This window comes from Panicum virgatum, chromosome 7N (genome assembly GCF_016808335.1).
Source record: "Panicum virgatum strain AP13 chromosome 7N, P.virgatum_v5, whole genome shotgun sequence".
NCBI lineage: Eukaryota > Viridiplantae > Streptophyta > Magnoliopsida > Poales > Poaceae > Panicum > Panicum virgatum.
This window is the reverse complement of record NC_053151.1, coordinates 13,887,096-14,031,274: the sequence shown is the minus strand read 5'-3', so window position 1 is coordinate 14,031,274 and position 144,179 is coordinate 13,887,096. Positions and strand designations below refer to the sequence as shown.

At 47.4% G+C, this 144,179-nt stretch overlaps 1 protein-coding gene and 4 long non-coding RNA genes across 11 annotated transcripts; 3 read left to right on the top strand and 2 right to left on the bottom strand.

Annotated features, from left to right (window-relative positions):
• Window positions 1-45,642: 45,642 nt before the first annotated feature.
• Window positions 45,643-55,582, top strand: LOC120683211. Of its 5 annotated transcripts, none has more exons than XR_005678702.1 (7): window positions 45,643-46,339; window positions 46,463-46,615; window positions 47,062-47,124; window positions 53,177-53,226; window positions 53,566-54,003; window positions 54,470-54,561; window positions 55,020-55,582. It is a non-coding gene; the product is annotated as an uncharacterized LOC120683211 (long non-coding RNA). The 5 variants fall into 5 exon arrangements; XR_005678705.1 differs by having other exon boundaries at window positions 53,177-53,732; window positions 53,921-54,003; XR_005678704.1 differs by lacking the exon at window positions 53,177-53,226 and having other exon boundaries at window positions 53,921-54,003.
• A 366-nt stretch (window positions 55,583-55,948) lies between these two features.
• Window positions 55,949-59,045, bottom strand: LOC120683403. The gene is made up of 4 exons (XR_005678787.1): window positions 57,357-59,045; window positions 57,153-57,283; window positions 56,686-57,080; window positions 55,949-56,608 (listed from the first exon to the last, which is right to left on the bottom strand). It is a non-coding gene; the product is annotated as an uncharacterized LOC120683403 (long non-coding RNA).
• A 1,539-nt stretch (window positions 59,046-60,584) lies between these two features.
• On the top strand, window positions 60,585-61,268 carry LOC120683402. Its single transcript, XR_005678786.1, has 2 exons — window positions 60,585-60,732; window positions 61,037-61,268. It is a non-coding gene; the product is annotated as an uncharacterized LOC120683402 (long non-coding RNA).
• Window positions 61,269-63,476: 2,208 nt separating this feature from the next.
• On the top strand, window positions 63,477-65,492 carry LOC120680453. The gene is made up of 5 exons (XR_005677675.1): window positions 63,477-64,327; window positions 64,447-64,488; window positions 64,593-64,672; window positions 64,766-64,864; window positions 64,941-65,492. It is a non-coding gene; the product is annotated as an uncharacterized LOC120680453 (long non-coding RNA).
• Window positions 65,493-66,418: 926 nt separating this feature from the next.
• On the bottom strand, window positions 66,419-110,806 carry LOC120680452. 3 transcript variants are annotated; one of them, XM_039961947.1, is made up of 28 exons: window positions 110,585-110,806; window positions 110,398-110,513; window positions 110,169-110,307; window positions 108,664-108,762; window positions 108,513-108,581; window positions 108,278-108,412; window positions 108,112-108,180; window positions 101,516-101,571; window positions 100,683-100,842; window positions 99,310-99,474; window positions 98,236-98,320; window positions 97,962-98,162; window positions 97,736-97,827; window positions 97,601-97,643; window positions 85,493-85,650; window positions 84,726-84,836; window positions 78,468-78,536; window positions 78,218-78,361; window positions 78,009-78,083; window positions 77,584-77,760; window positions 77,415-77,500; window positions 76,835-76,889; window positions 76,153-76,278; window positions 75,939-76,052; window positions 68,411-68,530; window positions 68,113-68,242; window positions 66,770-68,035; window positions 66,419-66,697 (listed from the first exon to the last, which is right to left on the bottom strand). In XM_039961947.1, exons 1-26 carry the CDS (start codon window positions 110,723-110,725, stop codon window positions 68,177-68,179), a joined length of 2,871 nt encoding a protein of 956 aa, XP_039817881.1. In that variant the 5' UTR covers window positions 110,726-110,806; the 3' UTR covers window positions 66,419-66,697; window positions 66,770-68,035; window positions 68,113-68,176. The 3 variants fall into 3 exon arrangements, with proteins under 3 accessions (XP_039817881.1, XP_039817880.1, XP_039817882.1); XM_039961946.1 differs by having other exon boundaries at window positions 66,770-68,242; XM_039961948.1 differs by having other exon boundaries at window positions 66,770-68,242; window positions 110,588-110,798.
• Window positions 110,807-144,179: the final 33,373 nt, after the last annotated feature.

The window sequence follows — 144,179 nt, the reverse complement described above, 5'->3', positions numbered from 1 at the left end:
AAAAACATATCCAAAAATCATGATCAAATATGGTCTATTTTACTCTGAACAAAAATAGTAAACCTAGCCATGATATACTAAGAATGATTTTTAACTTAAGCAAAACTCGGTAACTATAGCTCAAACTTTGCAGACATGATTACAGAACCAAAATAAGACTCCAGAAATAAATCTAGATTTTTTCTAGGCACATTAACTATATATGGTGAATTAAGTTGGTTTAACAAGCATTAATCATGGTATATAGAAAACTAACTCTAACAGTTCTAAACTCATAGATCAGTAAGGTTTCAGTTGCATATACAACTAGGAAAAATTCCAGAGTAAGATCATGTCCATGTTTTCCAGCATTAAATCATGAAGTGCATTAACAGATTTGAGAATCTTGATTGTTCTAACAAGTTAACAGTTTTAGCTGGGTGTCATCTTTTTACCATAAGCCTAACATTCTACCAGAATCAACATATCCAAATATCATGGTCATTTGGTGAGCAGAACTTCCAAAACAAACATTAGGTGGTTTTCCTATTCTTTTTCATAGATTAAAATGGGTAGAGTTTCTCCAGATTTGGGTGTAACAAAACTTGTAGATTTTCTTATCAGGATTCCAGATCAGTTGAGTTTGTATTTTTATGATATTTCTGTTATTTGTTATGCATTTTTGAAGTTCACTGCCAAACTCTGAAAAACTTGCAGCCAGGCCCTTAACCGAAAAAGAAAAATTACAACCGGGTCCTTCGCCGGCCTTCTCCGCCATTGCATCTTGTCGGTGATGTTCTGCTAGGCAGGGCTTACGGGGCTGCAATGGGGAGGCACGTTGGGTAGTGGAGTTCGAGAGCTACCTATCCAGGTCGGTGTTCAGGTCTATGGTGGCCAAAATCGAGGTTGCTGGCGTCAATGGCGGCGGCGGAGCTCGGGTGACCGGCGGTGCGGAGGAAGAAGAGCTCGGGGTGGCCGAACATCGAGCACACGAGCACCGCGAGAGCGTGAGGAAGCTCCTGGGGTGGTTGTCGTGCTCGGTCTTCGCCGGAATCGGCCGGTCCACGGCGAGCCTTTAGCTTGCCGGCGGCGATTGGAGGGCCTCGGGTGGGATTCAGGGTGTGCGTGAGCTTCACTGGGGTTTGGTGAGGCTACTAGTGATGTCGGGTGAGGCAATGTGGGTCGGTGGAGGCAGCTCCACGCGAGTTCGCGCTCACCGGTGATGGCAGGTGGCGGAGGAAGGGGAAAAATGAGGGGTCGCGCGACGGCAGGGGTTCTGGTCCTATTTATAGGCGAGAGGGCGTCGAGGCGAAGCTAAAGGGCTCTTGGGGGAGGTCGATCTAGCTGGAACGCGCTTGGCGGTGAGGTGGTGTCCGGAGGAGGCGGCGCGGGGCATGGCGGGCGGCGTGTCGCCTCGCCAGCGGGCCTGGGGCACGTGGCAAGTGGGGGAGAGGCCAGCTAGCGTGCCAAGCAGTAGTTGTGGGGGCTCCTAGGGGTCCATATGGCCGTGGATGGCGTCCACCGTACACCGGCGGTGGGCGGCTGTGCCGCGGCAGAGGACAGGGGAGGGGAGATGGAGGTAGGGACCTATCTGCAATTTTTGAAATTCCAGGGACCTCTCGGTAATCTAAAATTTCTCTATTTTTCGGGGTTCAAATGAAAAGGTTTTGAACATCAAACTTGCATAACTTTTCAAGATCTACAACTTTTGTTTTATGCAAATTTTAATTTGAAGCCACATTTTGAACTATTTTAAATTTTTAAACTTGCACTAAAGGGTTTTGATTTCTATTTGATTTTTGATGGTTTTGGCTGAAAGTTCAAATGAGCACATGTCATTTAAGGTACCATTTATAACCCAAACTTATTTTTGTGCATATTTTTTAATAGGATTTTGAGTAGTTTTTTAACTCCTTTTTCCTCTCCCATTTTAATTCCAATTGTATAGTTTGACATTTATTTGACCTTTCCTTTTTGAATTAAATTCCCAAACACTTCCTCTAAATTTTATTTGGGTGAGGTGATCTGTATTTTAGTGCACAGACACCAGAGGTCTCCGACGTGGTATGGGCCACCGGCGATTTTTTGCTTTTTTTCTTTTACTATAGAATTATACAAATATTAATTGTTTCTATTAGTAATTATTAACTACAATATAATTATAGAGATATTTTTGTTGAATTTAGTTACTAGATAGAAAAGGAAATGGAGAGAATTTAGAGAGAGAATTTATAGAGAAATAGAGAAGGAAATGCTTTTAATTATTTAAATAGAGAGTGTATAATGTATTAGAGAAATAGAGAAGGAAATAGAGAATTAGAGAGAATTTCAATTATTATGTCTTATGTAGTGTATAATTGTGTCATTCAAAGACTTTATTTAATCATGTATTTAAATAGAGAGTGAATAATGCTTTTATTTATTTAAATAGAGAGTGAGTAGTGCTTTCATTTATTTAAATAGAGAGTGTATAATGTATTAGAGAATTAAAGACTGTATAATGTATTAGAGAAATAGAAAAAGAAAATAGAGAATTAGAGAGAATTTCTATTATTTTGTCTTATGTACTGTATAATTGTGTCATTCAAAGACTTTATTTAATCATGTATTTAATTAGAGAGTGAATAATGCTTTTAATTATGTATTTATCATGTATTTCTGTAACTCACGCACTGTGAAATCAAACACGACCAATGAACTAAATGGTTAGACTCACAGAATCATGTATTGATTATTTAATTATGAATTCTTCATTCTTAATTCTCGAGCTCGCAAACTCATGCTAACACACAAACTTGCGCTCGGTCTCTCGCTCACTCTCTCACCGACGCTCTCTCCTTACCGACGCTCAGTCTCTCACTCGCTCACTCTCTCTCACTCTCTCTCTCTCACACACACACACTCACTCACTCACTCTAACACACACACACACATTCGTTCAACGCTCTCTCGCTATCTCCTCACCGACGCTCGGTCTCTCTCTCTCTCTCTCTCTCACACACACACACACACACACACACACACACTCACTCACACACACACACTCATGCACACACACACTCACACTCACACACACACACTCATGCACACACACTCACACTCACTCACACTGACTCACACACACACACACACACTCCAACTCACTCATGCACACACACACAAACATTCGTTTAAAGAATTGAATTCTTGTGCTTCAGTTAAGGATGGTCACAGAGTTTAACACATTTATACGGTTTCAGTTAAGGATGGACCCCATGATGAGGCCGCCAGGCAATACATGTTGGACGCAATAAACGAAGATAAGAGGGCCAACACCACCCAGCCAATTGGTGAAGAAGAGGCTAGTACAGCTGATTCCTTCCTAAAAATGTCTGGAGATGCCGATGAAGAAGATGATGACTTTGCGCTGCCGCCCAATCATCAGCAGCACATTCCAGTATGTATCTTAAGTATATATGCATGGTGACTTCGGTAGATTAGTTTTGCGATTAACATATCTTTTCTGTAATTTAGTCAAGCTCCGCATCGACTTCGTTGAGCCAATCAAAAGGGAGATGCCGGCCAACCATGAAAATGGAGGGAAGACAGGTCATCACAGAAGTGGACGCAGAGGGTTGTCCAAGTGCTCTAGAGGCTGCTAGCATGAAATTTGTCAACCAATGTAGGGTTATTGTTCGGGCAAGAATTCCGATCACCACAAGACTATGGAATTCGAGCAAACTAGAAGAACAGCAACACGCCATGCCTCCACATTAGAAGGAAATGTTATGGACAGAAGTTAAGGATATGTTCACTCTTCCTGAAGGAGTTGACCAAGAACTTGTGAAGAAATGTGCCTTGAAAAAGATGGCCCTTGCCTTTGGAACTTTCGAGAAGAAGTTGTACAACAATTACATCAAGAAGGATAAGGAGCCGAACTGGGATGATCTTCCACAGGTTAAACCATATTGGGAGGAGTTCAAACAATACAAACTATCAGAGGAAGCCCAAGGAAAATCTGAACAGGCCAAGGCGAATGCAGCAAATAAGAAGTACAACCACCACCTTGGGGCTGGCGGGTACAAGAAGGCAGTAAAAAATGCTAGAAGATGGAGCAGGACCTTATGGATAGAGGCATCAGGCCAGCGACATGGGATTGGCTGGATAGATCCAAGTGGTAGTTATTTGCTAATGACGTGACACTAAACTAGTTGGATGGAACTTTGGTCGTGCCAGAGCATAAGCAAGAAGTGTCCCGCGATCTGGTCATAGCAATAGATGAGGCCCAACAAGGAACATTCCAGCCTCAAAGGGAGAATGATGAACTGACCAGGGCATTAAAGAATCCAAAACACCCTGGATGAGTCCACGGCATCAGCGTGATCCCATGGAAAGTTGCTTGGGCCGGAGATTCCTCTTACAAGACTCACTGAAAGAGCAAAGCCGAACAAGAAGAGAAACTCCGTGCCTTACAAGAAGAGATGAATAGGAAGGTTGCGTCCTTGGAATCTCAGATGGACACCAGGGTCAATGAGGCAGTGTAGCTAGCTTTGAGCCAAAGGGGCACTGCTGGGTCACACCCGGATGTTGTGATAATTTCGGCCCCTCAACGACTCAGCAGCTGTGCATCCACGGCGGCGCCCGACGTACAAGCTGATCAGCACCCCCAGATTGAGCCAACGGCGGTAGATGACCAGAGGTATCCAGTGGATGACATCACCATGCCGACAGCGTGCGAGTTACATGTGCGAGCAAAGAATATATCCATTCATGTAGCATACGGGTCAGCCCTGCCACTTAATCCTTGTACTACAATTCATGGAAGGCCGAGACCCCTAGGCTACACCTCCGTCACAGTTGAGCAGATAGTCTGAAACAATGAGGATCTTGAGCTCGACTTCATTGGAGGGGATGGAGAGAAGACATTGAGAGACGCAATGCACGGGGTCATTCTATGGCGCAAGGCCGACATCAAACTTACTGCAAGCACAATGGCTCCCGTGCAGACCGATCACCCGTCTCCGCGGCCTCCCTCACCGCCGTCCCAACAACCACCTCCATCACCACCATCTCTGCCGGGGCAAAGGGCCATGAGTACTCCAACTCCTCCTGCACCGGAAAAAGGAAAGAAAAAGACAACATCCCTCCCATCGGCTGGACCCTCAAAGAAGAAGCAGAAAACAGTCGAACGAAAATTGATATACGAGAAGACCGCTGAAGAGTTGGAAGAGGAGACTGCTCGATGTATAAAAGAACAGTTGAAGCCTAAAGTCCCCCCGCCGAGGGAAAAGGTACTTCTAGAATTAGGAAAAAAAGCTTCTCGAAAACCTAGACAACCCACCAAAATCAAAAAGCTTACCCTCGGACTATGATCTTACTCTGACAAAGGCACACAAGGTGAGAAATCAGAAGAAATGTGGCAAGACCATTCCTTAGCTTGGCACACAACAAAAAGAACTCGAGCCCCTCTGGGTGCCAGGGTTGCCAGACCTACATCAGGCGGACGTACAACACCAGGCAAACCTACAGGCGATGATATTTCTTTCTGAAACTAGATTAACGCTAGAGCAGGCAATGGGGCAAGAGGAGGCGGATACCCCTGTCGCTCCCGTTCTTACTCCATTCGAGCATGGAGAACCTTTTGTCACTTAGGAATAGGAGATAAGTCTAGGCACGCAGATGTTCAATTTGCATAGATGATACTTGCGAATGTCGAATGACGAAATGAAAATGTTTTTAGTCAAGTATCGTGACAATGATTTCTTCCGCGGGGAGGACGACTTCTAGGTGTACTTCGAAGATATATATCACATATACCATCGACAAGCCCTCGACGCCTCTATCATCACCATTTTGGTTCTATAAGTATCACTTACTTCTACATTAATACTTTTTGTTAACAAGAACGTAATTATCTATGTGCATTATATAATTTCTATTGTATTGTGTCGACAGGAGATTCAAAGAAGCCAAAAAGAAGGATGGCACCATCAGATTGGCTTCATGTCTCTGTTGCTAGTCAACCAGAAAATGCTCAACAAAAATTACAAGGAAACGTGCCAAAACATGTACGATTCGTTGACTAGGCAAAATTACAAATCCTATATATTCATACCATACTACTATGGGTAAGCCTTGGTCGACTCAATCCTCTATTATATTCCTAAATAAATACTAAGTCGTCTAATGCATGTATGTATATATCCTATCTATATCTGCAGATATCATTGGGTTTTACTCATACTTGCCGTAGATACCGGCAATCTTGTAGTCTTTGACTCAATGAGAAAACCAAAGTCCGCAATCCAACATATCATAGACCCCTTGAACATGTAAGTTTAGTTTGCACAATCAAATCCTTTTTCTGTTAATAACAATTGTTGAATATCAAACTTAACTTTGAGCGCAAGGTCTGGAAAAAATTTGTGAAAACGAACAAAGGACGTGGTCAATGGAGCACCGAACTAAACGTTAAAATAGATTATCTGGTATGTTCATTCACGAACATTTGTCTAGTTAAGTAATCCCAAATTGTTCTAAATTGAGTAATTTATTTGTTTTTCCTTAAGTGTGCGAGACAAAAACAAGGAACTGATTGGTGCGGGTACTACGTATGTGACTTCTTGCACATCATGACTCCATCCGGGAAGCCTACTATGAAGGACCTAAGAGTACGTACAAACAGTTCACTAGTACATTTTGCTAATTATACTAACACGATGAAATTAATATATGAGTCCTTTTTTTCCTAAATGATAGATGTGTCGCCTCGGGGATGAATGTTATTCTACCGATCGGATCAACGCCGTGTGCGAGCAGCTCGCCGGATTCATTTTGAACAAGATCCTAGATCATAGAGGTGAGTTCTACCACAATGGTCACATCCATAGAGGATTTACATCGACGTCCTGAGGGGCTTAGTAGTTGGACTATACACATGACTTGTACATTTGTAAATATTTCTAAACGTGATGCTGTGTTGTTTGTATATTTGTAAATATATTAGTTTACCTAATTAGCTTAATTATATGCTTGCATTTGACTTTTAGTTAGTTTCAAATATTCTGTGAAATCGAACACGACCAATGAACGTATACTACTGTAGAGCTTGGGTACGCTTAGTAATTATAAAAGAATAAATAGTAATAAATAAAACAAACAAAACATGATTTGGGAAATAGGGGGAAAGGTTATTGGTACCGGTTGGAAAGACCAACCAGTACCAAAGGGGCTGCCAGCTTGCGTGACCGTGGCAGCCTCTGTGGTACTGGTTGGTCTTTCCAACTGGTACCAATGGATGCCTAAGGCACCAGGTGAAAAACCCGGTATCCTAGGGCGAGGCCATTGGTCTCGATTTGCGGGTACCGGTTGGAAAACCAGTACCTATGGGCGTTTTCAACCGGTTCTGAAGGCTGGTTTCCAGTAGTGACCCCATGTCTTGTGTGTTGTGATTAGTTCTTGCTTGCTTATCGGTGTTCTGGGATCCGATCCCCCCATTACATGTCCAGGGACCTTTCTATTTATAAACTACACATCTCCTCTTTGTTTCTCTCTAACTCGTGTGAACGCCCCCTTTGCATGTTAGGCGTCGTCTTCCAGGCCGGTCCGTCCCTTGTCAGTTGAGCAGGAGTCTTGTCGGGCCTACCCTAACATACTTAGTGGGAACCAGTAACGCCCCGAGGTACCCCAGGGGCACCCCGGGGTATCCCGGGGTGACCTAGTAGGCCCATACAACCCGGGGCGTCTGCGGAGATGCGCCCCGTGGTGTCCCGGGGTGGCCCCGAGGTGGCCTCGGATACATCTGGGGGCCCCATGATCCGGGATGACCTCGGGACAATCCCTAGGTGACGACCCTGGCTACCCCGGGTTTTACCTTCCCGGGGCTTGTGGTAAATGGTGGTGGGTCCCGGCCACAGCCCATTTACAGTCCGATAGGACGTAGATAAGCTATCCCGCCATCCATCTTCTTACCGTTTGAGCGCACGTCTCCTCCGTAATCATGATGTTTTTACAAGAAAGCTGCGCCCTTCCTTGGGCTCCGCGCCGAGATTGGTGGTGCACGCCGTAATCTTCTTGGTTACCCGCCTGGTAAAGATCTTTTTACCAGGCAGGTGTCTTCATAGGGAAGGAAAAGGACTGCCCCAGGCTTCATGGGGTGGCCTGGGCCCAGCTTGCCGTCATGGAGCGTCCGCGCTTTGGCCTTGGGCCCGCAATGGGAGACGATGTTGGTCGGTGGGCCATCTTCCCTTAATTACACTTTTATTTGGGTTTATGGGTACTCCCGTTCCCATTACGCTGATAATAGCCACCGGGCCCACTGTCAACCCGAGGAGTGGGTTGGTGATGGGGCCAAGAGCCCCTTCAATGCTTTGGCTGCTCTCCCATGTCGCCATTGTGGGGGGTCGTGCCGAATCCATCAGGGGGGACGAGGCGTCGCCGCAGCCGATCCCCTTGTCGATTCGTCTCCTCCCCTCCTATAAGTATATTAGTGGAGGGGAGAACACAGTTGGCCACTACGCCTCCTCGGCCCCCTGACCTTCTTCTTCATCTTCGCCTCCAGCTTCCCCTTTGCTTCCGCCATGGCTCGCCAGGGTGCGCAAGCGAGTGGTCCTCACGTCCTTGATTTCGGGCCCTCCGACATTGATGACGCCGACTTGGAGATGGCCCAGAAGATGGTGCCAGCAGGCACCATGCTGCGACACGGCGGAGCCTTTCTCGTACCCCTCAACGCTCGGGAGGTGGTGACCTTCCTCTCGTTCCTGGCGGTGGGGATGGCTCCGTTGTTCTCGCCGTTCATGGTGGCAGTGCTGGAGGAGATCGCCCTCCACCTGGTGCACCTCACACGCAACACCGTCCTCATGCTGGCGCCCTTTGCGCGTGCCTGTGAGATGTTCATGGGGGTGTGGCCATCGGTGGAGCTCTTCTGCCACTTCTACGCACCGGTCTAGTCCAGATCCATCTCCCCCGGCCACGGTACTACCCTCCAGCCCTGCACTGTCGGCGGGGTCTTCTTCAGGCGGCGCCATACTGGCTTTCTTCCCTCTGCCCGGTGGAACAAGTGAGAGAACTGGGATCGGCACTAGTTGTACATCGAGGTGGACAACCCTTCCCCCCGTCTTCGTCTTCGTCAAGTCCCGCCGGCGCTGGGCGTGGTGTGGGGGCCGGTGCTAGAGCGATCTGACTCGCTCTGATAGGTGGGCCTCACCACAACCATGGTGGCCGCCGACTTCTTTTGTCGCTGTCTGGCTCTGCTGTAGCCCACCCCGGCCGCGGCATGATGCACCTGGCATACCAGGAAGTCCTACGCGACACTTCATGTATCCCAGTTTTGCAACCTATACTTTGTACATGCAGGAAAAAAGAAAAGCAATAAGGTTCTCCTTTTTTGGGATCCAGAGATCCCGGTCACTTCTAACCTTTTCAGCTCGTGGAAAACTATATCTATTGATGTTGTTTTTTCTTTTTGAGGGGCTGAATGAAACCTGTGCCCTGGGATGATTGCCTGTTCACTACTTTAGATGTTCTCGTCGTGAGTTGGAGTGGTGAGGGCATTGGGATCCCGACAGGCAAGTGATCCCGGTGTCTAGAGACCAAGCAGGGAGTCGAAGTTGGCCGGGAAGAGCCTTTGAGCCCCCACCGACAAGACTTAAAAGTTTTTGAATTTGCTAGGAATTCAAAACATGCTTATCATGAATGAAAAAACAAGGTGGTACATAGGTAGGAGGGAGCCCCCAGGCCAAGTTTCTCGAGGTGACCTCGGGTTACTTGGTCCTCATGCCAGAGTGTTGGGACTCTTCCCTATCTATAGGTAGAAATTACGGAGATGCTCAATGTTCTAGACATTGGGTACCTGCATCCCGTCCTTTTCGGTGAGCGGAACACTCTGGGCCGGCATTCTTCCATCACACTGAAGGGTCATTCCCACATTAGTGAGAGTTTGTTCATCCCTTCTCGTGATTGGAACCGACAGAAGGCCAGGTCTCCGACTTGGAGGGTCCTTGGTTGTACGTGGCGCTGGTGGTAGCGGCGGAGGGCTTGCTAATAGCGAGCTGCTTTCAGCGCCGCTCAGCATCGCACTTCCTCTAGGTAGGGAACATCTTGTTGCCACTGTTGGTCTTGATCTTCTTCCTGGTAAGCCCTGACACAAGGGCTTCCCAGGGTCACCTCGCGCGGGGAGGACTACTTCGGCGCCATACACAAGAAAGAACGGTGTCTCTCCTGTTACTCAATTCAGGGTGGTTCGATTTGCCCAAACCACCACCGGAAGTTCATCTATCCATCCGGACCCATGTTTCTTCAGCTCGTTGTAGGTCCTGGTCTTTAATCCCTTCAGGATTTCCTCGTTGGCTCACTGTTGGCGTAATGAGGACGGGGGTCCCCATAACCTCGGACTTATGCGCGATTAAGGAGGATGGGGGCCCGCCAACTGCGTCAGCCGGCGACGTCAGCCGGGTGCAGTCGTGGTCCCCCACCATGAACGTCCACACACAGGGTGTGCGCACCCACCAAGAGTGGGCTGGGCCTGACCCGGCGCGTAAAGCCCGGGGGGACGTTTCCTTCCCCTCGAAGACACCCGCCTGGTAAAAAGATTTTTACCAGGCAGTTATTGCGCCTCGCCGCCGGACTCCATGTAGAGCCCGAGGGGGTGCGCGGCTTCCCCGTAAGAACATCATGATTATGGGGATACCGTGCACCCAGAAGATAAGACGATAGGCGGCGGACAGCTTATCTCTGAGCTACTTGTCCCATCGGCTTGAAGACGGACGGTGGCCGGGACCCACCGTCATTTACCGTGCCCTCGCCGCGGTAAAAGCCAAAGCCACACCGGGCGACGCTCCGGGGATGATCAGGGTCTCCCCGGGCCTGGAGGGTGTGACACCCTGGGTGTTTGAATGTCAACAATAGACACACTAGAGCAATTAGTGGAACTAATGAGTGGACAAACAATTATTAAATGGTAACAAGAGGCAAATAAAATAATTCAAATATTGGTTTCAATTTGTGAGGACAAATAAAGAAAGTTCCAACTATATTTCATGTATAAATCACCTTACCAAACTATTGTACAGAAAAACCTGGTATATTTAGTAACATGTGCTTAATTGGAAGTGGGCCCAAATAAATAAATTGAATTGATCCTTTATTGGAGTTTTTGAACTCTTTAAAATAACTCACAAACCATTGCTGAAATGAAAAAGTGCCTGAAACAAAAGTTGTAGATCTCAAAAAACTTAACAAAAATGGTATTCAAAAGTTTTTCATTTGAGGCCAAGATGAAGGAGAAAAAGGGAATTTACAGAACTGGGTTTCGGAACTTTGATCTATTTACGAGACTGCCACTGCCAGCATCTCTCTCTTCTCACACCGTTCGAACGCCGCCGGCGGGGAAACGGCAAACCCCTCCGGTTTGGGCCGATGCCGCTCCCAGTTTCGCCTCTGGACGCACCAGCTAGTTTCGCGGATGCAAGCCATGCGTCATGGACCACTTGTCCGTTACCACGACGCCGCCTGGCCGCTGCATTGCTGTCGCCGTCGCCGCACCGTCGAGCTGCCCCGGCCATTTGGTCCTCCCCTAGGCATCACAAACCGTCTGCCAGCTACTCCTCCCCTCCTCCCTCGCCTGTAAATAAGACCCCAGCCCCAGCTCACGCGCCCAGGCCCTATTCCCCATTCGCCGCCTGCCATTGCCGACCCACATTGCTTGTTTGGCCCCCACCAAAACCTTCCTCGCCTCTCACTGGTGCTGTACGACCGATCGACTGCTGCTGGAACCCGCCGGAGCACCGCCGCCTTCGAGAACCACCGCCGCCGGTCCTGCTCCTCCGCAGACCCGCCTCCTCCGGCCCTCTCCCGACGAGCCAAGACCACCGAAAGGTAGCCCTCAAGCCCCTCTCCCTTTTCCCCCAGGGGGCACCACTGCCGGCGACTCTCCTCGCCGGAGATCGGGCTGCCGTCGTCTCCCCTATTCGGCCAGGGACCTCCCTTTAAAAGAAACCAAAGTTCCAGGTGTCAGTCTGCAAAAACGACATGAACTAAAAAAAAGCAAACTTTGAAAATGCGTAGAAATTCATAGAAAAATTAGACAAATGCAAATCCAAATGTTCTGGAATCATTAGAACAAGAACTACAACATTTGTTACAGTCACATGTTCATATTTTGCTTCTATATTAATCCATGAGTAAAGTTATTTTAAATAGCTCATATTTGTTCTAGGAGTTGTGCTCATTAACTATGGGCGATTTTTGACTAGAGTGTGTCTCATATTGTTTCTAGTGTCTGGTAAAAATTTGAACCCTAATGGACATCATTTACTTGCTCAAAAACCCAAGATTCTTAGATCTACTAGTTTTTGTTCATGTATTAATACTGGTAGAAATATGAGTGATCTATGTATGAAACTTTTTTTATGCATGCATGTCACTAAATCCTTACTGTTGCGCAAGTTTGAGAATTTTTGGATCTGGTTTGCTATATATTAGATTTTATGCTTGTTAAATAGTTTTATTTCATGATAAATAGTTCCTATGCTTAGAAAAATCTGAGATTATTTCTGGAACTCTATTTTAGTCATATGTTTGTACCTATAAAGTTTGAGCACTAGTTGATGAGTAAAATTGTAGATATGAATCATGCATGTTATACCGTGGCTAGTTTTGTTATTTTCATTCTGGTTGAAATCTTGCATGTATGGCCATGATTTTTCATCCCATGTCTATTCAGTATGACTAGATGATGTAGAAAAAGTTTGACATGCTATACTGGTCATTTTATTTTTCGAATCTTTATACATGCTCATGCATAGTTTGATTCATAAGTAAATGTAATGCTGGATATAATGCTTTATATTTTTACTGAAGCATGTTTAGATAGAAAAAAGATCTGGTAAAAATTTGGTGTCCAGAAACTTTGCAGAACTCTCTATAGAAATTAAGTTTGATAAATGCATGTTAATTTTTTCAATTTTATATCTCCTGTAATATGCACAGTTTAATCCTGAAAAAGTTACAGGGCTGAGAATTTCATGTCGATTTGTTGCTGTTAAATTTTGAGCTCCAGAATCCATGCATAGCAGTCTGTACAAATTTGTGAAGTTCCAGCATAATCTGAGTTAATGAATTTTCATGCTTAGATATATTCCTGTTATTTGCTGGAAATTTTACTGAACACTCTAGAGTAACTGACCTGTTAGATGTAAAATTTGCAGTACCAGTTTATGTCATTAGCTTCTGTTACAAATTTTGTATTTATCCTTATGGTTCTAGTCTAGAATTGAAAACTACAACACACCTCATTTTATGAAGTAAAGTAAATATAATTGCTACTCTATGAATGACTGCCCATGAAAGTAAATTGAAAAGTTAATTACTGAAATCACTGTTTTGTTGGACTACAACTTTATCGTGAAGAAAACAACATTTATATCGCTTTGTAACATATCACTTCTGCATTCATATAGAAACAGGAAATCTGATTGACGGTGATTACGAGCTGGTTCCCGCGAACTGTATCACTTCGGAGAGAGCTTCTGTTAATTATAATGACTTGAATCAAGACCTGGGCCAAGCCCCAGAAGAGCCACAGGCTAACAGTGCTCAAGAAGGCAAGCCCCAGTGCATTTAAATCCTATTATTTTCGTCTAAGTTTTCAAGCATTGTTTGTAATCGTAGACGCATGTTCCTAGGTTACGATGAAATGCTCCCCAGTTTATCTCGACTAGATGCATGGCTAATAGGACCGGTAAAAGTCGATTAGTTTCCTACTACTCGTGAGATTATAGGAGTTGAAATGCTTTTACATTCTGCAGTAATATAAGGACCACGGGCAAGGATGTGGTATTTGTGATTCCCTGTCTGTGTAGTGACTAAAAGGTTAAGGTCGTGGTGTGTGGCACATTTCATTAAGCTTTTGAAAGTACTAGCCATATGCTGAGAAATATGGTAATCGGTAAGTGTAAGTACCTGATTGGACCGGGTAGTGAGACGACTTGCACCCTCTTGGTAGAAGTAGGTTTTATTTTTGTCCGGACATACGGGTGCAGAGTGGTCAGACTCTGTAGTCGGGGAGGGTGCCTCGAATCCTTGCACTGGAAAGAAAGGGAAAGTTGTATGGGTGACTTGGTTCGCATACGTGTGTGTTAGGTTCCCCTGGCCAGGTTAAGAAACTCGATTCAGAATCGCCTGCCTGTCACAGCATGAGACTGCTTAACAATTTCTATCACATAGAGTAACAAGTGGAATATGTTGATGATTAATCCTATTGTATGAGTTAAATGCTTTTATCTACCATGTATGTTTAGGATCTACTCTTTGTTGCTTTTTAGCAAAATATAAGGATCTACTCTTAGAATGGTTAATCAAACTAGAATTTGAAAGCTAAAATTTGAATATAAGGATCTACTCTTTGTTGCTTTTTAACAAAATAAACCTAGAGCCTTTGCATGTCTAGTTAACGGACTAAGATATATCCGATGACGGGTAAGCCTTGCTGAGTATTAGTATACTCAGCCTTGCTTGTGGCATGTTTTTCAGATATTGACTTTGAGAATATGATCGCTAGTTTCACTTGGCCTTGTACACTGCCTCCGGGTTGGTCAGTTGAGTGGGACGGTCTCTCAGTGCGTGCTGATACCCCTCCTACTGAGTGATGTCACATACGGGCTTCATTGTGGCATTTTATACATATCGCTAGTCATCGTACTTTTACTCTTCCGCTGCAATAATGACTCTGATGAACTGTAGTAGTTAAGACTTCTGTAGAACTTTACTTTGCTGCACTGGTATGTAATAAATTTAAATTTTGCTGCATATCTCTGAGTCGTAAGTAATTTTCTTTGTTGTACTCTCTAGGCTCACCTTCTTGTGAGTTGCTTGTCTGTACAATCTGTTTTTGTGTGGCTTTAATCGGGACTTTACCTGAGGAACCACGGTTAGAGTGCCGGTGGATCAGCGTTGCCTAGCAACAATGGTTATCTCACTCGGACCCACTTGAATTGGGTGGTTCTGCCACAGCTGGCATCAGAGCCAAAACAGACAGCACTACCAGAGATTACGACCGCGCTTTTCCAACAACAAACTCTAAAATTTGACTTCAAAACAACTAAGTTTTTGAAAAAGCGTTGGATTCCTAAGGAAAAGTCTAGAACGTAAAACCCTAGGGAATTATGGGAATGATTAAAGGTGGCTTATATAGTAATGCTAACTTCCAGCACTTACTGTTAGACCCGGAGCAGCAGGACTGCTTATGGGCATAGAATGTTCTAGAGTAAGGAATAGTTCATGGATGTACCTTACCTCTCTTGTAACTATCCAAATAGGTGTAGAACTAGCCGCAGTACAAAGGAAACTACCCGATTGTGTTGTAGTAGAACTCCTGTACTCAGCTAGGACTTTCCGTGTAACCCTGTCCCCCCGGATATATAAGGGTGGGCAGGGACCCCCTCGAAACATATCAACACCTAAGGCAATACAAACAACCACATAGGACGCAGGGTATTACGCAACTCGCGGCCCGAACCTGTCTAAATCTTTGTGTTCCTTGCACCATCGAGTTCTAGAGCAGTTGATCTCTACCTACAATCCTACTGCTAAGGGTATTCCTGAGCAGGCTTGGCAGTAAACACCGACAGCTGGCGCGCCAGGTAGGGGACTCGGTGAGTTTATCGGTGAATTCGATGGCCACTTTCGCTTTCAGCACCATGGCGCTTCCTCAAGGCGCCACCTTCGTCTTCGGCTCTTGAGTTTGCGTCGCCAATGGTTCGGGTGGCTTTGACAGCCATCTAACCAACCCCACAGCGCTGAAGGCAATCTCATCAAAAAGTAGCAATAAACTCGTCGGATCGGATGGTCACGACGTCATGCTACTTCCCGACCTCACCAAGGAGATCGAGCTGAAACTCAAAGACAACTCAGGCTCCACTCGGACTCAGATTAATCTCAAACCGAATTCTACTCGGACTGAGACTCTTCTTGCTCAACCTGTTTTTGGGTTGCGCAATGCATCGTCTACCTACCAACAGATGATCAAAGCGTCGTGAACTCTTCAGCCACCGATAGCCGGGAGGCACCCGTTTTCGACGTATACTCAGATCCATACGAGTCTTCTCCTGATAGCCTAGATTTCATCACCATTGTGTTGTCAAAGTTTCAACTCAAGTCCTTCCAGGATCACTCACTCGCAGAACTACTCGACAACCTCCGAGAAGTTGCAAGCATGGATGATCTTCTATTCCAACACGGTACCCCCCTCACAATCGAGTGGGAAACCGGGTCTGGGGGAACTAAGCTAGTCGATTACATATCAGACTCGGAGAGTTATACTCCAGAACACCTGGTCTCCGTGATCAACCAGCGAAACGGGGGTGCTTCCAGCCAGCACGACCCTAATGAAACTGCGGATCAGATTTCAGAGGATAATCTGACCCAAGACGCCCCGCAAGATGAAGATGAAGTCACCCGCACAGCCCGCAGAGCAAGAAACCAACACAACGGGGAGTGCAGGGCCCGAGCTGCTGAGCGTGCTCGCCTTCCCCCACGCAATCTCAACCAGGAGTTCAATAATGCTGCGGATCCAATTTTCGCCACTCCCATCGTGGCGATGACAGAAGCAACTCTGCGCCTCATGTAGATCCCACAAGACCCGCAAATGGAGCGCATCATACACCTTACCAGCCATGCTGTGGAACAACTCGAAAGGCAAAATCCCTTGTCCTCGCTTCAAGGCACCCGATCTAGGGCCACTGCAACGGTTATATCTCAAGCAAGCCGCATTCCGGGAGGCCATCATCGTCAACCACAGCAGCAAAATCAAAGAAACCAAGAGGACCAGGAAGTCGCAATCAGTCACCATCCCAGGGGTGGACAACCCCCAGAAAACCAAGCTCCAAGACCTCAACCGAACCGCAACAACCGTGGCTGTAGTCTCGAAGAAGTAGCCTATTCCAGGATGGATGCACGGGACATCATCAATGCAAGACGCCAAGCGCACCTTGCAGATATCTTCGATCGCTTCCCAGCCCTCAGCAGTGTCTTCGACAACATCAAATACCCAAAGGAATACAAACCTACGAACTTCCAGAAGTACGAGGTAAGCAAGACCCTGCTCAATGGTTACGTTTATACTCGACTTCTATCAATGTTGCAGGAGGGGACACCAACACCAAGGTCCTCTACTTCCCAATGGCCCTGGAGCTCGCACCTCTCGCCTAGCTGGAGAGTCTGATGCACGAGTCCATACACTCGTGGGAGGATCTCAAGAAGGTCTTCATCGACAACTTCCAGGGGCCTCTACATCGAGTAGCTACTTGACACGCTCTTGCAATGTGCAAGCAAGAGCAGGGCGGAACTATTAGGTCCTACGTCAAGCACTTCTTCGACACAAGAGCCACCATCACCAACATCGCGGACGGTGATGTCATCGACTACTTCCAGGGTGGTATTACTATTCAATCTCTCTATCATAACTTTGGGTGTAACCACCCCAAAATGGTAGTGGAGCTATGCGACATGAGGCAGCATTGGCCAGACGAAGAAGAACAAGAGTGCAGCTGCTTCCCATGACGTAATAACGAGAACAATGGGAAGTGCCACAACAATCGTGGAGGGCCCAGCAACCAGCGGGATCCTGCGCGCAAGCGCAAGCCAGATGACATTGTCGGCACCATGGATCACACTCTGCGTGGTAAGAAGAATGAGAAGCCGCAGGATCAGTTCGATAAGATCCTCCACAACAAGAGATGCCCAATCCACCCCAAGAGCAACCACTCGATGTTTGAGTGCTCGATCATACGCAAGTCCTTCCAGTCTATGCTGCCAGACGCCCCCAAGAAGATGCAGAACAAAGATGACGAGGATGACAAGAAAGACCCTGACGGGTTTCAACAACAACAAAATGTGGTCAACGTCATATTCGGAGGAGATCCAAGTTTCTCCTAGTGTGCCCAGAGGCTACTACTCAGAGAAATCTTATCAGTTGAGCCTGCAATTCAGAGACCCTTAAAGTACAGTGAGGTCCCCATCACCTTCTCTAGGGAAGATCAGTGGACCAGCTTCTCTGAACCAGGAAAATTCCCGCTAGTACTCGACCCAGTCGTCCAAGGATCCAAGCTTACTCGAGTACTCATCGACGGTGGAAGTGGGCTCAACTTGATCTTTGCAAGCACACTATGAAGATGGGCCTCAACTACATGAGCTTGCTCACTCCAAGCAAAGCCCCTTTCTATGGCATCGTTCCCGGAAACTCTTCTACACCGATTGGCTCGGTTACCCTCCCTGTCACATTTGGTATAGAACAAAACTTCTGGACGGAGTACATCTTGTTCGAAGTAGTCGACTTCAAATCTTCTTACCACACCATATTGGGAAGACCGGCACTGGCCAAGTTCATGGCAGTGCCACACTATGTCTACCTACTCCTCAAGATGTCGGGCAACACAGGAGTCCTCTCCCTGCGAGGGGACCTCCTCAAGTCCTTCGAGTGCGACAAGGAGACAATAGATCATGCCTCTACCATCCGAGCTCCTAGCTCTGTCGGCGAAATACTTGCCGCTGCCAAGGAACTTTCACTCAAGAGCGCTGAAGCAGTGCGCATCATCAGGCGAAGCAAAGGTTTCGTCCTTGTTGGCGACAACCTATATAAGTGCTCCGCCTCTGGCATACTCATGAAGTGTGTTACTGTTGTCGGTCGAAGCCCACCGGCGAGCAGCGACAGGCAACACGAAGAGCCGGGAGGTCACCGGAGTGCTGGCAGGCATAGCTCCCTCATCGACGGCTCGCAATTCCGTCACGTGCCCGGAGATTGCGGAGAGTGTCGGGCGTGCCACCTGACCTATACCCGATCAGGAAGGTGCGAACGTGCTTGCAACGATTTGCCTGCATACACAAACACGTGGAAACGTAAGTCCGAGCCGTGGTCGGCTCCCCGGGACGACTCTTGTATCGGCTTTAAAGAGCCGATCGAGTCCCGGTGTCAGATTGGATCTGCATCTATCCAGATATTGATAAATAAAGCAAATAACTGTAAAGCTGCTTCAATTAAATCTAACTAATCTAATCCACGATGGTAAAATCTTCACTGCTAGATCGGAACATCCTACACGTGATTGGGCCTAATGAACGTAACAGATAACTAAACCATAACCAGAAACAGAGGCCTAAGAACTAGCAAGAGCCGATTCCCGGATCAATTCCCTGTTAAGACTAAAGCAAAGCATCTAACACGCCACCGGATCATCCAACCCATTTGCAAGGCCTAACCTAGCAGATATTACACCAACTCTTAAGAATAAGAGCAAACCATAACATATTAGATCTATTAGATGAAAAAGTAGAAGAGTGTTGTCTCCATGCAACTAACTCTTCACAACAAGAATTAGCATGAGATTGAAATGTGACTGCACGAAAAACAACATGATATTCGTAGATGATAAGCAACCAAGCACAACAGATCTACTAAAAGCCATGCTACGAACATCAAGATAACTAGCATTACTCGCCATCAAAAACGCTTCAGTACGAGTAATACCAAGGTAAAAGCAAGAACAACGCTGCCCTGATCGCAAGAAGCGATCAGGGCAGCATGGCGCTTACTTGGATGAAACCCTAGAATTAGGGGTGGCGATGCGCCGAGAGTTGTTGTTTGCGAGACGTGATGACGTTCTTTTTTATGAATAACATAGGGTACATATTTATAGTCCGGAGACTTGGGAAACAATCTAATCCTATCTTGTCCCGATCGGACTCTATCTCTAATCTTGAACTAAATCTAAAGATACATGGCCCATGTGGCCCAAATGCTCACACATGAGCCGATTTACAAGCCTTCTTAACCTTCTGCTTTAAGCCCAACTTGCTTTCTAATTTATGGCGCTAACACATGCCCCCCTGGTTTTGGCAATGATAATTCCAAATCCACTCCGTTGCTTCATCTTCCCGTTAATGCTCATTAAAACACACTGCAACCACCAAGAAAGACACAACGTCTCTGCAACTGGCTCCTCGTAGAATGTGAAACTGCCGATCCATCTTCCATCCTTTTACTATTTAACCTCACCCCGAATCGGCTCTTCTTCACGGCAAACTCATCTTCCTCCAAAGCCAGTAGCACAGAAAAACCCCAATCTCCTGGCAACCAATAGCCATGGCGATCTCTTCCTCCTCCGGCTCCAACTCCTTCGGAGATTCTTCTTCCTCCTCTTCTCCTTCTTCTTCTTCTTCCCTCTCCGCCTCCTCCATTGACTCTATCCCAAAGAGCAGAGAGCCAACTCCCGAGTGGGACCCGACAACAGCGTACGAGGCGCTGGCTCCTCTGCATTGGGATGCAGAGGAGTTCAACTTCGGGACCATCTCCGAAGAGGACGAGCCCGAGACCGAAGGAGAAGACCTCCAATTCCTGTTCCAGGAGGAACTGGAGAGTAGCGGCGACGACAAGTTCTCCTGAGACGGAGTCGACTCCTCCTCGGAAGAGGAGATCGACTCCTCCGACGACGACGATGAGCCAATGGGTGGAAAGCCCTTCCGGTTCCTCGGGTCCTCCGAGGAGGACAGTGAGGAAGAGAGCAGCGGCGGCGGCGGTCGGAGCAGCAGCTTCGGGTCCGAAGGCAGCAGCAGCGCCTTCGACAGCGACGACGACGACAGCGACGACAGCGGAGATACGCAGACCCGGAGCCCCAAACGCCGTAGGTACTAGGTACCTACGAGCGGTAGAAGTAGTACTACAGGAGTAGGGTTGTAAAGCCGAAGGATTAATTCCTTTGTAACAATCGGCTTTTCCTTGTAAGAAACCTTTCCTTTTAATAAAATCGATTTCCTTCAATTCTGTGTGTTTGATCTACTTTCCAAAAAGCCGATGGCAACGCATCAGGCTTCTATAAATATCCAAGAGCCGACGAAATTCACACTAGAAGCAACCCGCACAAGAGTAGAGTATCACTTCCACCTTGAACCGAACTCGAAACAAACTCTCAAATCCGAGCGTAACTCGAAAACCCAGCTCCACAAATTCGAGCAAGAACTTCTCCAAGCATCCGGAATTCGAATCAGAACCCATAGCAATTAAACCCTAAACCAACAGATCTGAACCATGGCGGATTTTGCAGCTCAGACGACAAATTCTGAAATCGATGATGCGGCAATCTGTGGCCTGAAGGTAACATTCAGCCTAATTCTTTTGGTTTTCCTTAGCTTATTAAGCCTCTGAAACATTAAACTCTGAAACCTGACACCATACGCATACTTCTGAATTTCTGAACTTCAGGTGTCAGACATTCTTCTGCCGCATCCTTCCAATCCAAAATCTTTCTGTCTTGGCCCACGAACTTTCGAAAATCCCACATATTTAATCTCTTGTGAAGCAAATAGGATTCCTTTCATGAGTCAAAACATTGATTTGAACCTCTGGGCCGACTGCTTAAGAGCCTGGCCTAACCCCCCCTGAGAGCTGGACTACATGGTACAGCAGAGTAGCAAAAGCTTATATGCCCTTGTGTAGTGAAAATGGCCTCTCATGCCATATTTCAATATAATATTTTGGCGATTGATGACACACACAACACTTGGACTAATGTGATTGTTAAGATGACTATTCTCAGGCTTTTAGGTTCAAGTGATGACAAAGAGAAGAGAGGCGTAGCAAGGCCCGAAGGGCCACCCCTGAAAGCTCTTCGGTCCAAGGGACAAGAATTGAGGCATTTTGCTATCATCGGTTAAACCGATGTAGGGCAAAATGAACTCACCGGTGCAATCACAGAGAAGGTCTGCGGGCTAGGGTTTTACACCGGATGAACCGACGCTACGGAAATTGTATACGTCGGTGCATTGGCAGATGAAGACCGAGGAAAATGCCTACACCGGTTGAACCGACGATGCATCGGTCAATTGCATCGGTTCAGTTGTCCAGAGAGGTGGTTTTTGGAGGAACGTGAAGAAGTTACACTCACCGGTTAAACCGACGCTAATATTACATACACCGGTTGATTACATCGGTTAAACCGGCAATACACTGGTTAATTGCTAAACGGCTAGTTTTTCAATTAGCAGTTTACATACACCGGTTGAACCGATGATGGCTTTTGGGGTACGTCGGATTAACCGGCATTACGCAGTTTTCTGGCAGCTTTTCTCCAACGGCTATATTTTCTTATGCTGCCTATATATACCCCCAAGGCCGGGTCATTTGTGAGTGCTGGAGTTCAAGGAAGTATACAAGAGCTAAAGATCATCTCCAACCACCATAGAGCTATATTGTACATCATATAGGCTTAAGCACACTTGTGAGAGTGCTTAGTGCTTGTAATAGGGATTAGTTCTTGCGAGAGCTCCCTTGAAGAGAAGTCTTGCTGCGGCAAGCAACTAGTGATCCGTCGTGTAACCCTCCGTCTTGGTGTGAAGTGGCAACGACACTTTGTGCGGGGGAAGAGGAGGCCCCCTCCTTGGTGGAGAAGCTCCGTAGTGGATTACGGCCGGGTGACCAAGAGAGATGGTGGCGGTGCACGAGACTCGGTGTCTTAGGGGCACTTGCCTTTGCTTGCCGGCATCGCCTTGGTGGCGTAGTGCAAGACGGTGATCGGAAGAGCCTCGGTGTCCCGTGGACATGGGCGTTTGTGCCGAACCACGTTACATGACCGTGTCTACTCGGGAGTTTGCATCCCTCTTGCACTTACTCTTTACTTACCGCATTACGTTTCCGCATTTACTCTATCTTGCGTACCTTTACTTTCCTAGTTAGTTTGATTAGGATTGGCTAGGTTGCAAGTCTTTTAGGGGTAAGTAGAGAGTAGCATAGATAAACCTTAGTCATAACTAGCATGTATAGGACGTGTTAGGTTTATCTTATGCAAGTAGTTTGAGCCCTAGGTTAAAAAGCGATTAGCGACCCTATTCACCCCCTCCCCCTCTAGGGTCGGACACCCCGGTGATCCTTACACCTTGTGGCAGCAGCTGAACATAGCTGATGCACTCAGCTTATCACTGTCTCCACTTGACAAAGATGAAAACCTTCTGAAAACCATCGGCTATTTCTGGTCCGATGCTCTAAAGTGTTTTCTCTTCGGTCATGGACCCATGACCCCTACTCTGCTAGATGTCACCATGATCACTGGCCTAGACATTGGATCTCCTAATCCTGCTGCCCACAAAATGGCAGAAGTCCCCTTTAAACTTTCTTCCAAGGCAAACTGCACAAACTGGGGCACTTACATGAACCAGCACATGAAAACAAAAGGTCCAGTGACTGAAAAGGAACACACAGCCTTCTTAAATCTTTGGCTAGAGCACTTCATCTTCTGTGGTCCTTCTTTAGCTCCAACTAAGAATTACCTCCCTTTGGCCTATCACCTGGCCCATGGCAATCGCACCGGCCTAGGCAAACTTTTTCTTGGAGAAACCTACAGATATCTTCATCTGATGACATCTAACTTGCTTAACCAAAAGAAACTGAGAACTGGAGGCCCTTGGTGGTTTATTCAGTTGTGGGCACAACTGTACTTTCAGCACCAGATCCCAAACTTCCAAGGCCTGACCAAGAATTCCTTTCCTGATGAAAGTGGCAAACCAATTAGATGCACTAGTTATGGCCAAGCTTTGTTTAGTCTTCCTGGCAGTAAACTGAATCCAACAGATGCAGCAAACTGGTTCAGAATCTTCTACAAAGGTTTAGAGAATCCCCTTTATTTTCCATTCACTGAATCTGAAGCTTTTGAGAACCCAACTGCCTTCAGACTAGATAGCTTTGCCGATGACGATAGCACTCGGCATCTATATTCCCTGATGATTCGACCTGGTTTCCTCCATGTTGGCATGAGCACTTCCAATAGAATTATCAAACCAGGGTATGAAACCTATCAGCCAGTCATAGCAGCTCGGTAATTTGGCTTAGGACAAGTCCCTCCCCACTTCCATATTAACCACTTGGTGGAGAGTAGAGCCGATCTGCCTGATGGTCTCACCAGCTCAAGATGCTACAGCATGTTTGACAACCTCCACATTCCAATACCAGCCGATCTGTCCTTCACTTCCTCTTCAATCGACTTCTGCACCTGGTGGGGAATGTGGAAAACTCATGTTTTCAGAAAACAATTAGGCCCTCTACTGCAGCAAATTGATCCTGAACATGTAATCCCCGAGGAAGAGGTACTGAATCTGTGCACTCATCTTTTCTAAGCCCTCCATTCCTTTACTTGACTAATCCTGCTCACCCTGTTAGCAGCAACAGGATGGTCCAGAACCCATGACCAGCAACGGGGAGCCATTCCACTTTCTTCCAACTGCCCCTGATGTACTCTTCTGTAAGGGATCACCATCAATGAAGAAAGTGATAATGACTATTCAGCCGGACTTACTTCAGTCGGCTTCCAAACGAAGACAAGCTTCTGCAATTGTTGCCCCCCGAGTCTTAACCAAGAAAAGGAAGATGATCACGAGGCGAGTCATCAAGAAACCAGCACCAGCTTCCCCGAGTCCATCAGAGTCCAACACCAACCAGGTAACTCATCTTTCTAAAACTTCTTCTTTATTGCATACACATGTACTCTGGTTGACTGTAATTCTATTTCCAGGACGCAGCTGAAGACACCTCCAATGCAGAAAGCTCAGTACAACATGAGATGACTGCAAATCCTAATATACTGATAGAAGCAAGCGAGAGGCAAGCTGACACAGTCAATGTTCTTGATGTCGAGACAAGCTCTACTAGGACGATCGCTCTTGAACCGCCCAACACTTCTCCTTCAGAACAGGTAACATTACAAGAACCAATTCAGCCGATAGCTTCATAGACGCACCTTGCTCTAACTTCAGATATGTCCATAGAGTTTTGACATTTCAGGTTTGCTTTCCTTTGACCCGGCATCAATGGGTCTGACTGCCCCTGGAGCAAAAACACCATCTTTGCAGCAATCGGCTAACTTGGCAAATCAGCTTCAACTCATCAAGGATCTACTATCTGCTCCAATCATTACTTTGGTTAATGATTCCAGCAAGATAAAAGAAATTCTTGAGCAGATAGAACCCCAGCTTCCAGAATCACTTCGAGTCAAACTTTGGCCAGCCGGCCATCTTCCTTTCTTTTGGGCAGAGGTGAAGGCAGCACAATAGAGGATAGAACTGGGTCATTCTCAAATCCCTCTAAAAGTCGACATCACCCAGAAGTGCAAACTACTCAACCAAAAGAAGGCAACTCTGGATGCTAAAGCTGATATCTCCGAGAGCACAAGACGACTCAACCTCTTGGAAAAGGAACTGATGGAACTTGAAGAAAAGGTCCGCAATACCCAAAGACTGATCCAAGAGGAGAAAGCTTCTATCGCAAACTCCAAGCAGGAAGCCCAAGAAATGACTGAACAAATACAGGGAGAGTTTGCAGAGATAAGCAGCTTGAGTCGACAGATAATATCAGGCGATGACAAGGACGACGAAAAAATCATTGCAACAACTGATGTTGTACGTGCAGACGCCATCCATGCCATAGAAAAATTCCTGAACTAGTAGAACTATTCAGAAAACATTTGATGTTGCCAGTTAAAACCTAAAACATGTACTCATTTAAAACATCTTAAGTCGATGGTCACACATCGGCTGTCTTGCTTCTCATATGTATTTTTACTAGCCAACTCAACGTGTTGGCCTCTCATTCATTTTTTTTACCGGCCAACTCAACGTGTTGGCCTATATCTTTCTCTTTTTTTTTACTGGCTAACTCAACATGTTGGCCTATCTCTTCTTTTTTTTTACCGGCCAACTCAACGTGTTGGCCTCTCATTCATTTTTTTTACCGGCCAACTCAACGTGTTGGCCTATATCTTTCTCTTTTTTTTACTGGCCAACTCAACATGTTGGCCTATCTCTTCTTTTTTTACCGGCCAACTCAACGTGTTGGCCTATATCTTTCTTTTTTTTTACTGGCCAACTCAATGTGTTGGCCTATCTCTTCTTCTTTTTTACTGGCCAACTCAACGTGTTGGCCTATTTTTTTTATTTTTTTTTACTGGCCAACTCAACGTGTTGGCCTTTCTTGGTACAGCCATATGGACCCGATCGGCTTTTGTTACTCGCTTTCCCACATACTCGGGAAATACTTCTTGAGGTGTTGGCCATTGACAGCAATAGGAAATTTGACGCCGTCCAATTCCTCGAGCATGTATGCATTTCCAGGCAAAACCTGATCAATCTTGTACGGCCCGTGCCAAGTTGGAGACCACTTGCCATACTTTTTATCTTTAGTTCCCAATGGCAATACTGCCTCCCATACCAAGTCTCCAACCTAGAAATTCTTTGGCTTGACCTTCTTGTTGTACGCACGAGCAACTTTAGCCTTGTTTTCCTTAATCTTCTCCAATGACCAAAGTCTCAGCTCTGTCAGGTCCTCCACATTGTCATTCATCAAGGTTGTATATTGTTCAGTTGTCAGATAATCTGGAACTCGACACGCCTTGATCCAGCCGTAATTTCCCATGGTAGCATAGCGTCTTAGCCGTAGACTAAATGGTACGGCGATGTCTTGGTGGACCCGTGACATGAAATACGATATGCCCACAAAGCCTCTGACAAAACCTCATGCCAGCCCCTAGGATATTCATCAATCTTTCCCTTTATGAGCTTGATGAGGCTCTGGTTGGATGCTTCAGCTTGTCCATTAGCCTGGGCATAATATGGAGATGATCTGATCAGCTTAATCCCCATGTCATCGGCAAACTTCCTGAATTCCTCTGATATAAAGACCGATCCTCCATCGGTCGTAATGGTCTGAGGGATCCCAAACCTATGAATGATGTGCTCTTTAACAAAATTGATCACATCTCTTAACGCTACTGACCACATGGGCACTGCTTCTACCCACTTTGTGAAATAATCTGTAGCAGCTAAGACCCACTAGTGACCCTTGCTAGATGACGGGTTGATCTGACCAATCATGTCCATGGCCCAACCTCTAAATGGCCACGGTTTGATGATAGGATTCATTACTGATGCTGGCACTATCTGAATTTTGCCAAACCTCTGACATGCCTGACATCCCTTGTAATATTTGAAGCAATCTTCAAGCATAGTGGGCTAGTAATAACCCGATCGCCTAATCAGCCACTTCATCTTATGAGCCGATTGATGAGTACCGCAGGCTCCTTCATAAACCTCATGCAAGAGCCGATTTGACTCTGAAGGTCCCAGACATTTAATCAGTAGTCATTCCAAGGTCCTGTAGAACATGTCATCCCCTATCAGAACATACTTCATAGCATTGAGTCTTATCCTCCTGGGTGCCCCCCGAGCCGAATCCTTCAAGTAATTGAAGATATCGGCTCTCCAGTCTCCAGGTTCTAGAAACTGAACCTCTACATCGACCCCATCGGCCGTTTCCTTGTAACCGGAAGCCATCTGTGCCAAATCATTGGCTTCATTGTTCAGAGTCCTGCGTATCCAGTGGAAATTGATGTACCTGAATTGTGACATCAACTCACGGCATTGCATCCATATCGGAAAAAGAGCCTCGCTCTCACATCTATATTCTTCCGTGAGCTGAGAAATCAACAGCTTCGAGGAGCAGTTCCATCCCTTTGCGAACGACTTCATATTCCACCAAATTATTGGTGCATGGGGAGGTCATCCTGATGGAAAAGGAATAAGTCGCCCCTCGAGGCGATACCAATAGAATTCCCACACCGCACCCATCATCACAAGCCGATCCGTCAAAAAACATAGCCCAAGCACGAATAAATAGTGCAGCAATATCAGTGCTGATCCTGTCTGCAACGAGATCCGCCAGTGCCTGTCCTTTGACTGCTTTTGCAGGTTGATATCGAATATCGAACTCTGACAATGCAAACATCTATTTTCCAAGCCGGCCTTTCAGAACAGGAGCCGACAGCATGTGCTGGTCTCGACGTCTAACATGCGCCTGCTGAGGTAGAAAACCACCCTCTCCTGGCCGTCGTGCTTCTGGATTAACACCGAAGCAATGGAAGTGTCACCCACGGATAGGTACACATAGAACGGCCTATCTTGCTGAGGAGGAACCAACACTGGAGGCTTTGATAAATATTCTTTGATTTCATCGAAAGCTTGCTGCTGTTCTGGCCCCCAGCGAAACTCATCATCGGATTTGATCTTCACTAATCCCATGAACGGTTCAATGCGCCCAGACAATTAGAAATAAATCGTCTGACAAAGTTAATTTTACTGATGAGCTTCTGCAACTCTTTCTTTGTGGTAGGCGGCTTCATCGTCTTCACAGCTTCTTGACTCTTCAAGCCAATCTCGATTCCCCGTTCATGCACCAGGAATCCCAAAAATTGACCGGCCGAAATGCCAAAAGCGCACTTCTTTTGGTTCATTTTGAGCCCAAACCTTTGAGTCCGCTCTAAGACTTGACGCAGATCTTCTAGATGCCCCCCAGCCGACGTGGACTTGACCACAACATCATCAATGTAGATCTCTACCAGTTTGCCGATGAGATCATGAAAAATGTAATTTATTGCACGTTGGTACATTGCACCGGCATTTTTCAATCCAAAGGTCATAACCAATTACTCGAACAAGCCGACCGCGCCTGGTACTCTGAACGCGGTCTTGTTCATGTCTTCTGGGGCCATGAAGATCTGGTTGTAGCCGGCATTACCGTCCATAAAACTCATCATCTTGTGGCCCGCGGCTGCGTTGATCAATGTCTCTGCAACAGGCATCGGGTATTTGTCCTTTGGCGTCGCTCTGTTGAGATCCCTAAAATCGACGCAGACACGCCATCGGCCATCCTTCTTTTGTACCGGTACCACGCTAGAGATCCATTCTGCATACCGGCACGGCCTGATGAACCCAGCATCCAACATCTTCTCCACCTCTTTCTTGACTTCTTCTAGGACTTCGGCCTTCATCTGACGTGCTCGTTGCTGAAACGGCCGAAACCCTTTCTTGAGCGGGAGCCGATGCTCGACGATGCTTCTGTCTAGACCGGGCATCTCAATGTAGTCCCATGCGAAACAATCTCGGTATTCTTTCAGCAGTGCAATCATCTCCTTACGCAAGACCGGATCCAACTTTTTGCTGATAAATGTCGGCCGTGGCTTATCCCCAGGACCGATGTCAACCTCTTCCAAATCATCAGCTGACGTGAACCCGTATCCCAGTTTGCCATCGTCTGAGAAACTAGCTGCGAACGCAGGCGAGTCTTCGTTATCCACAAGATCAGTGGCAAACATAGGGAGATGACAAGAAAAATTATTTGGCCAACCGCATGGGCTGGCCGTTTCCATACTTCCATTATCATTCGAAACCAAATAGTCAACGAGTGGCCAACTGCCAGAGCAGGCCATCGTATGTACATGATGTAACAATTCCGACCCCAAATAGGATTTTTCTATTTTTTGGGGCCGGTCGCTGGGACCGGCCTCTCTATCTCTATTACACCCCGTAGCATGCCAGGACGTGTTTACTCTGTGAGGCCAGTGCATAAGACCAGCCTCAGTCCTTTTTTTGTTGCCTCGATCCGATCACAGTCTTCCAGTGACATCCCTGAGATCGGCTCTTGTCCTTCTGCGTCCCAGGCATTCATATCTGCGAGCGAGACCTCGCTGGAATCGTCTGCAGGGACCACTTCTACCTCATCGCCATCTCATTGGACCAGATACTAATGCATTGTGGAAGGGATACAACAGTTGGTGTGAATCCAATCCCTCCCAAGCAACACCGTGTATGTACTCTTGCTGTTGATGATGAAGAACGAAGTCGGGATCATCTTGCGGCCCACTGTCAACTCCACATTAAGAACCCCCATAGCCTCTGATGGTTGCCCGTTGAAGTCATTGAGCGTCACGTTGGTCTTGATGAGGTCGGCAGAAGAACGCCCCAACCGGCGCAGCACTGAATATGGCATCAGGTTGACTGCAGCACCGGTGTCAACCAACATCCTGTTAACGGGTTTACCATTGATGAAGCCCTTAAGATACAGCCCCTTCAAATGTTTGTAGCTTTTTTCCATTGGCTTCTCAAAGATGATCGGCTGGGGGCCAAGATTCAACTGCGCAATAGGTAAATCCTCCGGTTGGGGTGCCCGGAACTCTGATGGGAGCACGAACACCATGTTCACATCAGCCGATGGCTTCTCATCGGCTTTTGTCTGCTTGGGGCACCACTCTTTTCTTGGAGGGCACCTTTCCACCCTTCGCGGGTGCCTGACCTGTTCCGCGAGATCCGGACGTGCCTTCTTCAGCACATCAAGGTATCTTGCTTCTGCCTCTTCTAGATTGCGCAAGCGCTACACTCTACGCTTCTACAAGCGATTAAGCCTGTCAGGGCACCACCGTGGGCGATGGTACCTGTCTTCTTCTTTTGGCTCGAAATCGCCCCTGGTCAGCCGCTCAATATGTTCGTCGTGACGCACTTTGGGCCCCAAGCGCCGGAACACCGATGTCTCGCCTGACTGTTGTGTCCGAGGCCTGCACTTCAGATAATCATCTATAGTGGGCAATCGGCTCATGCCGGAATTCCAGCAGTACCTGAAGAACGGGCAATGCCAGTGGTCGCGTATAGCCTGGCGCCTTCCCAGCGTCCTCCCTGTGCGGTACTCGTACTCCTCTTCTTCCGATTGATATCGGCGACGCAGCTTGTGCTGATACTCATAGTTTTCCAGAAGCCGATCGGAAGCAGGAAGCTGATTACGGATGTGACGCACTTGCTCTTCAGTAATATGCTGTCGCCCTGGCTTTGTTGTCTTGGGGCCGTTTGCCAGAAACGGCCTCTCTCCTTTCCTCGTCACGACGGTGTACAGGCCCCGCCATGTTGATCTGGAACGAAAAATTCTGGCCCGTAGGAGTGAAGTCTGACAACTCTACCACGTTGGCTTGCGGGAAGGGCTTCGTGTCAACCTTCATCGTGTGTTGGGCCAAGATTAGTCGGCCTTGCTCGATAGCCGATTGAATCTGACGACGCAACTCCTTGTATTCACCCGTGGCATGAGTGAACGAATGATGCCATTTACAGTATAGCCTCCCCTACAACTCTTGTGTGGTTGGCAGCTTGTGATTCTCTGGGAGCTTCAGCTATTTTTCATTGAGCAGCAGATCAAATATCTGCTCTGCTTTGGCTATGTCGAAGTCGAAGCCCTTCACAAACCCCTACTGTTTGATCCATTTGCAAGGGACGGGGTTTGCCCCCCCGAGTCCACTCTGCCACGGCCACTTCTTGCTCCTCGCCAGAGTCATCAGATTCATCCGCTTGGGCCATGTTCACATGGCGCTTGAACTTGTCCTGGTACAGCTCAGGATGGTAGAGCTCATATGCCGTAAGTTTCTACACCAGGTGCACCAGAGATGCGAACTCCAACTGGAAAGCCATATCCTTGATCGGGTTAGCGAGTCCCAGAACTGCCAGATCGACCGCCTCCTTCTCCATAATGCATGATGAGTAGCATCGAGTCTTGACCTCTCTGAAGCGCTGTATGTATTCTGACACAGTCTCTCCTCGCTTCTGCCTGACTTGGGCGAGGTCGGCAATTCCAGCTTCAGCAGCCTCTGAGTGATACTGGGTATGGAACTATTGGCGCTCCTTGAGTACCCGTTTTATCCCTTGTTTATCCTTGATAATGGCATGAATTCAATATCAAAATCACTAACCATCCTAACCCCGGCCTAATTATTGGTCATTTTCACATTTGCACATATATTTTGGAGGAACTTCGTTTTTGCAGGTTTTTTGGCCTATTTTGGAGCATGAAATGATGAGGTCCGTGATCGAGCGCTAACACGGAGAAAGACGAAGGCCAAAGCCCAAAGGAAGGACTAAAGCCCATGTTGATTCGAAGCTCATTCATGCACATCCACCTTCCAAGAGAGCCCAAGGACCAAAGCACGAAGCCGTAAAACTCTGGGGACTTAAACAGAAGATGCTGGAGCTTGGACGACAAGCACCCCTATCTAAATCGCGGAGATAATGATGTCTAAAGCCCACATGTAAAGGTGAAGAAAGTCAAAATGTCGAGAAAAGCCACATGGGGGAAGATGGGCTTGAGATTTGGAGGTTTACCCATGAGATCAACTCAGCCCGAGAGATATTCGCAGAAACAGCATGATCTTTCGGTGCGGATTCAGAGACTTAAACGACCTCTTATGGAAAAATGTTGAATACCAAAGTTGTGGGCCTCGATGAGAGCTTCGATTTGGACATATGGAAGGCCCAATTCGGGTCAAGGAGCTAGGAGATATGGCCCCCGAAATACCTGCTATGCAGACAAGTCCGAAATCAGATAGATTTTCTTCGGAGGCTGTTTTGTGGATCTTATCTTGGTTTCCAAGGAAAGCAATGAATACCAAAGTTGGATATAATTTTGTGGCACACAATCTGGACACTGAATTTGCATTATTTAGAGTCCGGACATAGGAGATATGGCGTCGGCAAGAAAGGGCTGCGAAACAGGAAAATCTGGATGAGGCTGATTTTATGAAAACCAAGTTTGCTTCTCTCCCAAGGAAGATCTCGTGCAAGACAAGGTGGAACACGCCCCAAGGCTCCCCAAGGGCATAAATACAACCCCCTAGGCACCCAAGGGAGGGGATCCAATCCACCCAGAACTCGACGAAAACCTAGGGCTAAGACCGGAGGGAGACGACGGCCGCCGCAAGTCTTCGAGGGTACCTAGGAGATGGCTTAGGCCACCCCTAGCCGCCATGGCCTCCCTGCGAGGTTGTGCCATGGTGGGGTTCGAGAGTCATCCCCAACATTCGTCGGGGTATGTACACACACGATGGTGATATCAATCTACTCTTTATTCTAGTTGTCTCGACTTTGGTCTACTTCAATGCATGCTTTCTTTCTCATATGTAATGCATTCATATGTTCATAGTAAGATTAGATCTATTCGTGGTAATTAGTCTACATCTTGCGGATACGTTGAGGTAGCATGTGTTTAGCTAGTGGTTGATTACCCTGGTGTGGTGACAGCATGGCGGAGGGAAAAGTTCTAGCTACGACATGATGTGGAATAGGATCGATGGCGAGTACCATGGGAGTCTAGGGTAAAGCTTTGGGAAACCTTAGGCATCGACACGAACCTCGCACCGGCAACCTTGGGAAAGTAGGCCGCTTGCGAGCTGCCTTTCTGAGAGATTATTTCGTGTACCTTTAGTTGAAATGCAATCTATGCTTTGATCACCTTTTTCACTAGAACCGTACCTAGAGACGATAGGCCCTAGCTCCTTGGTTGTGTTATCTCATCAACGGTTGTGGGTGTGATGAACACTTTTGCTTCATTCATATCTATCAAGTGTTCAATTTATATGCAATCTTCGCTTCATGTTTAGGATAGGTTTGATAGATTAGATGGTAAACCCTAGTCGGTTCGCTTCCGATCCACAGATGATAAACCTTGGGGGAGTACTCTAAGGGAAAAGCTACCACGATCCGTGCGCTTGCGGTACATAAATTGGCGCTTTAAGAAGCGTCAATAAGCTTTTCTGGCGCTGTTGCCAGGGATCGGCAACTCGAACCCTAGGGCGATCTATCTTGTTTTTTTTGGACTAACCCTAATTTTTATTATTGCATATACCCTTGTTTTCTTGTTTGTGTCCTTGAAAGCATGTGGAAAAAGCTAGACACCAAACTTGGACTTCGAGAAGTCCATAGTCCACTTCAACAAATTTCAATAATCGGCAACAAGATGATCGAGGAACCTCGATATGGACCATCGACAACGTCCACATCGACATGACGGCAACAACATCAAGATTCGCTCTTTAGTGGTAGGCGCTAACTTTTGTTAGTGGCCCTGCATCCGCTATCGAGTCCCCACTCCCCAAAGCAAAAGATGATAAATAAGGTACGCCGCCGTGTCAATTGATTTTAAAGACTGATGTTTTTGGGAAGAATTGTTTGTTCAAGCAATAGATATGAAGCATGCCCGCGAAGAAAATCGTGCGATCATCATCATCTATAAAGTGTTACTGTTGTGATGAGTTTTTCGTCCAAGATCAGAGAAGTACCATGAGCAATTAATAGTTTATTTTGAAGCTCCATCAAGTCTTCTTTCCAACGGATCAAGAACCATCAGCTTTGGAGATCGGTGTGAAGAGTTATGATAAAATCTTTCAACGCTGCGCGTTCTGAAATCCATGTGGACAGATTGCAGCGCCGTAATAAAACAAGCATAACTTCTTTATCCGGAGTCCAATCGGGGCGAATAACCACTTGTTGGAAAGATAATTTGATGCACCTTGCAATGGAGTAGAAGTTTGGTACATTCTCTACACTGGATGAAGGGGAATTCAACGAGGGCAGAGGCAGTAGCAACCAACGAAGAAGGTGATGATGATGTCAAAGGATGATTGGAAGGCTGTGTACACAAAAGATGATGATTTGAAGTTAACCAAAGCTGGAGGCAACAAGATTAGAAGAACCACGACACCACCTATCTTCTCCAGTGGGATGCTCGATATACTTCTAATCGAGTGATGCTATCAAGGAAGGAAACCGTTCGGATCATCAACACGAAGCACAAGAGCATCTTCTAATCCCGACACCTTGGGTAAAGCAAGAACAACGGAGACGACACATTATTGAAGCCGCGATATTTTCTGGTAATCAATGGTGATGACCTTGAAGCCTAGGGACGCACGACACTATGCTCCAAAGACCACATGATCGAGATCATTGACATATTCGGATGCATTCACAAGAAGATATTATCCTCATCAATGTCCAGCTCGACCTCAGAAGCAAATAGCTGCATATTTTTGGATATTCAAAACCCCCATGAAGTTCTGGTTCCAACGGATCAAGAATGAAGTCGATCGAAGTTTCCTACAAGAAGTTATGGCCAAAACATCGAAGGTCGTGCACTCTGAAATTTCCTGGACAGCACGCAGCGCTAAAGTAAAACGGTCATAACTCTCTCGTTTGGACTCGGTTTAAGATGAATGACCACTCGTTGGAAAGGTAATTTCATAAATATTTCAATAGATCTATATTTTGGTATATATTCTGTTGAGTATACAGGAGAGATTCCATGAAGAAGAGGCAGGAGCAACGCGATGAGAACAAGATAGAGAAGATGACGATGACAACAATGAAGGGGAGCTTGGGCGATGCATTCATCAAGCGTACATGATAAAATTCAGAGGCTTGGAGCAGAGGAAGAACCCCAATGACATTGGCAAATGAAGGCACAAGCGGTCGACTTTCGACAAATGAAGATGTTGCAAGCAAACCATGATGGATTACAAGATGCGACATCAAGCTGCATGGACACTTCGGTTTCTCGCATGAAGGACCATGGCTTCGCATCAATTAGAAGGTATGTGAGAAAGTCGAGCTCTATGACTTTAAATGAAGCGCTTTGTGGGAGGCAACCCGATCTTTTATATATATATATATATATATATATATATATATATATATATATATATATATATATATATATATATATATATATATATATATATATATATATATATATATTAATATTACCGTCTATATTGCAATCTTTAATCGGAATATCAAGTAACATTGTACCATTGGTCTAACAAAAACCACAACTTCATGTTGTTCATTCTAAATGTTATTGAGGGAGCACTTTGTTATTTGATCTTGGGAAACTTGTAGACCTTTTTGTGTGCCTATTAGTGTTTTGAGTCTTTTTCTTTGTGTCTTTTTAGAGAGATTTATGAAGCATTGCACCACCCTTTGATTCTAAACTTGTGGCTAGTTAACTTAGGCTAACTTTTTGTTTTGTTTTAGACCACCTCATCATGCCATATCATTTTGTTGACCCACCCTGTGTTGAATTGCATAACATATTGTTCGTCTCACCCTTGCATTGCATTGCATGTTGCATAAAAAAAACTTTTTCTAAAAAAACATTGACTAGACTCGCTTTTGAGATCCTAAAACTCTTAGGAAAACCACTCATAGAGCAATCCCAAAACCATAGGGTATGTTTTTCATTCAAAAAAAATCTAACTTTTGTTTATCTCTAGTTTTTTTTTGAAACCACCTTAGATAGAATTTCTATACCCAACACTATCTCTTCAAAAAAAAATTTTAAGCCAAAAATATAGGAAACCCATAAACCTACTTCTAAAACCTTGTTAGCTCGGTTGCTTGATCCTTTTACGATAAATAACGTTTTCATTGACAAAAGCCTCACTTCTTATGAAGTGTCGCGAAGGCTTTTTGTCACTCTTAGCAATTATTTTTGAATAAGCTAGTTGCGGAACGACATCGAAAGGTCCTTTCAACCCTGCTAACACATGTTTTTGCTAACTTTGCATTTGCACTTTGCATCCATTCCATTGTTCATGCACTCATTTTGCTAGCTTGGTCTCAATCTTATTGATGTATGCTTTCCTATCTATGTAGTGCTAATCATGATAGCATTTACCTTTTGCAATCTTGTGTAAACATGGTGTTTAGACATGATTGAAGATCATCATCATTTAGTTACCAAGCTATGAGGTTGCATTTGGTTGCTTTATAAGCTTTGCAATGCACTTTATTTTTTCTTGTGCTATGAAGGCCTATTGATCTTGGGATAGACATGGTGTTTTGACCTTGGTTAAATAAGTCTTTTTGGCTATGGAGAAGTTCGGCAACCTAGTTGTAAACATGGTGTTTAGAACTAGGTGTAAACATTGTCTTTGTTTATATACCTTCCTCTCATTTGCATTTACACTAGCACACACGTACACTCACTAGTTTCGCTAAGCTAGCTATGCCACAAATTGAGATTTTAGGAATGGTGGGTTTATTGGCATTTGTTTCTACTCCCGACCGTCACCTTGGGGGGTAGACTGTGCACTTGAATTGTTTTGCAGGCATGACAAAGCGTTCTCATGAATTTGTGATCAAAGAATAAATCAAATTCGTCAACATCTCCAAAGTTCGAGAACAAGGCCCGCTGTTTTCGTCAAATTTTGTGCATGGACAGAGACATACAAGGAAGAAAAGTTGATATTCAGAAGATCCATGAAATTACCATTCCAACGCATCCAAGATCAATGAATTTGAAGACCCGTACAAGGAGATATGACAAAAACTTTGGACGCTGCGCGTTCTGAAATTCGGAACAGATTGCAGCGCTGGGATAAAATGGACATAACTCTCTTGTTAGGAATCAATTTTGGGCGAATGAATACTCGTTGGAAAGAAAATTTCGTGCACTTCGCAATGGAGCAATGTTTCAGTATATGTTCTGTTCTGGAAATTGAAAGAAAAATTCGTGAAGATGAGGCAGCAATGGGACAACGAGGAATTGAAGGAGGCAACGACGATGAGAAGCAAGGGTTGGGACCATGACTTAGTACAAGAAGAAGTTGAAGGAAATTAAGGCAACAAAGGTGAAGACACATTGAAGATGATATTCATACACATGGGGGAAGAACTTCAAGAATTACAAGATGGTCCATCTTCTCCATCCACGCCTAGCATCATGCTAAGCATGGGGGAGGATTTTGTGGACAAGGAAGAAAGATATCATTGAGTAATATAATCACGTTTGCCACAAGATGCTCATGATTCTTCTTCCATGGTTAGCACAATGTTTAAATATGGAGGAGGCCGCGCTACACTTCATTACGAGCATCGAGAAGGACGGTAATTCTTCCTCAACTCTCTCTTTTTCTAAATGCTTGTACATATATGCCTTCAACCAAAGATGCAACCTTTGTATATCTCTCCGTATAATAACATGGCTACTAGGAGTACAACCTAGATTTTTTTTGTTTTCAATGAATGATAACCACCATCACCTTGAGCTCACCACGATGATATTCTTATATGCTCTTGCTTATGGAAAAGTGATGAAAGTTGCTATTTTGTTTTACCTACGCTATGTTGTATATGACTTGACCATTTGCTCTCAATTAAATGGAATTAAAATGATTAAATACCGGCTCTTTTATTTGTGGAGGTTAAATGACTAAATTTTAAACCCACATATTCTATGTTGCTCTTTGATTTAAGTCTACCGATGACCTTACACCTTGTGTTGTTTAATTTGAAAACTTAATTCCTATGCTATCTACATTTGTGAATCTCTTGCAAAGTTCTACCTACCAAAGCCTATACATACATATTCTTTCATGATGAAACCTTTAGATTGCAAACTTATATTTTGATGAGTTGGATTAAGATTGATTTCTTTGGTACGAGACTAAGAAGCAGGTCATTCCGTTTTTTTGTGTAACCTTCTTTTTGCTAGCCTATTTATCCATGCATTGTGAGTATCTACTTCGGAAATTTTGCAAACCTCGCTGGATATCCACCCTAAACCAAAAATATCTTTTTGTGATTACCTCCTTGACCACAACCCAATTTGAGTATGGATTATCATTTCGACGGAATCAAAAGAATCAAGGGCACCATATAAAGAAAAGTTTTGGGAGACAAGGCTCCCCGGAGATTCAAGAGGTTCTACGAAGAAGAAGGTGAATTTGAGATACTTACCCTAGCTAGTTGGTTCTCCCACTATTCATACTCGAGAACGAGCATTCGTTCAAGCATGGGGGATGGCTGGGTAAGTATTCTATGTTATCAAAAGTTCTAAGGAGTAAAAAGAAAGAAAAAGAAAGAAAGAAAGAGAAAAATGAAAAAAAGGATAAAAGAAAAGAAAAAAAAGAAAAAAAGAGAAGAATAAAATGCTCCTTAGTTCTTTTTGCCTTCATTAATTTTCCAAGTTACTTTGAAGAACTATTCCATACTCAAATCTTCCAACCATGTGCAATCCGATAACGAGAACTTCATTTGTATCTCGGGATCATCCATTTGCCACTTGCACATGTCCACCTATCTAAATATGTGTGTTTCATCTTTCTCCCTCTCCAACATTATTTTCCAATGGCCTTTTTGACTAGTCTCGGTAATTCCATTAGATCTCTCTCTTAGTTTGATAATATTTCAGATACAATGTTTTGCTAGGATTGTTTTTACCTACCAAGCTCCACATAAATCTTCCACTTTTATATATTAGTAGAATAGGTTGAAGACAATCTAATGTAGGCTTGAGAGACTTGATGAGATGAGTATTTCCATGATCTTTTGCAAGAGAACCTCACTTATGTTTGATATGCATTCTTTTGAAAACTCTTCACGATGAAACAAGGTAAAGGTTTGAAGTTCGCTTAAGTTTGAGAGCATTGCATTTATCTATTATTGTGGCTTGTTCTTTAATTGCTAGTCTATCTTCCATAATAAAAAAGTAGCCGGTCACAACATGAACTTAAATGCTAAATACTTGAGAGAGCAATATGTCTTGTTATGAATGACTAACTGCAGAGCGGACATTGAGGGGCAATGCTGATATCTTTATAAGCAAAGCTCCTGGACTTACTCGAGGACGAGCAAGGTTAAGCATGGGGGAATGTTGGCACTCCTTAAGTACCCGTTTTATCCCTTGTTTATCCTTAATAATGGCATGAATTCAATATCAAAATCACTAACCATCCTAACCCCGGCCTAATTATTGGTCATTTTCACATTTGCACATATATTTTGGAGAAACTTCGGTTTTATAGGTTTTTGGCCTATTTTGGAGCATGAAATGATGAGATCCGTGATCGAGCGCTAACACAGAGAAAGACGAAGGCCAAAGCCCAAAGAAAGGACCAAAGCCCATGTTGATTCGAAGCCCATTCATGCACATCCACCTCCAAGAGAGCCCAAGGACCAAAGCACGAAGCCGTAAAACTCTGGGGACTTAAAAAGAAGATGCTGGAGCTTGGACGACAAGCACCCCTATCTAAATCGCGGAGATAATGACGTCTAAAGCCCACATGTAAAGGTGGAGAAAGTCAAAATGTCGAGAAAAGCCACATGGAGGAAGATGGGCTTGAGATTTGGAGGTTTACCCATGAGATCAACTCAGCCCGAGAGATATTTGCGCAAACAGCATGATCTTTTGGGTGCGGATTCAGAGACCTAAACGGCCTCTAATGGAAAAAGGTTGAATACCAAAGTTGTGGGTCTCGATAAGAGCTTCGATTTGGACATATGGAAGGCCCAATTCGGGTCAAGGAGCCAGGAGATATGGCCCCCGAAATACATGCTGCGCAGACAAGTCCGAAATCAGACAGATTTTCTTCCGAGGCTGTTTTGGGGATCTTATCTTGATTTCCAAGGAAATCAATGAATACTAAAGTTGGAGATAATTTCGTGGCACACAATCTGGACACCAAATTTGCATTATTTAGAGTCCGGACATAGGAGATATAGCGTCGGCAAGCAAGGGCTGCGAAACAGGAAAATCTGGACGAGGCTGATTTTATGGAAACCAAGTTTGCTTCTCTAAGGAAGATCTCGTGCAAGGCAAAGTGGAACACGCCCCAAGGCTCCCCAAGGGCATAAATACAACCCCCTAGGTGCCCAAGGGAGGGGATCCAATCCACCCAGAACTCGACGAAAACCTAGGGCTAAGACCGGTGGGAGACGACGGCCGCCGCAAGTCTTCGAGGGTACCTAGGAGATGGCTTAAGCCACCCCTAGCCGCCATGGCCTCCCTGCGAGGTTGTGCCATGGTGGGGTTCGAGAGTCATCCCCAACATTCATCGGGGTATGTACACACACGATGGTGATATCAATCTACTCTTTATTCTAGTTGTCTCGACTTTGGTCTACTTCAATGCATGCTTTCTTTCTCATATGTAATGCATCCATATGTTCATAGTAAGATTAGATCTATTCGTGGTAATTAGTCTACATCTTGCGGATATGTTGGGGTAGCATGTTTTAGCTAGTGGTTGATTACCCTGGTGTGGTGACAGCATGGCGGAAGGAGAAGTTCTAGCGACGACATGATGTGGAATAGGATCGATGGCGAGTACCATGGGAGTCTGGGGTAAAGCATTGGGAAACCTTAGGCGTCGACACGCACCTCGCACCGGCGACCTTGGGAAAGTAGGCCACTTGCGAGCTGCCTTTCTGAGAGATGATTTCGTGTACCTTTAGTTGAGATGCAATCTATGCTTTGATCACCTTTTTCACTAGAACCGTACCTAGAGACGATAGGCCCTAGCTCCTTGGTTGTGTTATCTCATCTACGGGTGTGGGTGTGATGAACACTTATGCTTCATTCATATCTATCAAGTGTTCAATTTATATGCAATCTTTGCTTCATGTTTAGGATTGGTTTGATAGATTAAATGGTAAACCCTAGTCGGTTCTCTTCCGATCCACGGATGATAAACCTTGGGGGAGTACTCTAAGGGAAAATCTAACACGATCCGTGCGCTTGCAGTACGTAAATTGGCGCTTTAAGAAGCATCAACAGGAACTGATCTTCCAGCTGCCTCCAAGTTCGAATCGAATCTGGGGTCAATGACGCGTACCATCCAAAAGCTGGGCCTGTAAGAGATTGGCCGAAGAAACGGACCCTCAGCGGATCCGATACTGAGATCGTCCCAAGCTGCGTTAAGTATCGGCTCATATGCTCAATGGAGCTGGCTCCTTCTGACCCGTTGAACTTGGTGAACTCAGGGAGCCGATACTTGGGTGGCAATGGGATCAAGTGGATACGGCTTGGAATAGCCGATCGCTTTTCACTTGGGCAGGATGCCAAACTGGTCTCTCAGTATTGCACTGACCTGCTCCACACTAAGAACTCCCGGGGCCGAAGGGTCAGCACTCGGCCCGGTAGCGTACTTTGCCAGCCACGCTTGTTTCTCCGCGTCTGCTCCAGAAGCCCCTGGGTTTACCAACTGCACCGAGCGTGTTGGATTGACGCTGTCAGGGATGTAGGCGCACGTGTAGCCGTGCGGGATCTCCTTGGGTGGCTCGGTGAGGAACTGGCCTTCTCCAGGATCACCGCCGATCTTGTGGATGACATAGATCGGCGAACTCTGCTGTCCTACTGCCGCGAGCGAGTAGGACACTGGCGGCCTAGATTGCAGTGCAGCTTCCCCCCTGTGACTCCCCAGGATTGGTCCCGACGGGGAGTACTGGTTCTTGATCACCTCCTGGACAACGCGATGTGCCACGCGCTCAAGCTCGTTCACCAGGCTTTCTGAGTGTCGATGGAGCGTGTGAGCCACCATGTAGTTCATCTCCTGGCGTAGGGCCCTAGTGCACTCTTCTGACGGCACAGACAGATCAACGTTGTCGAGAGCACCCTCTGGTGAGAACCCCTTCCACCTGATGCCATGGTTGCGGGTCCTCTCAAAAGAGCCGATGAGATCGGCTTCGAACTGAGCTTTGATCTCATCATATTTTAGCTTGTGTTCTGGAGTCAGCTCTTCATACGTGACAGGTTTGGTGACCGGCGGAACCGGTACTTGGTCTTGAGCTCCTGCCATCTCTGCGGTGGGCGTTGTTGTTGATGAAGGTCCCACCGAGCGTGCCAGAATGTGTTGTCGGTTGAAGCCCACCGGCGAGCAGCGACAGGCAACACGAAGAGCCGGGAGGTCACCGGAGCGCTGGCAGGCACTGCTCCCTCGTCGACGGCCCGCAATTCCGTCACGCGCCCGGAGATTCCGGAGAATGTCGGGCGTGCCACCTGACCTATACCCGATTAGGAAGGTGCGAACGTGCTTGCAACGATTTGCCTGCATACACAAACACGTGGAAACGTAAGTCCGAGCCGTGGTCGGCTCCCCGGGACGACTCTTGCATCAGCTTTAAAGAGCCTATCGAGTCCCGGTGTCAGATTGGATCTGCATCTATCCAGATATTGATAAATAAAGCAAATAACTGTAAAGCTGCTTCAATTAAATCTAACTAATCTAATCCACGATGATAAAAGCTTCACTGCTAGATCGGAACATCCTACACATGATTGGGCCTAATGAACGTAACAGATAACTAAACCATAACCAGAAACAGAGGCCTAAGAACTAGCAAGAGACGATTCCCGGATCAATTCCCTGTTAAGACTAAAGCAAAGCATCTAACACGCCACCGGATCATCCAACCCGTTTGCAAGGCCTAACCTAGCAGATATTACACCAACTCTTATGAATAAGAGCAAACCATAACAGATTAGATCTATTAGATGAAAAAGAAGCAGAGTGTTGTCTCCGTGCAACTAACTCTTCACAACAAGAATTAGCATGAGATTGAAACGTGACTGCACGAAAAACAACATGATATTCGTAGATGATAAGCAACCAAGCACAACAGATCTACTAAAAGCCATGCTACGAACATCGAGATAACTAGCATTACTCGCCATCAAAAATGCTTCAGTACGAGTAATACCAAGGTAAAAGCAAGAACAACGCTGCCCTGATCGCAAGAAGCGATCAGGGCAGCATGGCGCTTACTTGGATGAAACCCTAGAATTAGGGGTGGCGATGCGCCGAGAGTTGTTTGCAAGACGTGATGACATTCTTTTTTATGAATAACATAGGGTACATATTTATAGTCCGGAGACTTGGGAAACAATCTAATCCTATCTTGTCTGAATCGGACTCTATCTCTAATCTTGAACTAAATCTAAAGATACATGGCCCATGTGGCCCAAATGCTCACGCAGGAGCCGATTTACAAGCCTTTTTAACCTTCTGCTTTAAGCCCAACTTGCTTTCGGCCCATAAATTAACCCTGTTAATTTATGGCGATAACAGTTACCCTTGAGGAAGGCAAGGACATCCTCAGGGAAATACATGAACCAGTCTGCGGCAATCATGCCGCATCAAGGACACTAGTCGGCAAGGCCTACAGATCAGGTTTCTTCTGGCCAACTGCCGTATCGGATGTAGAAGACCTCATCAAAAGATGTCCTGGCTACCAATTCTTTGGCAAGAAGACTCACGTGCCAGCACACAATTTAATCACAATCCATCCATCATTGTCGTTCGCGTGTTGGAGTCAGGACATGATCAGACCCTTAACCGTAGCTCCAAGAGGATTCAATCATGTGCTGGTAGCAGTCGACAAATTCACCAAGTGGATTGAGTACAAGCCCATTGTCAAGATCTCGTCGGATAGAGCAGTGGATTTCATCTCCGACATCATACATCGGTTTGGTTTCCCCCACACTATTATTACAGATCTGGGTTCTATCTTTACCTCGTAGTCTTTTTGGGATTTCTGTAAGAATTCCTGCATAGAAGTCAAGTATGCTTCAGTGGCTCATCCTCGAGCCAATGGTCAAGTGGAACGTATCAATGGCTTGGTACTCGATGGCTTGAAAAAGAGACTCTACGATGCCAACTCCAAGAAGGGTTGCAAGTGGATCCAAGAACTACCCCATGTCGTCTGGCGGTTGCGAACACAGCCCAGCAAAGCAACTGGACAATCTCCTTTCTTCCTCACATACGGTTCAGAGGCTATATTACCCATGGATATCATGTGGAAATCTCCAAGAGTAGAAGCCTATCAGGAAGGAGAAGCAGACGAAGCTCGACAACTTGAGTTAGATTCAGTCGAAGAAGTCAGGATCAATGCTTTGACCCAGTCGGCTAGATATCTTCAAGGAGTCAGACGCTATCATGATCGCAATGTCCAGCAAAGATCTTTTAACATAGGAGATCTAGTTCTACGATGAATTCAAGATGAAACAGGACTGCACAAGTTAAATTCCAGATGGGAGGGACCTTTCATAGTGTCTAAAGTTACAAGACCAGGATCATACAGAATTATCGATGCCGACAGTAATGAGGTACCCAATTCATGGAATATCGAGCACTTGCGCAGGTTTTATCCTTGATTCAAGTTGTATGGTGGTGTCAGTTGATCTCTTTAATAAATCAAGGATTTTCTATCAACTTTTCGACTACATTAAAGGCAGTTATCAACCTGGCATCATCACATTGGACTATTTTCTAATGGGTTTTTCCAACTAGGGTAATCTCTACAGATTCATACCGACCAGGATAACCCAATCTGGATAGCTTACACAGTTTTTCCATTGGGGTAACCTATCAAGGTTCATCCGAACATGATAACTATACAAGCCGCACATTGTCCTTAGCATGGGACACAACCTACTCGCTGGCTTGAGAAGGTCTATGGGATGAGATCCAAATTAGACTGGGCTTTGATGCACTAATGAGCCTAGAGAGGCCCATAGGGTTGGACCCTTGGTGGGGCCCTAGACAGCCCAACTAGGGGCGCCCAAGGTGAGAGCTAGGGCAGCCCACCCAGGCGTCCAAGGTGGGGCCCATTAAGGCCCACCTAAGTGGCGCCCACCAGGCCTATCCCTCCCCTAAAGCATCGATTAATTTACGCTATGTCCACCCATGAATGTGCACCCCGCTGAGATAACAAAATTGGTCAGTACCCAACGAAATGTACCCAGAAAACCTACTTCATCAAAATCAATGGCTCAAATCGTTTACTATTGAGCTTCAACACAATCCTACGGCTGATCTTCTTTGGATCTCCCATGCTTCAACGCGAACACCCCCAGCCGCCCGTCACTCCCGCACCGGCTCGTAATGCTCTGCCAGAGTTCGATTCCCACCTTTATCAAAAAAAAAGAGTTCGATTCCCACCAGGGCTGTGTTTAGATGAGGTGAAAAGGGGGAGAAAAAGTCACATCAGTCACTGTAGCACACTGTAGCACTTTTCGTTTGTTTGTGGTAAATATTGTCCTACCATGACCTAACTAGACTCAAAAGATTCGTCTCGCAACGTACATCAAAACTATGCAATTAGTTTTTTTATTTAACTACATTTAGTACTCTATGCATTGGTTATTTGCTATATTTAATGTTTCGATGTGATAGGAGATGTGATGGATGTGATGGAAAGTTTGGAAATTTGGTGGGAACTAAACACACCCCAGCTGTAGTTTTGACGAGAAAAAAAAAACAGATTGAACTCCCTCTCGCTCCCCAACCCTAGCGTCTCGCGCCACCCGCCGTCGCCGCCGCCGCTCCATCCCGATGTCCGAGCCCATGGCATCCACGCTGCCCGTCGCCCCATACTATGCGGCGCGGCTGGTGTGGTAGCTCTAGGGGCGCAGGCCTTCACGTTGAGCGCGTCCGCGTGGTCCCCACCGAGTTCATCAAGGTCGCCAGGTAGGCCCGAGCGCCCCTCATGGCCTCGCGCGCCAGCGGCCTGGGGTGTGCAACCATGCAGGGGAAGCGGCAGGGTGCCGCGGTCGGAGGGGAGGTGGAGGCAGAGCTCAATTTGGAGGTGGCGGAGCTCGATCCGGCACCGGCGGAGGTCGATTCGGCAGCAGCGGAGCTCGATTTGTAGGCGGCTGAGGTCGATTCGGTAGTGGCGTCGCAACTGGCCGAATCCCACCGCCACACAGCCAGCCGAGGCAAGGCCCTTCGCAGGCACGCCGCCATCTGCCCCAACGCCCGCCGCCGCCTCCGTCTCCTCAAGCACCCACGGCCTGGAGAACGCCCACCGGCCGCCGCCGGAGAACGCTGCCGGAGAACGCCGCTGCCGTATGGGTCGCTCCTTGCCTTGTGGATTGGTCTGGATGTCCAACGCCGCCGCTGGAGAGCTGCTCGATGGTTTGCGGCTTGCACAGGTACTATCCCTAACCCCCCAAACCCGTCTCAAATGTGTTGATGCGTCTTTCATTACTTTGTGCCGGAATGAATTGAAAATTATTGCTGATGCCTCTTTCATTATGTTGTTGTGGTCTGTTTAGTGTTCAAGTGCTCCACTTCTCTTAGGCCCTACATTGCAGAGGCATTCATCTTCATCATCCTGGATGACGCTTATATTTTTTATCCCGACCAAAGTTACCAACACATGCAAATAAAGAGGCCTTGCCAGTATGGCACCCTGATTGATTCAAAAGGTAAGCTATTTAAGTTGATCAGTGAAGAGGTTGCATTGAGTTTATTGTTTGATGCTTGTTCCCTGCTAATTGATGATAACTTGTTTTACATTCATCATGCATTTATTCTCTGATAGGCCAGTTGGCAAAAGAATCAATTTATTTTGTATTCAGTTTAGATGATAACATGTGGTACCTACTTAGAGCACAGAACCAGTTACAAATTTGCTTAGGCATTTGAAGTAGCTAAGGCTCATGTACTCATACGTGAATTAGGCATTTAAAAAAAAGCATTGTATCCATGTTGCATAATGCACGCAATTCACCATTTGCCTGGCCATCTAGAGTCTCATCTGACGACAATTAGCTGTACAAATTGCAAAAACATTCTTTAATGATATATTTGCTAATAAATGTGTTTCTTTGACAGTTTACATTGCTTATAAATATAAATGCTTTCTTTATAGTTTGGACTCATGGCGCAGCTGTGCGGCAAGATGATTGGATCTGATTGATGCAGTTGAGTCCAGGTAATGCATATATTTTTTGTGTTCATGTCTGTTAGCAGCTCAATTTTCACTCTCATTGAGCTGAGAGGATCACACTCAAGTTGGGGAAGTTTTCTGGGTTTTTCTTCATTCACACTCACAATGCCATGCCATCCAACGGGTGGGGAGGCAACACATTTATACACAGCTGCAGGGCAACCAACACTGAGGCATATTCTACTCCTAGTCTAAGATGCCAAATGAAAGGACTAACTGCTGTCCTATCTAGATGCTAAAGCAGTCCAAGATGCTGTCCTCTAGGGCAGCAATGGTGCTAGTGCGTGCTACAGAAAAATGAGATGCTGCAGCCCCACACAGGACTACAAGTACAGCCCCACAAAGACCACAAGTACAGAGACTTATTCCCTTCATTCTCCCCCTAAGTCTTGTGCGTCGTCTTGTGGGAAGATTGGACCATCCCGGTCTTGGAGCAGAGCTCAAGGAACTTGATCCTCCCAAGGGGCTTGGTGAGCAGATCCGCAAGCTGATCCTTGGTGTTGACGTAGCTTGCCTTGATGGTTCCTTCCTCCAAGCAGCCTCGGATGAAGTGATACTTGACCCGGATGTGCTTGCTCCGTTCGTGAAAAACGGGGTTCTTCGCCAAGGCCAGAGCGGACTTGCTGTCCACCCTGAGCTCCACTGCTCCAGTGTCTCTGCCAAGTAGATCACCAAGCAGTCGAGCGAGCCAGAGCGCCTGAATCGACGCGGTGGAGGCCGCTATGTACTCAGTCTCGCAGCTGGACAAGACCACCACCTGCTGCTTGACCGACTGCCAGCTAACGAGGTACTTGCCGAGGAAGAAGAGGATCCCGCTCGTGCTCTGGCTGGTGTCGATGTCGCCGGTGTGGTCGCTGTCGTTGTACCCGACGAAGTGTGCCGCTCCAGGGCACCTCGGGTAGTGGAGACCGTGGTCGAGAGTCCCCGCAACATAGTTGATGATCCTCTTCACGGCCTGCTGGTGCTCCGTCGTCGGTCGCTGAATGAACCGACTAACGTAGCCGACAGAGAACGCCAAGTCCGGTCGTGTGTGGGCGAGGTAGCGGAGGCTCCCCACAAGGCGCCGGTACTGAGTAGCGTCCACCTCCTCTGCCGTGCTGTCACGGCTCAGCTTCAGCCTCTCCTCCATCGGAGTGAGAGCTGGGTTGCATTCGGTGAGCCCAGCGAGCTCGACGATGCGCTTGGCGTAGGCGGTCTGTCGAAGTGTGATCCCAGAGTCGTCCTGGTGCACCTCGATCCCCAGGTAGAAGGAGAGAGGCCCCAGGTCGCTCATTTGGAAGGTGGCCTTCATCTCCTCCTTGAACGCCACCACCTCCGCATCCTTGTTGCCGGTGATCACCAAGTCGTCGACGTAGACACCCACCAGCAGGGCATTTCCGCCATTGCCCCGCCGGTAGATGGCCGCCTCGTGCGGGCTTTGCTTGAAGCCCATCCCCTTGAGCATGGAGTCCAGCTTGGCGTTCCACGCCCTCGGGGCCTGCCGCAAGCCATAGAGGGCCTTGCGCAGGCGAAGCACCTTGCCCTCCTTGCCGGGGATCGCAAACCCCGGCGGCTGGTGCACGTAGACCTCCCTCAAGTTGCCGTTGAGAAACGCCAACTTGACGTCCATGTGACGGACACGCCAGCCCTCCTGGGCAGCCAGCGCAAGGAGAAGTCGCACGGACTCCATCCGTGCCACGGGAGCGAAGGCATCGTCGAAGCCGACCCCCTCCTGCTGCACGAAACCTCGTGCCACCAGGCGAGCCTTGTGCTTGACGACGGTGCCGGCTTCATCCCTCTTCAGCTTGAACACCCACTTAAGGGTGATCGCGCGGTGACCACGAGGGAGGTCAGCAAGCTCCCAAGTGCGGTTCTTCTCAACCGCGTCCATCTCCGACTGCATCGCGGCACACCATGCCGCATGTCCCTCGGCCTCTGCCAAAGACTGAGGCTCGCCGTCGTAGCTGCACCTAGGTGCAACTACGCCTCCAGGTCGTGAGGCACCAGTCCCGGCACCGGCTGATCACCGAGAAGTTCCTCCAACGTACGGTACTGCAACGGCTCACCGTCGTGGTACGCATCGACGCGCTCCTCGTCGTGAGAGAGCGGAGTAGCGAACTCCACCGGACTGTGCTCAGCACGAGCAGGTGTCGAAGTAGACGTGCCCGGAGGAGTGGCTATCGGTACTGGAGTGCCCGGCGTCGCCGGCTGTAGTGGTGCAGCCGAGGAACTCGGCGCAGCCGGTGTCATAGCTGAAGGACGTGGTGCCGCCGGTGTGGCGGGCGCCGGAGTTGGTGGAGGCTCGGGGACCGGGGTAGGCACGCTCGGCGAAGAAGAGCTGCCTACTCCCCCAGCTCCCTCGAAGTGGACGTACTCGACGGTGAAGTCGCCGTACGTTGGAGCCGAGCTATCGTCCACCGCCTTGTCCCACGCCCATCCTCGCCCTTCGTCGAACACAACATCGCGCGCCGTGCGCACACGCTGTGTCTCCGGGTTGAGAATGCGGTAGGCCTTCGAACCCTCCGCGTAGCCGATGAACACCCCCAGAGTGCTCCTGTCGTCGAGCTTGCCGATGTGGCCAAGCTCCTTGGCGAACGCGAGGCAGCCGAAGACCCGCAGGTGGGAGACCGCCGGCTTACGCCCATGCCAAGCCTCATACGACGTCATGCCGTCGAGTGCCTTGGTGGGCGAGCGGTTGAGGATGTAGACGGCCGTCACCACCGCCTCTCCCCAAAAGACAGCCGGCATCCCTCTCTGCTTAAGGAGGGCCCGGGCCATGCCCACAACTGTCTGGTTGCGCCACTCGACGACGCCGTTCTGCTGCGGGCTGTACGACGCGGAGTAGTGGCGCTAGATGCCCTCATCCGCGCAGTACGCCGTGAACCCGGCCGCCGTGAACTCGCCGCCATTGTCGGTGCGCAGCACGCGCAACTTGCGGCCGCTCTCCGCCTCCGCAGCAGCCTGAGCACGCCTGATGGCGTCCGCAGCCTCTCCCTTGCTGCCGAGGATCATCACCCACATGAAGCGGGAGAGGTCGTCGACGAGCAGCAGGAAGTAGCGCCGTCCTCCTGGTGTGACCGGTGTCACCGGGCCACACAAGTCCCCGTGTACGAGCTCGAGCCGCTCCTTGGCTCGGAAGCTCGCCTGCTGGGGGAAGGAGTGCCGCTTCGGCTTCGTCAACACGTAGACGTCGCAGAGCTGCTCCACGTGGTCGAGGCATGGGAGGCCTCGCACCATCTCCTTGGCGCCGAGCCGTTTCAGGGCCTCAAAGTGGAGGTGCCCAAAGCGCTTGTGCCACTGCCATGCCTCGTCGTCCCTGCGAGCTGCAAGACAAAGAGGCTGGGCCACCCCGATGTCGAGGATGTAGAGGCGGTTCTTCCCTCGAACCACCCTGGCGAGAAGCTGGCAACGGTAGTCCCAGATGCGGAGGACCCCGCTGTCGATCACCACGCGGGAGCCGCTCTCATCGAGCTGCCCAAGGCTGATGATGGAGTTCCGCAGCGCCGGGATGTAGTAGACTCCGGTGAGCATCCGGTGCTCTCCGGACTTGGCGGTGAAGATCACGTAGCCCACGCCCTTGATCTCCACGGCGGAGGAGTCCCCGAACCTGACGGAGCCACCTACGTCGACGTCCAGGTTGGAGAAGAACTCCCGCCGCCCGATCATGTGGTGCGTGGCGCCGGAGTCAAGGTACCAGCCATCGACCCTGTCGTCGTCGGAGATGTTGCCGAGGAGGACTCGGGCACGCGGCTCGTCGAGGTGGAGTAGAGCGGTGGCAGGCAGTGCCGCCGGATGCGGCTTCATGTCCCCGTGGAGTAGGAACAGAGCCGGCTCATCATCCGGCTGGGCCTCCGCTTCGTGGGCTTGGCCCCCACACCTCCGCTGCGGGCAGTCCCTGGCCCAGTGGCCGGGCCTGCCACAATTGTGGCAGGCGTCGTCTCGTGCCGCCTTGGGCCTATCGGCGGCGCCGCCCTGAGCATCTCCGCGGGCGCCACCCTCGGCGCGCCCTCGTGCCCCGGCTTGGGCACCTCCGCGCCCCTTTCGCGGCTTGCCGCGCTTGCGGCCACCAGTTGAGGAAGAGGGCTCCCCTCCTCCTGTCACCGCGCCGGGCCTCCCACTGCTCCTGAGTAAGGTGGAGCTTCCCACCGATGGAGAGGCCTCCCGAGGGAGGTTGTGCCTCGTCGCTGTTGACGACCTTGAGGCGACCTATCGCCTCCTCGATCGTCATGGTGGAGAGGTCCAGCAGAGACTCGATCGAGCGAGCGGTCTGCCTGTACCTCTCGGGGACGCAGCGGAAGAGCTTCTCGACGGCTCTCTCCTCGTCGTAAGTATCGTCGCCGAACTGCACCACCTTCTGCAGCAGAGTGTTGAGACGGAGGGCGAAGTGATCAACATCATCACCTGGCTTGAAGGCCAGGTTCTCTCACTCCTTGCGAAGTGCCTGGAGAGTGGTCTTGCGGGCGCGGTCGCTGCCGATACGTGCCGCAGCGATGGAGTCCCAGGCCTCCTTGGTAGTTCGCTTCTTGGAAAGCATGAACTGCATCTCGGGCGGGGCTGCTGCGATGAGAGCATTCAGCGCCCGTCGATCCTCATCGTAGTCGACGTCGCCGTACCGGACTGCCTCCCACATATGCCGCACCTGGAGCTTCACCTCCATGACTGCGGCCCACTCGACGTAGTTGGTCTTGGTGAGGGTGGGCCACCCACCACCGGGACCGACGTCCCTGACCACCGCCTGGAGGCCGTGGTAGCCGGGGGCGCCGCCGCGCGCACCCCAGCCAGGAGCGCCGCCACCGCCCTGCTCGCCGCCGCCAAGGGCGCCGCCTCCGCCCTGCGCGCCGCCGCCAGGGGCGCGGCCTCCGCCGCCGGGTGCGCGGCCCCCTAGACCGTCGCCGGGCGCGCCGCCGTCCAGGCCGCCGCCGGGCGCGCGGGCCCCTGGACCGTCGCCGGGCACGTCGCCCTCCAGGCCGCCCTCCAGGCCGCCCTCCAGGCCGCCGCCGGCGGGGTGGGCTGCTGCCCACCGCGCGGTCTGCTCCCGCCCTCTCTCCCTCTCCAACTCCTCAAGGTAAACGTCGGCGGTGGTGTCGCCGGCGATGGAGCCGCTGAGGCTGCCGCGCAAGGTCTCAACCTCGACCTCCGCCGCACGCACTGCATCCTCCACCGCCTCTGCTTCCACCTCCGCCCTGACCGCCGCTAGCTCCGCTGCAGCCAGCCTGGCCGCCCTCGCCGCTGCTGCAGCGGCTTGTGCCGTCGCTCGCCTGCGCTCCTCTGCCGCGGCGAGCTCGGCATCTCGCTGACGCCGTGCGCTCGAGGCGACCGAGCGCTGAGACGGTGCGTCGGAAATGGCGCGCCTCCAAGGGGCTGCTGCGTGGAGAAGACGCAGCCTCAGACGAGCAGCTCGTCTGCTCGGGTGAGGAAGGTGGAAGAGGGCTGCTGCAGGTGCTGCTGCGCTAACTGCTGCTGCTGCGCTAGCTGCTACTGGTGCTGCAGCAGCTGCTTCTGGTGCTGCAGCAGCTGCTACTGCTACTTGGGAGGGAGAAGAACAGGAGATATCCAGTCTACAGGAAAGTACGGCCTTGATACCAGATGTTAGCAGCTCAATTTTCACTCTCATTGAGCTGAGAGGATGACACTCAAGTTGGGGAAGTTTTCTGGGTTTTTCTTCATTCACACTCACAATGCCATGCCATCCAACGGGAGGGGAGGCAACACATTTATACACAGCTGCAGGGCAGCCAACACTGAGGCATATTCTACTCCTAGTCTAAGATGCCAAATGAAAGGACTAACTGCTGTCCTATCTAGATGCTAAAGCAGTCCAAGATGCTGTCCTCTAGGGCAGCAATGGTGCTAGTGCGTGCTGCAGAAAAATGAGATGCTGCAGCCTCACACAGGACTACAAGTACAGCCCCACAAAGACCACAAGTACAGAGACTTATTCCCTTCAATGTCCAGACAAGTAGTTTCTTTCAAAAACTGATTGAATGATGCTAGGTATTTGTTCTCCCTTCTGTCCTTGCTATTTATTCTCTTTGCTAAGCTGCTTGACCTTTTTCAGAGCTTGCCAAGAAGTGAGTAGATCTGGCTGTTTGACCTTTTCTCTATGAGGTGCATAATTTTGTATGTCAAACTAGCTGCCATAATAATGTTAGAAGCTGTCCTTGCTAATGGGTGGGTTCAAGATAACTATATTGTTAGAAATTGATGTAAGCTATCAGGGATCGTTAATTCTTTATTACAACTATCTTACTGTTATTTATTTCAAGCAAACTAAGGTAGGTTAGGTCAGTTTTCTTAATTCAGATTGTACTGCAACAACTTGAATGGTGCCGAGGATTAATTTCGAGGGGGTTAATAGTTTCTCTTTGTTACCCGGCTGTTAAGCTTGAGATCAATGCACGAGAACTTTTAGACAATGCACGATCCCTGATTGCTCTTATCCTTCAGGTTACTATCGCACTCAAGATGTTCTGAGCAAGATCATTTCCCGATTTTTTGGGAGAATTTTTCATGCCTGTTCTGAGCAGAATTGGGCAGCGGAGTGCCAGAGTTCAGTGTAGCAAAATGCAGTTTCTAAGCTGGAGTTCAGAAAAAATGTGGTTGGTTGTTAGCAGGTTCTTTGCTTGTTAGCTTGGCAGAAATACTCCTCCTCCTCAGAGTTCAGTTCACTATTGCCAAATTAGACCCACAAATATTGGTCCTTGTAATACATGATGACTTGTTTCAGGAAAGATAATTGTATATACCATTTAGATAGAACCTTGTATATATCATTTATATTGTGTAACTGATGGGATTGCAGGCTAGCTAACTGCACAGAATGGGGGACACCAATAAAAGAGATGGCTATGCATTTAAAGATGTAGCAAAACAACTTCAGCACAGGTATTTTGAATTTTGCCTAGCTGTCTTAGGTATGAAAATTATCTCATTCACTATGCTATGAATCTAGAGTACGAGCAGAGTAGCTGTTCTTTAGCAACTGGTACGGGCAGAGTTTAGTTGTTCTGAAACATGCAAAAAGTAGCTGTTCTTAAGGAGTACTGCAATCCACTATCTGAAATAAACATTTATGCTATGCTAAGCTGCAGTGGCTTAGTATGGATTAGTCATTTTTCTTAATATATAGAAACACATGCATTTTTATTGGTTATGCTTGTTGCTGTGCAATTTATCATTTCACAAAAAACAGGGCCTTTTCATTTGGGTCCATGAAAAATTATATCATTCAATTTGTTGAGCTGCAGAATAATAGATTTCCGAATTCATTGTGCCAAAATAGCAATCTAAGATTTTTTCTGAATTAATCTGGAGAATTTAACATATGTCACTGTCCACTTCCACATGGCAGGGAGGACGCTCGAGCAGCTCCCGTCCAGGGTCCTCGCCGCCGTGCCGCGTGGGAAGGGTGAGGATGAGTTCGATGAGGACGCGTCGACCAAGGTCTGATGCTTACTCCTACCGTTTTTCGTTGAAAGTTGTGATCATGTGCGAGCGGTGGAGCATTGCATGCAGGCCTTATGAGAAGCTGAATTGGTCCCTATGCAGGGCATGCTTAGGCAATATACTTTGTTTTGACATTAGGATTTAAGAGTGCAGATTTTGGCTCCAATTCTAAATCACATACAACTTAACACCATTTTATAGCCATGTACAAGGTAACGACATGTAGGCGTTGATAAATTGTATGCCTTGTATATTTGCATAAGAGAAATGTGATAGTTACATCATGTGGTACTATAATAGTCTTCCTATGTAATTCTTATGTTGTGGTTTCTCTCCAATCCAATCAGATTTTCATTAATTCTGACTATAAGTGTGTAATACTCATACTAAATGTTTGTCTGGTCAAACTTTCATTTTCGTGTTCTGAATCATTGATTGAACATTTTTGTTGCCAGCATAAATCTATATCAGGATTTATATCCCATGCTCTCTGAGCAGCTGATGAGGCTTTGAGAAATGCAAATTGGTTGCCTTCAGAGATTGAGAAGAAAGAAAGAACGGTATCATTTCCTTCTGTGGAAACACACCCCCTAAGTATATGAGCGAGATTTTACAGATTATTTTGGCTGAAATGTTTCCGTAGCGTTAGCGCGGGCATTATTAATCTATTTCATCATATGCTATTAATCTATTTCATCATCCGCTATACAATTAAGAAAAATATCATTGAGAAGCATATGTTGGCTTCGATCTTCGACTTTCTCCAACATAAGATATGGGATTGTATTATCCTATCATGTCCTGAACTGCTGTGTATGGCCTGGTTTGATGATTCTTGTAAAAACTCCAGTTATGGATAATCGTGGATCATGTCGATCATGGCACATATGTTTCACTTATAGAAAAGGACTAGACTAATTGACTTACATTGCAGTTTTGTTTGTCGTATAGCTTTCAATTGTAACAATGCTAACATTTCTGCGAGTTGTGGACTCATCGATAGTGACGGTTGGATATTTGGAACCAGTGTTTTTATTTCGTAATCTGCAATTTATTCGTGGTGTTAGCACGGGCATCTTATTAGTATAAGCAAGGGGAGGGGGGCGCCACATCCAACCCTAGCCCCCTTTGCTGGCCGCCGCCCTATCTCCCGTGCGTCAAGCCCTAGTTCTCGCGGATCTAGCAATTCAGAGTGCAACGCTTCTTCTCGTTCGTGTGCACTTCATGGAGGTGTTGCACTTGCTGCACAAGGACGAGCCGTTCGTGAGGTGGTTCACGCAACTGCACTGCCAGCTTCCATCTGCACTACATCGACGCGCTACAAAAGTTTCGCAACCGCGCGTCTAGTGGTAATTCCGTGATCTATAACTGCAGTAGTTCTGGTTTATGCGGTAGAAATTTTTTGTTTTTGCTACCCCATATTCCTACAAGTTCTTCAAGATCTCCTCAGCAATAGCCTATGTGTCTTTACAATAGCCCTGAAAAGATTCTTCAGAGCAATCAGCGGCTATTCCCTTATCTATGGGAGCTAAGTTATGCTGAGGCCAGTAAGACTTTACAATCCCAAGCATATGTGTAAGATAATTCTTGGAGGTTGCCGTCATGAAGTCAAAACTTTTTGGGAGCTTCTTCTAAGCGCTCCACCAGACATTTACTACTCGACGTTTCCCCTTCAGAATCTACCATGTCCACAATGACTTGAGCTGCAGCTACTAGTAGAGCTTGATCACTTGAAGAACCTGATACAAGGATATTTCAGTGAATATGCAAAGTACTATCAAGTGAAGATTCAAGTACTTACAGGCTTGGGCAGTTTGCAGTTGTTCTTGGAACTTGGTTTTCTCTTCTTCAACGCTCTTGATTTGTTGTTTCATCTTATAAAGCTATCGCGTATGTCCACGGTTAGCTTCATAAAGCTTGTTCCGTGCAGCGAGAGCCTCATCAAGACGCTTGGCAATTTCTACATTTTGCTTAGCCAAGGTTTTTGATTGTCAACGGTCTAATACAGAGCTTGAGACTTCAAGAAGGACTGATTGGCAACATCCTGCAAGTGAAACAGATGATATGTCAGATATCATAAACTACTCGATATCAGCAAAGACAAAACAACAAAAATCTTACCTTGGTATATTTGAAGCTCCATTGCATACAGTCTGCAAGCTTCTTCACATTTTCCACAGACAGCAGTGGGTCGTCAAAGAGATCTTTTCCCAACTCCTCCTGAGCAGACTGCGGTAGAGACTGGAAGGGTACTACTTGTACAGTAGGATTTTCTGATCCTCCAGCCACACCACCACCAGTATTAGCAGATGGGGAAGATTTCTTTGCTTCTGGAGCAGAATCCTTTGATGTCCCCAATGTGCCTGCATCTTGAAAAACAGCAGCATCAGAGTTCTCGATCAGCCCGATTATTGGTGACTCGGGGGGCTGATCGACTAGTTGACTCTGGGTCGCTCTGCACCCAGTTACGGACGTCTTGGATTTGATCTTTCTCGTGCGCAGGAAGATATTGGATCCTGAATAAGCCAAATTCAGCACAAGGCAGTATGAGGCTAAATTGAATCTAATGGAGAAAGTAAGTTTCTTACTGGCCACTGTTGGGTCGGTATGCTTTCCTCTGCAACAGAGATCCAGGAGCTGCTTTACGCTTTTTATTGCCACCAGAATGGGCGGCATCATCTGAAGACGGAGGCATGCAGTACCATGTCTTATAATTCTTCTGCAAAAAGAGGATTCATCAGAATAGCAAAAGGCTTACTTACAAGTACTCGAGGATGCTTATTAACACTTACCCAGGTATTCTCGGGTGGATTGACTGCCGAGAAGAGTGCTGGTAACGCCAAAGAGTTGTCGAAGTGGTCGAGTACTTTGCAGCACCTTCTGATTACCTCAACACGAGACATTGCCTCTGGAGTAAATCTAGTAGGATCTTTCACACCTTCATACTTGAAGGCAGGATGCTTCCGACGCTACAGAGGTTGAATTCCACTACAACATACTATTTATTCTGTGACGGAACTATGGCGACAGTTTTAGAAAACGTTAGGGATTTGCTCTTATGGATATTAAGCCCAGAAAACCGCGACGGATTATCAATTCTGTCACGGTCCGGCCCAAAACACTGCAATGTTTATACAAACCCGTCGCGAACATAAATTAAAAATTATCATGTTCCCATATGAAAAAAATAAAAAAATGCACCAGGGGGGGTGTTGAACCTGGTCTTGGGTTTCAACAATAAAATGCCCTACAACTGCACCATGCATTGTGTTATTTATTAGTAACAGATATCTGGTTCACATATAAATCTAAGTTGCTAAATATTTTGTTTGCATTAGAATATTGAAACTGACTCAAAGAAACGTAACATGGAGACGAAAGTAGAAAAGTATAAATAGGAACGATGTTGAAATGAAAAAAGGAGAAAAAACATTGTGGTCACGTGTGCATCAAATGGGCCGTCGCAGCGTCATTTATGGGCTCCGAGCTAAAAAGTCCTGCGAGGTCCTCAGCAGCTAAGCAAATTCAGCAAAAACAAAGTTAAAATGGGGATGCGGAGAGCTGGGAATCGAACCCAGTTCTAAGGACTAGCGTCTGCGTCACTTACCACTGCGCTGCGCACCCTCATGGGATAAAGTTTGATATTGCTTTTTTTGTAATCATACGTGTATTTTTTGTATTTTTTAACAAAACCAGTTGACCATGGGGAATGGAACAGCAAACCTCATGCTAGAGGTGGACACGGCCTACCACTGCATCAAATACTGGTTTGTGATGAGATCTGGAAATAAATTTTTTAGACTTTTTATCATCATAATATGAGTATATGACCCAGCACCGAAGAACAGATGTACGCTTTATCTTTCACTTTTTAATCCGGAATTAAAATTTGTAACTGGTATTACTCCCTCATATGAACTTTAAATTTGATGGTTCTTTTTTCTACTTTCTTCTAAAATCATGATCTTTCATTTAGTGCTATTTGTTTTTATGTTAATTTCTATTTCTTGGAACTTGTACATATGGCTTGTTTTCTTCCATCCAAGTAGAGAAAACAAAAAATATATTTTTGCATAACCATTAGTGATGTAACCTCATATTTTCTAATGTTATGGTGAAAATAAGGTTTTGTTCAAATTTGAGATGCATACGAGTTCGAAAGTATAACGAGTTTCACAAACTCAAAGTTTTGACTTGAATTACAAGATACTATGTGAGAGATGTATCCATTATGAACTATATATACTTCAAGTTTCATAAAATTTTATGAATTTTTATGTCAGAATTATACATTCACAAAATGATTCTACGACAATTTATAGATTTTTCAGAGAAGTTTTAGATATTATTATTTTTTTAATAAGGTTGCAAATAGAAGTTAGACTTATCCCTAACAAACATTTAAAATTATCTTGCTTTTTCGGGATATAAGCTATAATAGAATAAATATACTTAAAATATATTTTTAGTATTTTTTAGATATATTATTGGATACACTTGTAGTTCATATTGTTATTGCTTTCAACAAGCATACAGAAATTCATTTAAATGGTAGAAAATACCAAATCTATTCAAAAATTCTTGAAACTCCTACATGGCAATTTATATGTAGTCTTTTGCGTATAAAAAATATATTATAATATATATCGTAATTATTTTCATGTGTTACTTCATAAGGTTCCTTATAAAGTAAAAAGAAAAGAAAAAACATAAAACAGTAAAGGTATGAGACAAGTCTTGTTGGGCCCATATAACTACTTCAGCCCACAGTGTCCAAACGAAATTCCACCTTGTTCTATACCGTTGGATCAATGTGGACGGCTGAGATTCATCTGCACTCGAATAAATATCCATCACCAGGGCAAAACCCTAGCCCTTCCCCCGACGCCGTCCTTCCTCCTCTCGAACCGCGCCCCTCCCCCCTCCCTCGCCCCCTCCTCGCCTTCCCCACCATAAGCCATTGTGGCGCCGGCACCCAACCACAGGGGGATTGCCAGCACAAGATCCGGCCACGGCAGGCCTATGTCTGGCCGTTGCGGACCCAGATTCATGGCCGCCAGTCCACGGGGACCACGGTCTCCTCCCTTATCTGGCTCCCTCGACCTGGCAGGCGGCACCGGCGCGCGCTGGGGTTGTCTCGGTGGCCGCGGTGGCTGTGTCCACGGGGGGCAAGGCGGATGTGCTGCCGGGCCCGGGGGTGAAGCGGGGGCGGTGTTGCCGGGGAGGCTTGAGGAGCCGCGGGACAAGCCGCTTGGGGGCAGCCAGCTCGACGTCGGTAGGATCGCCTTCCAGGTCGACGTGGGCTGGGGCTTCGCTAGCGGTGCCTACATCAGCGGCAGTCTGGAGTCCGGCGGTCATCCGCCTCCCGCCGGACATTTTTTTTCTTTTTCTCTATTTTCTGAGTGTTTTTCGGTGATTTTTCGTTCGTCTCTTTTGATTGCGATTTGGGGCAGATTTCTAGGGGCAAATCGGTGCTAGGATATTTGTGATGGAGTCTAGGATGATCCATTAGCAAATTTCTCATTTGAACACACAGATTTGATGATTCCCCAAAATTTCCCCTTTTTTCTAGGGTTCCATGAATTTCTAAAATTGGTGATGAGTTCTCAATCTTTTGAGGTTCCTCTGCTCGGATCTGTTTGCTTATGATGTGGTGAGGTAGCGGTTTGAATCTCTTGTCGATTCGAGTTGTTCTGTTGGTATTCCTGGAATTCTTGTAGAGCTGGCCGCTGCTGTTCGTACGGTGAGTCTTGCATCAGGTCTCTGGCATTGCAGAGCTTTTGCTGCTGGTCTCTTCTAGCATTTAGAAGCCCTTTCGTCCGTATTCTTGCAGCAGCAGCAGCCTCCTAGCTTCAGCTTGCAAGCTTTCTGTTCACTTCAAGCAGCAGCTGTGCTCTTTCTTTGTTTGCAGTTCGTCAGACAAGCATCTCGTAGCTTCTGTTCAGAGTACATGCCGTCTTATTTTCCTTTATCTCTTTCCATCTCTCACTCGAGCTCCTTGCTGAATTACACTGCGGGGAATTGGGCCATACAACTGGGGTTATGGATTTGTATGCTGCCTGTTTGATTATGCAGAAGACTAGCAGACAAAGACTCCGTGTTTGTGCAGGGAAGCAGTAGAGGCAGTAGGCCAACAGTTTCACACTTGTTCAGCTCAGTGACAATCAGGTACAAATTTGATTGTCCTCCTATACTGATGTATGTTTGTCTGGTTGCCTGGTTAGTGTTTCTGGAGTAGATCTATTTCCCAATAGTTCGATTCTATCTTGTTGATTTGGGAGTATGTGCTTAAAATTTGAAATGATTAGTTAACTATATATCCTGAATGCATGAGCTTTTTGGTGGTTATTGCAGAGGTACTATATTTTTTGTAACACCGAAACTATGTTCTTGCAATATGGATACACTGCTAATTACTAGATTCAAGCTCGTGCCATAAACACTGATATTACATTTGGCCTCTTAAATTCAGGAAAAACTGGGAGAATTAGAACTGAACAAAGAGGGGTTGCTTTAGGCCTGTCAGTGAAGAAGTTGTACGCTAAGATGATCTATTTTCTATGGTTTTAATGTAATGCTGGAGGGAAACTTGACATGATCTTAATGTATTTGATGTGATGCCTTTATGTTCACTCTAGTTGTGTGTACAAAATTATGGAGATGTATGGAATTGTTATTTTGGAATTGGGCTTCATGTTCTTGAATTGTAATTTTAAAATGGGCTGGAAAAATTGTGGGCCTGCTTTTTTACGGGCTGGGCTGTGTACATCTGGTAAGCTAGATCTATGGTGATGTCATCATCCATGTAGGTGCCACATCATCATCCACGTAGGTGCCATATCATCATCCATGTAGGCGCCACATCATAATCCATGTAGGCGCCACATCATCGTCCATGTCAGTAGCAATCTGCAACGGTTATTTTCGTCACAAAAAGTGGGCTTTGGATTGGGCTAAGTGGGCTTCAGGTTGTTCTGTGACAGTCAGAAATCGTCATGGATCGCTTCAATCCGCGACAATTTTGAAGATCCGTCGATTGATTTAATCAATGACGCTCAATCAACAACGAAATTTGAAACCGTCGCGGACACTGAATTGCGACGGATTTTCAACGATCTGCGACAGAATGATTCCGTCGCAGAATAAATAGTATGTTGTAGTGTTCGATGGCTCACAAAGGAAAACACCACATAGTCTCCAATGATTCCTTCCTCCTTCAATTTTGCAATAGCATTAAGAAGGCATGTTACTTGGCCGCCACCAGGTCCAGTACTCATCCAGCATGCTCGGACTTGGGGGGCGCCAGGAGTTCTCTCAGGGAGTGGAGACTCAAAGTTCCCGATATGAAACCAGAAACTTTTCCACTCAACTCCTTTACCAGCTGATTCATAAGATAAATACTTGTCTCGGGTCTCAGGACGGAGTACTAACTCACATCCACCGACGACGACAGGTTTGCTAGCATTCGAAATGGGTACGAGGATGAAGAAATGTAGGAAAAGATGGAAATGAGGGAGGATGCCAAGGAATGCTTTGCAAAAATGGGTGAATATGGAAAGATGCAAGATGGATTGTGGGGTAAGATGATGCAATTGAATTCCCCAGAATTGACGAAGAGCATGGAAGAATTCTGAGACAGGCATTGCAAGACCACGTTCTGCGAAATCGCGGAACATGACCGTCGGATTGCTATTCCAGCCAGTCCACCAGGGGTGTACCCGGTGGTAGAGTTTCAAGATGGGGATCTCAGGACCAAGAGCTCGATGGTAACACGAAGACGCAGGGACTTAGACAGGTTCGGGACACGATGAGCGTAATACCCTACGTGCTGTGTTCGGGGGTTGTATTAGGGTTTATGGAATGCTGTGAAAAATAAGTGTCTCCATGGGTCTTCCCAAGTCTCCTTTATATAGACCAGGAGGCGTAGGGGTACAAGGAAGATATGCTCGGGTTGTTTTACAAGGAAGGAGGTTGGTTAAGATCCCTAGATATCCGGGCTTCTAGATGGAGCCTCTCATCCTGATCCACTGAAGATCCGTTCCGCGCACAGCCGAGTCCTACACGCCGAGTAGTCGTAGCCGAGTCACCGAGCAAGGTAGTCTCCCGGGTTCGGGGACCCCACTCGGCAGGGAGGTACATAGATCTACCTCCGTCAAGCCCCCGAGCGCCGGAGGGCTGAGTTGAACTTGTCGTACCGGACGAAGTCCTTCGGTGCTGATTATAAATGTCCGTCATTGTTGCAGATCCAGAACGGGATGCACCCTTGGGCACACCCGTTGGGTGTAGCCCCCGAGCCTCGGAAGGTTTCGGAGAAGCATTTCGAGGGTCAAAGAACTCTTTTATTCTTACCAATCCGTAGGCCTGGGCATTCGGTTCCTCCCGAACCGATCGGTTCGGTTCTTCGGGTTTTGTACAAGTTCGGTACCTAAGAATCAGAGACCGATCGGTTCTTTACAAGTTCGGTAAGTTCCGGTTATTACCGAACTTACCGAGTCCACTGGAGAGGGTGCTGCCACCGCACCTCGCTTCGCCGCCGCGCCGTCCCGCGCCCCCCGTCGTCGATCCGCCGCCGCCGCGCCGTCCTGCGCCCCCCGTCGTCGATCCGCCGCCGCCGCGCCGTCCCGCGCCCCCCGTCGTCGATCCGCCGCCGCCGCGCCGTCCCGCGGGGCCCGTCGTCGATCCGCCGCCGCCGCGCCGTCCCACGGCCCCGTCGTCGATCCGCCGCTGCCGCCCGCCGCGCCGTCCCGCGGGCCCGTCGTCGATCCGCCGCCGCCGCGCCGTCCCGCGGGCCCCGTCGTCGATCCGCCGCCGCCGCGCCGTCCTGCGGGCCCCGTCGTCGATCCGCCGCCACCGCGCCGTCCCGCGGCCCCCCACCGTCGATCTGCCTCCGCCACGCCGTCCTGCGGCCCCCCACCGTCGATCCGCCGCCGCCGAACCGTTCCGTGGCTGCATGCTGCTGCCGTTGCTCTTGCGGCCGCGAGGTCGTGCCAGGAGGGAGGGAGGCAAGGGCCCGCCGCCGTCGGAGGTCGGGGCCGTGGGGCGCGGATGCGTGGCCGTGCGGTCGAGCGGGGCGAGGCGGGGGCTAGGCGACTGCGGGGGCTGGCGGCGTGGTCGAGCAGTCGAGCGGGCGGGGTGGCCGCCTGGGTGCGCGCGGGTTGGGGGGAGTCAGGCGGCTGAGGTGGGGATGACTCGGGGTAGGGTTTGTAGTTGGGCCGGATTGGGCCTTGGATAGACTAGTTGGGCTAAATTTGTGTGGGCTCGGTTCTTCGGTTAACCGAACTTAAGAACCGAAGAACCGAGTAAAATTCGGTTCCTCAGAACCAAGAACCGAAGCAGAACCGAATTTCCTCGGTTCCGGTTCTTTCGGTTCCGGTTCTCGGTATTTACGGTTCGGTTCTCGGTTCTCGGTTATATTTGCCCACCCCGACCAATCCGAATGCCTGAGCACTCAGCAAGCATTTTCGTTACACCGATCCCCTATGATATCAGTTCTTAGCTACCTCGGGATAGCCATAAGATATGGATCCAACTCGGTTCTCTGACCCTGAAGCCCTAGTTTGAGTCGTTGAGACTTTCTGAGTGGTTCCGACGTCCGGGTCGCCCTGGCTGGGTCACGGAGACACGCCGGGTCGTAAGTGGCGTCTAGCCCCCGACTCAGCAGCAGTTGGGGATGCTGCGCTCCGCGGGGCTGCTCAGCCCCATCGCCTACCTCGACAAGATCTCCTCGCTCGCGCGGGTGGCCGCCGACGTCTTCCTCGGCGAGGTAAGTTTAATTAAGGCCGGACAGTGCTGACAACACCCCCGATGACAATGACAGATCGTAAAGTGGCAAGGATCCACTGATTACCGATTCATTCTCGTGTGTTCCTTGTGCTTTTGCAGGCTCTGTACTGGTTGGGGACTGAACGAGTTTGACCCGACAGGGTAAAAATCCTTCTCACTCTGCGCTACACCTAAACATAGCCGGTTGCTCAGAAGGACAGAAATTTTCTTCCTAGTATATTCACCGCTAAAAAGTCTGCATGCAGGGAAACTGTTCACAAACTAGTAACTGACGTATGCTCGCAGCCGGGGATCAATTGCTACAATCTGATGTCAGTATTCACAGGTAAACGATAGGCATGCCATCGGTTTCGTTTTTGCCCTCCAATTTGCTATAGAACTCACGCATTTTGCCCTTTTAAAAAAAAACTTGGGGCAGGTGACAATTGCTGCGTGGACAACTCATCTGTCCAGATCTTCTTCCTTGCCCACGAGCCACAAGCTTCTGCAACCAAGAACATGGTGCATTTGGCTTAAAGTGAGCGCTAACTAGGATATTTTTAAGAAGACTCATCATATCGTTCATTCATGAAATGTGCTTTTGGTCACAACAGTGATCCGTCGGGGGACGATCGCCAAGTACCACTACGGCAACGCAGCGGACAACACGAAGCACTACGGGCAGGCGACGCCGCCGGCCTACGACGTGTCGGCGATCCCCGACGACTTCCCGCTCTTCCTCAGCTACGGCGGCAGGGACAGCCTCTCGGACGTGCAGGACGTGAGACACCTGGTCCAGGCACTCAAGTCGCACGACGGCGACAAGCTCACGGTTCAGTACCGACTACGCGCACGCCGACTTCGTCATGGCCATCAACGCCCGGGATAGGGTGTACGCGCCTCTAATGGCTTTCTTCAAGCTCCAGGAGAAATGACGCGCCGGTGACTGTCACTATGGTAGGCGGTAGCAATGTAAATGATGTGCAGTTATAGAAGTCGGACACTGCTAGAAAACTTAGCATTAGCATCGGACACGGATCGGATCAGTACAGATTATCGTTGTATAGTGTTATTATTCCCTAGTCAAGTTTCAACCCAATGGAATTCCTCCGGTTATGTTCCATCTCAAAGCAATATCTAGTTTTTAATGCTGTATTCTCAATTAATACCACTTCTTCGAAAACGCATTTAATGATTTACCAAAATTTAATAGGTTCCATGATCCCTATTTCTTTAAGTAAAGTCCGTTTTTCCCCTAACTTGTGACTGATTTTAAAAAATCTTTCTAAACTAAAAAATCAGACTACTCCATCTTCTAACTCTAAAAAGCGGACAAATTATTCCTTGGAATAATTCAAAGTGGTTTATGATGTGATCTTTGCTGGTGTGACATTTAGAACCCACCTCATTGTCCCAATCTTTCACCTCTCTCACCAAGCTATATGTGCAGAAAAAAACATGTACTCTTCTTTGACACGGTATGGTTGCTCATTTTAGCAACAGTTCAATCAAAACCTAGTACGTACTAACCTTGGATCATGGACCTAAATAAGCAAGCATCAAGTGATTAAAAGTCAAGTTTATCTATTCCCCCCTGCAGTAAAAAATCAGATCAGAATATGGATGCATGGATGATGCTAATATTTCATAAATCCATTTCAGCAACTCACCAGTATCCCAGTAATATATGTTTAAAAAGATATATATGCACAATGCTGTGGTACAGAGGCATGAATTATGCACAAGTAGAATATTCATCAGACAAAAGAAGAGCTCCAAAAGCGAAATGGTGCAGAGCAAAGTCTGATGCAACTAAGTCAGCTGCAGAGTCCATAAGCTCACCACTACCAGTGGTATAGCATGTAAATATAGAAACAACTGTCCTCTGTTAGAAACAACTTAATTTGTATTCAACTCTTGCTGTCACAATTCACAATAGATGGACTGTAACAATTTGAGTGCTCCAAGTTATCAACAATATATGATATTAGATTGTGATCTAAAAACACTATTTGAATTCAAACTTTGAGACAGCTACAATTGGAATATGGGCTTTGATTTGAGGAGTCAATTTTTTCTAGCTGACAATCAATAGCTAAAATAAGCATAGATTGCAAACCAAAGTTAATGCTACAAGATTCACTATCTAATTGGTTCTCTACATCAACAATCAGAAGGGGAAAAAAGAGCAACCAAAATCCTCTACATCATCAACAGAGTCAATGAAAATCAGGCTAAGGCTAAGCTATTATCCAACCCAACTACTGACAACACAATCTGCTATCTAGTTTTGGCTTCCTGATCCAAAAAAGTTAGGAGACAATAATCTCGTAGTGGATCTTGGAGATGACGTCCTTGAAGGCAGCAAGATCTACAAGTGCTAGGAATGAGGAGATAGGAGTAGAAACCCTAGGCAACATAGGAGAGGTGGTGGACAACTCACGGGTGCTGAGGAAGACGAGGTAGAGACGACCGAGCTAGAGAGACGGCTGTAGATCGAGACCTCCGAGGGGGCGGGAGTGTTGCAGCCAACGGGGAGGCGGAGCAGCGACGAGGATGGAGCGGCGGTGGAGGAGGACGGCCGGCGGCACCTGGACGAGGAGGAGGACGGCTGGCGACGCCCGGATGCGGTCCCCGGGGAAAACGGTGGGGTCGGGTTGCGCCCCCCCCCCTGCGGGTGGGCTTCCAAACGGTGGGGAAAATTGGGCCGGGAGCGATTCCCACGTGGATTGCCAACCCGGGGAAAAAGCCGGGAAAAGGCCGGGAATATGGGCTCCCAAACTAGCCCTAAAGCTGGTAGGCACACCTCGTCACGGGCCAACCCAGCAACGGCATAGTCCTTAGCTTACCCAAGGCCACACCTATGGCCATGGCCACTAGCAGCCAGGCCACGAGCCCCGCTTGTGAGAAATCAACCACTAATTTTTTCGATACGAAATCTTATGGAACACCCTTAAGTGCTTTACTATAAAAATCTTGTGAAAAAACCCCTAAAAAGATTATAATTCTGTCAGGTGGAATATGACATGTGGGGTCCATTGGCACACATTAACAAAACAACCTTAAAAACCATTTTGAAATGATCAATGGGAGTAATTTATCCAGTTATTTTAGAGTTTGGGGGCGTGGTTATCGAGTTTTGTAAGGAGGGTTTACTCAAACTCGGTCATAATTCAAAGGGCAAAACAGATTTTCATAAGATTTTGTTCAACCAGTGACCTGAATCAAGAATCATACAAAAATCTTAGAAATTTCACAGGCAATGACACATACAATGAAACAAGAAAAATTCACATTCTAAGCACTACCTACCTATACAATGCACAAAAAAGAATATTTGAAAAACAAAAAAGTAGAAGGCACTTTTAAGCGAAGATGAACATGAAAAAGATTATACGAATTAAACATTCAGCATTAGGGTTTTCCTTTTCTCCAGCTGTTATTTCAGACATGGAGTCATCAAGCTGAAAAACATGCATTTGGGATGGAAAGCGGGTGGCCATCACCTCGCATGTCTCAGATCAGTAGTTACAGTTAGGAATGCTATTTGTTTTAGGACTTCACCTAAGCTACTTTGTGCCTGTGGTGTGCATGATTTTCTTCAGTTCAGCAAACACCATGAATTGTATGTCCTACCCTACCAGTAAAACTATCAAATGATCCGTATCATCAGTACCGAAACATCACCGCAGCGTTTCCCCAAAAAACCCTTCAAATTTATAGAAGATAGTATCAATATGCAACTTTCTGAAAGAGCAATTGCAAACCTAGTGTCATTTTTCAAACCTTTTGGATCACTGCTCAAAGCAAAATTAATCATTGTTCAGTCGAGGTCAACCATATCACTTAGTCAGTGACGTCTTTTTTGGTAAAGCGAATATCCAACAAGAGCAGATAGTAATATAGTCCACAATACCTGCATAAGAAAACTAACTGGATCAACAGCTGAATCATGACTATGCATAATGCTAAATTAATCTAACATATCATTTCACTAATCAAGTTACATGTGAAAGTACCAAACCCCAAGACAGTTGATTGTTTGGAGCTATATGAACACTAGCGCTCAAATCATAGAAAATACCATATTTATTGTATTCCATCTCTCAAGCTTCCTTATCCTGGATTGCATATCATCAAGAACACTATCTGTCGAAGAAATTTCTCGCATAGGTGAAGACGAATCTGAATTGAAGCTCCCTCCCTGTATTATGATAACTTCAATATATGAGAATGATTTGACAAGAAGCCATGATTTTTATCAGACAAACAGTTGTTGAAGAGCTAAATAGCCATTGCACATTTTAGAGGCCGAGATGAGGCCACCTTGAAAGCAAAATTGGAGAGGCAAAACTGGATTGATTGATAGAGAGTACAAGGGGTACAATATATAGGCTAGGAAACCCTAGGGATGGTTTATAGAATCAGCACCAATCAAGGGATCCTAGCCTATCCTATCAATAGATCCATAAAACCTAGCCACGGCAACAGGCCGGGCGCAACGCCCACATGGGCCGGCCCTACAAGGCTAATACTCATGTCTAACACGCCCCCGCAGTCTGATCGTCAGCCACTGCACACGTTTAGACTGGACCGAAACTCCGTAAATACCGAAGAAGGAAGTCCCTTGGTGAAGATGTCGGCGTACTGAGAGGAAGTTGGCATGTGCAAAACACGAACATCTCCTATAGCAACTCGTTCCCGGACGAAGTGAAGATCAATTTCAATGTGTTTGGTACGCTGATGCAGCACTGGGTTGGAGGACATGTAGACTGCGCTGATGTTGTCGCAATAGACCAACATGGCACGGCGCAGAGGAGCATGGAGCTCTTGTAGAAGCTGGCACAACCATGACGCTTCGGCGACACCATTCGCCACAGCGCGATACTCGGCCTCAGCACTGGATCTGGACACGGTGGTCTGATGCTTGGAGGACCAGGAGATGAGACTGTCACCGAGGAATACAGCATAGCCTGAGGTGGACTTGCACGTATCAGGATAACCATCCCAATCAGCGTCGGTGTAGACCACAAGATCAGCAGCAGAGGATGGTCGCAGCAGAAGTCCCAAGTGAAGAGTGCCCTTGACGTAGCGAAGAATGCGCTTTAGAGCAGTCAGATGAGGTTCCCGAGGATCATGCATATGAAGGCAAACCTGCTGGACGGCGTAAGCGATGTCAGGCCGAGCGAAGGTCAAGTACTGGAGAGCACCAGCAAGACTCCGAAACTCAGAGGCACCAGCAACTGGGGCGCCATCTGCAGCAGAGACCTTGGGGTTCATATCCACTGGAGTCAAACAAGGCTTGCAATCCGCCATATGAGCACGAGCTAGGATGTCAACTATGTACTGCTGCTCAGAAAGGAACATGCCATCATCACGGCGCTGAACCTGCATACCGAAGTAGTGCAGGTCACCAAGATCCTTCATGGAGAACTCGTGCTGGAGAGCAGAGATGATCCGACCAAGGAGCTCAGTGGAGGAGGCGGTGAGGATGATATTATCAACATAAAGCAGTAAGTAGGCAACATCAGAACCACGCTTGTAGACGAACAACGACGTGTCTGACTTGGCTTCAGTGAACCCCACAGACAGAAGATAAGTGGCAAACCGGCTGTACCAGGCATGAGGGGCTTGCTTCAATCCATAGAGGAACTTGTTGAGCTGACAAACAAAATCCGGATGAGCAGAGTCCTCGAAACCAGCAGGCTGCATAGAGTAAACTGCCTCGGTCAAAGTGCCGTGAAGGAAAGCATTCTTCACATCGAGCTGGTGGATGGGCCAGGGAGAGTACAGTCCGAACAGTAGCAGGCTTCACAACCGGGCTGAATGTCTCAGAATAATCCATGCCCGGCCGCTGAGTGAACCCACGAAGAACCCAGCGGGCCTTGTACCGCTCAAGTGACCCGTCGGTGTTGAACTTGTGCTTGAAGACCCACTTGCCGGTGACGACATTAGCGCGCGGGGGGTGCAGCACGAGATCCCAAGTGTGGTTCTTCAAAAGAGCATCATGTTCCACTTCCATAGCAGTGCGCCAGTTGGATTCGGCAAGCGCGCTACGAAAGGTCTTGGGCACTAGAGACAACTCAGAGGCGGTGAAGAGAGACGGTACTCGGACACCGCTCTTCGCACGCATGGTCATGGGGTGCTGGTTGCTTACTGGTGGAACAGCAACAGCACCCGTAGGCAGGGACGTAGTCGTACTGGAGGACGCCGGGGGAGGTGCGCCAGAGGATGGCGCCGCGGCGGGCGCCAGGGCCGGGCGCTCTCGGCGGGTGTACACCTGCTGGAAGAGGTGGTCAGGGCGCGCAGAGGGCGCCGTGACCGCCTGGGGTGTCGGTGAGCCCTCCGGGGCCATTCCAGGTATGGCTGGGAAGCCCGGAGGAGGTCCACGAGCCGCGCGTGGCTGCGCCGAAGGGGCAAGAGCCGCACGTGGCCGTGCGGACGGTGGGGCAGCCGCCGAGCCGACCAGGGGCGCGCCGGGCGAGGGAGGGCCGGCTAGGAGCGCATCTAGCGCTGCTGAACCAGCCGGAGAAGTGCCGGGCGTAGCCGCACGTGGCTGTGCGGGATGAGGAACACCAGAACCTGCAGGCAGAAGCTTATGCACAGGACCGATAGGTGCTGGCACATAGTCAGTAGTATCCAAAAAATCAAGGTCAGCCGGTGAGGGGGAAGGATCCTGCTCGGCATAAGGAAACAAGGACTCGTCGAAAATGACATGTCGTGCGATGATGACTTGGTTGGTGGAAAGGTCAAGGCAGTGGTATCCTTTATGATGAGCAGAGTAACCCAGGAAGACACAGAGGGCAGACCGGGGGGACAGCTTGTGGGGAGCAGTAGCAGACATGTTAGGATAACACTTACACCCGAAAACGCGGAGATGGTCATAGGTAGGCGCAGTGCCGAGGAGAGCGGCATGCGGCGTGCCAGACGCGAGCGTTTTGGTGGGTAAGATGTTAAGGTGGGTAGCTGTTTGAAGTGCTTCAACCCAGAAGTGAGGGGGTAGGGAAGCTTGGAACAGAACGGAGCGCACAACATTATTAGTGGAACGAATGATGCGCTCGGCCTTACCGTTCTGAGAGGAGGTGCAGGGGCATGACATGCGGAGGTGGACACCGTGAGTGAGGAAGAACGTGCGGGAGCTAGAGTTGTCAAACTCTTTTCCATTGTCGCACTGGACTGCCTTCACGGTGCGGCCAAACTGAGTAGACACATAGGCAAAAAAGTGAGCAATCGTCGGGAAGGCGTCAGATTTAAGTTTAAGAGGAAACGTCCATAAGTAATGTGAACAATCATCAAGAATGACCAAATAATATTTAAAACCCGAAACACTGAGAATAGGTGGCGTCCACAAATCACAATGTATAATATCAAAATTATTTGTAGCTCTTGATGTTGACACAGGAAAAAGAAGACGCAAATGACGCCCTAGCTGACAAGCATGGCATAGCGAAGAGCTAGTGTCGTGACGGCAGGCAGGGAGACCCGACGAAGCAAGCTGGGAGAGCGCCTCTTGCCCGGGATGGCCAAGACGGCGATGCCAGAGGGTAGACTCAGTGGTGGCGGCGAGGGAGTGGGCGACCGGAAGGCGGAGAGGGTACAACGGCCTGGAGCTATTGCACCTGACGATCAGTCTCCGGGACAGAAGATCCCTTCACAGAACAACCAGACGGGTCAAATTCCACTGAACAATTGTCATCGATGGTAAACTGTCGAACGGAAATAAGGTTCTTAATAAGTTGAGGTGACACCAAAACATTATTAAGGTGAAGCTGAGGAGTGAGATCAGTATTACCGGTGGATGTGACAGGAAGCAAGGAGCCGTTACCGACAACAATTGAACAAGGGGTATGATACCGCATGGGAGAAATATGTGAGAGAACTGGAAGGAGACATGTGAGAGGTAGCACCTGAGTCGAAGTACCACTCGTTGGTCTGTTGGGGCCGATTCAGCGCCATGGTGCTGAACATCGATGCCAGAGACTGCTGATCCCAGGACGAGGGACCAACCGACGAGGGGAAGAAGCCGGGGGGCAGCGCAGACCACTAGGCAGCATGCTCCATGGGCGCGCGGGGCGTCGCCGACTGCTAGGGGTGCTGCTGCGCCAGGAGAGCCTGCTGGGGAGGGCGCGCAGGCAGGGGCGCCAGTGGAGGCCGCGGACTGGGACACATCTGAATGGTGCCGGTCCACGGGTTGTAGAAGGACGGTTAGGAAACCGTGGTGCGGTTCTGGCCATTGCTAGAGGCAATCGGTTGGGAGCCCGGACCTCCCGAAGCCTGGCCAGAGTAGCCCTGGCCGCCAGAGCCCTTGCCGCCGTCGCGGCTGCGGCGGCTCTTGGCCGGCGGAGTAAAGAAAGAGCCCTGCGTAGCAGCGCCGCCGGAGCCTGAGCCGCCAGTCTCCGAGGTGGGGGCCCGAGGGGGGGCGGTAGAAGCTGCCAGAGCCTTTGCCTGCGTCGAGTGGTGCTCCATCGTCATCTCCTCGAGGAGACCAGCCGTCGCGTCAACAAAGGTGGGGAAGGGGCGCCCCCAGCGAAGATGCATCCCGACGGTCTTGAATCGCTAGTTCAGACCGCGGATGACGTTTTGGACGAGGGTGCGGTCGGTGACGGTCTCGCAAGTCCTCGAGCATGTCCGCCATGCGCTTCATCTCCTTGCAGTACTCGGCGACCGACAGATCGCCCTGGATGAAGTTGCGGAACTTCGCCTCGAGAAGTAGGGCGCACGTCTCCTTGCTGTTGAGGAACTGGGACTCAACAGCAAGCCAGGCGACGCGAGCGGTGGAGTCGCGTGCGGAGATGGAGGCAGCCAGGTCATTGGTGATGGTGCCGAAAATCCACGACTTGACGACGCAGTCCATGCGCTGCTAGTCGGGGAAGGAGGGCGCCGGGTCATTCTGCAAGACATGGTCCTGCAAAGAGTACTTCCCGATAGTGAGAAGAAACTGGTCGCGCCACCGGTTGTAGTTGCCAGCAGAGAGGTCGAGAACAACCGGGATCAGGGATCGGATGTTCTGAACGGCGACTGCCTGGGCGTGGAGGTTGGCGAGCGCGGCAGCTTCGTGGAGGAGCGCCTGACGAAGATCGCGGTGGTTGGGACCTCTGCGTCGTGATTAGAGGGGTCTGGGTCCTCGTCGGAGAAGTCATCGCCGGAGTCAGGGTCGCTGGCGGCCGCGTGCTCTCTCTCGGCGCGAGCCAGGGCGTCGTGCTCGCAGGCCGCAGCGGCCTCGCGCTCTTGAGTGGCGGCCTGTGCCTCCTTTGCGGCGGCAGAGGCGCCCTCTAGGGCTGCGTGGCACGCCGTCTTCCTCTTGGCCACGCGGAGGCGCGCGGTGGCGTCGGCGTCGACCGCCACGGCGGCCGCGTCGGGGGAAGAGGCAGCAGGGTCCGCGGCGGTGTCCTTCGCGGCAGCGGCGGCGGTCGGGGAGGTCGAGGAAGAGCCGGCCATCGCGGGATGCGGGAGAGGCGATGCGGCCAGGGAAGGCGCGCAGGGGTAGGGCTTGGCCGGAGGGGCGTGCCGGGGAGGAAGAGCGTGGCCGGTGAAGGCGCGCAGGGCGCAGCCCGGGAGGCGCGCGTGGGCGGAAGCGAATTAGGTCACGGACCGTGATGGACTCGTTATACCATGAAAGAAGAATTGGAGAGGCAAAACTGGATTGATTGATAGAGAGTACAAGGGGTACAATATATATGCTAGGAAACCCTAGGGATGGTTTATAGAATCAGCACCTTATCCTATCAACAGATCCATAAAACCTAGCCACGGCAACAGGTCGGGCACACAGCCCACATGGGCCGGCCCTACAGGGCTAATACTCCTGTCTAACACACCTGTTTACCCTTGTGTACATACAATAAGAGATAGAATTGAGTGGTCTGCTATGTTGACGAGCTCAATAACCTTGTACATTTTAGAGGGCCAGATGAGGCCACTCGGTACCTGTTAATATACACTAAAGAGGACAAACAGAATTGAGTTGTCTGCTATTTTCTCAGTTGGGAATATGGTTTCAGCTTCCAAGAACTGGCAGGAAAATATCTGATTCCTTGTTAAACCAGTCATTTGCTGGACACTAAATTCAGAATAATTTTTATCTGTAATTTATAACAGAAATGCAGCCAAGTCAAGTTCCTAGGATAATCAATCTGTGCAACTTCCAGCAAACTGGTGGGAGGCAGAAAACCAGCCAATTCTATGCCTTAGAAATGTGAAGCTTCCAGCCGTAATAACTAGATAGAAATAGAATGCTACACAGATTTAAACAACAAAAGGATATCGGTGTGTAAGCATGTTTAAAAGGTCCAAAATGAAGTAACCTGACTATTAGGCATGTATAGGCATGTATATTGTGTATGTATATACTTGGCCCATATTGGGCATGTACAACTTCTACTCCAAGCCATCCGGCCTATATAATGAAAGGTCCCCCCCCCCCCCCCCCCCCCCCGATTAGGGTGAGCGGTGGTTCCCATCTCTCTCTACCTCGCTACACTGACAATATAACCACCATGCCACATTTACATATAAGGTACAAATTACCAGAAAGAAGATTTTACTTAGAGAAAATTGCATAGGAGCTTCATAAATTGTTCAGCTTGCAAATTTATAAAGTGTAGTTTGCTCCCCAAAAATACTCTTTTTTTTTCTTCATGAACTAGTACTCCCGCCAGTCAAGTATGCTTGATGTTTCAGACAGGGAAAACAGCTTGTCTTCAGCTTGATTTTCATGTCTGAAACATCAAGTAAACTTGACTGGAGGTAGAGGTACTAGTATAATCCCACAAGTTTGAGACCTCCAAATTAGCTTCGTTTATCTAATGCCATTCCTTGTATGTTAATTGAAACAATATAGTTCAGGATGCAGATTAGATTGGGTGACCCAGTGACCCATTACCCAATTTTGAAATTTCAGTGCCGAAACTCTATAGGGCCAACCCACTAATATCTGGTGTCAAATTGGATATGACACCATGGGCCATTGGGTTACCCACCGGGTTTCGCATAGCGTCATCTTCGTATGTCCATCTATCGAGAAGAATCCAACTCTCGCACCGATGTCCAACACAATGGGGCGCGCTGGGAGAGACTGGCGAGGTCAACGATAGCGAGCCTGACCCTGCGGCAGCAGCGGTATGCAGGATAGCGGTGGCGGAGGTTGGCAGCAGCATGCCGGACAGCATGACGCCAGGCGATCGGCGGCGTGAGGACCACGGCACTTTCCAGGTGACCATGGCATGGATATTGAGCTCATCGCCGAGAAAACGTACGTGGTGACCTTCATGCTGCCGCTTCGACATGTCTGGTGAGAAGAAAGGTGGCTTCATCATCTCCAGCTACATCCAGGTATAGTGTTTTTTTGGGTAACCCAATGATGTTTGGGTAATTGTATTTGGTCAACCAATTGCTTATAATTTTGGATTGGGTTGAGTAGGTTTGGCACTGGTTGACCCAAAATTGACCCACTTGCATCATGAAATACAGTAGATGAATGCAGACAAACAAGTATTCTCAGTTGCAGGCCATTGCACCAATATTATTACTACCCTCACAAATAGCTTATCAAGAAAGGTTCCATGTATGTTGTACACAAAGTGAACATACGTAGGCATCTACAGAAAACATACCTGAGACTGGATGAACTCAACCAGTTCCTGCAGCCTTGCAGCTTGTTGATTGTGAATACCAACCGAAACATTTTCATCAGCTGGTAAGCTCTCCAAAATAATTTGAAGATAGCTCTGCAAATCAGAAAGAAACCATGAAACTGAATAAATACAGGAAATAAGTTAGATATATGCATATGCTTTCCATGGATTGACTGAAGACTTCTAACCAAACCTTTGTTGTGTATGAACCATCCAAACTGAGTGCAGAACCAGCAGAGGAAACTATGTCTTTATTTGTCCCTTTAATTTGAAGATATGGAGTCGCCACGCCTTGTAGGTGGTCAACTTCTATTAAAATCTTCAATGGAGTGAAAAATGCATCAGAATATACTGGTAGTAAAGCCAATATAATTTGAAAATATATACTGAATTGCTTCCATCACACTATACAATTACGCTATGTAAAATATGAGATGAGCATTGCTTTAGGTATTCAAATATACCAATGAAGAGATTTAAGTTGCTCATACTTTCAAAAATATGAATTTTCTGTTGAACTTAAAAGTTCTAAAGCTTCAGGATTAAAATATGTAACTATACTTTGACAAATCTTTCCTGTTAACAAGGGCATTTGTAAAGGACATCTGGAAATGTACCATCAATATTTTAATTGCAAATTCGTTTAATCCTGAATCATGCATACTTGCATAGCACAACAATGATGCCAAAGGACCATTAATCAGTGTACAAGCATGTTATAGTGGCACAATTTTACTGGAGTAGGCAGATTTTTTACAAGAAGAAAAACAATAAAGCCTTTTGTCCTATTTGTCATACAGTTCTCAGAAGAGCTAGTATGCAAATTTTTCTCCCAAAAAAAAGAAGAGATGCAGTTCTTGGAAGTAGATAACAACCTTTCCATCTTGGTAAATCACAGCAGAAGCTTCAATATATGCAACAGCTTTGTAACTACAAAATAGGAACGGAAAAAAATTAATACATTGTAGTAGACGAAGGAATTTCAGAGAGTCAAATAATTTATGAAATATTCACGTGACTTTTAGCATATCAACTGACAATTTACTAGAATACAATCCCATATTTTTGAGCTATATGGCTCTTCTAGTCACAGCACACCAGCAGTCATAATTTATTTGGCAATAGTGCCATCATGTGATATGTAACACAGCATCCCATTCCCATCAGACCATCACTGAGTTCTCAGTGGTAATACTAAAATCGCAACTAAGTCCAATAAGAGACACAATAATCAACAGCTCAAGGTTTTGTGTGTGGTGCTGATGGGCGTTCTTTGGGGGGCACATTGAAGGGAAGAAGAAACACATTAGTCAATATCTCAAGTTATCCTGTGCGGCCACAAAGGAGTAAATCTTGATGTTTACTTGCATCAGCTCTCAAATGAAGAAATGACCAGTACATTTTCCTCCAAACAAGTGAAAAGCATAGATAAGACAAAACAGGTTCACCACTTACCCAAGCTTAAGAAGCCCTGCCACAGTGCTGGCACTGATATCAAAATCAACCTTTGGCTGGATAATAAAATTTCCTTCCCGTATAGGCTAGCATATATAGAAGGGAAGAGAAAGGGCAACAAGTTAATGACAAAGAAACATAAATGAAATAAGACGATAAGTTTGCAAACCTCTCGTATTAACAGTGCAAATCTTCCTTCACAAATTCTGACCCGGATACACTCGCCTTCTGTGAGCTGTCCATTAAATGGTACGCCAGGAAGCCTTAAGTACACATCAGTAAAGTTCTGGACAGAACTGCAGACTTTACTAGCATCTAGTACCTTCAGTATGTCTTGGTAGGACACCTGACAAATGGAGCAAAAACTCAACACCACCCCAAACATGGAATGTACAGTGTTGTCCTAGGCGGCTGCCTAGGTGCTCAGTGACAAAACCCCACCTAGCCGATTTATCCATCCTAGGCAGCTACAAGGCAGTCACCTCGGCGTACCAAATCACCCATTAGGTACATGGCATTGTTCTGCCTCCCAACTATGACCTATCGCCCAGGGGTGAACACTGGAAATGTGGGAATATGAAGTTGTATGTTTACCTGTTTTTTACTTTTTAACACAAAAAGTGAGCTTTCAGGAGAGAGCACAGGATCAAAATCATTCTGAATCTTAAGCTGCCAAACATGTCCAAAAGGAAAAATGCATAAGTACGCATCAATTACTGAATGCATAATGCGAACAAGGCAATGGACAATTATATAATGGGAAAATAATAAAATAGGTCAACAATTATGTTTTCTGTACCAACATGAGCATGGACAAGATGTGGTTCGATGTATTGCTGAAACAGTGGAAACACGGTGGTCATGATTTCAGTCTGGGAAATAGAAAAGCCAGCACGATTCTTGTCTCTCTGTATTCTTGCGATAAGGTGTGAATGAACTCCACCAACCTAATGCAAGGGAATATGTTAATCTCCAAACAATTATTTATGATGAAGTAGGAAGATGATGGAACCAGACTACAAAGGGTTGAAGTTATGAAAGTAAAGAGCTTACAACTGCAATCCACAAATCCAACAATTTCCTTATAGCAGGATGTAAAGTATAGACACCTTCAAAGATTACCTGGTATCCAGAAGTAAAGTCAAGAAACGATCACCACTTATCCATGAGAGCTAAGCATTGGAGAATGTAATAAATACCAAACGATTGCATATAAAATATTTGGTAGACAATAGTATCAAAATTTAACCACATTCTAGTCCAATGCATGCATTCATTTAAATACAAATATAAACACAAATCCATTCACCACTTATTCATGTGGCTGGCAGCCCACAATGTTGCTGGACTGCCAACAGACTTGCTCGGCGAGGTCTCCCCCATCCAGCCAGATGTCTGTTTTGTGACCAAGAGGAGGAGAACATCCAGCACCTTCTTGTTGGGTGCACTTTTACTAGATAGTTCTGGTTCTCTCTTCTCCGGCGGTTTGGTCTCTGCCCGCTCGCTCCTCAACCTCAGGATGCTTCCTTTGACAACTGGTGGGAGAAGGTGGAAGTTTTGGTCTCGGGTAACATACAGAAGGGGCGAAACTATCTAGTTATTCTTGGTGCCTGGAGCATTTGGAGGCACCAAAATGATTGTGTCTTCAATGGGACTGTCCCAAGTGTCGCTACTGCTCTTTCTTTGGCCATGATGAAGCGCAGTTGTGGAGCTTAGCAGGAGCTATGGGCCTTACCCTGCTCTCTGTCCAGGGAGTGGGTTAGTTTGTCTCATGTGTTGGTCGCTGCACTTAGTGTGACGGGTGATTAGTTCCTAAGTTTTTTTCCGGCATGTGTGTGGGGTGTGTTTGGGTCTATGCATGATGTTATGGGTATAAGTGTCATTGTAATAGTCTGGTTTGGGGTCTCCTCTTGTATATATAGCCCTTTGGGCATATCTCAATACAATAACACAGTTCATTCTCTTCTCCTCTCAATTCGTAACATGCTATCAGAGCTATAGGTTTCGATCTGTCTGCCACCCTCCGTCGCCGCTGTGCTGCCCTTGGGAGCATCGATCTTGCTCCTGGGGGCAGCATCTCCTTCAACCCCAAACCCAAATCCATTTGTTTTGGTAGATTGAGTCGCAGCAGCAGCAGACGTACCCATTTTCTTTTCCCTGTCGGGATCCGTCGCTTCCATCCGCCGCCGTCGCGGCTCAGCTCGACGTCGATCCGCTCGCGGGAAGGGAGCAGCAGCCCTGCCCGTCATGGATCCGCCATTGTCGCGCTCTGTCGCGCGCCGCCGCCTGTCTGGCTGCCGTCGCGGCTCTCCTCTGCCCGCCGTCGCGTCCGCCCGTCGCGGATCTGGCCGCCACGCCGCCCATCGCGGCCGTCCTCATCCTCGTCCGCGCCAGATCTGCAGCGGGAGCGGCCCGCCACCGCCCGTCCGCACCCGTCGCCGCCGGTCCGTCGTCCTCTTCACCACCCGTCCCCGCCGGCTCGTCCTCCGCACCCCTCCATCCACGCCCGTCGCGCGGAGCCCGTCCGCATCCGCCGCGCCCGTCGCGCGGCCTGCGTCTGCGTCCATCGCGCGGTCGGCGCCGTCCGCGCCGTCCGCAGGCCTCCATCCGCCCGTCGCGCCGCCGCCCTGCCTCCGACCGCAGCCGGCTCCAGTCATGGCCTTCAACTCGGCCGCGGTCGCAGCCACCTCCCTCGCTCACCGTCGCGGCCGTCTATGGAGCAGGGGTGGGGAAGCTGGGGAAGAGGAGGAGGCAGCTCAGCTCCATTTCTTGGGCCGCTGGTGCGCTCCTTGTGCTGCAGCTGCTGCCCGTCGTCGCCACCTCTGCTTGCTGCTCGTCGGCTGTCCACCCTTCTGCCTGCCCTTCTGCCTGCTGTTCTGCACTGCACCGCCCGTCGCTCGTCCTTGTGCAGTGGGTCTGCTCTCTCGCCGGCTGTCCTCTCTGCATTTGTGCCTTGCGGATGTCACGCCCCTCTAGTATTCGATTCATTTTCTGCAATGCGGACAGGGGGCTCTGCTTATCTTTTGCTTATACGTGCTGCTGCTATCTGTCCGTGCGGCTGCGCTGCTCTGCTCATCTGCTTGTTAGTATCTATATTATGTCATATTTCCATCCATATCATCTTTTGCTTGTTGCTTGCTGCTGCTTGCATCCATCGTCAGATTTTGCCTGTACCTGCTGGCTGCTGCTATCTTAGTCCTAATTGTCCAGTTATGTCGTCTCCATCCAAGTCACTATCAATACAAGTCTAATTACACATCTTTAGTTCGTCGATGCCATGCGTGTCTACATATTCAAGTTGTCAGTCAGCCAATTTCTTTCTTTTATTTTATGGTTAGCTGAGTCCCGTCGATTTAGCTAATCTCGTCATCATCTTTGTGGTGCGACAATGCCCTCTTGGTCCCTTTCGGAGCCGTCTTGCTCCATGTCATGATCACTGGCCGTCTATTTGTCGTCATCACCTTCCTGTCTCGCCACTTGCCGTCTTGCAGTGGTGCTTTCTATCTTTGGCTGGCTTGGCACATCCCACTACTTTGTCGAGTTCAAAGTCTCCAAAGCAAGACTCATCTTTGAGGAGTTGACGTACTGGTTTGTGAAGGCTCGGGCTATTCGCTTAAGTACGGTTGTGAAGGCAATACCCTCTTGTGGAGGAGATCATCTACATCGACATGTTCAAGAGTTGCACGCTTCGACGACATCTTTGATTTTGGACTTTGGATGTATTTTTTTCTTTTTGTTGAGTCTAGTGCTTAGTATCAACTCTCCAAATGCAACGTCATTGCATTCACCATTGCATTCACGTTGCATTTGAGAGGGGGTGTTAAGGGTATAAGTGTCATTGTACTAGTCTAGGGTTTGGGGTCTCCTCTTGTATATATAGCCCTTTGGGCATATCTCAATACAATAACACAGTTCATTCTCTTCTCCTCTCAATTCGTAACACGACTCTTTTTTTCTCCTATTAATAAAATGACACACAGCTCTCCTATGTGTTCAAGAAAAAAAAACGTCAAATTTCTCTTTTTTTTTGCTTGAACACTGCAGGAGAGGTGCGTATCTTTATATCAAGAAAGTGCAGGACTTGGGTTACAAGAAACACAATACAAGCACAAATACAACTCTATATATCTAACACCCGCCCGTAGTCGCAGGGGAAGCCTGACGGACTCCAAAACTGGACCTAAAATCAGTAAACAATTGTATAGGAAGACCCTTAGTCATGATGTCAGCAAACTAATGTGAAGATGGCACATGAAGAACTCAAACTTGTCCCAAAGCCACCTTCTCCTGGACGAAGTGAATGTCAATCTCGATGTACTTCGTTCGTCGATGATGGACAGGATTGGCTGTCATATAAACAGCACTGACGTTATCACAGTAGACGAGCGTAGCCGTCGAGAGGGGAATGTGAAGCTCCTGAAGCAGCATCCACAGCATGTGCCACAGCCCTATACTCAGCCTCAACACTAGAACGAGATACTGTAGTTTGTCGCTTGGATGACCACGAAACTAAAGTGTCACCAAGAAAAAACACAGTATCCTGAAGTAGATCGCCTGGAGTCAGGACAGCCAGCCCAGTCTGCATCTGTGTAGGCTGTAAATGTATCGATCGGATCCATCGCCGATGTGAAGACTAGAAGACAGTGTGCCCTTCACATAACATAGGATATGCTTCACGAGCGCCATATGAGGCTCGCGAGGGTCATGCATAAAGAGACAGACTTGCTGAAGAGCATATGCAAGATCAGGACGAGTGAGAGTAAGGTCCTGTAAAGCCCCAGCCAAACTCTTGTACTCAGAGGGATCAGCAACTGGCGCTCCATCTATAGCTGAAAGTTTCGCCTTGGTGTCAACTGGCGTCGTCGTAGAGTGACACTCACCCATACCAGCACGCTGAAGGAGATCCAAGGCATACTGACGTTGTGATAGAAACAGGCCATCTAAAGAACGGGTAACTGATATCCCCAGGAAGTGATGAAGAGCCCCAAGATCCGTCATAGCAAACTCAGTGTGAAGACAACCAAATGTCATGAAGCAGATTGGTAGACGAGGCAGTCAACACAATATCATCCACGTACAGTAACAGATAGGCAATGTGGGCATTGTATATTGGATAACTTCATGCTGGTGCATCACACCACCAAATTCTTACACCAACAGAATAAGCCTCGCATTCCCATGAAGTTTGACATAACCAAAGCTTTTGATTCAGTTTCCTGGCCATTTCTTTTGGAGGTTCTAAAGAATTTAGGTTTTGGGCTGCTTGCTTCCTCCTCCACTCATCTTGCTGAATGGCACTCCTGGTAACAAAATTGTGTACTGCAGAGGACTAAGGCAAGGTGATCCTCTGTCCCTAATGCTCTTCATTCTTGTCATGGATATTCTTTGTGCCTTGGCGAAAAAGGCCTCGGATGAGGAGCTCTTGCAGCTGCTAGCTTATAGAGCACTGCAGCAGTGAATTTCTCTTTATGCTGATGATGTAGTCATCTTCCTCCATCCTGCAGCAGAGGATATTGGTATTACTTTGGATATCCTGCACCATTTCGGGGAAGCCTCAGGCCTTCAAACCAACGTCCAGAAAAGTTCAATCCTCCCTATACAATGTCAAGATGAGGACAGAGCAATCTTACTTAAAAACCTCCCCTGCCCTCTCTCAGAATTCCCTTGCAAGTATCTTGGAGTACCCCTTTTACTTCTTAAGTTGACAAAGAATCAGATCCAGCCATTGATTGATAAGATAGCTGATCGCTTGCCAAGCTGGAAGGCTGATCTACTCACTAAGGCTGGAAGAAAAATCCGGGTACAGTTGGTACTCACCTCTATGACAATCTATTTGCTTATGGCTTTAAACCTTGAAGGCAATAGATAAGTGCAGACGAGGGTTTTTGTGGAAGGGTCAAAAATATGTCAGAGGTGGGCACTGTCTCATTGCTTGGCCCAAAGTGACAAGGTCAATTGAACTAGGTGGTCTCGGCATTTCAAATCTGCAGCAACTCAGTTGGGCTCTCAATTTACGCTGGCTTTGGTTGCAAAAAACGGAACCTGACAAGGTTTGGAATTTCTTCCCTATAAATGCTCCACAGCAAGTCAAGGCCTTTTTCAGTGGCCACTGTTTCTGAGGTAGAAAATGGGAAAAAAATACTTGTTTTTGGTCGGATAGATGGCTGCATGGGCAAAGATTGGACCAGCTAGTACCTCATCTGTTTGCTGCGATAACCCCGAGAACTCGGTAAAGATCAGTGTTCGACGCCTTAACTTATGCATGATGGATTACTGACATAAAAGGGGCGCTCACACTAGAAGTCCTAGCAGAATACCTAGAGTTATGGGAGGTCCTATCTAATTTTATCTAAATAGAGGTCCTATCTATGTGGCAGTTTTCTACTACAGGTCAGTACACTACTAAATCAGCTTATTAAGCTCTATCCATTGGAGCTACTGGGTTTGGCCCTTGGAAGCAGATCTAGAAGAGCTGGGCACCAGGCAAGTGCAAATTCTTTTGATGGATGGCTGCTCTTAACAGAATTTGGACAGCAGATCGCCTGGCCAGAAAGGGGCTCTCCCACCCGGCAGCCTGTCCTCTTTACGATCAGGTTGAGGAAACTGCTGATCACCTGCTGGTGGCAAGTGTTTTCTCCCGTCAGGTCCGGTTCGCTGTGTTGCAAATGTTTAACCTGCAAATCTTGGCTCCACAGAATGATCTTTCCTTCTTTGAGTGGTGGATGGCTGCTGGTACTAGAGTTAATGGTCTGGTAAAAAAAGGATTGGACTCTATCTTTATTTTGGGAGCTTGGACCATCTGGAAGCACCGCAACCCATGTGTCTTCGATGGGATTACACCTGATGTGTTATTTCGGTTATCAAGGAAGAACTGCACCAATGGTCCTTTGCCGGGGCTCGAGGACTGTCACACCTCCTCACCCTTGGACCTCAGGAGGCCTAAGTCCTAGTTCTTAGCTCTTGTTGGTCAGGTCTCACCTTTTTAGTGTTTTATGTAATAGCAATCAGGGGTCCTTTGTTTGGGTTTGGTACAGGCCCTAAACTTTACCACCTGGGGTTCTTACCCCTTCTTCTTAATATATTGATGCGCAACTCTCCTGCGCTTTCGAGAAAAAAAAATCGGTACTTGACTCTTGCAACATGTGTCAGAGCGTACGATGTTTTCTACATGTCGGACATCCTAATCCTAGCATTACCATATGATTATAGACAATTTGTCAAAAAGCGTGTCATGCAAGAAAAGAAAACTAGCCCAGTTGAAATATTAGTAAAATGTACTCAATGAGATGGTTGGATGGATATATACTTTACCACTCCACTTTCCTCAGAGACTTGAAGCTCCTTGAACCCCTTTCTGCTGAAATTTTCAAAGTCGAAGGAAGGAACTTCCGCCTTATGACTATTTCTGATTTCCATAATGTTCTGTGTTACAACAATAGTTTCAGACAGTAACTAATCATCAATATAGTTGCTCAGATCATGAATTAACATCTTAAGCTACACAAAATTACCCTCCATTTCATAATATAAGTGCAAAGCCATCAGCAGAGGCCAAGGAGGCACTACATCAAAGAAAATGACCAACAAAATGACCATATATGCCCCTTATTAAGTTCTCTCTAAATTATCTGCTACAACCACTAAGCCCTTCACATCACAAAAAATTTAGGGGTGGAAGATAGAAACTTCCAAGTTTCAACAACATTCTTGATCTCCACAATAGACATTTTGGAACGGTGAATCCCATGGAACAAGAATCACATTGTGAAGCAGACAGAGTAGGGTGCAAACCAAACAGTGACTCAGTGAGCAACAATGGGCAAATGATAAAGCTGCAGGCCTATACTGGAACCAGGATATAATATACTCTAAGCACTCTAACTAGGGGTCTCCTATAATTAACTGCCACACATTCAAAATACCAGTGTCAATGACAAGTATGCCAGTTCCGTTGATACCAAGAGATAACCGCCTAACCGTCAGTTTTCGATAAACTAGTTTTGATTAACCTCGCCTGTTCAGAAATCTGAAAGCATTTGATGCATAAGTTAGCATAGGAAATGAAAAGTATATATCACCTTAGTCAACAAAGCAATGTCCAATGAGCTGTAATCATCATACTTGTAATCTCTCACTTGTTCAGGCTTGTAATAACTTTCCAAGCTTACAACTTCACAGCCAATTATATTTGCCATCTTCTGAGCTAAACTTGTCTTTCCTGATCCACTAGGACCACCTATCAACAATAGAAGAAAAAAAGTAGTACTAAGCATGTATAAAAAAAATCCTCAAATGAATTTTTCTAATGAAACGTGATGCAAGATTGAAAGTATAGCAGAAACACCAAAAAAACACAAAACTGATATAAAGAATCGGCTACAGAGGTGACTAACCCAACAAAGAAGGTTACAGTTTGTGCATCCTGAGATCTTAAGCCTGACATGATTGTCTGAATAATTTGAAAATTAAAATGCATTTGATTAACCGAGTAATACTTGTTAAGCAGCATGTCTATATTAGGCCCTTGGCCCATATTCCTCTCTGTACATATACACATCCAGACTCTTCCTTTACCATCTTCAGTCATCTTCATCCTCGGTAACATGGAATCAGAGCAAGTTCGATTAGGGTTAGTGTGAGGAGCCCGTCGCCTCCACATCCACCATTTTTTCCGGCCGCCGACCATCCGCCAGCTCCGGCCGCCGCAAGTCGTTGCGCCCATCGCGCCACCAGTCTTGAGACGCCGCCCATCGCGGTCCGTGCCCGCGCCGCCCGTTGCTGCGCCCCTCCGCCGCTTGTCGCGGCCTCTACCTGTGGCCACCCGTTGCGGCCATCCCCGCCGCCGTCGTGGCTCCTTCCGCTCCGTGCGCCGGCGCCCCACCAAGCAGCAGGCCTCGCTCCGGCTCATCCTCGATCTCTGGCTGTTGCGCCGCCCGTCGCTGCGCCCCTGCGCCACCCCGTCGCTCGTCCTCGCGCATTGGAGGGGGGGGGGTGCAGCTGTCCGCCTCTGCTCTGCCGTGCTACTCTGTTCTAGCTGCTCCTGGCCGATTGCTGCTGCCTGCTCGAACAGCTCGTTCTACACCAATTGCTGCTGCTCTGTTCTGGCCGTCTGCCTCTGACTGCAGCTGCTCATTTCTGGTAATTGTGGATCTGCTATATGCTGCTGTCCGTTCAATTTAGCTCTTGCTATTGCAATTTTCACCATGGCTCAGATCAGTCCCATTGTTATTAATATCACTCTTGATGGTTCCAATTGTCCAGAGTGGTCCTTTTGTGTTGAAACTGCTTTGAGGGGTCAAGGTCATTGTTGGTGTATATGTGAGCCCATGTATATTGGCCCATCTAGAGGCTCATGTATAGGATCTATATATCCCACCCTTTTAGGGTTTGGAGGAATACAAACCATTATTCTCTCCATAATGGTATCTAGCCTCTTTCCTCTCCTCCCACCCACCCTCTAGCCGCCACTGCCGGCCATCCCGCCGCCGCCCCTCTCCTCCTTCCCTCCCTTCTCCTCTGCTCCCGGCGGCGCGACCTCCTCTGCTCCCCTATCCTCTGCTCGGGACTCCTCTGCTTGGGGCCTCTGGCCGCCGGCGCCATGGCCTGCCACCGCCGCCACGGCCCTCGCTGCCCTCACGGACGTCGCCGACCCGCCACACCCGCCGCCGGGCGCCGACGCGGCGGATCCCACTGCCCTGGGCGCGGATCCGGCCGCCATGGCCGCGGGGGGGCGCGGGCACGGCTGCGACGGGCGCTGACGCCACTACTGCGCAGGCCGCCGCGCACCGAGCCGCCATCGCTGCCGGCAAGCAGCATGCCGTCGACGCCGCGCCTGATGCCGCGTGGACCGGGCTCGGGATGCGGTGCTCTCCGCCGCCGTCCTTCGCGGGCAGCAGGCCGACGCCGCTCTCGCTGCGGCCCTCCTCGCCGCCAAGTCGGAGGCTTCGGCGGCCCAGGAGCGGGTTCGCGTGGCTGCCCTCGCCTGGGGGCGTGAGCGCACCGCGGCCGACGCCTCCGCTCTCCGGGTCGCCGAGGTGGAGCGCTTCCTCCGCGTCTCCTCCGGCCAGCGGCCCGTCGACCACGAGCCCGGCGCCTCTTCCTCCCGCCAGGCCCCGCCCGCTGGATCTGGAGCCCGGTACGACCCGACCGACCTCATGGTCGCCCAGCTCCACCTCCAGGCCGCCGGCGTCCAGAACATCAAGGCCCTGGTCACCGTCCTCGACCCAACGTCGTCCTCCTACGGACGCTGGCGGGACCAGGTCCTGCTCGCCCTCCGCCGCTACGCCCTCGACGACCACGTCCTCCTCGACACGCCGATCGAGGCGCAGGACGTGGCGTGGCTGCGCCTCGACAGTGTCGCCATGTCCTGGATCTTCGGGACCATCTCCCTAAATCTTCAGGACCTCATCAGGACCCACGGCGGCACCGCGCGGCAGGCCTGGGTGGCGCTCGAGGCGCAGTTTCTCGGCAACGCCGAGTACCACGCCCTCCAGCTCGACGCCACCTTCCGCACCTTCGTGCAGGGGGACCTCTTCGTTGGCGAGTACTGCCGGCGGATGAAGGGCATGGCCGATGCTCTTCACGACCTCGGGGATCCAGTGTCCGATCAGGTCTTGGTGCTCAATGTCCTGCGGGGCCTGAGTAGCACCTATGACCACCTGAAGAGCTGGATCGCCTGCCAGAGGCCCTTCCCCTCCTTCCTGCAGGTCCGGGACGACCTCGCCCTCGAGGAGATCACTAGGGGTCTCGCGCCCGGATCGCCATCGTCCACCTCCACCGCGCTCGTCACTGCTCCACCGGCTTCCTCCGCCACCCCTGCCACCTCTCCTTGGTGCTGCTCCCGCCGGGCAGACCGGAGGTGGGGGGGCCGTGGTGGTGGTGGTGGCACTGGTGGCCCTGCTTCTGGGGGTACCGGTACCGGTGGGGGCCGTCGGGGCGCGCCGACTCCTCCGACTCAGGTTCCGACTCCCGCTCCTGCCCCTGCCCCTGAAGGTACGCCCTGGCCATCCTTCAGCAACCCATGGTCAGGGCGCATCTCGATGTGGCCGTTCCAGGGTCCGGGAGGGGGGCCTCGTCCTCAGCTGCAGCCGGCGGCTATGTTCACCGATGCTGCTCCCCTCTCCGCGCCGTACTGGACCCCGCCCGCTCAGCCCAGCTAGCAACCAACCTGGCCTGGGGGTGGGACCAGGCCGCTCTGGCGCAGCCCTTCAGCACCATGGGACTGACACCGCCGGTCAGCACCGAGTGGATCGCTCCTCAGATGTGATAGCCCGGGGCCCCTTTACACTCTTCGGCTTCTTGCTTCCGCTGCTCTGTCTTCGACTTCTTCTTCGTCTACTGCTTTTGCCGTGACGCCTTCTTACACCACCTGGCACCGCCGGCTTGGACACCACGGCCGCGACGTTTTGGCTCAGCTTAGTCGTAGTATCGATGTTCCATGTACTAGGGCTCCTGCTGAGCACCTCTGTCATGCGTGCCAATTAGGTCGTCATGTTAGACTTTCGTTTTCTTCTTCTTCGCATGTTGCGCATGCTTTTGATCTTATTCACTGTAACCTGTGGACATCTCCTATACTCAGCATCACGGCTACAAATATTACCTGGTCATTGTTGATGATTTTTCTCATTACTCTTGGACTTTCCCTTTGCGCGCCAAGTCAGAAACCTTCCCCACCCTTCTCCACATCTTTGCCTGGGTGTCCACTCAATTCAGCCTCACTGTTAAGGCCGTCCAGTGTGACAACGGGCGGGAGTTTGATAACTCTACCTCCCGTTCCTTCTTCCTCATTCGGGGTGTTCAGCTACGTATGTCTTGTCCGTATACCTCTCCTCAGAACAGCAAGGCTGAGCGGATGATTCGCACGATGAACGACGTCGTGCGCACCCTTCTGATCCAGAACCTCCACACCGCCACCTACCTGCTCAACCGCCTTCCATCCACTGCTTCTCCTGCTCCCACTCCACACCACGCTCTCTTCGGTACCCCTCCTCGCTACGACCACCTTCGGGTCTTCGAGTGTGCGTGTTACCCTAACACCTCCGCCACCGCTTCTCACAAGCTGGCGCCCCGCTCGACTCGTTGTGTGTTCCTCGGATACTCCCCTGACCACAAGGGGTACCGATGCTTTGACCTCACCTCTCGCCGCGTTCTGATCTCCCGACACGTCGTCTCTGACGAGTTGGATTTCCCCTACTCCATTACCTGTCTCCCGACACGTCATCTCCTGACCCCGAGCTGGAGTCTTTGTTTCCGACTGACCCGGCGGTTTAGCCACCATTACCTGTCTGTCCTTTTCCTGCAGGTTTTCCCGGCGCACCGGCACCGCTTCCGGTGATCCCTGCTGCGCCGAGCGCGGCCCCGGTGCCCGCGGTCGCGCCACGCGCGGCTCCGGGACCTCCGGTCGTGCCGCGCGCGGACCAGGTCTCCCGCTGCGCCCCGCACGGCCCCGTTGCCTTCCCCTGCCCTGGCGCGGTACGCTCAGCCGGTGCAGGTGTACCGGCGCCACTCGGCACCGACACCGGCGCCGCAGCGGTACACTCAACCAGTGCAGGTGTACCGACGTCGTTCGGCGTCGACACCAGCGCCGCCTCCTGCTCCGGAGGCTCCTGCAACGCCTACACCGGAGCCGTCGCCGCCGCCGCTTCCTCCGGCTCCCTCTCGAGCCGAGCCGGAGGTGTACCACCCGCTAGTCATCCATCGGGATCCTCGGCATATTCATCCCATGGTGACTCGGCGGATGGCGTCTCAGGCCGCGACTCTCTCCGCCACTGAAGGAGAGCCGCGGGTCTCTCCGGTACCCTCCTCTGTCCGCGACGCCTTGGCGGATCCTCACTGGCGTCGTGCGATGGAAGAGGAGTACGCGGCTCTTCTTGCCAACCAGACGTGTGACCTCATGCTGCGTCCGTCTGGTTGCAATGTGGTGACTGGCAAGTGGATCTGGACGCATAAGCGTCGGGCTGATGGCACACTGGAGCGCTACAGGGCTCGCTGGGTTCTCCGGGGGTTCACTCAGCGACCTGGTGTGGACTATGATGAGACCTTCAGCCCAGTGGTGAAGCCCGCTACGGTGCGCACGGTCCTCTCGCACTCCTGGCCTGTGCACCAGCTGGACGTGAAGAATGCGTTTCTTCACGGCACTCTCTCAGAGACTGTCTACTGCTCTCAGCTAGCGGGATTTGTGGACTCGAGTCGTCCAGATATGGTCTGCCGGCTCAACAAGTCTCTCTATGGTCTGAAGCAGGCTCCTCGGGCTTGGTACTCTCGGTTCGCCACGTTCTTGATGACATTGGGGTTCACCGAGACCAAGTCCAACACGTCTCTTCATCTACCGCCGTGGGGATGAGACTGCATATCTGCTGCTCTATGTCGATGACATTGTGCTCACAGCCTCCAGTCAGCAGCTACTTCAGAGTGTCATCTCCTCTCTGCAGCAGGAGTTTGCTATGACAGATCTGGGTCAGCTCCACCACTTCTTGAGCGTCACTGTTGAGCTTCGCTCGTCTGGTCTTCTCCTTCACCAGCGGCAGTACGCACTCGATATTCTGGAGAGGGTTGGGATGACTGATTGCAAGCCCTGCTCCACACCTGTCGACACTCAGGCGAAGCTGTCTGTTGATCTGTGTGATCCGGTGGCTGATCCTACTGCCTACCAGAGTCTGGCTGGCGCTTTGCAGTACCTCACCTTCACCATCCAGACCTTACCAACGCTGTTCAGCAGGTCTGCTCCATATGCATGATCCCCGGGAGTCACACCTTGCTGCGCTGAAGCATCTCCTCCGCTACGTCCGTGGCACTGTGGACCTCGGACTGGTGCTTCATCGCTCGTCCTCTATTGAGCTGGTGGTCTACACCGATGCTGACTGGGCTGGCTGCCCGGACACTCGTCGCTCTACTTCCGGGTATGCTGTCTTCCTAGGCGGCAACCTGGTCTCCTAGTTGTACAAGCAGCAGCCGATTGTCTCCCGCTCCAGTGCTGAGGCGGAGTACCGGGCTGTCGCTAACGGCGTGGCGGAGGCGTCCTGGCTACGACAGCTCTTGGCGGAACTCCACAGCCCGCTCGCCAAGAGCACGCTGGTCTACGGTGACAACGTCAGCGCCGTGTATCTCTCCACCAACCCCGTCCAGCATCAGCGGACGAAGCATGTGGAGATCGACCTACACTTCGTCCGCGACAGAGTCGCCATCGGCGATGTTCGGGTACTCCATGTCCCGACTACCTCCCAGTTTGCTGACATCTTCACCAAGGGACTGCCCTCCTCGACCTTCTCGGAGTTTCTCTCCAGCCTCAACGTAGCCGTTGGCTAGTTGTGGCTGCGGGGGGGGGGGGGGTATTTGCTCTTTTTTACTCTATTTGTACTCTCTTCTTGTCCAGTCTTGAACACCGTTGCGCCAGTAGATCAGACTGCGGGGGGGGGTGTTAGCTTTCTCGTTGTCCAGTCTTGAACACCGCTAGAAGCCCATGTATAGGATCTATATATCCCACCCTTCTAGGGGTGTTGGTGTATATGCGAGCCCATGTATAGAGGACCATCTAGAAACCCATGTATAGGATCTATATATCTCACCCTTCTAGGGTTTGGAGGAATATAAGCCATTATTCTCTCCATTAGTCTTTATTCTCACTTAACTGATGATCCCCCTGAGCTCCAAACTGATGGCAAGAATGCTAGTACTGCTAACACATGGCAAATTAATGATGGGAAGGTGATGGCTGCCAAGGTTAATAGTATCAAACAGTCTATGATTATGAGTCTCAGAAAGTTTAAAACATCTAAGGCAATATGGTCTGCCTTAAAGCAACGCTATGTTCAGGACAGTGGTGCTCTTCTCCACAACCTCATGCAGCAAATTCATGTCATTGAGCAAGGTGATATGTCTATTGATGACTATTATTCTGCTTATGATTGTTTCATGGGCTCACTGACTTCCATGGTGAATGAGTGCACAGCAGCTAACTGCCCAACCCACAAATTCGTTGAAAGATTTCTGACATATCGCTTTGTCATGGGAGTGAAGCCAGAATTTGATTTTCCATTCGTACTCTACTACTTCATAATTCTGCTACTCTCACTATGGACCAAGCCTTGGCTGAATTACTTGCTGAAAAGACACATCTGCAGTCTATATCTTCTTTCTCTTAAGTGACAGCGACTCATAATGTGTTGGCAGCCTCTCAGAGGGTCCCTGTACCTGGAGGTACCTCTTCGGAGCCGTGTAAGCATCGTGGCAATACTACTCATCTATCTGCAAATTGTTTTTCAGCATATCCAGAGAAGTTAGCTGAGTATTGTGCCCGTCGAGCTTCTCGTGTTGCTCGTGGCCGTGGTACCTCTTCCACTGCTCGAGATGGTCCTATCAGCCAAGGTACCTCTTCCATTGGTCGAGATCGGTCTATCTCTGTTGCTGCTTCTTCATCTGTTGATGCCTCTCAGCCAGCTTGGGCTCTTGATTCCGGGGCCTCCTTTCACGTGACATCTGATCAGTCTCAGTTGGTTACCTACAAGCCAATCACTGACAGTGCCTCTATTCAGGCAGCTGATGATACCTCCTGTTACATTACTCATTGGGGTTCTCTTTGTAATACTAAATTTTCAGTCCCTGATGTCTCATTTGTACCTCGGTTGTTCATGAATCTTCTTTCAGTGGGCCAAATTGCTGTTCATAATTGTTTTATTGGATTTGATGACTCATCTTATTTTATTCAGAATTGTCAAAGCGGGATTGTGATTGGGACTAGCCATCGCCGTATAGATTCTCCTAGCCTCTACATTTTGGACACCTTGTGTCTTCCTTCTTCCGCTGCTCATGTGTCATCTGTTTCATCATCATCTCCATCATCCTTCATGAAGTGGCATCATCGACTTGGTCACCTCTGCGGGTCTCGCTTGTCCACATTAATACATCAGGGCTATTTAGGTCATACATCTTCGAGTCTAACTTTCATTGTAAGGGTTGTAAGCATGAAAAACAGATTCAGCTTCCCTATCCTTCTAGTCTCTCACTCTGCTAAACCCTTTGATCTTATTCACTCAGATGTATGGGGCTCAGCTCCTTTTGCTACTAAAGGTGGTCATAAATATTATGTTATCTTTGTTGATGATCATTCTCGATACACTTGGCTCTACTTTATGAAACACCGGTCCCAATTATGTTCTATTTATCAGTCTTTTACTCGCATGGTTCATACTCAATTTTCCACCTCTATTAAAAAATTTTCGTTCCGACTCTGGTGGAGAATGTTTTTCTGATATTTTTCGCCAGTTTCTGGTCTCTGAAGGCACTCTTCCTCAGCTCTCATGCTCTGGAGTCTATCCTCAAAATGGTGTAGCTGAATGCAAACATCGTCATATCATTGAAACTACTCAGACTCTTCTAATTGCCCCCTTTGTTCCCTCTCACTTTGGGGGGGGGGGAGCGGTCTCAACATTTGTTTATCTTATCAACAGACAACCGTCATCCAAACCATCTGGTAAGTGTCCTGGTGAAGTCCTTTTTGGCTCTCCTCCTCGCTATTATCATCTTCGGATGTTTGGATGTACCTGCCATGCGTATCTCTCATGATGTGACATTTGTTGAGCATCATCCTTTCTTTTATCTTCTACCCATTCATCTTCTTCTCCAGAATCCACATCTTTTCTTTACCTTCCTCCTATTTTTTCTAGTGATGATGCACCTTCGTCTACACTAGCTCCTCTTCATGACACTCTACCACCTCCTAATGACCCTCCATCAATCCCCTCTAGACCATGTAAACCACCTATAACACATGTTTACACGCGTCGCTCTGCCACTCATCTACATTCTCAGTCTAGTCCTTCCTCGGCCAGTCTCGATGCTCCGGGAGTCATAGGTTGGGCCTAGCTACAATTTGCGTGATCGCACCAATATCCAGCCACCTAATAAATTGGGATTTCCACATCTTTTCTTTACCTTCCTCCTATTTTTTCTAGTGATGATGCACCTTCGTCTACACCAGCTCCTCTTGATGACACTCTACCACCTCCTAATGACCCTCCATCAATCCCCTCTCCACCATGTAAACCACCTATAACACATGTTTACACGCGTCGCTCTGCCACTCATCTACATTCTCAGTCTAGTCCTTCCTCGGCCAGTCTCGATGCTCCTGGAGTCATAGGTTGGGCCTAGCTACAATTTGCGTGATCGCACCAATATCCAGCCACCTAATAAATTGGGATTTCCACATGCAAGTGCTATTCTTGATGAGCCATCCACTTATCATGAGGCTTCTATCATTCCGGAATGGTAGGCTGCTATGTCTGAGGAGCTCGCTGCACTTGAACACACAAGTACATGGGATATTGTTCCATTACCACCTCATGCAGTACCTATCACATGTAAATGGGTATTCAAAGTTAAAACCAAATCGGATGGTTCTATTGAGCGATATAAAGCTCGACTGGTTGCTCGAGGTTTTCAGCAGACTCAAGGCTATGATTATGATGAGACTTTTGCTCCTGTTGCTCACATGACCACGGTTCGTACTCTGATTGCTGTGGCTGCTTCTAAGTCCTGGAATATCTCTCTGATGGATGTTAGGAATGTCTTTCTTCATGGTGATTTACATGAAGCAGTTTATATGCAGCCACCAACAGGTGTTAATACACCTCCAGGATATGTTTGCCTTCTTTGTCGAGCCTTGTATGGTCATAAACAGGCTCCACGTGCTTGGTTTGAACGCTTTGTATCAGTGATAAGAGCTGCTGGTTTTCACAAAGTGAACAAGATCCTGTCTTATTTTTCATTCTCTCCACGTGGTCGTACTTTGCTGCTTCTATATGTTGATGATATGCTAAATACTGGAGATGATGTTGATCATATTAATCATGTGAAGCAACAACTTGGTGAGCAATTTCAGATGTCTGACTTGGGTCCTCTCAATTATTTCCAAGGGATTGAGGTCTTGCATTCTTCCAAGGGCTATTATCTCTTTCAATCCAAGGATATACGAGACCTTATTGCACGTTCTGGCATTACTACAGTCGAACAACTGCCACACCCATAGACCTTCACTTGCAGCTTCATCCTACAGATGGTGTTCCTCTTGAGGATCCCTCTCGATATCCATGGTAACAATACTCATGCTCGAGTAGCAATATACTGGATCTTTTTCGCCTTTTGAAACGAGTATTAATCACTAGTGTGATATGGGGAACACTTTCCCCAATATTTTTCCTAACAATTGTATAAGGTCACCATGAGCCTTAAAGAATTGGTGATGAGGCTAAGGCCAGTTGCTTTTTTTCTCCCCCATATTCATTCTTTAGGTTCAATGTCTACTGTATAAGGTATCCTCTAAGGTGCCAACTCATCCTTTAGGTCTCTTTTTTCACAACAATAGAGCGGCACCTAAGCAGTTACCATCATGGATCAAAATCAATGGATGTACTGACATTTAAATCAACAACAGGATGATAGAATAAGTCTTGTATGGGTGTGTGTGGTGTGGTGGTGCATGTGTGAGCACCAATTTATCTTTTGGACCTAATTACCCTTTATTTAGACCTATATGTGTACCCAAACTGCCATCTATTGGGCTTTGAGAAATAGAGAACTCATTTTGAGCCAACAATTGGTAATCAGAGCCTAGGGTTTTCTTCTCTCCACCCTCTCTCTCCCCCCCCCCCTCTCCCACCAGCCCCCTGGCGGCGGCGCCCCTCTCTCCCCGATCCAAGTCGGGCAAGGACGTCGACAACTTCGCTCTCCGTCTTTCCATCCTGATGCAGCAAATGGTGCGGTACGGCGGCAACGACATGGACAAGGAGAAAGACGACGTGAAGTTCTTGCGCATCATCCCCAAGAAGTACATGCAAATCGCCATCTCCATTGAGACATTGCTAGACCTCCCTGCCCTGACGATCGAGGAGGTGGGAAGCGGCTTAAGGCGATCGACAAACCGCGACGAGCCTCCACCTGGCGGGCCGGTCACCATTGGTGGCAAGCTTCTCTTCACAGAAGAGCAGTGGCTCATCCACCAGAAGTAGCGGAAAAACGGAAAGGCCTCAAGCTCGACAAGCAACCGTAAGCGCAAGACGCGCAAGGGGCGCAGGGCTCCCAGGGCGCTTGATGGCGGCGGCATCGGCGAACGCAAGGCTTCCCGCGATGACACCTGCCACAACTGTGGCAAGGATGGCCATTAGGCCAAGGGCGGCAAGCAGCTGCGTGGCGGCTAGGCCCACATCGCACAAGCTCGAGTTGAGGACGAGCCAGCCATGTTCCTGATGCAAGGGAGTGTCGAGCTACACTACTCACCCATGCCGACCATCACCGCACTACTCCACTTCGACGAGCTGCGAGCTCACGACTTCCTCGGGAAGAGCGCGAGCGATGAGAAGATTCACGGATGGTACCTCGACATTGACGCCACCCACCACATGACCGAGCAGCTCGAGTACTTCTCCGTCAAGTTCGGGGACACCTCCTGACCAAATCACTTGGAAGAGTCAAGTTCCAAGAACTTCGTTCCAAGATCATCGGTTCAGCTACCACTCAAGACTTAGTGGGAGATTGATAGAATAAGTCTTGCATGGGTGTGTATGGTGTGGTGGACCATGTGTGAGCACGTATTTATCTTTTGGAATTAATTACCCTTTATTTGGACCTATATATGTACCCAAACTGCCATCTATTGTGCTTTGAGAAATAGAGAACCCATTTTGGGCAAACACAAGATAACATGATAGGAAACCAGTGGAGAAACATAAAAGTGATAAGCCCAACGATACTACAATAGTAATACATAGTTTAACCAGATTCCCAAAAGTATACAGTGATGAAATGAGATTCTGCCCAAATCTTAGCATCCATAACAGCATACACCGCTCACACTCAGAACAAGTTTTTTTCCCACAACTGTATCCGGAATTTTTGGTGTTTTGCCAATCATGAAAGCCTACCTTCACTTGAAACTCATTCATTTAGGATCCTCACAAACCAGGAGCCAATAGTTTTAAAATACTTCAATGTGTGAACTCATTGCAGGTGAATATGAGAATGTGAAATTGCTATTCTGAATACTTGGATTTATAAGGAAACTTAAATGGTTTCCGTGCCAGCTGCAATCCTGTATACCTTTTTTAGCTGAGGCAGATGTTTGGTCTACAACTTTGAGTCCAAATACTAAACACAATTTGACTATGTTCGAAAAATAAAGATGGAGGCATTACCAATCCCAACAATGACAGGATATCCTTTGTTCTCTAACAATGCCTGACAAATAACAAAATACACAATTATGTGATATCTGTTAAATATATATATAAATTGACAATTGGCATGCATAGACTTAAGGCTCCATTTACCTGAATTGCCTGAACTGATAGAAGGAGGCCCCTATCCAAGTCATAAGAATCTGGCAGAGGAGCTAGCTGGACATTACATCTTGAAGAAGAATCTGAAAACATGTAATAGATAATCATTACAAGCTATTCATTGGAAGCTGTGGTCCTAAGCCTCTTCTCTTTTTCTTTCAAAAATAGTCCATGGAATCAGTATCACAAATTCCTATGCAAAGTTAAAGTTCACAACCTGGGATAAACTGCCATTTTGCCAGAACATGTTCCTGCTCCAACTTTTTGGGCGGGGATCTCGTCCACGGTTGCATCAAATCATCAAGATTTACATTTTTGGCAGAAACACGAATTGGTTTAGGTGCAGCAATTTTCTTTTCTTGGCTTTCAGTTAGAAGTGTGCTAGAGACTGGTGGCGGTGTATTGAGTCGTGGAACCCCTATGATCAATAAAGAACTTATTAGCAAGCTGGTCTGGTTGCAGACCAAGGGAAATAGTAGAGAAATCTATACCTTTGCTATCCAATATCATTTCTAGGTATGACTTTGTGATCCATGGTCCCTTTATACCAAGCTTGGAAGCTTCTGCTGCAACAATCTAAATTATATAAGTCAGTTAAATTTTTTCAAGCTTTATCCAAGGTTCAACAAACATGAAATTAATAAGTGAGCATTAAGAATTCCTAATCACAGATATTTCTCCGATTGGAACAATTTTTTTCTTGAAAACGCAGGAGAGCTGCGCCTCATTATATTAAGAAGATGGAGGGGTTAAATACCCTTACAACTCACGCTACACACCCCACTATTATAACATTACATTCGTGCCTGCGTATCTAGAACAAAAACGACCCAAAAACACAGTCCACACAACTAATCTACAGGCTTGGAACAATTTGACAGCACAATGACAGCAGTAGCAATTAAGAACATTAATCTTTCGATTAGTCATCTATAACAGTCACAGCATATAAGGTCCTATAGCCAAACAAGAAGAAAATGGATATTGTGAACTGGTACTTGAATATTCATAAGCTTCTTAGAAATAAACAGGTATAAAAGTATTTGAAGTATGTTAATGGCATCTCTTATTAATAGCACGGGAATAGTTGTGTTTTTGAGGGTGCCTTGCCTGATTTCAGCATTGTCATGCAAGACATTAGAGACTTTATGTGTTAAAAGGTAAGTGTATGTAAGTTGTTTGGTGTGAGGGTATGGAGTGAGTGGTGTTGTATGGGTTTCTAATTTTTTTCTTCTTAATATAATGATGCACAGCTCTCCTCATGTTAGAGAAAAAATATAGTAGCTAAATTGTGGTGTATGGCAGGGGTCAAAGGCCCCAATAGCATGTGGCCATGAGAGTTTATCTGGTCAACGGGCGTGTCTTTGTTTTATTGTGCAAGCCGCAATGTAATTAGCTTCCCAAACGAGCATTAGGTTCAAGGATGGTCATCAAATGGTAGGTGACAAAACCAGAAAATGGATATCATGTTTAATTAATTTATGAAGATTCTGGAAATAAATTGAGTGTGCCGCAGACCACAATCGATAACTAACCACCTAGTAATAGTACTGAAGAATGAATACCTTTCTACTTGGGCCTTTTAACACCAAAAAGGTCTCATTTAGGGTGTCGATGGTCTCTGCCGCTATCAGTAATTGATCTCTATTGACAGACGTGCTTGTACGTTTAAAGCTAACAACAACACTGTATCCCAAGGCCAACAATCCTCCAAGAGTTGTCCGTCCAACCTGAAATAATTCAGAAACATGCAGCTCAGTCAGAATGTCCACTTGCATTGCGTAATTTTAAGTTGTACAAGGCCCTCTAATGAAACAATTTATCTCTTTATTTAAGGAGGGCTTCACCCAGATTGACAATAAAAACACTGGTTACTTGTGACTGAGACTGACTTAAATGCAATAATGTAATAAAAGATATTTCTACATAAGAAATTGTGTTTAAATGTTATTCCCGATCATTTGCAATATCTCGCAGCACAAACAAATTGTAGTTACACAAATTTCTATGATAAAATGTAATTTCTACTTCGAGTAGTATTACTACTCAGATTTACACATTCCACTTCTTTAGATTTTCATCACTTTCCTGCTGGTGGATACATAAATTGCTCATTCAGATACTAGTGAAAATAAACTATTTGATCTCAGCATCCTACGCATTTTTCTTGAACACGCAGGAGGGATGCGCATCATTACAATAAGAATGAAATGAGGTTATGAACCCTTACAAGGCCCACACAAATTACACACCAATTACATCATTCCTACACATTATAAGTCATACCCTTAAAGCAGAGCTTAAATCAGAAACAATTGCAACTGAGACAACAATTACCAAACATTCTTGATTGAATATCAACAAGTTTACCTTCTAAGTTATATTGTTTTATATGGAGACACAAAAGCACAAAGCAGACACAAAGTATTTAAGATATTTACTTCTTCTGTCACGGAAAGGATTAAATCACTTAAGAACAAATTTTTCTTAATGAAACTGCAAGCACAACAAAAAAAAACATGTAGCCTAACATCACAAGAACTAATCATTGGATGCCTGAGCCTGACCTATTATTGCCAAAAGGGGCTGAAATATCCTATCTGATTGGTGGAAGATGGCAAGTAAAAGGGTGGACAACTTGTTGCGAAAGGGCCAACTCCCTGGTAGTCTAGGAGCTTGAGCTTGGTTGATATGAAAAGAACACAATGATTGTGTTAAACAGAGCATCACCACGTATTCAAAGGGTGCCTGGGGAAGAGAGGGGGGGGGGTGTGGGTTGGGGGGGTTGCATATGTAACGGTTCCCTGAACCTATGGCAAACACATACCAGTAAGCAAGCACCAATTCTCTTCCCAGAATGATAAACCAAAGAACTTTTAAGTTCTTGTTCAACAACTTAAAGAAAAATAGAACAGTTCCTTTTAAGATAAATGCATACCTCAAACTCAGCTTTTGGACGAATTATGAAGTATTTGTCAACAATCCTCTGGTCTCCAAGAGATAAGTAGTATCTTATTCCACATTGTCTAACTTTAATCCAATCATCGATCTTCATTTCTTCAGAAGCAAAAGGTGGCCTAAGGTACATCTCAATAAAGCTGGAAAAATTAACAAACCAGTTGTCACAAACTAAAGTGAACACACATATCCTTGATGAAGGTACAAGGGAACTCTACCAAGGCTGTCAGGATCCTGCCAGATTTATAAAATCACATGTCTCAAATGAGATCAATGACAAGGATTTTGTGCGCATGTAAAGTCTACCACATTGACTATGAACCTGTGCAACCCCGTGTACTAAAAAATTTAAATTTTGAACGGCTTATACAGTCTCACGTACAATAAGTGTTGTAGGATATGAGTGTCTATGTTGCTCATGTTCAAAATGGATGCATTTATAAAATTCCAATTCTTCTATCGAATGAAGCAAAATATTTCCGAGATATGCAGACCGTAAATGAAAGAAAAATAAACTAAGAACTAGAAGTAATGGAAGTGTCAACAAATTCATATTAATGCTGGCATAGTTTTTAGTAAGGATTACGCTACAACCAATCCTGTGCACAAATAATTATTGATTTTATTAAGTTCCTATCCATGAACCAATTTAGGTTACGCCCAAGCGTACGATTGTGGGATCGTGCACTCCTAGAATATATACCACGATCATGACAACCTTAAACTGTCATTGTTATCAAAAAACAAACTTAAACTGTTATAACTACTGCTGAGAGTGCAAGTAAATTGAGAGGGTCAAAACGATGCACTCACTTCTCAGTTTCTGCTTTATTTTGGTCAAAAGAATAGAACTTTGTGCCATCTGGTGACTACAATAAAATATGAAAAGTTAAAAAAAGGAAAGAATATAAGTAGGTACAAAGAATAAGCACAACTACAAGCAAGCAATTAGTAAGCACATTATAATTGTGCGCAGCTTAATTTTGCTGGATATTGCAATGTAAGGATTAACACAAAGGCCGCTTCAAATTAAATATTGAAAATGAGAATAAGCAAAGCGTCACATTTCAGTCAAGGTCTTCAAATTTAATATCCAAATGTAAAGTAGATCCATAACTATGGCATTTCTGATACAGCATTGGCCACATGTAAAATTTCTGAAACCAGTGTGCTCTCCAAGCCCAACTTTTTTTTTTCATTTTGCAATTTACAGTTCTGACCAATATGATCACACATAGACTAAAAACACAAAGATTGAAATGCATCTATTTGAAGAAGAAGCAATATCAAAAACATTCAAATATGAACATCACTCTAAATTTAAAAGCAGTATTTTTGTCACAAAACATCACACAATGATCAGGTAACTAGTGGAGGGAGTAGACAGATATCATTCTTGCAATAATGACTGAAGGGTTTTCAAGCTAAAAACAGAAATTAGACAAATATTAGGTGGCATACTTCAAAGTGCTGACCAGTTTGGCTGACACAGAACTGAAGCAGGAAGTCGAAATGGGAGGCGCAAGGGTGTGTGACCCTAGAGCTGTCTGGTGGCAGGACATGCTGAGAAAGGACAAGGTATCTCTACTACTAAAAAGAGGCTAAGGGTTACTTTTTTTCGTTCGTCATCCCACCCATCGTACGTCGTCCACCGCTTGCTTCGCTTCGTTTCGTTCCGCAACCTGTTTTCATACGCCGACATGTGGCCCGCTCATCCACCCCGCCGGATGCGATCCATGCTCGTGTCCCCACACCCGCCGCTGCCTGCGATCCTCTCCCCACCACCCTCCCATCTCCCCTTCTCCACCTCCTGCTAGGGCACCCCCTCAGCCGCCACCTGCAATGCTCTCCCATAGAGCGGCGCTGTCGCCGGATCCAGCGTGAGCAGAGGCGGAGGTGGGCGGCGAGGAGGACTAGGCCGGCCGGCGCGGAAGACTCGAGCGGCGTGGGACTCGGGCAGTGCATTCCCCGGAATCAGCACGGACGCTCTACACCGGCGCGATCGCGCGCGCCGTGGCCAGCGTCGAGAGGGCGCATGCCTTGTGCCGCAAGACCTCCGTCCCCGATGTGCGGTTCCATCACGTCGCCCCGGGCTGGGCTGTCACGACCAATCGACTTCTGCAGGTGAGTTATTGATCATGGCAAGTGGTTCCAATTTGTTCTTCATCCTTCCGTGCTTGGGTTGCTAACCATTTGTTTGATGAAATGCCCATATATTTCAGTCAAGCATAAAATTTCACAAGCTCTGATAGCCACTTCATTTATTGGTGAGTTGCTAATGGTTCAATCCAGTGAACAACATGGGCTTCGCTTTTGCTTTCAATTGCCCAAAATACGGTGCCTGCATTCAAGCTTTTGTCTTCACTTTAAAAATCAAAGTCAACCTTTCTGTGGCAGGAGGATACCACAAAAGCTAAAAGGTAAGTTCTATAGGACAGCGATTCGCCCGGCGATGTTATACGGTGCAGAATGTTGGCCTACAAAAAGGCGACATATCCAGCAACTAAGTGTAGCAGAGATGCGAATGTTCCGGTGGTTTTGCGGGCACACAAGGAGGGATAGAGTCCGGAACGAAGTTATTCGGGAAAGGGTAGGGGTGTCACCAATTGAGGAGAAACTTACCCAACATCGGTTAAGATGGTTTGGACATATCCAACGGAGGCCTCCTGAGGCGCCGGTGCGTAGTGGGGTGCTAAAGCGTGTCAATAAGGTAAAGAGGGATAGAGGTAGACCTAAACTGACTTGGGACGAGTCGGTTAAGAGAGACCTTAAAGATTGGAATATCTGTGAGAAGGTAGTTTTGGATAGTAGCGCTTGGAGACTAGCTATCAACGTGCCTGAATCGTGACCTTTGTGTCTTTTGGGTTTCATCTCTAGCCTACCCCAATTCGCTTGGGATAAAAGGCTATGTTGCTATTGTTGTTGTTGTATTGTTTGTTGAAACTCTTGTCTGTGCCTTAGTATTGAGATGAAGTGGGAATTTCCTCAACTAATATATAGAGCAGGAGACACAAAGACATGGTGATATAATGATCTAGCTTGAATGAGGGGGCCTGCGAGTTGTTAGCTCTCCCATCCCGTTATATTGAGAATTTGAGATAATGAAATTTTCCTCTGGTGCATATTGTCACTTATCTACAGAGCAAGTTGGAATGAAATGCAGTAAGTACCCACATTTATCTCTCAATTATTATTCTTTACTCTTCCACAGCCAAGTAGATAGGCAGTAATCATTTGCCCTTTGTTTTGAGGGACTGATTAACTGCAGGGCAGATAGGCCCTGTTTGTTTTCGCTTAGCTTTTAATCTAAGCATGACCGAGAGAAGCAAAGATTTTCTCGCTTCTCGATTCTCGCTTCTCGTAGTTCAAATCTCTAAAGCGGATTACCACAGAAGCGAAAATAAGCGAGGCATTTGGTGGGATTATCGCTTATTTCCATCGATAAGCCGATTATAATCGGAAACAAACAGGGCCATAGATTGATCAAGAATTTGTTTTCCTGTGTTGCCATTCCTTACTACATGGCAAGAATGAAACCAATCTGACGGAAATTGCAGCAGGTGTCATAAATAAGATTTTGCAATCCTCTTTTGTGAAGTTAAATTGTTTTTTGAATATAGCTTCTATTTTATGGCTACATTTCCTCTATCACTTGGATATCTGTTAACAATGTAGAAGGGATAGAATTGGTATAATGGATGGATTGTATTAGCTTGAGGCCTCGGCCGGTATATATAAGAGTACAAGACTTGGGGTGCAAGGCAACTCCACCGGATATGTATGGCAGTCCGGATACAATATCTAAACTACCAAATATACTCTAATATCCCCCCGCAGTCACAGCGGGAGCACTGCAGACGGTGAGACTGTAGGAGAAGCCGAAGGTAGGAACCGACGGACTGACATCCCCCCGCAGTTGTAGCGTCGGCGCAATGCGGATGCTGCGACTGGAGAGAACCGGCGAGAAACTCATGCGGATGGTAGCCCTTTGTGCCGATGTCGAAGAAGCCGAACTGGAGCAAGTAGCCGTGGTCGAGGAAGTCGTGCGTAGGGTAGCCGTGGTCGATGGTGAGCTGTCGAGGTCGCCGATGGTAAGGAGCCGCACAGGAAGCCGCGGGCGCACTAGGAAGCGCCATGGTGGAGGCGTAACGGAGACGACGCCGGAGACGAAGACGGCGACGCGTTGAGGCAGTCGAAGAGAGAGTCGATGCCGCAGTCGACGCAGACACGCCATCGAGCGACACATCCTCGGGTTTGCCAGACCCGTGAATGCATCGGGGACGATGGCACGCACCGGTGTTGCCAAGGCTGGACGTGCGAGGGAGAGTGCACCACCAAGATGCCGTTGTCTGAGGGACCAGCAGAGAAGGCCTCCACGACGGTCGCAGGCGCAGAAGAATGGCGAGGAAGAAGATGCCGATGCAGCCCGCAGTTGCTGGAGTAGACGAAGGGGTAGAAGTGGACGGCGACGATGGCGACGAGGTGGTACTGGACGAAGCGACGAGGTAACCCCGGACGATCTGGTGCAAGGCCTGATGATCCGAAGGACGCGGCGGCGGAGCTCGAAGAAGGCGACGAAGAACTCGAACAGCTCGGTGAAGACCATGTGCGCACAAGGCGCGCACTGACGTAGTCGTAGACGATGTCGAAGATGCGATCGAAGTGGCTGGCGTGGACGAAGTCGAGGACGTAGTCGGCGGCGGTGAAGATGCAACGACGAGGAACACCACGGACTGTACCGCTGCTGCCCGAAGAGGCGAAGCAGCGACCACCCTCCATACTCGGGGAAGAGGCGCGGAATACGATGACGGATGTCATGGGAGCCAGGTGGATCGCGCATGTCGGCTGATCAGACCAAGTATGCACGGGGTAGGGCACGGATGCCGGAGGAGACTGCGGCTGCCACCACGGCAGCGTAGATCGGGGTCATCGACGACAGCTTTCATGGCGGCGGTGACGAGGTACGTCACGATCTGCTGCTGCTAGACGCGAGAATGGCGGCGGATTAACTCGATCTGCCGCGATGGAGGGCGCTGCCCCCGGCGGAGGTCATGGGGGACCTCCCCGGGGGCGCACTAGGAGGCCGTCGAGGTGGCGCCCTGGATGGGAGCCGTGGGGGACGGTCGGCGGCGCGCAGGAGGCAGGAGGGGCGCCGGCGGCGCTAGGGTTAGGGCAACGGAAGATAGCCTAGGATCTCAAACCCTAATCTCGTGATACCATGTAGAAGGGATAGAATTGGTATAATGGATGGATTGTATTAGCTTGAGGCCTCGGTCGGTATATATAAGAGTACAAAACTTGGGGTGCAAGGCAACCCCACCAGATATGTATGGCAGTCCGGATACAATATCTAAACTACCAAATATACTCTAACAAACAAGACATGCAATTTCTCTCTTACTGACTTTCTGAAGTTGGCGTGATCTGAATAATGCTTCCTTGGAATGTCCTTACTACCACACCAGCGCTATCCACAAAAGAGGGGACATAATTCATCCAGGCTAAATTTGGTGGCTTCATGAAGGTAATTTTCATTGTCTTTCATTTGGCTTTCGGAGCTAGATGATCATTCTATGACAATTGCTACGTTTCTTATTCAGTAAAGACTTAATTAATTCAGGCTATGCATTATGAAATTGGTTAAATGTATTAGGCCTACTTCAATCCATTTCATAACAAAGATAACCTGAAGAGTAGTGGGCATTGAACTGCCACTGTCCTCTTGCACTTGACAGGTGCCAAGAAGGTGGAGAGACTGTTTCCAAATGCTGAGACCTACGCTTAATTTCGATCTCACCGTCTTTCTTTTGAAAATAGAGCTATGAGATTACCCCGGTAAACACCTTGCTATGAGATTACTTCTTTTATCTTTTGAAAATAAAGTTCTGTGATTACTTCAGTTATTTTGTTGCAATTTGAGTGGCTTAGGAGTTAGGACCTGTTTGTTTACCCTCAGATTATATAATCTAGCTTATATAATCTTATTTAGCTTCTATTTTTTAGTCTAAATTTCCTCTGATATCTGTTAACAAGACATGCAATTTCTCTAAGATGGTCAACAAACAGCCTAGATTATAATCTAGCTATATTATATAATCTAACCTCCTAAATTGTGGTAACCCGATTAGCTATAAAAAAATGAGCTTATCTCGGATTATTTTCAATCTATTGACCAAACTACCCATACATATCAAAAGTAATACTTTGCCAAGCTGGTATGTCTTTATTGGCATGGACGATTTGCTTTAGTAGCTCCAAAAATGGTATTCTAAAATAAGGTTGTGCTCTCCTGCAGTGAAGCCAAAAGAAAGTAGATGTGCTACTATTCTTCAAACTTCATTTCAATGCTGCCGCACAACTGATACAAGTAGTCCTCATGGGATCTGTCCAATAATTGTGCAGTTGTGTCATCAAGGTTCTGGGAGTTGGCGCTGTTGCTAAATGACTTCAGTCAGTCTTCATGGGATCTGTGCATTATGATGAAGGTTCTGGGAGTCGGTCCTGTTGCTAAATGACTTCAGTCCTCATGGGATCTGTCCAGTAATTGTGCAGCTGCGTCATCAAAGTGATGGGAGTGGGCGCTGTCGCTAAATGACTTCTCAACATTTTCAACTAGATCTCATGTACTAATGTTACATCACCACATTCATCATTCCATACTCTTTTTGTGATCATGATGGACACTGGATGAGAAATCAACAAGGGGTAGAGGTACATTGACACAAATGCACCGTTTGTCACTCATTGAACTTTCATGAAGTCTTTGCTTAAAATCATGAGCTGAAAGCAAGGAAAGTCTTGTGAGACGCGACACACATAGAACCAAGTTCTTGGAATTTTTAAAAGCAAGGATCAAGTAGAGAATGAACCATTATTCTTTAGAAGTCTTTCCCATTGCAACGCACGGGCACGAATCTAGTAAGAACATATTGCAATTCCTAACTATCTGTTGATTGTGGTGATCATGTCTGTGACTGGATATATAAGCTTGGCTGGTGCCAGCACCTGGCATCGGTGCAGCTCCACATTTGCCAGTATTGCTGATTGTTGTGCTAGACTCACCAAAGATTAGCCCAGCCCACTACAGGCAATACTATGTGTTCAGAACTAAGAGCTACGAACCTTCAAACAGGAAGTGTTAGCAGAAATTACTGGTGCAAGGACTAACAAAATAGGATGCTGACACAATATTATTGATTCCCGAATAATATGATTATTCATCACAATAAAACAAAAATACCACCACAGATGGGGGAAAAACTTTCATTCACACAGGGACAGGAAGTCTAGAGAACTACATTAATAAAAATCATCAAGATTGAAATAATTGGATCTTGCATGAAATAAGCAGCAAGCCAGCAAAATTCATATTAAAAAATAGTACTAGTCAACACTAATCCTTTGCTGACCTCATTTTTGCACTTTATCTTGTAGTAAGGTTCTCGGAATGAACAGACAAAGCTGTTATCAATCCTAATCTGCACCAGTAAATCACTAGGAAACATCATGACCAAAGAACTGAACGAATGCCAGAAATCAGAAGAAGATAACAGCTATGGATAGACAAGGGTGTACTTGTGCATGATGCAGGTCTGGCTCAATGTGCTTCCTAAACAATGGAAATATGCTGTCGATTAGATAGTCCAATGAGCAAGAATCTCCAATATCATGCCGAACTTTAGAGAGCAGGCTAAAATGAACGCCACCAACCTGAAACTCATTTGCAAGGTCACTGAACAGGTAAGATTACTGTTCTGCCAGTAAGTCTTAACAAAATAACTTGCAGAGAGTGAGGAATTATCATGTTTACCACAGCAACCCGGATATCAAGCAATGATCTTAGTGTTGAATGCAGAGCATACGCACCATCGACAATCACCTGGAAGGATAACTTGTATCAGAAGACATAAAATTGGTAAAGTTTTTATAGTAGTATAGCATGCATCGCTGAGATATTGCACCACTCCAGATGAAGAAATCTTCAGTTGCCTCCATCCTGTACGCTTCTTCTCTTGAAAATCAACGAGCGGCACCATCGTATCGTTACCCTTTACAAGATCCTGCTCAGTAGACATGACCGTAAGTGTACTAGTCACCACCAAAATAGAAAGAAAGTTATCAATTAAATTTGTGCAACTAACATCTGAAAGAAATAAACCACATACAATTAAAATTGCACAATCAACATCTTAAACAAAGAGCCAACCAACTGTACCGAGTCCCAACAACAAAAGCAAACATTGGTTTTCCAAAGCAATAATGTCAAATCTGTGCATATAAAGCCCAACACCAAATCATGACCGCAAAATACCAAAACTATGGGGAGCCAGTTTCCCAGATATATTTGCTAAAACCAAAACATTACACCATAAGTCTTCGTACAGATTTGGGATGCCAAGTCTTGCAAAACTTGGACCTTTCGCTATGATGCTATACACTAAAAGATTTAAAGAAACATAAATTCACAGGTAAGTAGATCAGAACCAAGGAGAATTTGGATTTTCCATATACTGACAACCACTCTTTATTTGGTGGTCTAGTGAATAATTCCCAGCTCAGATCACACTTTCTGGATTTGCATTTTATTTACCTCTATAAGCAATATGAATGCTTATCACACCTAAATGATAAGAAACTCTAAAATGTTGCAGAAAATATTCAAGCCAAAGTTCCCTCAGTACCATTGAACGTGCAGTCAGGCCACAAATCAGCAATTGTGACATATGTGGCCCTGAGCCCAGGCTTACATGCAGTTGAGACACACAGGCACACAGCTAGTATAATGGAAAGAAGATATGCTAGAACTCGCAAGGGAAAAAAGGAAAGGATATAAGCTAAGTATAGGCAATCGAAGAAGTATAATGACAAAGAAGCCTCTAAGCACTAAAAAAAGAAGTGCCTAACAGGATGTGATAGGGCAATCAACACATTGCTTGTCCGTGACACAAAAGAGCAGCTGATGTATCAGACACTTAATTTGGGCATCTATATGTGTTTGAGCAACCTTGATTGAGGAAACTACAAAAATCTAAAACAAGAGTAAGATGTGCATGTAATCACTATTTATCAACTGGCCAATAGTCGAAAACCCAAGGTTCCAATAGTTCCTGCCTTCACAGTCTAATCGGCTATAATCAAAAGTCCAAATGGTTGCTATATTGCCAAGTAGTCATCATACAGCTATGTCTTTTAGTTCAAATTCAATAACTGTGACTCTAAGCAGACGTGGTGTTATCACTTCTCTTTCTGGAAACAACTCCATGTATACCATGCGTCGCCCCATTAATTCAATTCGCCTACAACGACCACTAGTGCAGCCCTACCAAACAGTACAATCGACGAGCGCATTGAAGCCCACCATTTCTCACTACACCCTGGCCCATCATTAAAGCAAGCAGCTGGTGGGCATCCAACCCATCCGACCCAAAAACCAACGGGACGAGAGGAGAAAAACCCAGACCGACACCTGAAGGTTGCGCGCGAGTGCGTCGAAATCGATGGCATCGATGTCGCTGTTGCCGTCGTCGCCACCAGCTCCCGTGCGGTAGTCCTCCATGGAGACATTCACGACGCACCCAAGGACCGACGCCACCTTCTCCGCCAAACTGCGCAGCACAAAACCACCAACACGTCACCAACTCACCACAAAAGTTGGCGCCACTGATCGAGGGGACCGGATGATGCCGCCGCCGTACCTGGTCTTGCCAGAACCGGTGGGTCCGCCGATGCCGACGGTGACGACCTGCCCATCCTTGCGCGCGCGCAGCTCCTGGATCGCCTTCACAAGGAGGTAGTACCCGCGGTCGAATGACTGGGAGAAAGAGCGGAGGAAGATATTAGTGCGAGGAATGGATAAGGAGAGAGGAAGGGGAGAGGGTTTACCACGTGGAGGGGGAGGGACTGGAGGATGGATGAGGATGCGGCGGCGGAGGCGGAGGACGGGGAGGGAGGAGAGGAGGGGTGATGGAGGAGGAGGTCGCGGCCGCCGGCCTCGAGGCAGCGCTGCACGAGGTCGGCGTCCATGGCGACGCCGCGGAGGTGGAGTGCGGAGGAAGGAAGGGAGAAGTGTTTGTTACTTGTAAGTTGTTGGAACTGCCGCTGTGCCGCTGCTGACCTGCTGCCTGCTGCTCACGGTACTTTGGATCCAAAGGCTAAATTTTAGATGACTAGGTTATGTTTAGTTTAAAAAAAATTCAAAATTTTTCGTTACATTAAATTTTTAGACACATGCATGGAGCATTAAATATAGTATAAAAAACAATCAATTATACAGTTTATCTATAAATAATGAGATGAATCTTCTGAGCCTAATTAGTCCATAATTGGACACTAATTACCAAATAAAAATAAAAGTGCACGTTGATAGCTAGTCTCCAAGCGCTCTTATCCAAAACTATCTCCTCAGAGATATTCCAATCTTTAAGGTCTTCCTTAACCGAATCGTTCCAAGTCAGTTTAGGTCTACCTCTACCACTCTTTACCTTATCGACACGCTTAACCACCCCACTACACACCGGCGCCTCCGGAGGCCTCTGTTGAACATGTCCAAACCATCTCAACCGATGTTGGGTAAGTTTCTCCTCAATTGGTGCCACCCCTACCCTTTCTCGAATAACTTCGTTCCGGACTCTATCCCTCCTAGTGCCCGCAAAACCACCGCAACATCCGCATCTCTGCTACACTCAGTTGCTGGACATGTCGCCTTTTTATAGGCTAACATTCAGCACCGTATAACATCGTCGGGCGAATCGTTGTCCTATGGAACTTACATTTTAGCTTTTTTGGCAGCCTCCTATCACAGAGGACACTAGAAGCTTGACGCCATTTCAACTAGCCAGCTGAGATTATATGTCTAACGTCTTGATCAATGTCGCCATCCTTTTGTAGCATCGAACCTAAATACCAAAAAGTGTCCTTCTGAGTCACCACTTGCCCATCGAGACTAACGTCACCACCCTCATGCCTAGATGCGCTGAAATCGCACATCATGTACTCGGTCTTGGTCCTACTAAGTCTGAACCCTTTTGACTCTAACGTGCGTCTCCACAGCTCTAACTTCCTATTAACCTCTACTCTACTCTCATCAACTAGCACCACTGTTGGTGATATGCCCAAGAGCCCATCATCACAATACGGTTTAAAGGCCCAAGAGGATATTGATCCAAGATGGATTAGGGTCACTAATGGGCCTATGAGATAGAAGCCCATTAGTACGCCCTATATATACGAGGGAGGGGCTAGGGGGGCGATACCCCGGTGAGCCGCGCCACCTCCTAGCCGCTGCCCATCCCTCTCTCTCTCGGCCGCCGCCCTTGCCGTGCGTGCGGTGCTAGCACACCGACGCCCGGCGTTTCATCCCCGTACGTGTGGACTCCGTGGAGGCGCTGCTGCGACTGCTGCGCTGATCGGCTGCTGAGATCAAGTACGAGGAGCTCGGTTCATGGGACGTGATCGACTACTTCCTCTACATCGACGCGCGACTTCTTCCGCTGCGCTGCGCGTCTAGTGGTAACGATCTATGATCTTCTACTCGCAAGTATCTTGGGTATATGCGGTAGTGATGCTAGCGTAGCCCACCCGTTTCCCTACAGTGGTACTAGAGCCATCTTGCGTAGTTTTTGGTCTGGATCTTTTGCATATAGGTGATATGTTGTTGTAGTAGATTGGATCTATTACTTTTGCACGGTTTGATTAGATCAATTGGTCATAAGGGGTTAAAACTGGAGCGAGTTAATTGCGCGGCATGTGACAAAAGATTAGTTTGTGTTCTTTCTCTATTATGCATACGACATGTCCCTACCAGCCGGAATCACCATCGGGACTAACTGTGTGCATAGTCAGCAGATTGAACCAACAGATCGAGGTCATGTGTAGATGTAGTCTTCTCAAGTGCAAAGTTTGCACGGTCAATGTGATTGACCTAGTGAAAATTGAGGCATTATGAATGGCTCGGATTTGAGGTGATGCGATCACTCTGATGAGATTTTCATAGGGACCGCCGTTGCTTTCTCGCTGTAGCGGCTTCCTAAGCGCTACTTTGGTAGAACACGTCGTACGCCTAACTTGTTTTTGCAGGGTGTGATGTGAATGGTATGGCCTCAATGTCATGTGATGATGTATGTGATGATTTGTGCAGCCTGCGTGTCGCAAGTTAACACAACCGGGTTGAGGTTGCACCATTATTGTATAACGACCTGCGTGTCGACTTGTAATGTTTGAATCCTCATGTAATTATTTCACTAGCTATTAGATGTAGTAGCTTAGTATCTTTTCATGGAGGCTTCAATCATGATGGCGATGATGATCACCACAAGACAGGACGGATGGCAATGGAGGTCACCTTGGAGCCATGGCGATGGAGCCCATTGTGATGCAAGAGGCCATACTATTCACAATATAATATGATTATATGCCTGTGATGTTTATTTTCCTGTCATACTATTCTTTCATGCTTTTACATATGGTGGATGCTTTAATCATGATAGAATAACTTTCCTCAGAAAAGGTTGAGTTTTTGATGCCTTTTACCAATAGCTGCACCTATAAATTTTGATCGTTGTGTGGTAGGTTTACCAAAATAGAGTACCCTCAGCTATCACTTTTGTATAGGGTGGATGTCGGACATTCACAAGCATAGTATTGGTTTACTCAGCAAAGCTATCAAAACAATTTTGGGCTTTAAGGCATAGGGTTGGGGCCGGGGCATTGGATGCCACCCAACAAACAAGAGTCGCATAGAGATGTGATTAGTAATTTGTTACTTACCTATATCACTACTTTTCTAGCCGTGATGCTAAAGCTCACTAGAATTTTAGTGATTATGGATCTTGAACCACTATATGTCATTAGAGGGAAGATGACATTGATATAGTAAGTTGTCTTTTGTTAAATCAGTTAATGAAAGTCTTTACATAAACTTAGTGCTGAAATCTTGCTTTACTTTAATGTTGTAGATCATGTCTGCCGGTAACAATTCCGCTTTCAATTTGCGTTCTGTTCTTGAGAAAGAAAAGTTGAATGGAACAAACTTTATTGATTGGTACCGCAACCTGAGAATTGTTCTCAGGCAAGAGAAAAAGGAGTATGTTCTTGAGTAGCCATATCCTGATGATCTCCCTGACAATGCAACTGCTGCTGATCGCAGAGCTTATGAGAAGCACTGCAATGACTCACTTGATGTCAGCTGTCTGATGCTCGCCACCATGTCCCCTGATCTGCAGAAGCAGTATGAGCATGCGGATGCTCATACCATGATCGAGGGGCTGCGTGAGATGTTTCAGAACCAAGCCAGGACTGAGAGGTTCAATATCTCAAAGTCCTTGTTTGCGTGCAAGCTGCAAGAAGGTAGCCCAGTCAGTCCTCATGTGATCAAAATGATTGGTTACATTGAGACTTTGGACAGACTTGGTTCTGAACTTCACCAAGACTTGGCTACTAATGTTATTCTCCAGTCGCTCCCGGCGAGCTATGAGCCTTTTATCATGAACTTTCAGATGAATGGTTTGGATAAAACATTGAGTGAGTTGCATGGGATGCTAAAGACAGCAGAGGAGAGCATTAAGAAGAATCCCAATCATGTGATGATGATTCAGAAGGGGAACAAAAAGAGGAAGCGTTGGACGCCTCCTAATCCCAAAGGTAAAGGCAAGGAAAAGAGTTCCAGTGGTGAGTCCTCGGGCTCTAAGCTAAAGCCAGCACCTAAGGTCAAATCTGGCCCTACTTCTGAGGATGAATGCTTCCACTGTCATGAAAAGGGACATTGGTCTAGGAACTGCAAGAAGTACTTGGAAGAAAAGAAGAAGACGAAGGGAAGTGAGACTTCCACTTCAGGTATAAATGTTATAGAAATAAATATTGCATTATCTTCTAGTGAATCATGGGTATTTGATACTGGATCGATGATTCACACTTGCAAATCGTTGCAGGGTCTAAGTGAGACTAGAAGATTTGCAAGAGGCGAGTTGGACGTTCGTGTCGGCAATGGCGCAAAGGTTGCGGTATTGGCGGTCGGCACTTACCACTTGTCTCTACCCTCCAGATTAGTTTTGGAATTAAATAATTGTTATTGCATTCCTGCTTTGAGCAAGAATATTATGTCTTCTTCATGTTTGGAAGAAGTTGGTGATTTTAAGATTGTAATAGAGAACAAACATTGTTCTATTTTTTGCAATGGTATTTTTTATGATCATTGTCCATTAGTGAATGGATTATATGTTCTTGATCTTGAGGATAAATCTGTCTGTAACATTAATACTAAGAGGTTTAGACCAAATGATTTGAATCCCACTTTTGTTTGGCATTGTCGCTTAGGTCATATAAATAAGAAGCGCATTGAACAACTCCATAAAGATGGATTGTTAAGCTCATTTGATTTTGAATCATTTGACACATGTGAGTCTTGTTTGCTTGGAAAGATGACCAAAGCGCCTTTCGCTGGTCATAGTGAGAGGGCAAGTGACTTGTTGGGACTTGTACATACCGATGTATGTGGACCAATGAGCTCAATAGCCAGAGGTGGTTTTCAGTACTTCATTACTTTCACTGATGACTTTAGTAGATATGGCTATATCTACTTAATGAGGCATAAGTCTGAATCGTTTGAAAAGTTCAAAGAATTTCAGAATGAAGTACAAAATCAATTAGGCAAGACAATTAAATTTCTGCGATCTGATCGTGGAGGAGAATATTTGAGCCTTGAATTTGGTGATCATTTGAAGCAATGTGGAATTATTCCGCAGCTAACTCCGCCCGGAACGCCTCAATGGAATGGGGTATCCGAACGGAGGAACCGAACCTTGTTGGACATGGTTAGGTCCATGATGAGTCAAGCTGATCTTCCATTGTCATTTTGGGGTTATGCTCTTGAAACTGCTGCGTTCACACTGAATAGGGTTCCAAGTAAGTCTGTTGAGAAAACACCATATGAGATATGGACTGGGAAGCGTCCCGGATTATCTTTTCTCAAAGTTTGGGGGTGTGAGGCTTATGTCAAACGTTTGATGTCAGATAAGCTCACTCCAAAGTCAGACAAATGCTTCTTTGTGGGGTATCCTAGGGAAACCAAAGGATATTATTTTTACAATAAGGCGGAAAGGCAAAGTGTTTGTTGCTCGCAATGGTGTTTTCTTAGAAAAGGAGTTTCTCTCAAAAGGATTTAGTGGGAGCAAGGTGCAACTTGAAGAAATTCAGGAAACACCCGAAACTATTTCAGCACCCACTGAAGATCCACGGGATGTGCAAGATGTTGCACAACCCGTAGTTGAGGCACCAGCCCCACGAAGGTCTATAAGGGCACATCGCGCTACTGACAAGCTCAACCTCCTGATTACGGAGGAGCGCCACGTATTATTGATGGAAAATGATGAGCCCTTGACCTACAAAAAAGTAATGATGGGACCCGACTCCGACAAATGGCTTGAAGCCATGGAATCCGAGTTAAAATCCATGCATGATAATCAAGTTTGGAACTTGGTCGATCAAATTGACAGTGTGAGACCTGTCGACTGTAAGTGGATTTTTAAGAAAAAATTAGACATGGATGGAAATGTTCACATCTATAAGGCACGATTGGTGGCGAAAGGTTTCCGACAAATTCAAGGTGTTGACTATGAGGAAACCTTTTCACCCGTCGCAAATACTAAAGTCTGTTCGGATTCTCCTAGCAATTGCCGCATATTATGACTATGAGATATGGCAAATGGATGTCAAAACCGCTTTCCTTAATGGACATCTAAGTGAGGATGTGTATATGACACAGCCTAAAGGTTTTGTCGATCCTAAAAATGCTGGGAAAATATGTAAGCTTCAGAGGTCCATCTATGGATTGAAGCAAGCATCTCGGAGTTGGAATATTCGTTTTGATGAAGTAGTCAAAGGGTTTGGCTTCATCAAAAATGAAGATGAGCCTTGTGTTTACAAAAAAGCTAGTGGGAGCGCACTTGTGTTTCTGGTCCTATATGTGGATGACATATTACTGATCGGAAATGATATTCCAATGCTTGAAGCCGTTAAAACCTCATTGAAAAAGAGTTTTTCGATGAAGGATTTAGGAGAGGCGGCTTATATTCTGGGTATTAGGATCTATAGAGATAGATCAAAAAGGCTAATTGGATTAAGCCAAGACACGTACATTGACAAGATATTGAATCGGTTCAATATGCAAGATTCCAAGAAAGGTTTCTTGCCAATGTCACATGCCATTACTCTAAGCAAGAGTCAGTGTGCTACGACACCTGATGAGCAAAAGAGGATGAGTACGATTCCTTATGCTTCAGCCATAGGGTCGATCATGTATGCTATGCTTTGCACGCGCCCAGATGTTTCCTTTGCTCTAAGTGTTACGAGCAGGTATCAGTCAGATTTCGGTGAAGCTCACTGGACAATTGTAAAGAGTATCCTTAAGTACTTGAGAAGAACTAAGGATATGTTCCTAATATTTGGAGGTGAAGATGTGCTCCTTGTAAAGGGTTACACCGATGCTAGTTTTCAAACAGACAAAGATGACTCCAAATCGCAATCCGGTTTTGTTTTCTGCCTCAATGGTGGGGCAGTGAGCTGGAAGAGTTCCAAGCAAGATACGATGGCTGATTCGACGACAGAGGCCGAGTATATTGCAGCTTCCGAAGCTGCAAAAGAAGCTGTTTGGATCAGAAAGTTTGTTTCTGACTTGGGTGTTGTTCCTAGTGCGTCCAGTCCAGTGGACCTCTATTGTGATAATAGTGGTGTCGTTGCACTAGCAAAGGAGCCTAGAACAACTAAGAAGTCCAGACATATACTGCGGAAGTATCACCTCATCCGTAACTTTGTTGAGAGAGGTGATGTGAAGGTTTGCAAGGTGCACACGGATTCAAACGTTGCTGATCCGTTGACGAAACCTCTCCCACAACCAAAGCATGAGGCGCACATGAGATCTATGGGTATTAGATACTTACATCAGTAATTCTAGTGTGCGTGGGAGATTTTTGTGTCATGAGTATGTTTATGTAATGATAAATAATTGTTATTTGTTCCATGGATGATTATTTTTTACATTGATTATCAAGTATGTGACTTGTTCGTGAAACTCTTTGTTGACAATGATATGATTCTAAATTATCCCTAGTTTATGTCGTTGTGTGGGACAACAACGACGTTGAGACTAGCACATGCATTAATTGATGATCATGTTTCACGGATCATGGATATGGAGATATCGGATTAATGATGTGGACACATGTTGGTGAACATGGTGTTGGATTGACCCACTCCAAGACAATGTTGGGATTGTTATTTTGTATGTGCCATCAGTTGTTCTTGAGTGTTATACCTACTGGATCCTTAGACCTGAGATCGCCATTGTTTCTCACTGTGTGTAGTGGTGCATCTTGGGGCTGCTAAACGCTACTCCGTGACTGGGTAGTTACAAAAGTAGCTTACATGTGTGTCATGAAACATGGAATGGGATGTGAGCGGATCAAGATGGAATTTGCCCCTCCTAGATAACGGGAGAGATATCTCTGGGCCCCTCGAGATAGTTGGATTTGCAAGTGCATGGCCATGCTAAAGTGATTAAAGAGTTAATCATGATGACTAAAGGTTAGTTATGAATAGAATCCACTATTAGATCGAGAGAATGGTCGAGCTATCACAAAGGTGGCACGCATCTCGCTTTGAGCTTGACTGGTATCGTGTGGCAAAGGGATCGGTGTATGAGTATATCTAAGGTTCGCCCGATATGATCTTTATGTGTATTTGTGAGTCACTATGCCCTGCTAGGTGCCGCTATTGACTTGTGATTCAGAAATGATTTCCGATCACGACCACCTACACATGAACCTAACGGGTCACACACTTAAGGGGTTTGGAATGTTGGAAAGCTTGCCTGTATGATTGTCTCTAGTGCAAGTGGGAGATTGTTGGTGATATGCCCAAGAGCCCATCATCACAATACGGTTTAAAGGCCCAAGAGGATATTGATCCAAGATGGATTAGGGTTACTAATGGGCCTATGAGATAGAAGCCCATTAGTACGCCCTATATATACGAGGGAGGGGCTAGGGGGGCGATACCCCGGTGAGCCGCGCCACCTCCTAGCCGCCGCCCCTCCCTCTCTCTCTCGGCCGCCGCCCTTGCCGTGCGTGCGGTGCTAGCACACCGATGCCCGGCGTTTCATCCCCGTACGTGTGGACTCCGTGGAGGCGCTGCTGCGACTGCTGCGCTGATCGGCTGCTGGGATCAAGTACGAGGAGCTCGGTTCGTGGGACGTGATCGACTACTTCCTCTACATCGACGCGCGACTTCTTCCGCTGCGCTGCGCGTCTAGTGGTAACGATCTATGATCTTCTACTCGCAAGTATCTTGGGTATATGCGGTAGTGATGCTAGCGTAGCCCACCCGTTTCCCTACAACCACATCATCAGCAAAGAGCATACACCAAGGGATATCACCTTGTATGTCCCTTGTGAACTCATCCATTACCAAAGCAAATAAATAAGGGCTCAATGCCGACCCCCTGATGTAGACCTATGTTAATAGAAAAGTCAGTGGTGTCGCCATCACATGTCCGGACAAACGTCATCGCATTCTTGTATATATCCTTGATGAGGGTAATGTACTTAGTTGGGACTTTGTGCCTCTCCAAGACCCACCACATGATATTTCTCGGTACTTTGTCATACGCCTTCTCGAGGTCAATAAAGACCATGTGCAAGTCTTTTTTCTGCTCCCTATATCTCTCCATCAATTGTCATATTAAGAAAATCGCCTCCATGGTCGACCTTCCAGGCATGAACCCAAACTGGTTTTGGGTCATACTTGTCATTCTTCTTAGGCGGTGCTCGATAACTCTCTCCCAGAGCTTCATCGTATGGCTCATCAGCTTAATCCCACGGTAGTTAGTACAACTTTGAACATCTCCCTTGTTTTTTAAGATCGGTACTAATGTACTTCTTCTCCATTCTTCAGGCATCTTGTTTGACTGAAAAATGAGGTTAAAAAAGCAAACAACTAATATAGTAGCCAACTGGTGCATGGCAGTCCGACTCATATATGCAATACATCTAATCAATTTCATGAAGCATAAAGTACATCTCATATTGTGCAAAAAAAATTAATGGGAGTCTTCCATTGGGTTATAAAAGGTTCACCATTGCTATGGACTCTTTATTAAGAGTGTTGCGCCGCAGCCCTTGATCCGCTTTATACCGGTCCTTATTTGCTTGCTTCTGTTCAGGCTTCATATTATGAGTATTCTGACGATCATGTATTCTGATCCACATCTCAATTTTGTAAAAGGGTTTAAGGTTTAGAGTTTGCAAGTGATAGGTGCAACACATCGATCGGATGCTGGGCAAACAGAAACTTTGCAACTGATTAATAATGGTCTCAATATATAAGTAACAATCTCTACTACTAATACATACCTGCTCAGTTCACGCAAGAGTGCAGGGTGTGGATCCAGCATGTTCAATCACCGGGCAAGCAATTATTTGCAGTCACACAGACTCCATTATAAAAGTGAATTTTGCAAGTGATAGGGGCAACACGGTGAACGTCTGCTGGACACATAGAAACTTTACAACGGATAGAAAAAATATGGAATAAATATTCTGGACATGATACCGAATCATTCCTGTAGATTTTCATTATGTTTCAGCTTTTTTCATTGGATAAGCTTCACACCTCTTCTTGTTTCTTTCAATCATTTTCTCATCATCCTTCAAGGCAGACATGATTCCATCACTTTTCTGTCCGAGCCCAGCGGATCCTAAAGACAAAGGGGATGGTGTCATGCGCCTTGGAAAATTGCATATCATCTTTAAAAAAAAAGGCACTTTTAGAGAACGCTGACAACGATGATCAATTGAAGTAACGCAGGCGTCAGGTGCATTAGTCTTAGGATCACTCCTATTCAAATCCTGGATATTACCATCTGCAGGGGATTTAAAAATAAGTTACACAGGTATTCAGATGTGGAAAAGAACAAAAGAGTGGTGTGCCCAAGATCAATTGGTCACGTTCAAACCAACGATGCAAACTGGATCATTTTCGTTGTCTGCATAACATTGATCAATTGAATGGAAAAAACATGGCAATAATTCAGAGCTCTACTGTCTGATAGCATGCCACCATTATAACCATGTTGCCATCAGTTAACATTAAACTAAATTCAAAGGTAATGCATCCAAGGCGATCACTACAGGAAACCGGTAATTCGCCGTGTGCCTAAGAGTTCGCCGTGCGCAAACCATCGGGCACACGGCGAAGAGAGCCTTTGTTGTGGGCCAAATACAGAACACACGGCCAAAATAAAGCCCACGGCGGAAGGAGGCTTCGACGTGTGCCCTAACCTCGGCACACGGCAAAATGATTCTTTGCCGTGTGCCTCAGAGCGGCACACGGCAAAGATAGGGCCACGTGGCCAGAGCAATACGGTCGGTCAACGCCGTCACATTTTGCTGTGTGCCTCCGTTAGGCACACGGCGAATTTACATCTATACCGTGTGCCACATGGAGGCACACGGCAAATATAGCGCCACGTGGCCCGTCGATCACGGCCGGTCGACGTCGTCATATTTTGCCGTGTGGCCAGGTTTGGGCACACGGCGAAATTTATATGTTTGCCGTGTGCCAAGATCTGTGGCACACGGCAAAGAATCTTTGCCGTGTGTCCTAGATCGGCTTAGGATTTCAGGAGGAAATCCATCATCGGTTCCATGCACCGGTACACCACCCCTTTCCAACCCCCGATGGCTCCTTCTTTCTTCTTGCAACCTTCGGGCATTTTTTGTTTCGTCTCACGGAAGAATCAGTCGCCCTTGCGCTTCAATCTTGCTTGGGTGGTCGCGCCACAGATTTTCATGTGAAATTCTTGAGCACGAACCATTTTCGTTTCTCATTTTTTCCAAAGATATGGGTTTTCAAGTTTACAAGCTCCGTAGAGTGGTGACCTCCAGTTTTGATATCTACTTTCATCTCTGGAACAATGGCACTGCCCATTGGGAAGGGGAAAAACGTGCTTGGGAGATTGAACAAGGAAAGGAATGGACTCGATTATGTCTAAGAAAGAAAAAAGGTCTCTTAGAAAACAAGCACAGATGCAGAAACGCGTTCGCTTTGCAGAAAAGATCATCCAGTCACCACCCAAGAAGAAGCCTAGTCATGGTTCCACTCTAACTTTTGGATCTTTCACCGTCAATGTGGATTCAACAGTGTCATCAGTTGATTCTGGTAACCATTCTCAAGATGATCTTAGCCGGTGTGAACACACCTCTCATGGACAGCGGGATCCAGTTCATCAGAAGCATGACAGAAGATCGGGACAACCAAGAATTCCTCAAACACATGATCGTGTTCATCATGAAGATCCGGATTTTCAGGCTCCATTCATGCGACGTGAAGGTAATAATGTTTCAAATTTCAAATCCAGTCAGCAGGCTGTGAAGTGCACGCATTGTTTTAAGCCAGGAACATGATCGTTGGGCCTGCCACTCCAGAATCAGATGCACCTTCTGTTTTCTTTTTGGGCATGCCAAGAAATTATGTCTCAGGGCCAGAAAAGAAAGGCTGATTTGGCTACCCAAAGCCCAGGTCACTTCCTGTGAGCCCAAACTCTGCTGGAGGCTCAAAACGCTGTTGTGCAAAGATATCTTGGAAACCCCGAATAGAGATGGAAAATCGAATATTTTTTGACCCTGAGCATCCTCCGATTGTGCTTGCCCCAATCCACAGGAGCCAAACTGGCAAAATGAGTTAATTGGAGCTGCAGATAATCTTGGCTTGTTTGGTGGCCACCCACACCATCAGAACTAGCATCATGCTCAGGATGCTGTGGATGAGGATGATGATCCTAAAGAAGAATTGGATGAGGAATTCTTTGAGGATGCAAATGGCAACATGCAGAACCAGGAGCCAGAAGTCCACCATCAGGAAGTTGATCTTGATATGTCAGGCTCTTCCATGGAATTTCTCAGGGCCAATGGTCCAGACGTTGCTATTGATGAAGTCTTTGAAGGAATTCAGTCTGATGGCTCTTCTTCTTCCAGTGATGTGTCCTCACCCCTGAATGAAGACATGATAAGATTCATTGTAGCACAGAATCAATGTGCCACAATTATAATTTTCCACAGAAGGGGCATACCAAGCATTGGTTCCCAGAGTATCTCTTTCAGTCCTATCCTGGTGGATAGTGACATTCTGACTTCCCAGCCTTCACAGATTCAATCAAATGACAGCAATTCAAGTTCCCTGATTCCATCTGGCCTTGAAATAGTTCCCTAGCAACCCTGTGTACCTGCCACATTGTTAGAGCTATGGCCTGATGTTGTTGATGCTTGGCGCCAAAAGAGAAAGTAGCAGAGTACTCCTTCCATTCAAACTTCAAGTGCTGGTGATTGAGGAATGTTGAGTACTCTATCCTGCTTGTGATGAGTGAATTGTCAACCGTGCGGTGTGATCGTGCGCTTGGTCTTTGGATTGTAGGTACACGGGCGTCGAGTGTCGGCGGGGAGCTGCCGTGGAGGTGCTGTGGCCGATGGACCGTGCGGTGGACGGCGGTGAAGGGCAGCCGGGACCGGAGCTCAGACCGGGCGACAGCTGTGGCGTCCACTCCTGGCTCGAGGGCGCAAGCGGCGATGGAAGGTGGGTTTCTTGGTTTGCGCCACAAAACCAAGGAGGCGGACGGCGGTTGACGACGCCAAGTCGTGGAGGCACGGGCGTCGATCTCGGGACTGACGGAGGCGACGGGCGTCGGGCGGCGTCTAGGGCCGTCAGAAGGCTGAGGCGGGATCGGCGTCTAGGGCCACGGCGTGGAGGCAGGAATCTTCCCGTGCGTGAGGTTTTGGCGGTTTTCTCAAAACCGGCCACCTACCTGGGTTTCGCGGACCCTTCAAAACCGCAGACCTGATCTTCATCAAGATGGCGGCATCACAGAGAAGACTTCATTTCGAAGAAAGAACATCGGCCGTCGGATGAGATCGTGTACAGGGGGTGCTGCAGGCCAACCGGTCTGACCGGTCCCTGGCACCGGTCTGACCGGTCTAATCAACCGGTCTGACCGGTCCAGCGTACCGGTCTGACCGGTCCTGCGGGTATAAATACCCTTTCACTTGTGTTAGGTTAAATGCGGCTTTTGAATTTCGTCCGTGAATTGTTCTATCTCCCACGCCGCCACCCCTGTGTTCCTCTCCCTCTGTTCTTCTCTTTAGAGTAGGATTTGTTATGGATTTGTGAGACTTTGTATCGGATTTGATTGGGAAAGGAGGCCCCATCCTCCTTGTGCCCTCTGGGCTTTTGAATCACTCCAATCCCGTCTCTCTTGTGCTTTTTGTGATGGATTTTCGTTTAGATTTTGGTGCACTAGATTGCGACGGTTCATAGAGCTCTTTGGAGTGATTCCCGTGCTTCTAGCCTCGTGCCAAACCCTCTGGAATCACCAGTGTTTCAGAATTGAAGTTCTTGAGCTTTTGAGAAAACCCCAATCCTTCTTGATCTCCCCTCGAATTCTCGAGTTTCTTTGATTTTTATGTCGAGATCTCTTGGGGGTATGTTCACGGGGTAGGGGCGAAGCTATCCCCCAAGTTTCATCGATTGTCGTGGTCCTTTGATCGAGATTCACAGTTTGAATCTAAGTTTTCGGGGGTTTTCTGGGTGCCACCGGTCAGACCGGTAGGCAAGACCGGTCAGACTGGTCTGCTAGATTTTGCACAGCCGTGACCGGTCAGACCGGTCCAGGCAGAGAGGTCTGCTGTTTTTCCGATTCGCTTCCGATTCGCTTCATGGTTTCGCTCGCACGTTCGAGGCCTTTTGTGTTGGTTTAGCTTTTCCATAGCTACTCCAAACTTTGGTCAGAACGCTTGAGGGCTTGGGTGATTTTTGGGATATAGGCCGACGGATCGATTACGGAAGAAATTTTGATCGGCTCCCATTCACCCCCCCTCTAGTCGCCGGCTTCGGTCTCTCAATTGGTATCAGAGCTCGGTTGAGGTTTTCAGTACCCTAACCGGCTCGAAAACCACTCAGCGACCATGGCGAGTCTTGGTAAGATCCCGGTGTTTTCCGGCGAGGACTATGCCTACTGGAAGGTTCGCATGAGAGCCTTCCTGCAGAGCATGGGAGCCAATGTCTGGGAAATTACCACGAACTAGCTTTACGAGGTACTTGCTGTTCGGACCACACCTCTCCAGGTGACCCAGCACGAGGCTAACGCCAAGGCCGTCAATGCCTTGTTCGCTGGCGTTTCTCGTGCGGAGTTCTCACGCGTCCAGGGTTTTCAGGAAGCCCACAAGATTTGGACGTGCCTTGAGAACTATCATGAGGGTACACATCAGGTTAAGGCCAGACTGTTCGAGACTCACCGGCGTGAATACGAGAACTTCACACAGGAGCCGGGTGAGAGCATTGACTTGATGTTCAGTCGTTTTCAGTCGATTGTGAACAAAGTCAATGCGAACAGATCTGCTGGTGCCCTTGAGTACACAGAGCACGAGAAGGCTCTCAAGTTGCTCTACGCACTTGACCGCTCTGTGTGGGATCTCAAGGTGAACACGATCATTGAGTCTGCAGGCTATGAGACTCTGACCGTGAACGAGCTTTTCAGCAAGCTCAAGGCCACGGAGGTGGATAACCAGACACGAGCCAAGCTCAATGGTGCCCCTCCTTCCAAGAGCATCGCTCTTGTGACTAGCCCAAGTGGTGGATCGAGCTCTAACGCTAACTCTGCTCTTGGCTTTTCTCTTGCCTTCTGTTTCAGATGAGCAGCTGGAGACGCTGGGCGATGACGACTTGTGCCTCCTCATTAGCAAGTTCCAGCGCGTCTACCACAACAGGCAGAGGAAGAAGAACCCCGGGTGCTACAACTGCGGCGATCTAAACCACTTCATCGCCGATTGCCCCAAGAAGTCCAGCGGTGGCCAGAACAACTTCTTCGACTACTACCGCCACCGCCACCGCGACGAGGGAGGCTCCAACAAGGAGCGTCGGCGCCACAAGCACCGCAGTCGTGACTGGGGAGGACGCTTCGACAAGGAGTCGCTCAAGAAGCGCTTCCAGTACAAGGCCAAGAAGCGGGAGAAGGCCTTCCTGGCGCAGCTCAGTGACCTCGACAAGAGCTCCGACACCGACCGCTCTTCTTCACCGACCTCCGCCGACGACGACAAGAAGAAGAAGAAGCGGGACAAGGAAGCCACCGGCTTCATCCACCTTTGCTTGGCGGCCGGTCGGCGCAAGAGCTTCTGCACCATGGCGGGCGAAGCCGATGGTGCTCGTGCGTCTTCGGGTGGACATGCTACACCGACGCACTCCGGCTCTTCTCCTGGATCCGAGAGCAATTCAGAGGTAAACTCCACGATCGACCTGCTTGATACAGAGATTAGGGAGTTGTACGCCCCTCTCGACAACCAGAAGAGGCTGCTTAAGGAAGTAGCTAGAGAGCGTAGAAAGCTTAGGGCTGAGCTGGCTTGTGCTAGGGAGAAATCTAGTGAGGATGAGTGCGCTGGCTGCATATCTCACATGAATGATCTTGTTGCTCTCCATGCCAAGCATGATGAGAACGTCGCGAACTTAGATGTTGCTAAGACTTCGCTTTCTGACGTGTCTCACGAGCTAGCCAAGGCCAAGCATGAGCTTGAACTTGTCAAGGACGCTCCCATTGTTAGTGATGTGCTTGAATGCGATGAGTGTCCTATCTTCAAGTCTGATCTAGCTTCTTTGCAGTCCAAGTTTACTACTGTTGTTTGTGAACTAGAGGAGCTTAGATCTAGGCCTACTTTGCTTGGCGCTTGTAAGCTTTGTCCCACGCTTAGGTCAGAGCTAGAGGAGAAGAACGCTTTGATCAAGTCTTTTGGAAAGACTAAGGTCGTAGAGTCTAACCCTGGTTTGATCTCTAATTTGGATAATCTTGCGGTAGAGAAAGCCAACTTGGAGAATGAGAACACATACCTTAGGGCGTTTCTGAGTTGGGTTTCTAGCAATGAGCCGCAGTTGGGCATGATGATTAAGCAGTTCAAGCGTGGTGATGGGTTTGGGGTCGGTTACACATACACGAAGTCAGACTTTGACAGGTTATATGGTAAGATTGGCAAGGCTGCTGGAAACACTGCTAGCACGAGCATGCAGCCTTCGCTTGTTGACCCCGCGGATGGTGTGCTTAAAGAACCACCGAAAGCACCTCCGCAGAAGCAGGTTTGGGTTCCAAAGCCCAATGAGCTGAGGAATCCCCTCGATGCGCTCCCTGCTGCCGCAGCCTAGGTTGCCCAGAAGAAGAGGGCTCCTCCTCCCCGTCCGCAGGCTAGGCCTCCATCTCCCAAGCGTGAGGTGAGGTACCACTGCGAGTTCTGTGATAGGGATGGTCACCTGGAGGAGTTTTGCTTCAAGAGGAAGCGGGCTGTGAGGCGAGAGCAGGAGAGACGGAACGCGGATATGTACTCTGCTCGGGTGCATGGTCCTTCTCGGCGTGGTGGTAGGCAAGATGCTAGGGCGCGCCGTGTAAGTGGAGGTCAGGGAGACGGTGGTGGTTACAGTGCTCCAGCGGGTGGTCGCTTTGCCGGCCGTGCTCCTGGTCGTTTTCAGTATGGCTATGGACCACGGGATCGAGGCTTTGGAGGAGGTTTTGAGTCTCCACGCTTTCCTCGCGGTGGTGTTCGTCAGTCACGCGGTAGACGGGACGGGGGATACGCTTTGCCTGATTTTGCTAACCCTTCTGTAGAGAAAATGGCTCGACACTGGTTTGCTTCTCACTTTGCTAACCCCAGTGTTGAGACATTTGCTCACCCTTTGTCTCACTACTGATGTGCAGATCGGAGGCTTGGAGAACAGGTGGATCATGGACTCCAGTTGTTCGCGCCACATGACCGGAAATGACAAATGGTTCTCCAGCCTCACCCCGATGCGCTCAAAGGAGTACATTGTGTTCGGGGATAATTGAAGAGGAAAGGTATGTGGACTTAGCGCTGTTCAAGTATCTGATCGCTTTACCCTGAGAGAAGTTGCTTTGGTTTCGAATCTTGGCTTTAATTTGCTCTCTATTTTGCAACTTCTTAATGAGGGGTTTGAGGTTCGTTTCAAGGAGGGCTGTTCGCGTGTTCTTGATTCCAGAGGAGATTTTGTTTGTCGGATTACACCTCGTGATCGGGTTTTCTTGGTTGACTTCTCTGGAACTCCTCTTGGCCCGTCTCGTTGCTTGTTGGCTGGTCCTTCTTCTGATTTGTGGAAGTGGCATAGGAGACTTGGACATTTGAGCTTTGATTTGTTGTCGAGACTAAGCTCACTTGGCCTGATCCGATGATTGCCCAAATTGAAGTTCGAAAAGGACCTTGTTTTTCATCCGTGTCGCCACGGGAAGATGATTGCTACTTCACATCCACCTGTTAATCAGGTGATGACCGCTCACCCTGGAGAGTTGCTACACATGGACACAGTTGGTCCTTCTAGGGTGATGTCTGTTGGTGGGAAGTGGTACGTGCTTGTGATCGTGGACGACTTTTCTCGCTATTCTTGGGTCTTTTTCATGAGAACCAAGGATGAGGCTTTCGAGTTTGTTCGAGACTTGATATTGAGGTTGAAAAACGAGCTACCCCAGGCCATGCGAGCGATTCGCAGTGATAATGGCACAGAATTCAAAAACGCTCGTTTTGACGCTTTTTGCAGTGATCAAGGGCTTGAACACCAGTATTCTTCTCCCTACACTCCACAGCAGAATGGAGTTGTAGAGCGGAAGAATCGGACGCTGGTTGAGATGGCGAGGACGATGCTCGATGAGCATAGGACTCCTCGCAAATACTGGGCTGAGGCGGTAAACACCGCTTGTTACGTGTCCAACCGCATCTTCTTGCGTGCTTTCATGCACAGGACTTCTTATGAGTTGCGGTTTGGACGCCAGCCCCGTGTTGACCATCTCAGAGTTTTTGGTTGCCGGTGCTTTGTGCTGAAAGATGGAAATCTTGATAAGTTTGAGTCTCGCTCGTCTGACGGCATTTTTCTCGGTTATGCTTCTCACTCTAGAGCGCACCGTGTGCTGATTATTGATACTAACATCGTCAGAGAGACTTGTGAAGTCACTTTCGATGAGACTGCACCGTGCAATTCTTCTGTCTTTGAAGTTGCAGAAGATGATGAGCTCGGCACCTCCATCTTTGAAGATGAGGAAGAAGCTGCGGAGGGCGAGGCTGAGGCTACCACGCGTGCTATGGACCCAGTTGCCTCCGCCACGAGCTCGGACGATGATGACGGCCCCGATCCGACTACGTCTACTTCACGGGGGCCTATCGAGGAGGTGACTTAGGCTTCACCAGCTGCACCTGAGGGGACACCTGCTTTGGTTGAGGAGGAGGCGACTTCGACACGGGAAGCACCTCAACACATTCAGCATCGTCATCCACCTCAACAGATGCTAGGTGATCTCAACGAGCGAGGCACCAGGTCCAAGGTAACAAGTATCGCTGGCTTTGCTCATTCAGCGTTTGTTGCCTCTTTTGAGCCCAAAGATATTGGACACGCTCTTTCTGATTCTAATTGGGTCAATGCCATGCATGAGGAACTTTAAAATTTTGAAAGAAATCAAGTTTGGGTTTTAGTCGAGCCTCCACCTGCTTGTAATCCCATCGGAACGAAGTGGGTTTTCAAAAACAAGCAGGGTGAGGATGGGTTGATTGTTCGAAACAAGGCTCGTCTTGTTGCCCAGGTGTTTTGCCAAAAAGAGGGTATTGATTTTGGGGAGACTTTTGCCCCTGTAGCTCGTTTGGAAGCTATTCGAATCTTTCTTGCATTTGCTGATTCCAAGGGTTTTAAAGTTTTCCAAATGGATGTTAAATCTGCCTTCTTGAATGGTTTTATCGAAGAAGAGGTTTATGTGAAGCAACCCCCTGGTTTCGAAAATCCCAAGTTTCCAAACCGTGTTTATAAACTTCAAAAAGCTCTTTACGGTTTGAAACAGGCACCTAGAGCTTGGTATGATAGATTGAAAATCTTTTTGCTGGCTCAGGGCTTTAAAATGGGATGTGTGGATAAAATGTTGTTCCTCATGCGGTCTGGCAATGACTTTCTATTAGTTCAGATATACGTAGATGATATTATCTTTGGTGGCTCTTCTCACGCTCTTGTCTCCAAGTTTTCTGAGCAGATGTCCAGGGAGTTCGAGATGAGCATGATGGGTGAGTTGCAGTTCTTCCTCGGGCTGCAGATCAAGCAAACTCCTTAGGGCACTTTTGTCCATCAAGCCAAGTACACTAGAGACTTGCTGCGGAGGTTCGACATGAGTGACTTGTCTCCTCAGCCGACTCCGATCAGCACATCTACGGCACTTGATGAGGACTTGGACAGCGAGGCGGTGGACCAGAACGAGTACAAGAGCATGATCGGCTCTCTCCTGTACCTGACGGCGACGCGACCGGACATCCAGTTCAGTGTCTGCCTATGCGCGCGGTACCAGGCTTCTCCGCGCACGTCCCACAGGCAGGTGGTGAAACACATCTTCAGGTATCTGAAATTCATCCCTGAATTTGGTCTTTGGTATTCTACGGATTCTTCTCTGGTTTTGGTGGGCTTTTCTGATGCCGATTTCGGTGGGTGTCGGTTGGATCGCAAGTCGACATCCGGTACTTATCAATTTCTCGGTACATCTTTGGTGTCTTGGTCCTCTCGCAAGCAGGCTAGCGTAGCGCTTTCTTCCACAGAAGCTGAGTACGTTGCCGCTGCTAGCTACTGCTCCCAGAACCTTTGGATGAAGCAAACTTTGCAGGATTATGGATTGAGTTTTGGTAGGGTTCCCATCTTTGTAGACAACATGTCAGCCATTAGCATTGCTAAGAACCCTGTCCTACACTCCAGAACCAAACACATAGATATCCGGTTCCATTTCCTGCGAGATAACCATGAGAGAGGCCACATAGACTTGGTCCATGTTCCTTCAGAGAGGCAAACCGTAGATATTCTCACCAAACCGCTTGAGCAGGACACCTTTGCTCGCTTGCGAGGGGAGCTTGGGGTTTGTTACCCCTTTTGATTGCTGACTTTTCTTTGGTTAGCTTTGTAGATTTTATTTCCTTCTCTTTGTTTTCTAGGTTTGGTAGTTGCATTGTGCATATGCATTGTACATGTTTGCATTTTGCATTGTCTCACTTGCACTAGCATTCTTGTATACATTGCTATGATCTTCTAGTGCCTGCTAGTGTGAGTTGATAAACTTGATCATTTATAGCTTGCTCCACTGTGTATATGACATCATCTGAGTTAAGCTATTTTGTTTTGAAAATATGAAAACATGATCACCCTGTCTTGGCTACTAGCATGTTAGGGCGTGTTGATATGCTTTGCTATCTTATTCATGCTAGTGTAGCTTTTCATTCAGCAATTCATATTTGAAATGATCTAAATCTGATAAAATTGCTTGAACTGTTCTTGAAATGGATTGAAAAGATCCAGGTGGGATTGCTTGTCGCACTGATCGAGCTTTCGGGACGGCTCACTTTGCACTTGTGAGAACCCGGGCAAGGTTGTGCATGACTAAAACGAGTGCTTTAAGCTTCTGATTGTCTTTTGGCATAGGCTTGGCCTTGTTGCTAAGTAAAGCATGACAAGCTTTCAACCCCTAGCATTAAGAATTGATTGCTATAAATTTGATTGAAAAATGAATGTTGGTAACTTGTTTTTGCTGGTTTGGCTCACCTGTATGAGTTTGAGTAGCACTGCTTTCCATTTCCTACTTGTTAGTGCTAGATCATGGGTGATGCTTTTATTTCTCCTAAACTGAACTTGCCTAGCTCTAGACTGATTTGATATACCCTGTTGAGCTAGATGCAGGTCTTGTTTTTGGATGCACACGTGCTTGTGACTAGATGTTGCTCATATCCTTGTATCCCTGAATGCTTTCACTTACACCTCCTGCATTGCATTCATTGCATAGCATTTGTTCAGGGGGAGTCTCAGCTTCAGGGGGAGCTTTAGGTCTTTTTAGGCTTGATGTGTGCATGTGCCAACAAGGGGGAGAATTTTGGGAGAAGTGATCGAACAAGGGGGAGACTTGTTTGATTTTTGAAAAACCTGTTGTGCATAGGGCTTTGAGAGTGCATCATTTTGGGAGAGTTGCACTTGTGAGAGGGAAAAGCTTTGCTTGGGGAGTTTCTGCTTTGTTCTTGGCTCCTGGTTTTCCTCGTTTTCCCTCTACTTCTTGCATGACTGCGTCGAGCGTTACCTCTGTCTTTGAGGAGTCATGTTTTGGTTTTTGATCGATTGCGTCGAGCCTTTGCCCTTGTCTTAGGGGATCGATTTTGCTTGAGTAAGTGACTGTTCTTGCCTTTCTGAGCCTTTCGTCACTTGCTTGTGCTTCTTTGTTCTTTTCTGGTTTCACTTCTCTTGGTTCGTTTGTGGTGTGTTGACAATGCACTCATCAAGGGGGAGATTGAGGAATGTTGAGTACTCTATACTGCTTGTGATGAGTGAATTGTCAACCGTGCGGTGTGATCGTGCGCTTGGTCTTTGGATTGCAGGTACACGGGCGTCGAGTGTCGGTGGGGAGCTGCCGTGAAGGTGCTGTGGCCGATGGACCATGCGGTGGACGGCGGTGAAGGGCAGCCGGGACCAGAGCTCGGACCGGACGGCAGCTGTGGCGTCCACTCCTGGATCGAGGGCGCAAGCGGCGATGGAAGGCGAGTTTCTTGGTTTACGCCACAAAACCAAGGAGGTGGACGGCGATTGAAGACGCCAAGTCGTGGAGGCACGGGCGTCGGTCTCGGGACTGACGGAGGCGACGGGCGTCGACGACGTCTAGGGCCTCGCTGCGGGCGAGGAGGTGACGGGCGTCGGGCGGCGTCTAGGTCCGTCAGAAGGCCGAGGCGGGAACGGCGTCTAGGGCCACGGCGTGGAGGCGGGAATCTTCTTGCGCGTGAGGTTTTGGCGGTTTTCTCAAAACCGGCCACCTACCCGGGTTTCGCGGACCCTTCAAAACCGCGGACCTGATCTTCATCAAGATGGCGGCATCGCGGAGAAGACTTTGTTTCGAAGAAAGAACCTCGGCCGTCGGATGAGATCGTGTACAGGGGGTGCTGCAGGCCAACCGGTCTTACCGGTCCCTGGCACCGGTCTGACCGGTCTAATCAACCAGTCTGACCGGTCCAGCGTACCGGTCTGACCGGTCCCGCGGGTATAAATACCCTTTCACTTGTGTTAGGTTAAATGCGGCTTTTGAATTTCGTCCATGAATTGTTCTATCTCCCAGGCCGCCGCCCCTGTGTTCCTCTCCCTCTGTTCTTCTCTTTAGAGTAGGATTTGTTATGGATTTGTGAGACTTTGTATAGGATTTGATTGGGAAAAGAGGCCCCATCCTCCTTGTGCCCTCTAGGCTTTTGAATCACTCCAATCCCGTCTCTCTTATGCTTTTTGTGATGGATTTTCATTTCGATTTTGGTGCACTAGATTGCGACGGTTCATAGCGCTCTTTGGAGTGATTCCCGTGCTTCTAGCCTTGTGCCAAACCCTCTGGAATCACCAGTGTTTCAGAATTGAAGTTCTTGAGCTTTTGAGAAAACCCCAATCCTTCTTGATCTCCCCTCGAATTCTCGAGTTTCTTTGATTTTTATGTCGAGATCTCTTGGGGATATGTTCACGGGGTAGGGCGAAGCTATCCCCCAAGTTTCATCGATTGTCGTGGTCGTTTGATCGAGATTGAATCTAAATTTTCGGGGGTTTTCTGGGTGCCACCGGTCAGACCGGTAGGCAAGACCGGTCAGACCGGTCTGCTAGCTTTTGCACAACCGCGACCGGTCAGACCGGTCCAGTGCACCGGTCAGACCGGTCCAGGCAGAGAGGTCTGCTATTTTCCCGATTCGCTTCCGATTTGCTTCATGGTTTCACTCGCACGTTCGAGACCTTTTGTATTGGTTTAGCTTTTCCATAGCTACTCCAAACTTTGGTCAGAACGCTTGTGGGCTTGGTTTTGGGATATAGGACGACGGATCGATTTCGGAAGAAATTTTGATCGGCTCCCATTCACCCCCCTCTGGTCGCCGGCTTCGGTCCCTCAGTGATCATCTATCTGCAAGCCCTACAAACATAAACCCCCAGGCCCAAGAAATTCAGCCCAGCCCAATGATGTCAAAGGGCAAAAAAAAAAAGAAAGTGGCAAGGACAGGCAGTGTCTACCTCCCCAATACTTGCAAATCCGACAACATAGCTGGCTGAAGGTAGTGTCAGGACAAGTGCATGACTAAACAAAGCTGAGGGATTCTGTGCCATAAGACTTGAACGGGAACCAGCAAAAAAGAGGAAATTCAGCATTGTTCAGATTGATGAGAAGACAGGAGAAGCAGGACCTGTCCCTCTTACTCTCCTTCAAGGCCGGGGGATCAGTTGTGGCCTAGCTCCTAGTGAGCTTTCCAATGACGTGCTGATGCAAGAACCATCAGCAAGCCAAGTTGAAGTGGAAGATGCAGATGACAATAATGATATCTGATCATGCTGAGGATGACCTCTTTCACAAGAAGCCATGCTCTTTTATTTTGTTTCTAGCTTCTTTATTTGTCTGCTGGTACTTTGTCACTGTGGACTTGTCTGGGTTCCTGTTGTGTTGCTTACTGATGCTAGTCACAGTAAGCCAAAAACTCCTTCCTTTTGTGTTGCATCATGAATAGTCAGAATTGGAACATTTTGTGCTGGAATATTAGGGGTTTAAATGGCTCAAGTAAATGGGATGCTATCAGAAACAACATTGATGAGAGTGGTTGTTCAATAGTTTGCATTTAGGAAACAAAGCATGAGCTGATAGATGTTTCCTTCATTCGTAATTTCGCATCAAGACGCTTCAATCACTTTGATTTTATCACTTAAAATGGAGCTTCAGGTGGCCTTTTAACTCTTTGGTGTGGCTCTATCTTTGGTGGTACGGTTGTTGAAAAACTCCAGTTCAGTATCACTGTTAACTTCAGTTCCATTCACAATGGTGGTCAATGGCGTCTTAGCAATATCTATGGTCCATGTGATGAGCCAACTCGCAGTGCTTCCATCAGTTGGTTTAGAAACTGTGATGTAGATGAAAATATTAACTAGTTGTTCCTGGGAGACTTCAACTTCTATAGATCTCTAGAAAATCGTAACAGACCGGTGGGCAACCTAGGTGACACTCTAATTTTTAATGATGCTATTAGGCACCTAGGGTTAATAGAGTTACCTCTGAAAGGAAGAGCATACACTTGGAGTAATATGCAATCTAACCCTCTCTTGGAACAACTCGATTGGTTTTTCACTTCCCCCAACTGGACTCTAGAGTTTCCTAACACTGAGGTCCTACCTCTTGCAAAGATCACCTCAGACCACATACCCTGCAGGATATCCATCAACACCAAAATACCTCGATCAAGTATTTTCAGGTTTGAAATTTTTTGGACAGAATGTGATGACTTCTTGCAGGTAGTTCAGGAGAGTTGGTTCAACAATCATGTGGAGCCCAACTCAGTGAAACAGATTTCCTCCCGGTTCAAAAAGCTCAGAGCAGATTTGAAAAACTGGAGCAAGAACTTATCGAATCTAGGGCTTCTAATTGGCAACTGTAATGCTGTTATTGGATTCTTGGACAGTTTGGAAGACAAAAGACAGCTTTTTAATCCAGAGCTCAATTTGAGGAATCTTGTTAAATCCCAGCTGAGGAAACTTTTGCATTACAAGAACATATACTGGAAGAATCGATACACAGTTAACAGAATCAGATTTGGTGATGAATGTACCAAATTTTTTCATGCAATGGCAACAACTTCTTATAGAAGAAATAGTATAGCACAGCTGCTAAATGACAATGGAGCATGGATACAGGACCATGAAGGGAAAGCTAACCTCTTGTGGTGCTCTTTTAGGAACAGGATGGGAGTAAGCTCTGGTATTTCAATGCATTTTGACCTCAATAGCTACATCACTATGAGAGATGATCTGGATATTTTGATTGAGCCATTCCTCCAGGAAGAAATAGATAACATCATTAAGAGAATGCCAAGTGAAAAAGCTCCAAGACCTGATGGGCTTAATGGGCAATTCATGAAAAAATGCTGGCAACTAGTAAAGGATGAGTTCTATGCCTTGTGCAATGACTTCTATACAGACAATGTGAATTTGGAAGGCATTAACAGCTCTTATACAATCCTGATACTAAAGAAAACCAATCCAGAGTCAGTTAATGATTACAGACCTATCTCACTGATGAATATTAGCCTCAAGCTTTTGACCAAGATCCTTGCAGACAGATTACAAATGGTAATTATCAGGCTGATACACAGAAATCAGTATGACTTCATTAAAACCAGAACTATAAAGGGCTGTTTAGCATGGAGCTTTGAATATATTCATCAATGTCATCAATCCAAAAGAGAGATATTAATACTTAAATTGGATTTTGAAAAGGCTTTCGACACAGTGGAGCATCAGGCAATTATGGAAATCATGAATCACTTAGGCTTTCCTAACAAGTGGATGGACTAGATTAAAACATTCTAAGCTTTGGAACCTCGGCTGTGTTGCTTAATGGGGTGCCTGGAAAGTCTTTTAAATGGAAAAGAGGGGTCAGACAGTGGGATCCCTTATCACCTCTCCTATTTGTCCTGGCTGCTGAACTGCTACAGATTCTGGTTAACAAAGCTGCATCTCTCAATCTGCTAAAAGCTCCCATTCCACAACCAAGTGAGGATTACCCAATAGTCCAGTATGCAGATGATACCCTGCTAATCATGCAAGCTGATGCCAAACAACTTTTCTTCCTCAAAGAACTCCTGAATTCTTTTGCAGAATCCACAGGCCTAAGGGTGAACTATAGGAAATCACAAATGTTGCCAATTAATATCTCAGCTAAGAAAATGGAAGTCCTGTCACAAATTTTTGGATGCACCATTGGCACCTTGCAATTCACATATCTTGGCTTACCAATGGGCACAACTAAACCAAAGATGGAAGACTTAACCCCAATTATGGATAGGGTTGAAAGATGCCTTTCAGGATGTAGCACTTGGCTATCTTACTTAGGAAGATTGCAGATAATTAATTCAGCCCTCTCTCCAATAGTGACATATACAATGTGCACCATTAAATTGCCAAGAGGGGTAATTGAAAGCATAGATCGAATAAGAAAGCAATGCTTATGGAGAGGAAATACAGACAGGAAAAGAGGAGGTAATCTTGTTGCCTAGGAAATAGTCCAAAAGCCAAAGAGACAAGGAGGTTTGGGGATAGTAAACTAAAATTGCAAAATGATGCCCTTCTCCTGAAACATTTACACAAATTCTATAATCAGGCTGATTGTTGACGGTGCTTAAGTCAGAAATAAAGCCGTCAACTCCTGCAGCTTTTCCTATCATTCAAACACCAAATGTAGTTATAGGGTTTAATTCTAACCAATTCCACGAGTTTTGGTGATTCTTGATCTGCAGACACCCATACGCGGAATAAGGCAAAAACATACACAAGACGCAACACAAGTGCACAAAAAATCCAATTCTGCGTCACACTTATAAAGATGCCCAATTTTCAGAACAAAACCGACATATCCAACCTCGGCACCGGCATATCAGAGAAGAGGACCCACCTAGCAGTCACCCTGCAAAGGACGGTGGTCAGAGGCTGTAGTGTGGGGCCGGCTGAACCTGGACGGATTCCCGGCCCCCTCAGCTTTGGGAGGAAAGTCTCCACCGCCATCCCAATGTCGGTTCCAGTGCTCCCGCCCTTTTCTTACCCAGGAACCGACCTCTCCAAGCTATAAAAGGGCCTCCACTTACCCCTCTCAAGTCATTCTCCATTCCATTCACATTCTACACAAGTTGGAGGAGTAGTGGTAGGAATTCCACTTGTATCTTTAGAGTAGGGAGTGTGCGAAGAGGAGGATCGGAGAAAAGCCGGACTTGTCGGCCTCTCTTCATCTTGTACCTCGACGGGTACGAATCACTTGAGTAAGTATCCGGAGTTCATCTTCTGTTAAGTTCTTGGTTCAGTATTCTTAAGTTATTCATTCATTTATGGGTTTATTGTCCGTTCTCGTAATAGATACTCTAGTAGAGGGCCCCTGATAAAGACGGGCATCCCTGTACGCCGCTAGAGTAGTAATCGAAGGATTAGACGTGGTGTCTAGACCCTAGATTGCCTTTGTTTGCCTCGTACTCTACAGTATTGCGGGGTAGACCGCAGGTGGTGACAGCTCTGTCGGTCCGCTACGAAGCTGCTTCGTGGTTAGTGCACTCTCCCCTATTCGAGTACAGCGTAGGGATACAAGCCGAAGGTCCCTAACAGTACCTGGGTCTGATCGGTGCCCGAAGTGAACGAGCGAAAGCCTAAGTCTACCTTACCTTGATCCTTATCTTTAGATAAACCACACTACCCAAAGCTCTCCTACCTCTTGTTCTCCGGGGTTAAACTAGCCAGAAGATTGTTACACCTTCATTCCCTGAGGAAATACGATACCCTGAATACTCTCTGGGTGAAGTGCTACAACAGTATCTTCTATGCGCTTGCGGATCTTATATGTGATCGTTAAGAAATACCAACAAGCATTTCTGGTGTCGTTGCCGGGGAACAGTTGCTGTAGTTATCTTTGAACCTAGTTTGCCCGTGTATCCTTTCTTTATACCTTTCTCTTTATTTTATCCTTATTCCATGGATCTCCTTTCTATCCACCAATTCTCCGCTCCCATGGGCGAGTTCGTAGAGCCACCACAATCTTCGAAGCCAATCACAGCTTCTAGCTTTGAGCTCCGCCCTGGCTTCATAGCCATGGTTCGGGAACAATCCTTCTAAGGTTTTGATGGTGTAAACCCCTAATACCACCTACGAGAGTTCGAACAGCTGTGCTCATGTCTGTCAATTGCAGGCATGGCACAAGAAACACTTCGGTACAATGGTACACCCATAATGTAGGGAAGGTAAACGGAGAATGAGAAGAGCTAAGAGACAGATTCTGTCTTGCGTTCTTCCCGATTTCTCGCATTGCTTCACTACGAAAAGAGATCCTCGACTTTTGTCAGGATGAGAAGGAGTCCATAGGTGCAGCCTGGGCCAAGTTTTCCAAGCTAACTCATGCTGGCCCAAACTTGTCTATCCCTAACCACTTATTGCTTCAACACTTCTGGTTAGGGCTTATGTAACACCCTAATTTAATTTCCAGCATTTTTTAATAAATTTAATTGGCTTTATTTAAATTTCTAAGGTTTATTGTGTTAGACTTGCATTTAATCTAAATTTTTTTTGTTCTATAAGTAATTAAATTTTATCATAGGTTTAAATTTTGATGTTGCATTCATGCTGGTGCATACTTTCAATGATTTGAGTGTGGTTGAATTCAAATTCGTATTTGAATTCAAACCTTGTTTGAATTAGGAGTAGAAAGGTTTAGAAATAGAAAAGAGAAAAAAAACCTAGATAAATAGAGAACCAACCAAGCCCAAGCCGGCCCAGCGCGGCCTAGGTTTCACCCTCCTCTCCCGCTCAGCCCATCAACTTTTTTTTTTCACCGCGCGGCCCGCACTCAGCTGGCCCAGAGCCCTCTCCCACGCCTGGCCTTGGCACCGCTTCCCGCTCGCTCGCGCATGGCCCGCACACCGCTCAGCCCGCAAACGCACTCCCTCTCACTGACCTGCTTGGCCCGCCTGCCAACGTCCCACGCCCGCCCCCGCGTCGCCCGCTCAGCCGTTCGCAGTGCGCCCCGCCGCTGACTCGTGGGCCCCGCCTGCCAGCTTCGTCTTCCTCGCGCAACCGAAGCCGAGATCCCCGGCCCCGATTGCACCGGCCTTTCAACCACGGGCGCGCACGCCCAGATCACCCCGCCGCCTTATAAAAGCCCCCTGCGGCCTCCCTGGACCCCGTCCTCGCCTCCACAGCCGCCACAAAACCCTAGCTCTGCCCGCCTCGCCTTGCTCTGCTGTGCAGAGCACCCTGCGCCTCCGAGCACCCGCCGCTCCACCGCGCCTCCGCCACCGCAGCTGGCGCAGGAGCTCCGCCGTGGACCAGGAACTCCACCGAGCCCTCCTTCGACGACTTCGGCCCTGCGCGCGTGGGAATTTCCGAGGAGGAGCTCCGCCGACCCGCCCCTGCGCCACCACAATCTCGCTGGAATCCTGCCTCGGCGTCGCTGTTCTGCACCGACGCCGCACCGAAGGAGCTTCATGTGGGGGTAATGCACACGCCGGGCCTGTTTCCCCTCGTTTCCTCCCTCTGTTGCGCGTTGTATGGCTCACCGGAGTTAGCAGCGCCGCCGCGCTGTAGCGGCTGCCTTGGTCCACTTGCTGTAGAGCCAAACCAATGCCCTGAGTAGGTTACGTGTGCCGTGTAGACGCTTTTAGGCCAAAATAGATCCCACAACGGGACCGGGACTGCAGGAACGCAGCTCGCCGGCAACCCAGTGCCGCCTGTCACCCCGGCGAGCCCCGGTCGAACCCTAAACCGCCGATCTGAGCGTCCAGGTAGATCACACGTGCCCCATCCATGCTTACCGGCCAAAGAACCGATCCAATCCAGCCCTGGAACGCCGGATTCTAGAGCTCCGGTGAGATTTTTCCCCACGCGCCGCTGCGGGGAAGAGTCTCCCGGCGATCCCCGCCGCCGCTATAGCCGTGGTGGCCCTGAGCCGTCCGATCGAGAACCTGCGCCCAAGATTAGATCCAACGCTCACAAGATCCTGGCCATCCGATCCAGATCTGACAGCCGTGATTCGCGCTTACCGGTTCGGTCTGGTGCATTGTTAAAGAGGCCCCCGGGTTCTGAGTATTCAACCCGCAGTCCACCGCCTTTGAAAAATAATTACAGTTTGGCCCAAAATTTTGCTCAGACCCCCCTAAGCTTTTTAAATATCAAACCCGCCGTCCAGCACTCATTCTTTTATGCGTTAGACCCCAGGTTTGTCCTTTAATTACGTTTAGGCCCTCGGTTTTTGCAGAAAACCCCCTGAAACTTAGTTTTTCTCGCAGATAAGCCCCTAGAACTTGTTTTTGGCCTAGATTATGCGTTTTAGCTCCGTTTTAGGCGTTCTTTATATCCACGCGATCGTTGTAATGCGTAGAATAGTTTTAGACCAGTTTAGTGTGCTGTTTTTATGTATTGATGTACTGTTTCTTAGTTTTTGTTAGTATTTGCTTGTATGCTTATTATTGTGCATTGTTTTGGCCATGTGTTCGTGAGTAGATGTTGAGCTACCGGAGGAGCCCCAGTACCAGTACCCGGAGCAGCCATCTTCTGAGTACTTTGAGCAGTAGCAGGAGCAGTATGAGGAAGGCAAGTATAACATGCACAACCTATCACTTTTAAATACAAATTCATATTGCATTTAATACTGTATGCCTATAAGGACTTCCTAGCCACATTTATCCTTTATATATTACCTTGGGTTGCATTTTGGTTAGTTGTGCTAGGTGCCGCGCTATAACACACCCTGGTCCTTTTTAATTAAATTGATTAATGGTTTACTTGAATTTAATTCTGAGAGTGGCCCTCTGTGCTTCGTGCTTGGGTGGCTCACGTCTCATTAAAATATGGTTTTTGTAGAAACATGGTTTAGGGGGCCAGCACGGTGCTTAGTGCTTGGTTGGCCACTCTCCATAAGGACCGGTTCATAGAGCGACAACCTGGGACAACAGCGCTACCACAAGGCTAGAATGGGATTGACTTGGCGTAATAATTAGATCTTTTTGGTTTGGAGTAACTTACCTACGGGGCAGGGGCGGTAAGCTTCTATGGCCCTCGTGCTGAGTGGCCTCATCTATGCTTAGTGTCTTGACGCCCACTAGACCTGCTCTATAGTCGCCGATCCACCCTCGCGGTTACTCCCTACCAACGAGATTCTTTGTAAAGGCCTCGTAGTGAGTCGCTAGTCATCTCACCTAAGGAAGTGTGATGAACCTCTAGCGTAGCTCACGACTTGTGGGTAAAGATGTGCAACCTCTGCAGAGTGTAAAACTGGTATACTAGCCGTGCTCACGGTTATGAGCGGCACAGATCCTCCTTTTGATTAGTGGGGTTAGCCCCTTCCGACGAGGGGGTGCCTCTCGGGGTTACCTTGGTGGCTTGTTTTCGGTTTGGTTCTCAGTAGTTCTTAATTAAATTTGATTAATTACTATGTAACTGGATAAATGGTAATTCATCAACTCGTAGTAAATAGCTTTAATAAAATTTTGCCAAGACTTAAAAGCTAATGCAGTCAGTCAGCCAGCCTAGAGCCTCATAGTTTGTGTTATACTTGTTGAGTACAAGTTGTGTACTCACTCTTGCCTCTTCTCTACTTTTTCCTCTTGGCTACGCTACTACTGCTCAGTTCCTGCCGACACGAGGGAGTTCGCTCAGCGCTACCAGGACTACGAGGACTTCTAGGTGTTCGTCTCCCAGTCGACGTCCCTGTGGCGCCCTGCTTAGCTTCGGAGAGTTCTTTTACCGTATTTGTACTTCGCTTCCGCTGTATCAGACATTTTGTCATTAATGTAATAAATAACATTCGTATTCGCTTTATTATGACTTTTTACGTGATATGTGCTATGATATACTGTTCCTTCTGTTGTATATACGTGTGACTTGATCCTGGCACGTATATGATTGCTCGGTTTATGTTCTTTTATAAACCGTGTGTTACAGAGTAGTATCAGAGCAATATCGACTGTAGGACGAAGCCTAGATAGAACTGGTCGAGTTGTAGGACTTCTTTTCTCCTATCCTTGCCTGCTGAAACTATTTTACTATTACACCCCTTGACTTCTATGACTTTTACCCTTCTTGCCTTGATTTCTCTCTCTGAAGAATAGTTCTCGTAGATTTTGGCCTGAATCAGTCATCTGACCACCATGAGTATAATCTAGGTGACCCTTTTGTAATAATACGATAGCACGTTCTGCGACGTGTTGTGTTAGTCGAGTCGTATGTTAAACTCGGCTAAGTCGTGAAAATTGTCTGCTTGTCATTATGCTACATGTTTGATTTGGATTTTTGAATGATTGCATAGCCTAGCAGTTTAAATTTGTTTAAAGAAAATTACTCTCATGCTAAAATTAACTAATTAATAAAATGAGTTAGATCGTTGGGGGTAAAACAGTCCACTCTATCCTGTCTACTTTATCATGTCTGAGTCTTTTTCCGCAAAGAGTTATCATATCCATCTGAATTTATTCCTGCAATATCCTTACTCGTGAAATCTTTTGTCCAAAATCAGATGGTGAACACCAGGCGTGGTTCTGACCAGCAGGGGCAGAACAACCAGGGTCAGAACACCCAGGGCACTGGGATCCCGATGCCGCCGCCTTTGACTCCGGAGCAGTACTTCCAGCTCCAGATGCAGATGATGGCCACCCTGAACAACACTGTTCAGGCTCTTCAGCAGGCCATTGAGAAGTTGTTTCAACATTCACCTCACCCACTCATCTAGAATCAACCAACGAACCTTCCCTCGAACCAGAAACAACAGAGGAAGAAGAAATTCAACCTCTAGAGTTTCCTTTCAACATCGAGGAGGTCGTTTTTCAAAATTTTGAAAACACCTCGATGTATCCTCGTGAGAAGAGACCACCAGTTCTTAAAGAACCCATACCCCCTCTGGATAGAGCCTTGCTGAAAGGGGCAGTCAAAGGGGTAACAGCTGTTATGAACAATAATTGGGTAGACGAAGGAGAATTGTCACCCGAAGCAATTCGAATTCAAACCCCCCTTGTACACCCTTCCCTGTTTCATCCAAGGAACTGCTATCTCACTTCTCTATAGCCGTACGGTTGGAGCAAATATCATGTCAGCATCCTTTTCACTTAGCCATCTAAGTGACAACCCGTTGCTCCCGACCTCGAGATCCCTATGGAGTGGACCACGTTCCACCCTGGAAGGGTTCATAATCTTGCATAATGTACCAGTTTGGTACGATAAAGCTGAGATTACCCAAGACTTCCATGTCTTCAAAGTCCAAGACTTCGACGTTTTAATTGGGCAACCCATTGAGAAGTTGTTCCAAATCATTTCCTCATCAGGAACCCTCGACGTAACTCTTGGGGGTAGAGCTTTTAGCTTGCCGATCCTTTGGTCGAAGGATTCCTTGGCCGAACCTATGCCCCAAGAAGAACAAGCTAACGTAGTGCAAGCCATTTTCCCTGCCAAAACTCCTGAGTCTTCTTTAGAAAAAAATGCTAGACTTTTCATTCAAGAAGAAGATGACCAGGAAGAAACCATTGAGTCACCGTCCATCTCTCCAAATATTGCTTCTCCTCCCGACCCTTTCAACGAAGAACTTCTGACGGGAGATATCAGGGAGGAATGGTCAAATGGAATAATAGACTTTTCTGAAGAAATTTGGATTGATTCACCCTCCATACCATTCCATCTTCCATAAGGGGAATCGCCGTAGAGGAACAACTTATCCCTAATAGAGAGGGTAATATCATGCCTTGGCACTTGGCACACTGTTGGCATTTGTTAACGCAAACAGATAAATCCGCAAGCGAACGAATGACGTTGTAGCTTTCACCCAAGAGTATTCCAGGGTATCATATTTATCCTCAGGGAAGCAATGGTTAAAGAAGTTGATAGA

Coding starts and splice junctions, on each gene's coding strand:
- LOC120680452 (XM_039961946.1), bottom strand. CDS start 110,725: ATGGACGCCGACCTCGTGCAGCGCTGCCTCGAGGCCGGCGGCCGCGAC. Junction 108,413..108,512: donor TTGATATCCGGGTTGCTGTG/GTAAACATGATA, acceptor AATGAGTTTCAG/GTTGGTGGCGTTCATTTTAG. Junction 98,321..99,309: donor TAAAAGGCCCAAGTAGAAAG/GTATTCATTCTT, acceptor TATATAATTTAG/ATTGTTGCAGCAGAAGCTTC.